The sequence below is a fragment of the Lacerta agilis genome, chromosome 17 (assembly GCF_009819535.1).
Source record: "Lacerta agilis isolate rLacAgi1 chromosome 17, rLacAgi1.pri, whole genome shotgun sequence".
In the NCBI taxonomy this organism is placed as follows: domain Eukaryota; kingdom Metazoa; phylum Chordata; class Lepidosauria; order Squamata; family Lacertidae; genus Lacerta; species Lacerta agilis.
This window is the reverse complement of record NC_046328.1, coordinates 16,614,920-16,747,625: the sequence shown is the minus strand read 5'-3', so window position 1 is coordinate 16,747,625 and position 132,706 is coordinate 16,614,920. Positions and strand designations below refer to the sequence as shown.

General features: G+C 48.6%; 2 protein-coding genes across 2 annotated transcripts; one reads left to right on the top strand and one right to left on the bottom strand.

Annotated features, from left to right (window-relative positions):
* Positions 1–30,505: 30,505 nt before the first annotated feature.
* Positions 30,506–107,514, top strand: SMTN (smoothelin). Its single transcript, XM_033136121.1, has 23 exons — positions 30,506–30,628; positions 32,329–32,526; positions 56,242–56,402; positions 57,021–57,123; positions 58,657–58,735; positions 59,627–59,730; positions 62,101–62,185; positions 62,285–62,634; positions 64,559–64,616; positions 67,518–67,622; positions 72,882–73,526; positions 77,023–77,123; positions 80,232–80,972; positions 86,713–86,871; positions 89,861–89,936; positions 91,154–91,306; positions 93,656–93,718; positions 95,002–95,065; positions 96,325–96,495; positions 96,718–96,841; positions 98,714–98,865; positions 103,090–103,158; positions 107,353–107,514. Exons 2-23 carry the CDS (start codon positions 32,476–32,478, stop codon positions 107,501–107,503), a joined length of 3,765 nt encoding a protein of 1,254 aa, XP_032992012.1. The 5' UTR covers positions 30,506–30,628; positions 32,329–32,475; the 3' UTR covers positions 107,504–107,514.
* Positions 107,515–111,393: 3,879 nt separating this feature from the next.
* On the bottom strand, positions 111,394–117,141 carry SELENOM (selenoprotein M). The gene is made up of 5 exons (XM_033135962.1): positions 116,819–117,141; positions 114,202–114,237; positions 113,715–113,749; positions 113,195–113,273; positions 111,394–111,815 (listed from the first exon to the last, which is right to left on the bottom strand). The coding sequence occupies exons 1-5, from the start codon at positions 116,936–116,938 to the stop codon at positions 111,618–111,620; spliced, it is 468 nt and encodes a 155-aa protein (XP_032991853.1). The 5' UTR covers positions 116,939–117,141; the 3' UTR covers positions 111,394–111,617.
* Positions 117,142–132,706: the final 15,565 nt, after the last annotated feature.

The window sequence follows — 132,706 nt, the reverse complement described above, 5'->3', positions numbered from 1 at the left end:
TGTTTATTTCCTTGACATCTGATGGGAGGGCATTCCACAGGGCGGGTGCCACTACCAAGAAGGCCCTCTGCCTGGTTCCCTGTAACCTCACTTCTTGCAGTGAGGGAACTGCCAGAAGGCCCTCGGAGCTGGACCTCAGTGTTGGGGCTGAACGATGGGGGTGGAGACTATAGCTGTCAACCTTCCCTTTTTTTTGCGGGAAACTCCCCTATCAGTACTATCTATATATATAAAATCCTTCAAGCTGCATGTTTGTTTGTTTTCGCCTTTCTCCGTAACCGCTTGACCAATTAGCGTCAGATTTGGACACAACGTGCCTTGGCCATATGGGAAGGATCTTAGGTACCTAGATTGTAAAAATATCACACCTTTCCCAGGTAAATCCATGAATTTGTGCAAAAAAACCAGCGCCCTCCAGTGGACGTTAGATAGCACAGCACACAACACCCGTTGCTGATCCCTCCTCTCCCCCCCAACGTCACTGCCACCATCCAATCAACAGGCACACCGCCCGCAAAAGGCAGCCCACATGCAAAGACGGAGTTTGGCCTTTGTGGCTTTTAGATGCCGCCTGCAGCAGCTATAGAGAGAAGCCACGCCATAGCCATGCCGCCTGGAAACGTCCCGTCCACCTTTTGGGAGGGCGGACGGATCGGTAGGAAAGCTAAGCCACCCACTAACACCGAGATAGCCTGCTGATAGAAGCGGCAGGTACACAGCGAAGCAACGGCACAGTCAGGCCGGCTGCAAACGTTCCGCCCAGCATTTCCGGGTTCGGACGGCCTAACCTGATACTGTTCAAACAAATATACTGCCCTCCAATGCACATCAACAACATCATTTTTTTCTCTCTAAACAAAAGTGGAATTAAAGAAGATTAGAAAATCTATGTACATAAAAGAAGGAGATTCAGGTGCTATGTATAAGTTATATTTTTGTATATTTCTGTGTAAGTTATAATTGTGGAAAACTCAATAAAAATTATGGTAACAAAACAACAACATCAAACCAAGACATACAAACAATTTAAAAAAAAAAGGAATCAGAAAATACAACAATACTAATAATGAGTTATATACACATAAACAATAACGAGCAAGAAAAGAAAACCAAAACAACCTCAACTTCAACGCAAAGACCTATGGTAAGACATCAATTTCTCTTTTATACTGCATCTTCCTTTCCCATTACACTAAAGCAGCCACAGCAACGCGCGGCCAGGTCAGCTAGTATATAGTATAGTACTGATAGGGGAATTTCCAGCAAAAAAAGGGAAGGTTGACAGCTATGGTGGAGGTGCTCCTTCAGGTATACTGGGCCAAGGCCATTTAGGGCTTTAAAGGTCAGCACCAACACTTTGAATTGTGCTCGGAAACACACTGGGAAATGTACTAACTACTGGTAGTTTCCTATCCTCACAACTGTCCTCCCAACTTACGCCAGTATTATTCTCATTCCCTATAGTGCAGATGGAGGCTGAGAGACAACAGCCTATCCAAAGCTACCTAATAAGCAAAACAAAACAAAATAAAAAAATTCCTTCCAGTAGCACCTTAGAGACCAACTAAGTTGGCGGCAGCAGCCCTCCAGAAGCTCCACCTCAAACATTCCCCTCGTTTGGCTCACAGCTTGCCCTAGGCCCTGTAGTCTGGCCACGGAGGACACTTTCCAATCACCAGCACTGATTTAATCACCAGTCCAGACATATTCTGTCCTTGGCATGGGAAGGGGACACATGAGGGTCCTTCGCCTCGGGCAGCAAAATGCTTTGGGCCAGCCCTGCTAGTGAGTTAATGGCAGAGGCGATCATTTGTCCCATACACTTTCCTGGCTCGTTGTTCCCACTCTGATCCACTAAACCGCTCCCACGTTTCAGAAATACAGTTCAGTGTGATACAATTCTCCTCTCCGCTTCCCAGTTGTGCAAGTCTTGGATTTGGATGCGGTTCCACGCCCACATTTCATTTCTGGGATTCCTTCTCTGTATTGGCCATTTCCTGTTATAGCCGCACAACAGCCCAGAAGGCAGTATCCCAAGACTCTCCTCTTAAACCATCAGTCTCCCCTTAGGCATGCTGGGACACTCACTGAATGTCCCGTGCTGTGAGGGAGGGCAAGGAATGATAATGGTGGGTGTGGCAAGGATCCAGGAAAAATAAAAATAAAAAGAGGAGGCATCCCTGATGTCTCAGCACCCTGAAGGATGTGTGTCCTTCCTGCACAACTCAGCATATCCTGTGTATTTTGACAGCTAAGATGTCGCTATCTTTTGTACAGATTGCCTGGTAATGATCGGCTGATGCTTCAATGGGCACTAAGGGATGGAACATATCTTTTCAATGGCTCATGGTGGCTGCTGGCTTCACAAGTGACCAGCCTGCTGTTTGCTTTCTGGGAATCCTGCTGCTGCATATCCTCCAACATTTTCCCCATGAAAATAGGGACGTCCTATTGAATAATAATACTAATACTACTACTAATAATAATCACTGCTCTTTTTCTAAAAAAATATATTTAGGGGTACTCTCATTTTGACTCAAGAAAATCACCATTTTATAGTTCAAATCGGGGGAAATAAATACAGTAAATGGACAGAAGTACAAAGATTCACAAAATGTTTAGGGGTATGTGTCCCCCTGTGTCCCCCCAGAAAAAGCACTAATGATAATGAATAATAATAATGAATGATAATAATAATCATAATAATAATAATAATGTGTTGATCCAATTCTACAGAGGCATCATTGAAACTGTTCTCTGTAATTCTATAACAGCTTGGTATGGTACAGCCTCCAAGAGAGACAAGAAAAGGCTCCAACGCGCTGTAAGAATTGCAGAAAGGGTAATTGGTGTTAGCTTGCCTTCAATAGAGACAATTTATGCTACCCGAGTTAGGAAGAGAGCAGAGAGAATTGTAGCAGATCCTTTACATCCCGGTCATCATCTGCTTGATTTACTTCCATCTGGACGTTGCTACAGGACTTCATATACAAAATCAGCCAGGCACAAGAATAGTTTTCCCCCTTGTGCCATTAAATTGTTAAATTCGTAGTTGTATAGCTGAAGGGGAGGTAAATTATGGGTGGGGTTTCTTTGCTTCTTTGTATTGTGAGAGTTACAGTGTCTATATGTTTACATTGCAATGTAGCTGAAACAAATTCCAAGTATGTTGGAAAATGTACTTGGCCAATAATAAATTATTCATATTATTCCTAATAATAATAATAATAATAATAATAATAATAATACACTGCTCATCTGACTGGGTTGCCCCAACCACTCTGGGCAGCTTCCAACATATATACAAACATAATAAAACATTAAACATTAAAAAAAAACCTTCCCTATACAGGGCTGCCTTCAGATATCTTCTAAAGGTTGTATAGTGACTTATCTCCTTGCTTAATTCCATACCCTCCCACCAATTCTCCAATGAAAACAGGACATCCTAAGGAAATGTCGGACATTTTGGGATCAAATCAGAAACCAAGAGAGCTTCTGTAAATCCAGGACTGTCCATGGAAAATAGGGACATTTGGAGGGTCTGCATTTCAGCTGGCCATCTCTCTCTAAACACCCTTCAGCAAGGCACAAAAGTCTGCAAGGAAAAATTATAAATGGACACAACATTGCCGTCCAAAAGGGCAAAATTCAGAAGCCAAAGGAAGGATGTTCCTGCATTGCAGGGGGTTGGAGTAGATGACCCTTGGGGTCCCTTCCAACTCCACAATTCTATGATTCTGTGATTTTTGGATTGGGGAGCACTGCCTTAACTCTAAGCACACACAGACATGCAATCTTATTATTTACATTTGTTTTCAAAATCTATTGATCTTCATATTTTGATCATTTTTACTATGTCTACTGTTTTCAAAGTCTGTTTTATTTGCTATTTTTAACAATTATTTTAATACTATGTTATGTGAACTGATTGGCGACACCTTTTTGATTAAGGGGCGTATAAATCTCACTAAATAAGAACATTACAATAAAAAAACCAGGAAAACAATGGTAAAAAGAATCACAATATGTCCGTATTTTATTTTATTTTTGCAACAAGTCGAGTGAGATACATTGCAACAGCCAGAGGAGGTGATTTGGGGTCAAGTGACTCATATCATCTTAACTCAGCCTTGCCCAACATGGGAACCTACAGATCCTGCATTACAGCTCTGCCAGCTGGGGTTGATGGGAGCTGCAGTTCAAAACATCTGGAGGGAGCCAAGTTGGTGTTTATTAAGGAAATTTAAAAACCAAAATGTGGGGGGGGGGGGGAGAAGAGAGAAATAATGATAAAAATAATAATACGAGGGGGGGTAGGAAGAAAAAGGGAGAAACTCCACCAAATAGTAGTAGTGGTGGTGGTGGTGGTGGTAGTAGTAGTAATAATAATAATAATAATAATAATAATAATAATAATAATAATAATTTATACCCTGCCCATCTGGCTGGGTTTCCCCAGCCACTCTGGGTTGCTTCCAACAGAATATTAAAATACAATAGTCTATTAAACATTAAAAGCTTCCCTAAACAGGGCTGCCTGTAATAGATTGTGAGTATTTAGGTTGCTTCCGCACCATAAATTAAAAAAACTATGATACCACTCATAACAGTCATGGCGTCCCCCCCCAAAAAGAATCCTGGAATCTATCGTTTGTTGTGGGTGTGAATGTTGCTAGGAAAGCCCCTAATCCCCTCCAGATCTACAGTTCCAGAGTGGTCTCACAATTAATGCTTCTTCCCAGAGAACTCTTGGAATGCTAGCTGTGTGAGGGGAATAGGGGGTCTCCTAACAACTCCTCTGCACGCTTAACAAACCATAACTCCCAGGATTCTCTGGGGGAAGCCATGGTTGTTAGAATGATATAACAGTGCTTTAAACAAATGTTACAGATGCGGCCCTGACCTTCCAGATTTGGCAGCACAGTTGTATCTTGGTTCTAAAACGCCTTGTGACTCGAACATTTTGGCTCCCAGACGCCGCAAACCCAGAAGTAAGTGTTCTGGTTTGCGAACTTTTTTTTGGAAGCCAAATGTCCAACGGGGCTTCTGATTGGCTGCAGGAAGCTCCAGCAGCCAATCGGAAGGTGCACCTTGGTTTTCAAACCTTTTCAGAAGTCGAGCAGGCTTATGGAACAGATTCTGTTCGATAAGATTCTGTTAAGTGTCTCTTAACGACCACAAGGGCTCATCAAAAGAGATGCTGGACAATTTGCGTTATTAAAATGCTCACATTCACTTTGTCCCCTGCCAATATCATTTTGGAAGGTGAGAAAAGGTCAGAGACCTCATAGGCCCCATTGCTGGACCCCTTTTTCCACTGCAGAGGAGATGAACTAGGCTTAAGGACGGCTGCCGTCAAGGCATGCGAGAACAGGCAGCAAGTGAGGCATGTGTGACTCAGCATGTGAGTCTGGGCAGGATGTGAGGCAGTCCCGGCAGTGTGGCTCCCATCGCGCATGGTGTTGTTGTCGAGTGACATCATAATCCCAGCAAAACAGGACTCTTTGCAGCAGTGCGCTCTTGCACACAGACAGGAAGTGTAGTCCTCAAGAGGCACAGGAAATGGGGAAGGCCTGGAGTCCTGGAAAGGCTGATAACTCCCACATTTTTTCGTTGACGGAAGTGGGGAGACGGGGTGGCTGCTTGTAAGTCGTGCTTGAAATAGCTTGGTGGTGTTCTCTCCTTCTACTACTTCTGACTTGGTATAAGACAGCCTCCTATGATTGGGGACAGGCCATATCTAAGTGGGAGAGCAACTGCCTTGCATGGAGAAGGGCCCAGGTTCAATCACCAATACATATCCAGGTAGGGCTGGAAATGCCCCCTTCCTGAAAACCCTGGAGAGCTGTTGCCAGTCACTGACCACTGAGCCAAGGGGACCAATGGCCTGACTTCCTGCTAATCCCACAATTTGTATGTAGACAAGCTGGAATGTATACAGAGGAGGGTAAATAAGATGATCAAGGGTCTAGAACAGGGGTTGTCAGCCTGGTCCCTACCAACCCACCAGTGGGCGCTTCAGGATTCTAGGTGGGTGGCAGGGGGTTCTACGGCACAAGCTGATTCCTTCTTCCATTGAGCACTGGTGGGCGGTAAGGAAATTTTACCATCAAGAAAGATGCATTAGTGGGTGGTAGGAATAAAAAGATTGACTACCCCGGTCTAGAAGACAAGCCTTATGAGGAACGGTTGAAGGAGCTGGTATTTTTAGCAGAGAAAAACAGATTGAGAGGAGATATTGTTATAAGAAAAACTGCTCCCTTTGCCTTATGGGGTATTCCAGAGCCCACATAGAGTCCTTAAGTAGGTTCCCTTTCAGTAGGAGAAAATAACAGAGACCAACCAGAGTATATTGAGAAGCAAAGCAGCTAGTAAGCCTGATCTTTATTCAAGGAACTGTTGCAACAGGGTCCCCACTCACCACATGCAGGAGAAGAGTTTGGATTTGATATCCCGCTTTTCACTACCCGAAGGAGTCTCAAAGCGGCTAACACGCAGGAGGGAGGAGAACCCTGGACAATGGTGCGCAAGCCCTTATACAGACTTTTGAAATTGCCCACCCTGTAACCCAAGACCACCCCCCAAAACATCATACATACATCACAGAAGGAGGTGGTCTACACAGAAGGAGGCGGTCTAAAGCAGAAATCCTGTCTGCCAGGATACCTGATAATGGTCACTGATTGCATTACCTGGGCAACCTGGCCATTATTTCATGATGGTTAATACTGAAGAAGTGTGCATGTACACGAAAGCTCATACCAAGAACAAACTTAGTTGGTCTCTAAGGTGCTACTGGAAGGAATTTTTTTATTTTTTTATTTTGTTAATACTTTAGTTCCTGAATCCAGGTCACAGGCTCACCCTATTCATACACAAATACGCTCTTAAGACAGTATTTGTAAGCAAAAAGACAATGGGAAGGCTTTCCCCATTGGCCTCCCTTACTGCAGAGGAATATCTGAGGTCATTGGCAGAGTGAAAATAAGCTTCACGGTTGCTCTCCCGTACTATTTCAGACACATGGTTCATATATTTAGATATGTGTGCATTTATCAAAATTTATTCTATACAGTATTTGAGATCTTAATATCCCTATAACATCTCGTAACCCTGGAACGTTCAGCTTTGTCCAGATTCATGGATTATAAAGCTATTGGTGGTTCCTAGCCATGATAATTCAGAAAAGGGCAACCAAAAATTATGCAGGGGGTTGGGCAAATCCACTAAGTGGAAAGGTTGCAGCGTTTGGGACTTTTTTTTAGTTTGGAGGACAGGTGAGTAAGAGGCAACATGGTATAAGTTTACAAAATTATGGGGGAAGTGGAGAGAGAGAGAGAGAGAGAGAGAGAGAGAGAGAAGTTTTTCTGCCTCTCTCGTAGCACTAGAACTGGTGGACATCCAAAGACGTTGAATGTTGGAAGATCCAAGACACATAAACACAAGTCCTTCTTCACACAGCACATAGCTGAACCACGGAACTCACTCCCAGAGGAGGCAGTGACTCACTCCCAGAGGAGGACTGTGAGGGTTCCTATTCCCTCCCCTTCAATACTTCCCCAACAGTGATTCTCCCTAGGTTTCACTGACAACTAGGATGAATCCTTCATATGGGAGTTGTCTCTGGGGTACCTCAGGGCTCTACGTTTGAATACCTCTTGCCACCTATGGGATCTCCCTACCAGGGTTCCCAACTACTGCAGTTTGCCTCCCCTTTAGGCAAATAAGTGGCACACTTGGCTTCACTGTCCAGCCCTCTGTATGACAGGAGAATAAGCAAACAGTTTCCTCTTCCACAGGAAAGCTTTGTTCTCTCCTCTTAGTCACACCTCTTAAGGTACTGATACACTGCCACAGTCAGCGAAGTGTTTAAGCACATTTAACTTTATTAGGTAACTTGAAAACATGGATGTCTCGGGTTATTACTGGTACAAATCTTCTTCTCATGTAATTCAGCTTTGTTATATTATTTCCTGCATCCCTTTAGCAATGGTAATGACCTTTTCTCCCATTCCCCAAAGCCTAACCTCGCATTTTCTCTCTCTAATCCTCCACCCCCAACTGCCAAACCCCCAACTGACTTTCAAGGTTATTCCCCCTCCTTTTAGAATGCCAACTAGCTCCGCCTCCCAGGGAACGCCTACCTAACATGGGAGTGATAGGTTAACCCATAATGAACCAGAACCATCAGCAGGCATTATTCCGCCACAAGGACGACTGTTGACAGCTGCTAGCCAGGCTGGCTATGCTCTGCCTCCACAGTTGGAGGCAGCCCGGCTTCAGAATGCTACTTGTTGGAAGTCACAGGGTTGTCTTGTACTCAGGTCCTGATCGAGGGGTTCCCACGAGGCATCTGCTTAGCCACTGTGAGAACAGGATGCTGGACTAGGTAGGCCCCCTTTGGCCTGATCCAGCAGGCTCTTCTGTCCTCATGTAAAGGCATGGCTGCATGTGCTCAGAACTAGCTCAGCACTGCACTGCAAATGGGACCCATAAATGGGGAGGTGCGCATAGGGCTATTTGGGAAACAGGAGCAGGAAACAAATGGAACCAACGTTTCAGATAACTAATCTAATAGATAAACAGGGCATGTTTTAATAATGGACAAACGCAGTAGTTTGTTAAGGGTGCTGAGAGTTGTTAGGAGACCCCTATACTCCCCCCCTCTCCTAGAGCTACAATCAGCGGTGTATTTAGGGGTTGGCAAAACTGACCCCTCGCTGGGGGTGCAGGTCTGGGGCATATGCAATAATCACCTATCAGGCTACAGAGTGCATGATGTTCCACCGCTGTTGCAGCAAGATCAAATGTGGGAGAATCTTCCCATCATGACACCGCAACACAAAGGCGAGCAGTAAAGTGATTTCTTTTTGGGGGGTGGGGGGGGTGGGAAAACAGATACAGCTCCTTGCCAAGGGCGCAAGGGACCCTGGGAATGCCTCTGGCTACTGTTCCCAGAGTTTCCTGAGAAGAAAGAGTGGTGGTTAAAGCACTTTGGGAAGTGTAGCTCTGGAAGGAGAACAGGGGGTCTCCTAACATCGCTCAGCACCCTTAACAGACTACAACTCCCAGGGTCCTTTGTGGGACGCTGCGGCTGTTTAAAGTGGTATCATAGCTTTTTAAATGTGTGGTGTGAATGCAGCCACACACAAAGAGGCCTTTTTAGGGAGCAAACAAGTGCGCTGGCTTGCCCCCGAAATTGTGGGGGCCATGTGACATGCGCATGTCTTGCAACATGCCAACATCACTTGCACATGCTGTGCAATGTGCTGGCAATGTGCTGGCACGCCGCACGGATTGTGATGCGAGCACACTGCACGGTGTGTGCAGGTGAATTGAGCATGTTGCGCCATGTGCACGCATGGCCGCCACAGAATTCTGAGGGGCCCAGTCCCCTTCTTGACAATTTTTTGGGGGGGTCCTCGCCCCCCCATTCCCCAGATGGTGCCCCTGTGAGCAGGAAAGCCGCAACTGAGAGACTTGGTACAGAGTGGTCCATGCCCCAGACAGAAAAGAAGTGGGGCAGCTGTCTGCTTGGAGGGAGAAGAGAGGGAAACAACCGCCCCGACTGAGTCGACTCTCTTCTCCATCTTCACCTTTGTCTTCTGTCTCGGGTGTGGCACCTCTGACTCCCTAGGGGTATCCCAGCCAGAATCTTCTCTCGCTGGTGTCGTCTCTGTGTCTCGCAAGGGAGGCCCGAGCAACATTTTTGATGGTGGTGGCAGTCTGGCATTCCTGCGCAGGTTTTGGTGGCATGCCAACTCTGGAAAAGAAACGAGTCTCTCTCCCATAGAGCTAGAGGCCTGAATAGGTTGGTACCGTATATACCCGAGTATAAGCCGACCTGAATATAAACCGAGGCACCTAATTTTCCTACAAAAGCCTGGGAAAGCTTATTGACTCAAGTATAAGCCGGTTCACCTTTGCCGCTGTGGAGGAGGAGGAGGAACGAGCAGCCTGAAAGCAGCCCTTTAGGCTGCTCCTTCCTCTTCCTCCTTTGCCAAGTTTGCATTTATGTGAGCAGTTCAGGAATGGAACAAGCTGCCTGGGGAGAGTAAAGAACCACCGTTCTTGTACGCTTCTTAAGGAGTGGTTGACTGGGGAGAGCGGGTGGCGGCACGAGCGGAGAGAAAGGGCTTCTTTATCGCCGCCCCCACCGCCCGCCTCACTCAAGTATAAGCCGAGGGCAGCTTTTTCAGCACAAAAAATGTGCTGAAAAACTAGGCTTATACTCAAGTATATACAGTAAGTCAGGCCCATGAAACCGGGTGAGAGAAAAGTCAGTCTTCCGAGGTTGCTAGCTGTTATTCCTGTAAAAACAACCCCTAAAACACAGCACAGTCACACAATCAATCAATCAATCAATCAATCAGTAGCTGAACTGGGATCCACATAGTCACAAAAACAAATTAACTGAAAAAGCCTCAAAAGAAAAAACGCAAAATAAATAGCAAAAACAAAAGCACCAAATATAAGCTCCAAATATCACCTTAGAACACTGCAATCAGAAACGGAAGGCTTTAATTACAATGGGGGGACGCAAATGAGCAGCGCAACAGGAACCACGGGGGTCTCAAAACGGAGCACATTCAGCTTCCGAAAGAAGTTTGAAAAGTGTTCGAAAACCGGAACACCTATTTCCGGTGTTGAAGCGTTCGGGTTCCAAGTTGTTCGTGAACTGAGCTGTTTGAAAACCAAGGTACCACTGTACTGAGGTTGATGGGCCAAGAGTTTATCTCTGTATAAGGCACCTTCCTATGCATCTGAACATGAGCTAAAGTAAAATCTATATACAGTATATAAAAATGTTCCCATTGCGTGCACGTGTGACACCACCTTGCTCCGTAACCACTGGACCAAATCTCATCAAATTAGGACAAAGCGTAACTTGACCATCAAGGAAGGATCTGGTGTAATAAAAATTAAAACAAACCACACCTGTGATGCCTAAAATAAAGGATAAAGGGGAAAAAAGTATACCTCACCTAGTATACCTCACCAGCAAAAGGAATGAAGACTCCAACAGCATCCAATAGAAAGGCGGATCGCCCGTCAACATCATCAGACCTGGCCAGAGCAACAATGCTTGTGCCCTCACCTAAAATGGCCGCCGCAGCTTCGCATACGCCAAGAAAGAAAAAAAACACGGAGTAGGAGGCATGCCTGAGAGGTCGCACTGAGTAAGACCAGCTCTGAGGGGATTGTGTCGCAGGGGTGCGTAATTTTGGGACTGGGTAATTTTGGGACTGGGGTGGGGGAGAATGCTCTTTAAGTTCGCCAGTGCCCTCACCTAAAATGGCCGCCGCAGCTTCGCATGTAAAATGCATCTCTGGGTTATTTGTGAGGCATAGGAATTAGTTCATTCCCTCCCCCCCCAAAAAAAATATAGTCCGGCCTACCTCATGGTCTGAGGGAAAGTGGACTGGCCCACGGCTGAAAAAGGTTGCTGACCCCTGCTCTAAAGGGACAGGGAAGAATGAAAACAGGAGCTTCCAGAATACTCTCGGGGTCAGGAGAATTTTTAAAAGCAAAAAACAAAACAAATCAAAAAAACCCCACAGCAACGCGTGGCCAGGCCAGCTAGTAACATATATATTAAAAATTCCTTCCAGTAGCACCTTAGAGACCAACTAAGTTTGTTCTTGGTATGAGCTTTCATGTGCATGCACATTTCTTCAGATACACTGAAATGGAAGTCACCAGACCCTTAAATATAGTGAGGGAGTGGGGAGGGGAATTATTCAGAAGGGTGGTGGGAATGGGTGGTTGGAAAACCTCTTGACAACTGCAATTGGTCTTACAGGAAAAAGCAAGGGGTGAGATGGCTAAAGATAGCTTTGTCATGTATAATGAGATAAGAATCCAATGTCTTTGTTCAGACCAGGTCTCTCCATGGTCTCTAAGGTGCTACTGGAAGGATATTTTTTTTTTTAATATTTAATATTTTATTTTGTTTTGACTATGGCAGACCAACACGGCTACCTACCTGTAACATGACCTAAAGTAGTGCATGGATAGCCACAGTGTCAGTGAAATGCACTCTGTGTATACTCTGAGGAGCTCTCTCCTTTTATATGTTTCATTGTGTCGTAAAGCCGAGCCCCGGGCAGAGGAAGAGAGACAAGGCTCAGGAACACAGCACTTCAATCCAGCCTCCCGTCTCCATTTCAGCACTGCCCCCAGGGCACAGTCAGCAAAGAATCTCTCCACAAACTCTTGCAGCTGCCAAGCAGCAAAGGGGAGTCAACCTTCTGTTCTCAGGAGGAGGAAACAGATCTTCTGAATGCCAGGGGGGGAAAAGAGAAGACAGCTGGATCCTTTCAAGAAACACAAACTAGGCCATTGAAACGTCTGGGCAAACTGTGGTGGGGCCTGACAGTCCGTTTCCAAAACCGAAACCCTCGAGTCGAACGGAACCATCATGTCACTGAAGCAAGAAACCCTGCCATCCATCTTTGATGATCTAACCCGTATGTGTTTTTCTAGATCCTTCTAGGAGGCAGCGATACCCATCAACCTGGATGGCTTTAAAGGAAGATTAGACAAATTCCTGGAGGAAAAGGCTGTCAATGGCTGCTAGGAGGGGAGAGGGCCCTTGGGCTTCAACCGTGCTTACAGGTTTCCCATTGAGGCGTCTGGTTACGCTGTGAGAACAGACTAGATAGGCCATTGGCTTGATCCAGCAGACTCCTCTTCTGTTGTAAACATAGCAGAAAGGGTCTCAAGATTGCGGTGGGCTGTGGCTTGGTCCTTTGAACAGCTGCCCACACAGGCCATAATCCAACAGGTGAAGCTTCTTCTTCTTTTTAATCATCACTGCATATCCATTCCAGGAAAGGACAGAAGATAAAATGATAGATTATAAGAGACCGAGGATGATATTCACAAGCAAATCTAAAATTGGCTACTATAATGAACGTTTCATGGCACTGCAATAAAACAAAACAAAACAAAAAAACACCTACCAAAAAAACAAAACAAAAACCTGACTGTCAAAGGAAAACAACATTGTGGAAATAGAGCATGTCTGGAAAATCAAGACAATTCATATAATCCTGATTTTGGTAACGGCTCAGGGCTTAGTTCCAAAAGAAAACTGTTTCTGCTTAATGCAACGCAAAAAAGCTGTCATTCTCCAGACTTCCTATATAATCAGGAAATTCCTAAAGATCTCCTAACTCCACTCTTGATGGAACGCTGTGTTGGATACCACAGCTCTGTCTGAGCAAGAAATAGAACTCTGAACAATATAAAAGAGGGATGATGATGATGATGATGATGATAATAATAATAATAATAATAATAATAATAATAATAAAAAATTAAATGATACTTTTAGTTTACACTGCACTTTTGAGGGTTCAAAACACTTCACATTTGCCTGAATCAACTTTACCAGCAACCATATAGAGTAGACCAGGATGATGAAGAAGACAAATGTAGAGATGTTTATGCTGCTAAAATGACAGACAGGGATGGCAAAATGTCAACTTCAGTTCTCCATGTTTCTCACTTCTTTTCAATCTTAAATTCAGGTCTCCACATCTCTGCAACCATTTGTGATGTGTGTGTGTTTTGTTTTGTTTTTTTTAAAAAAAATGATGAAAATTCACCAGCCTTTTAGTGGAATTTTCTCCTAATAAATATATTTTTGTAAGTAGTTTTAACTAAAATGCATTCTTGCAAGCAATTTCCACTAACAATGATTTTTTTTGCATGTCCATTTCACTAATATATGTATTTTTATACTAATTTCTACCCTTGTATAGGCTTTTTTACACTTGGCCAGAGAGCTGCATTGCAAAATTTTGAGAAGTGCGAATTCCCAAGGGTGGCTGTGTATATTTTGCTTTGTATATTGTTTCACAAAGTACCTACTGTGAAAAAGGTAAAGGGACCCCTGACCATTAGGTCCAGTCGTGGATGATTCTGGGGTTGCAGCGCTCATCTTGCTTTACTGGCCGAGGGAGCTGGCGTTTGTCCGCAGACAGCTTCCGGGTCATGTGGCCAGCATGACTAAGCTGCTTCTGGCAAACCAGAGCAGTGCACGGAAACGCTGTTTACCTTCCCGCTAGAGCGGTACCTATTCATCTACTTGCATTTTGACGTGCTTTTGAACTGCTAGGTTGGCAGGAGCAGGGACCGAGCAACGGGAGCTCACCCCATCGTGGGGATTTGAACCGCCAACCTTCTGATCGATAAGCCCTAGGCTCTGTGGTTTAGACCACAGTGCCACCCGCATCCCTACCAACTGGGTAGGTTTGCCTTTAAATGCAAACTGACTCAAATTTGACCCCTGTTGCTACCTACTAGCAAATTAAGGGTTAAGCCATCATTCTTGCTTCTTCCCCACCTATCTGTGAGAGGCAGATAGATGAGATATTCCAGGATGAGAGGATGGGGGAAGAAATGGATGCCCTCAGGTGAGAAATGAGCGGGCAAAGCCTTTTCTGTATAGGACAAAAGTTAAGGTACACCTGAGAGAGGACTTTGTATTATTATTTTTTAATCCTTTTTCTTTTCCTTCTTTTTATTATTTTTGGTTTAGATTAGTTTCTTTTTATTGAATTATGAAAAGTATTAATAAAACTTCTTCTTCTTCTTTTTTTTACAAAGGTCTTGCCTCTTCCCCTATGCCTTGGGGTGAGGCGGGGTCACTGCCTTTTAATTTTAGTTTTAAAGCACGGTGAGTGTACATCATTATGGGCTTCCTTAAATTCCTATCCACAAACGGTCTGACTCAGCAGAAGGCAGCTTCCGGTTATCAGCCTCTCAATATCAATTCCTGGGGCAAAATACACTCATGCCCTGCTTGTGCCTTTCCCAAAGGCATCGCTCCATGCACAGGGAGAACTGACGGCTGGACTAGACAGGCCTTTGGCCTGACATCAAGCAGGGCTCAGCGGATGACTGGGAGTGTCCACCAAGACCATACAACACTAGCCCTGAAAGACCTACATTATCTCCCAGTACGTTTCCGAGCACAATTCAAAGTGTTGGTGCTGACCTTTAAAGCCCTAAACAGTCTCGGCCCAGTATACCTGAAGGAGCGTCTCCACCCCAATCGCTAAGCCCGGACACGGAGGTCCAGCTCTGAGGGCCTTCTGGTGGTTCCCTCACTGCGAGAAGTGAGGTTACAGGGAACCAGGCCTTCTTGGTAGTGGCGCCCACCCTGTGGAATGCCCTCCCATCAGATGTCAAGGAAATAAGCAACTATCTGACTTTTAGAAGACATCTGAAGGCTACCCTGTTTAGAGAAGTTTTTAATGTTTGATGTTTTATTGTGTTCTTAATATTCTGTTGGGAGCTGCCCAGAGTGGCTGGGGAAACCCAGCCAGATAGGCGGGATATAAATAATAAATGATGATGATGATGATGATGATGATGATGTTTCTATCCACAAAGAGAAACCAACCACCCAGGAGATGTGATGCACCTCCATGAGAGTTAATGGACGGCATATAGGGGCCTTGTGCCAGCTAGGCATTATCATAGAATCATAGACTTGTGAAGTTGGAAGGGCCCACGAGGGTCATCTAGTCCATTGTGAAGGAAGCAACTGCAGGAATCTTTTGCCCAACATGGGACTCGAACCCACAACCCTGAGATTAACAGTCTCATGCTATGCCGATTGAGCTTTAAGAATACCAGTTTAAGAACCGGTGCCCGAGTTTGATTTTCCCTCCTCTTTCCTCCCTGTCCCTTCTTCCCCTTGTGTGTTGTGATTCTTTAGATTGCAAACTTGCAGGAAGAAGCAACTGTCTTGCTTTAATTGATCATATGTAAGCCTTTTTGACCAAAGAATGGGATATAAATGGAAATAACAATACTACTACTGCTGCTGCTGCTGCTACTACTACTACTACTACTACTACTACTACTAATTGTTGCACAGTGCAATGAGGACACCTCCATCTCTCCTTCTTTGACTCTGGAGGCAAATGGGTTGTGTCTGGGCAGGCAAACTTTGACAGTTTGATTTTATTTCCTGATGACAGATCTGCCGCTGCTGTTTTATGGAGTGATGTCATCTTATGTTGTCCCAAGCTGAGGAGGAGAGCATATCCCCATGTACCTGCAGCCTCAGCTAGCTGGCTCTCATGAGCCAAAGTATGCAAGGTTTCAACTTGCACCAAAAACCTCATAAATCTCCTGCTGCTTGCTTCCTCCACTCTGCCTCCTTAACAGAAATAGCAAGCTCTTCATGACCTTCTCATCCTGTGACAACACTTCTTTCTTATTTTTAAAAATTCTTCCTAATTTTAGGTGACATCTGCCCTCGGTCACAAGAACAGCAAGCACTCCTTTTCGGTGCAAGGATTTGCAAGAGGGTGTCATTGACCCTCTGAAGAAATATTAGCAAGGCTGGAGAGCCTGAAGGATACCAGAGCCGTGAGCCATCGGCCTACTCCTCCATGTGCAGAGGAAAAGATCACATTTGCTTGCCAAAGGAGTGCAGGGATTTCTTTTTTTGGTAGAATTTGCAAGCCAAGAGGGGAGAAGGTGGTGGAGTTGTGGATGGCAGCCCCATTGCTTGGAGGGGGAGGCAGGCCAACCTCAGAGATAAGGGCTGCAAATGTTAAAGAGAAAGATGGATGGATTGAAATGAGTTGCGTGTGGAAAATGTGGGGCTTTGACATCTCACTGTGTCCTTTATAGGAGCACAACAAACTGCCTTAGGATGATTCAGAACCTGGGTCCATCCCAGCTCAGGATTTACCCTCCAACATTTCCCCGATGAAAATAGGGACATCCTATTTAACAACAACAACAACTCATCTAACTGGGATGCCCCAGCTACTCTGGGTGGCTTCCAACACATATAAAAACATAATGAAATATTAAACATTAAAAAAAACTTCCCTATACAGTCGTACCTTGGAAGTCGAACGCAATCCGTTCCGGAAGTCCGTTCGACTTCCGAAACATTTGAAAACCAAGGCATGGCTTCAGATTGGCTGCAGGAAGCTCCTGCAGCCATTCGGAAGCCCCATTGGATATTCGGCTTCTAAAAATAGTTTGCAACCCAGAGCAGTCACTTCCGGGTTTGCGGCGTTCAGGAGCCAAAATGTTCGGGAACTAAGCTGTTCGACTTCCAAGGTACAACTGTACAGGGCCGCCTTCAGATGTCTTCTAAAAGTTGCATAGTAACGTATCTCCTCGGCTCAGGGGTCACATAACTCCATACCCTCCAACATTTCTCTGTTGAAAATAGGGACGTCCTAAGGAAAAGCGGGATCAAATCAGAAACTGGGCAGCTTCTGTAAATCCGGGACAGTCCCTGGAAAATAGGGACACTTGGAGGGTCTGGGATTGTCCACACTGGGTTTAGCTAACGAGGTGCCCTCCAGACCACCAGGGTTGGAGTCAGATGCAAGTTGGCACAAAGAGTCAGTAGCCAGTGAAGTTAACTCTTTATTCAAGGAAATAGTAGGTCTTGCCCCTGTGGAGCAGTTGCCAGGACTGAAGGCCCCTACCTTCCACCCTTTCTAAGGCTCCTCCTCTCCCAGATGATTCTCAAGCTGTGTCTGCACACCTCCTGGTTTGCCCTCCTCACTATTCTGTGCATTCTTGGAGACCGGGGAGGAGGGCAGCTTTTTGCAACAGGAGGGGGTGACTCTCTGGAGTCTTCAGAAGCTTCTTGACCCCCCCCCATCTTTGCTTCAGCCTTAGAGTGTGAACTGCTCCCTGCCACTGACTCTCCCTGCTCACTGAACCCTGTTGCCCCTTCAGCATCAGCCCCTTCTCCCAATCGTCTCCCTCTGACCTCTCCTTAGTGTCCCACCACCAACCCCCTGGCTCTGAGCCTTCCTCCTCTGGGGTTTCCCTTGGAGGTTCCTTGGCTGGTGTCTCCCACCAATCCTTTTCGTCCAGCCAGTCCCTGACACAGACGTTGTTAGACTTCAACTTCCATCATCCCTAGCAGCCAGCATGGCCGCTGGTCAGGGATGTTGGGAGTTGTAGTCCAGCAACATCTGCAGGGCATCAGGTTGACTACTCCTGGTCTTGAGTGGGCCAGTGGTACTTCCCAAGGCACATCTGTGGCTCTCCTAATGTTGCTGAACTACAACTCCCATCATCCCTTGCAGCCAGCACAGCCAATGATCAGGGATGATGGGTGCTGGAGTCGAACAAAAGTTCTACATCCCTGGTTCAGCCCCTTTCAAGGTTCACCTGGGTGCCTCTGTTGACTTGGAGAATTCCACATTATCCCTCTGCATGGCTTCTCTCCTGGATGCTTGTCAGGCAGTGACTGGGGTGGGGGGAGCAGGGAGGAAATACCACAAAAATTTCCAGCACCCAGACCAGTCCTGAAATAGTTAAGGGGCCAACTTGTATCGAGGAACCTGCCAGATCAAGATTACACCCAAATTTGGGGGTTTTTTTTCTGGTGCTGATCGAAGCCCAAGAGAGCGCAAGAGATTTCCATGATGTGTTTGGTTTTTGTTTTCCATTCCATTGGAAACAACTTTCCTCTTTAAAACAAACAAGCCTCCCTTCCATCTTCCCTGCTGCCAAACACCATTGTAGAGCAGAGCTTTTTGCAAGGGAAACAAGGAATCAGAAGGAAATATGGGAATCATCTGGGTCGAGGGTCGGAGGAGGTGCCTGAACTGTTTCCCAGCTTGAGGGAGCAAAGGAAACAGACCCTCCTGCCACAAGGCACAGGACTGGTTGCCTGCAGTGTTGACCTAGCAGAGTGCGAAGTGGGGAGCTGGAGGCAGTTTTTTTCATTATTAATCAATAAATCAATTGGAGGCAACTTTTCCCAATTATTAATCAATCAGCCAAAGATCGCAGGATGGATCACAACATAAAAATACAAAAAGGAGAACAGAGATTGCACGATATAAACATAAACAAACAAACAAAAACCAATATCCCACCTCCTCAAAACAACAACAACAACACATATCTAAAAGACTATAGAAAGTTATTCAGCCAAAGGACTGGTTAAAGAGAAGTGTTTTCACTTGGCGTCTAAAGATTTGCAATGAAGGCACCAGGTGAGCCTTCCTGGGGAGAGCATCCCACAAATGAGGAGCCACTACAGAAAAGGCCCATTCTCCTGTTGCCACCCTCACTTGCTTTAGCAGGCCAGTCGAAGCCGTTCCCGGGGTGTGGCCGCTGTTGTATGCTGACAGCTTCTAGGAGCCGCAGGTGAGAGCTGAGTGCAGGATGGGGACCAAAAGTGGACAAATTACCCCAGAAAGAGCATGATGTGTCCTGCACCAGAGGTACTACTCTTATCATTCTAAGTCTGTGGCCATCGCTACATCATCCAGTTTTTAACTCTGTCCTGTTACATATTTATTTTGTCCCTTCGCACCCCACCCACTGTGATCTGGAACACACAGATTGCAATGCTGGGGCTTGCTGGGTGCATGAACTTCTCTTTCAGGGGGGCGTGGCATGGCTGTCTCTTCCTTCGATGCCCTTGGCAGGCTGTGTGGAGTCTCTGTGGAGACCAAAGCTGGGCAGCAGATGGGAGTCACAGCCTGGCAACTCGTCATTCTCCCAGCTCAGACTGTGTTTACTTGTCCTAAAAGTGGAAACTTAGAGGCCTTATTTTGGGTATCAGACATGTCTTTGGCTGAAGGCTTTCAGGCCTGGGACTTACAATTGTGGGATTTTGGACACCTTCCCTGGCTGGTCCCAAAGATCCTGGGATGGGCTGGAGGCAGGGCCAGCCTAAGATGGTATGGTGCATAAAACCCTAAAGGTAACACTCATCCTTTCTGATGAATTATCTGCTGTGGCTGGTACCCATTGCAGCTGATGGGGCACAAGGCAGGGAGCCTGACAGTAGGTGGCGCCAGAGCTGAAGAAAGGCGGAGCCAGCTAACTAGTTTTGCCTCCATCCTCCTCCCTGCTGTGTTCCGCAAGGGTGCACTGAGACTAAGGAGGTATCCGGAGCCAGGTGTAGGTCACCCATTTTAAAAACACCAAATGAACAAATGGGCTCCTGAACATCGAAAACCTGGAAGTGTTCCAGTTTTCGAACGTTTTTCGGAAGCTGAACGTCCGACGCAATTTCCACTTGAGTGCAGGAAGCTCCTGCAGCCAATGGGAAGCCACGCCTTGGTTTCTGAACGGTTTCAGTTGTCGAACGGAGTTCCAGAACAGATTAAGTTTGAGAACAAAGGTTCTACTGTATCAGTGAAGTTAACTCTTTCTTTAAAGAAACAGCTCAGTCATGGAGGTCACAGCAACCCTTCCCAGTAGGTCTTGCCCCAAGGAAGCAGTGGCGAGGAGGTTGTGCGAAGGTCCCCGCTTTCCCACAAGGCCCCTCCTTTCCAGGACGTCCCCCCCCCTGCCAAGCAATCAGAGACTGTTTCTGTCTGCAACCAATCTCTCCTCTGCTCTTTTCATTTCTCTGTGTATTCTTGGAGACTGGGGTGGGGTGGAGAAGAGCTGGTTGCAGCAGGAGGGGAAGACTCCCTGGGTTCTTCAGCAGCCTGCCTCATCTCTGTCTCCTGGTCCCCTCCCCCCCCCCCCCGCCTCTGATTCTGGACTGCTCTTCAGCTTCCGACACCTCCTCCTCCCAATCTCCCCCCTCTGTTCACTCATCCTTTCCCCACCACCAATCTCCTGGCTCTGAGGTTTCTTCCCCTGGGGGTTCCTCAACTGGTGCCTCCCAGGACTCTTCTGCATCCAGCTAGTGGCCATGATGGCTATGCTCTGTATCCGTCGTCAGAGGCAATCCTACGTGCAAGAAGCCACAAGAGCAGGGCAGGAGAATGCTCTTGTGCTCAGGTCCTGCTTGTGCAGAACCATAGCTATGGAGGGAGGGGCTTTTTTTGCACCGGATGAAGCCTGCAGAGGGGCACCATTGAGACTCCTAGCCTGTGTGCATGTGTACGCACATGTGTGTATGTGTGGAGTGTGTGTGTGCCAAACTGGGCCTTTGACCCGGATGAAATAAAGCCTAGTTTTGCCCCTGAGTGGCGACTGTGAGAACAGGTAGGGGCCGGATCCAGCAGCAGGCTCTTATGTTCTTCCCTTCATTTGGCTTGCCATAAGTCTGGAAAATTCCTGACATGTCCTGGTTTTCAGGTGTAAAAATGGTGTGGGGTGTGTGTGGTGGTTTTACCGAATCAGCAAAATATCATGGAAAACCCAGGTGTATGGCAAGACGATGGAAAAAGCAGCGGAGACAGCTCAGAAAGCTTAAAATCACTATTTCATCGGCCACCGATATCCTTGCTCACGGGGAGAAGCGTCCAATCTTGGCATCCAGGGCCCAGGTCCAAACCCCAAGGCTATCAAGTAAGAAACATCTACCGCTTTTGCCATTGTCTGGATAAAACGAACAGCCGGCCAGTGAAGCAATCAATCAAACAAACAAACAAACATACAAAATGTTCCAACTGCGAGATGAGAATTGGGACAGCAACGGATGAATCAGGAGGCAGAAGTAATTCAGGGAACAACAGTCTCTGGATAGGGGGCTCTTACGACACAATAGCCTGGGCTGCAGGTGCAAGATCTGTATCAACGCAAGTCTTATCAGATCTGAAAAGCATCACCTCTGCAGTTTTCGGTTAAGGAGGGGCTAGCAATCCCCGCCTTCCCACTTGCTAGCAATCCCTGCCTTCTCACTTGCTGTGCAGCCACGAACAGACTAGAGGAGCTTGCAGTGAAAGGTCAAGCAGGATGGCCCCTTGAGATTTCGGTGAGACTGAGGAGGTCCCTCCTCTTAGAGGCAAGCCAAAAAAGAAGAAGAAGCCTTAAGGTGAGGGTCATTGGCCTCAATTCAGCCAAAGGCTTCCACAACCTTTGCTGTTCCTTTGACTCCCAGAAGCACAGAAAAACAAAGAAGGTTTCAACTTGGGGACAGGGCTGGTGCCTAGCAGAAAATCCCCCTACCCTCAAACACTAATTAACACAGGAAACAAGTCACTATCAAGTGGTTGTTTTTTTTAAAAAAAGTCTTTATTTATACTTTTCAAATTTATACATTTCATTAATGTTACAATCATTTTAACATTTCAAAGTCTGACTTCCTTCCCCCTCTTTCTGCGGTTCCTTAAATTTATTATTTTAATATCTTCTGCATATCCAAATTCGTTCACTTTGCTCATTTATTCATCTACTTTAAATATATACTCTTATGAAAAGGCAAGCTATTACAATAATCCTGCCAATCTTTTTATCTGTTTGCAATTTATCTGTAAATATTCAACCAACCATTTCCATTCTTTTATAAAAGGTTTGTTATCTTGATTTCTTATTCTTCCGGTAGGTTTTGCCATTTCTGCATATTCCATATGTTTTTGTATCCATTCTTCCTTTTCTGGGAATTCTGCTTCTTTCCATTTTTGGGCAGGTAGCCTTCTTGCTACTGTAGTTCCATACATCAGGCATGTCCAATAGGTAGATCATGATCTACCAGTAGATCACTGGATTCCCCCCAAAGAAGCTCAACATCTTTGGCTCCCCTAAGAAAAGATGAACAACTTTGACCTGAACCCCCAAAGAAGCTCAACATCACTGCCAGTTTTTAACTCTGAGTAGATCGCAGTCTCTTGGGAGTTAGCCACCCCTGGCATACATGAATAGACTTCTATACAATTTTTGTAGTTCTGTCCCTATAATTCCCATTGTCATTAACAAGAGCTACAGTATTTATTTCCATTCTAGCTGGCCATGATAGGAAGTTCTGTTTAACTTTAGGAAAATGGGCTCCCAAGTTTACTTTTTCCTCCTCCCTCCCCGCCCCTTTTTTGGGTGTGTGTTGCGTTTTTAGGCTGAAAGTCCCATAGGCCTATTATGGGGCTACAGGACAAGCCCTGTGGCCCAGTATGGCCAGAAGGCTGGTACCATTGTCTCCCCCCCCCCCCACGCCTCAGGGCATGTGCAGCTGAGGCAGTTGTCAAAACTCCTCAGGACACAATGTCCTGTTTTTTTCATTTTTTAAACAATATTTTTATACATTCACATCATTAAAAAAACTTTGCACTCCTAGAATTACTTGGATCCCTCGGACCACCCCACCCCCCCATTTCCAATTTTCCCCTTATTTCTTTGCATCTAATTACATTTTTCTAATCCATTTTCTCTCTCCCCCCCCTTAACTAATATTACATTATACGTGTTACAATAACCCTGCCAACGTTTTAAGGTATACACAGTGGTTTTTAAGATATTCTATAAACTTTCCCCGCTCTTGACTGAGTTTCTTGTCATTTTGGTGCCTGATCCTCACGGTCATCTTTGCCATTTCGGCACAGCCCATCATCTTGGTTATCCACTCTTCTTTAGTTGGGACTTTCTCTTCCTTCCACTTCTGGGCAAGTAGCATTCTGTTGTCACATACATAAATAGCCTTTTTAATTCTTTTTGGTATTTCATCTCCTGTTAACCCTAGTAAAAAGGCTTCTGGTTTTTTGATTAAAGTTATCTTAAACATTTTTTAAATTCATTGTATATCAGAAGTCTTTTACTATTTTACATGTCCGCCACATGTGGTAAAAAGTACCTTCCTTATCTTTACACCTCCAACATAGGTTGGAGGTGTTTTTAAACACTTTTGTTAGTTTTACTGGAGTCAAATACCAATGGGACATCATTTCCATGTAGTTTTCTTTCAATGTACAAGCCATAAATTTTAAATCCTCTTTCCACAACTTCTCCCATAAATTAAAATATATTTTTGGTAACCCACATCTTTTGCGCAGTGTATCATTACAGCTTTAACTTCTTCATCTTTAGTGCCCCATTCTAACAGTACCTTATGCATTTTCGATAAGAATTTCTTATTATTCTCCAATAATTCTTTTTCAAACCTTGAAAATTCTTTCAGGGCATAATGTCCTCTTTATCAGGTCATGTGCCTTGGCACTTGGCTGCTTCCGGCCTTGGTAACTGGCCCCAGCCTTCCTCCCTGACCCCAGCGCTATCTCATCACAACACAACCTTTGGGGAGGGGTGTGCATGTGTGCGCATGCTGATGATTTATTGTCCCTTATCTGATTGTTCCACAATGGCTGTTCCTCTCCATTTCATGTTGGTTTAGAGATCTGGTTGTCACAAGCCAAGGCACAACCGCTAAAAGAAGGTGACAGAGGTCAACACAAGCACCTCGGAAGAGTCTGATGAGCCAGGCCAATGGCCCTTCTAGCAGAATTCAAGCAGGATTTGAGCACATTTGCTGTGGTTTCTAGCAAACGGTATTCAGCACATGGGTGGCACTGTGGTCCAAACTACTCAGCATCTTGGGCTTGCCGATCGGAAGGTCGGCGGTTCGAATCCGCTCAACACTGATGAGCTCCTTTAATAGAAATACTTCAAAAAACAAAACAAAACACTGATGAGCTCCCATTGCTCTGTCCCAACTCCTGCCAACCTAGCAATTCGAAAACATGCCAGTGCAAGTAGATAAATAGGTACCGCTGTGGCGGGAAGGTAAACAGTGTTCCTGTGAGCTCTGGTTTCCATCACGGTGTTCCGTTGCACCAGAAGTGGTTTAATCTTGCTGGCTGCAGGACCCGGAAAGCTGTCTGTGGACAAACGCCGGCTCCCTTGGCCTGAAAGCGAGATGAGCGCCGCAACTCCATAGTCGCCTTTGACTGGACCTACTCGTCCAGGGGTCCTTTACCTTTTACCTATTCAGGAACCATTGTGGAGCCTTGCCATTGTGGCTAATGGCCATTGATAGCTTTTACCTCCATGAATTTAAGCTGGTCAGTAGCCATCCCTACTCAATGTCCAGACAGAGGAGCTCAAGAGTGGCTTAACAATCTGGGAATTGTAGCTCCGTTGAGGGGAATGGGCGCCTCCTAACCACTTATAAGAAACTACAGTTCACACAATTCTTTCCGGGGAAGCCATGACTGTTTAAAGTGGTAACCATAGTGCTATAAATATATGGTGTGGATGTGACCTATGAAACAAAAATGAAACTTTTGACCAATGCAGAACTTATAACTCCCATACTAAGCCGGTAGTTCCTCCCCTCACCCACACTTGCTTAAGATTTTGTAGTTCTGTGAGGCATAAACTGCTTTTCCCAGAATTCTTTGCAGTAAGCCATGTGCTTCAAATGGATGATGTGCAATAAGCAGATGCTGTCAGCTATTTGTGATAAGAAATATATGCCGTACATGAATAGTCGAAGATAAATCTTTTTAACCTGTCAGGTTGGCAACAGTTGAACAACAAGTATTATTTACAAAATCCTCCAAACAGTGTCTGCACAAAGTCCCCAAGCCTCTCACATTCACAGTCAAGGCTGAACTCTATCTATCTATCTATCTATCTATCTATCTACCTATCTAATTTATGATTTTCAGTTTTATACATTTCAATAATTTTACAATCATTTTAACATTTCAAAACTTGATTTCCTTCCCCCCTCTTTCTGCAGTTCCTTAAATTTATTTTTAATATTTTCTGCGTATCCAAATTAACTTAATTTGCTCATTTAATCATCTACTTTAAATATATACTCTTACAAAACTGCATCTTATTACAACAATCCTGCCAATGTTCTTAACTGTTTACAGTTTGTTTGTAAATATTTCATAAACCATTTCCGTTCTTTTATAAAAAGTTTGTTATCTTGATTTCTTATTTTGCCAGTAAGTTTTGCAATTTCTGCATATTCCATACCTATTTGTATCCATTCTTCTTCTGCTGGGATTTCCTTCTTCTTTCCATTTTTGGGCAAGTAACATTCTTGCAACACAGTCAAGGTAGAACTTAACAAAATAACCAACCAATGGCAACTTCCTTTCCCAAATACCATTTACTCTTTGTGAAATACATTTCCAAGGAAATTACATCACAAATACTAACAGACGCCTCTCCTGGTTTGTTTGTTTTGCAGTGAGAAGCAGCAACTGGGAAGCCCCCTCCCTCCCGCCATTCCTCTCTCACATTCCGAGTTGAATGTCCAAGTTCCTAGTCCTCATCAATCCTGTTGCTCATCATGGCTGACATCTTGTTGAGGAAAGAAACTCCAGCAGCCTCCATCCAGTGAGGACATTGGCTCTGGTGGAGACAGGGGCGTAGCTAGCTCCTCCGGCACCCACAGCGGCGGGGCAAGCCACCTACGGGGGTGCTGTAGCGACCCACGCATGGAGGCACCGTGGTGATCCACCCAGGAGTGTGATGTGGCAAGCTGCCCACAGAGTCTGCTTGGCGGATGCAAGCCCCACGCTGGCGTTTCGGGCAGCACAGGGGCCGAGCCACCATGTCGCTCCCAGGAGGCCAGGCCCCACGGTAATTGCCACCCCCCGCGGTGTGTCATTTTGTCACACCCCTCCAAGGATGACACCCGGGGCGGACCCCCCCTTCCAACGCCCCTGGGTGGAGAAAGCAGAAGTTTGAAGGAAGAGAACAGGAAACGGTCTGCATCTTGTGGACCAAGCCAGAGAGATGTAAGGAAAATGGCTCTGCTGGGTGATGGTGATGGTGATGACACTCGAACTCAGGACAAAAGAGAAAAACGTGCTAAGAGTGGGGCATGTTTGGCAAACCCTGACCGTGATCAACTCCTGCCCAGAAACCTATGTCCCCACTGTGGAAGGACGTGTGGATCCAGAATTGGTCTCCACAGTCACTTACGGACTCACTGTTAAGACTATTCTTTATGGAAAATAATCTTACTCAGCTACGAGTGATCAAAGAAGAAGAAGAAGAAGAAGAAGAAGAAGAAGAAGAAGAAGAAGAAGAAGAAGAAGCATGTTCTCTCTCTCACACACACACACAGGGGCCACACCACAAACCACACATTGTAAGCCCATGGCTTCCCCCAAAAGAATCATGGGAACTGTAGCTTGTTATGGGTGCCTGGAACTGTAGCTCTGTAGCTGTGATTCCGGCACTGCAGGGGGGTCAGACTAGAGGACCTTTGGAGCCCCCTGCAACTCTACAATTCTATTATTCTATGTGGGGAGACTACAGTTCCCAGGATGATTGGGCGAAAGGCATGTGCTTTAAACGTTTTGTACATACATAGCTTTTGGCAGGGTTGGCTCCCTGAACTGGCCTGACGGGTGGGGTGGGGGGAAACAGACGTGCAAAACACAGTATTTATGACCGGTGTACTTAAGCATGGCTACCAGGCAGTGCTGAAATGTGCCAGACACACAGCAAATAGCTGCTGGGACCCTTAAGCCCAAGGTAACCAAATCCCAGACAATTACATTTGCTTGTTTGTGGCAGAGCTGCCCTTAATCCTTGTTCATTGTCAGCAGCACAATGGCTAGGGGCAGGCAGGAACTAGTGGGTCTGTCTGAGATGCCTGCTGCTGTTCCAGGGTCCCCTGTCATCAATTGTTAAGTTGTTGTTATTTTAAAAAAAGAAAAGAACTGGAGGCACCTTAGAGCTCATATAGCCCAACCCCCTGCCAATTTCTTACTATTAATCAAAATTTAAATATTGCTGGATTGTCACAAAAAAAATCCCTCTAAGCTGCACACAAGAAATTAAAATGATCCGTAAAAACAGTGAAAACCGAGCAGCTGAAAACATAGAAAAGGCATACTAAAACTCTATCCATCTCAGGTCTGTTCATTCAGTAGATCTCTTGCAATTGGTGTGGGCCACAAATTGGGCTGAAAGTTCAAAGAACACACAGCGTGTGTGGAAAAGACTCCTGAGCACACTGCTTTTTTGGGGGAGGGGCTCATTAACTGTGAACCCCAACATTTGGGAACCCCGTGTTTGATGTATCAATTTCTCAGTTTGTGGGGAGCTAAAAAACGTGGGGGTGTTTTGCGGCAAAACAACTTCAAAACTTTAGCACAGGTTTGGAGGGGATCCCTAGAAGACGCCTGCTTCTTGGGAGAAAAGCAATGACAAACCTAGACAGCATCTTAAAAAGCAAAGACATCACCTTGCCGACAAAGGTCCGTATAGTTAAAGCTATGGTTTTCCCAGTAGTGATGTATGAAAGTGAGAGCTGGACCATAAAGAAGACTGATCGCCAAAGAATTGATGCTTTTGAATTATGGTGCTGGAGGAGACTCTTGAGAGTCCAATGGACTGCAAGAAGATCAAACCTATCCATTCTCAAAGAAATCAGCCCTGAGTGCTCACTGGAAGGACAGATCCTGAAGTTGAGGCTCCAGTACTTTGGCCACCTCATGAGAAGAGAAGACTTTCTAGAAAAGACCCTGATGTTGAGAAAGATGGAGGGCACAAGGAGAAGGGGACAACAGAGGATGAGATGGTTGGACAGTTTTCTCAAAGCTACTAACATGAGTTTGGCCAAACTGCGAGAGGCAGTGAAGGATAGGCGTGCCTGGTATGCTCTGGTCCATGGGGTCACGAAGAGTCGGACACGACTGAACGACTGAAGAACAACGAAGTTTGTTTTTGAAATAATTTTTATTTTATTTTATAAGCGTAAAGTTATAACAATACCAAATACATGCTCACGTTCAGAGATTTCTCTGAATCTCCAGACTTCTCACCATCCCCTCCCTGGGCCCTATTGTCAACATTTTCAACTGCATAATATTCCATCATCCATGTTTCATATCCCTCCATATTGTCCATAGTCTTCGTTACATTACAAGTGTTATTAAAGGTAAAGGTAAAGGGACCCCTGATCATTAGGTCCGGTCGTGTCCGACTCTGGGGTTGCGGCGCTCATCTTGCGTACTGGCTGAGGGAGCCGGCGTACAGCTTCCGGGTCATGTGGCCAGCATGACTAAGCCGCTTCTGGTGAACCAGAGCAGTGCACGGAAATGCCGTTTACCTTCCCGCTGGAGCTGTACCTATTTATCTACTTGCACTTTGACGTGCTTTCGAACTGATAGGTGGGCAGGAGCAGCGACCAAGCAACGGGAGCTCACCCCGTCGCGGGGATTCAAACCGCTGACCTTCTGATCAGCAAGCCCTAGGCTCTGTGGTTTAATCCACAGCACCACCCGCGTCCCACAAGTGTTATTAGAATCCTGCTAATGTTTTCATTTGTTTTACATTGGTCTCCTAAATAAATTATACATGTAAATCTTTCCCATTCTTTCTTGAAGTTTTTGTCTTCTTGGTTCCTGAGCCTTCCGGTCAGTTTTGCCATTTTGGCATATTCCAATTGGGGTTCGTAGTTAATTTTACTTGCTTTGGGAGTTTGCCCTGGTACCCCAGTGTGGCTTACATGAGAAAAAGCCGCACAATGGGATTGGGAGACATGAGTGCTGGCTGGGATGCCTCTGAAAACCTAAGAAGAGGCTGCTGCATCAGGCGAATGGCCCATCCAGTCCAGCATCCTGTTCCCACAGTAACCAGCCAGATGCCTATAGGAAACCCGCAAGCAGGACCTGAGCACAAGAGCCCTCTCCCCTCCTGTCGTTTCCAGTAACTGGTACTCAGAAGCATTTACTGCTCCGACAGTAGAGGCAGAGCATAGCCAGTAAAGCTGGTAACCATTGATAGACTTGTCCTCCATGAATTGGTCCAATCTTCTTCCCCTTCTCCGTCCCTTTTTTGGCAAACTTAGAAGAAAATCATCTCAGAACAAAGGCATGGAATATCAAAGCAGAGACATCAGCGATACGTTCCATACTTTTGATATAATGTAAATGATAAAAGCCCATAAAAACAAAAACGTCCATTCACACGGATAATATCCCTTATTTTCCAGTGCCTGGAAAGCTCAGTTGGTTAGAGCAGTGTTTTTCAACCTTTTTTGGGCAAGGGCACACTTTTTTAATGAAAAAAATCACGAGGCACACCACCATTAGAAAATGTTAAAAAAAATTAACTCTGTGCCTATATTGACTATATATAAAGTAATTCTCTTGAATAGGAATCAAATAAACACAATTTTTCCCACGGCACACCAGGCAACATCTCTAGTGTGCCGCGGAACAGTGGTTGAAAAACACTGGGTTAGAGCATGGTGCTGATAATGCCAAGGTTGCAGGTTCGATCCCTGTATGGGACAGCTACGTATTCCTGCATTGAAGCGGGTTGGACTACTAGATCATGCGTAGGCAAACTAAGGCCCGGGGGCTGGATCCGGCCCAATCACCTTCTAAATCCGGCCAGCGGACGGTCCGGGAATCAGCGTGTTTTTACATGAGTAGAATGTGTGTTAGAAAATACAGTAACATACACAGCAGAACTTCTACTTACTATAAATAACATTCCCATCAGTATAACATTATGATCATTTGGAGGGGAAATATATGCAAAAAGCAAATAAAACAATTAAGGCAATTCAGCAATATGATACAATAACTCTAAGCAGCTTGTCAGAAATGGCTGCTAAATACCTTTATTTTCAATTAGCTTTCTCTTTTAAAAAAGTCGTTCAAGCCTGTCTTTTTCCTCAATCCCGGGGTGCCACCTTGAACTACAACCCCCAGCATGCCAAGCAGGGAAGGCGGGCTTACAGGAATAGGGAGGCGTAGCCACCCAATTGAATTGAACCAATAGCGCAAGGCGGAGAGCTGTTACGCGAGCGTTCGGAGCCAGATCCGCCCTCCGATTGGTCCCTTCGAGAAAATCGGGGCGGGGCCTTGAAGAAGGAGGCTGGGATTTGGCGGCGCGGCGCGGGTTGTTGGCTCAGAAGTGCTTCGAGAGCCGGAGGGAGCGGATCTGTATCGGGATTTGAAAAGTGCATAGGGGCAGGGCTTGGCTCCTGCATGGCTCTGCCGGTTCTGCTGAGGTGCGTGCCCTGTTTTTGGTTGTGTGTGTGGGGGGGGGGGGAAGGGAAGCAAATAGTTAATCCGGATTAATGTGAGCGCAGGGGGGAGGTGAATGGCTAATCCGGATTGGGAAGGGTGTGTTGCCAACCTAAAGTGGGTCTTTATTGAGAGGAAGAGAAGTCAACGGGTTAACTGGATTCGGGAACCGCAGTGTACTAGATCCGGATTGAAGAGGATGTGTGGGGCTAGTAGATCCGGATTGAAGAGGATGTGTGTCCCAAATCTGGACAGCGCGTCTGGTTTGTCGTTGGTAATCCTGAAAATGGGTGCGCAACTTGGACATCAGTTTCAGGAAAGCCTTCACGTTTAAGCGCTACTAAAGAGATGTGGTGTATGTTCGTGTGCAATGAAATTCCTTAATCTGGATTAAATGGGATTTCTCACCCTACACCTCCCTCCTATACTTGCTATTAACTTCGTGTGTTGCTGCCCTTTCCTGACACCTGGTTTGGGGCCCCTGAAGTACCAGGTACTGTCGTTGCTGGAGTGTGTGTTTGGACATCAGTTGGCACTTACCTGGGAGCTGCAGAAAGATTTAAAAGTTAGCATTCACTTGCTTTTTCACTATTTTAATAGTCCTCGTGCCATAACCATGTGGACCTTCTGTCTCTGGATCTATTGAGCCTCGAAGGTTTCTTGTTCCACTCTGGATGAAAGACCTTGCATAACTGCACGTTAAACTGCATGTGGGCTATGCCCCCATCTTTCCCAAGGATACTTTTTAAAATAATGACTTAAATCAATATACACTGTATATTATTTATTGTTTTTTGCCCCCCCCCCCAAAAGCTCAGGCTAATATATGTCTGGATCAGCCTGCTGGATCCTCTCAACAACCTTGCGAGGTAGGATTGTGGAGAGGATGCAACATATCAAAGGGAGTCCGAGTAGGCACCTGAAGCCTCTCTTTCCTGGTCCAAATCAGTTTCCATTCATTTCTTATCAGCCCTGTGTTACCTGTGTGTGTCTGGATACCTATAATATATCTCTGTGTGAGTCGGTGATGACACCACCCCGGTAAGTATTCTGCCTGGCCGTTTGTCACTCCCAATTAAAATGAAGCAATTTCTTGTGGGTAGTCAGTTGTGCCGACTTCCGCGAGGCTTATTATTCCTGAGTCAGCCCTTCTCCACCCCCCCCTCCAAATATGTTGGGTGTCTGGGTGGGCAAGATGCTAGCTGGCCCGCTGCCTTTTTGGAATCGGTATGTGTCTGAGCTGGGTGGAAAGCTTTCCTCCCTGATGAGTTGAGAAACTCTGGCGCTCTGCTTGAGGCTCCTTGCCTGGCCAAACTCTTGGAAAACGGAGTTGAGAGGTGGGGAGAGGACTCTCTCTCTCTCTCTCTCTCTCTCTCTCTCTCTCTCTCGGTCTGGGGTTCTGTGTCTTGAGGGACTCATCAGAGTTTCCTGGAAGCCACTTGGCCGGTGTGTGTATATGAGAGAGAGAGATCTACGATGATCTCGGCCAGGGCTGGCGTTCAGACGGTCTCCTTTTCCAGTTTGGGGATTAGCAGCCAGCGAATCTGGCTGCCGTGACTCCATTTGCCTTTCAACACCCTGTTTAATGACTCCGGGGGAAAGACCTCCCAATTATTATCTCTTTCCCTTTCTCTCTCCCCCCCCCCCCCCCGGCCTAACGCAGCTGTGGTTTGTTCTCTTCCAGAATTCCTCCTCCGAGCCGGCCGTTCGGATGCTGAGCGGGCCACCCTCCCAGAGTTTGCATACGGAAGCGGTGCCTTGAGACCACTGTGAGGGTCTTTTTTTTGGTTTGGGGTGCAGAAGGTGGGAAGCTGGACGTTGACCGGGGGACATGTCGGAGGAGAGGCTGTTAAGCATGGACGAGGGGGCGCTCCGGAAATTGGTGAGTTTCTCCCGGGATGCCTGCCCTGTGGAAGGTGCCCGCAGATTGCTGCAGAGGATATAAGAAAGTTTTGGCTATCTATTGCTGGCTGCTGGTGGGTTCAGAGCACCAATTCCACACTAGGGATTGTTAGGAGTGAATGAAACTGCCGCTATATAACACAGTTGTACAAATCTATGGTGCAAATGCATTGGGAGCACCGTGTACGGTTCTGGCCGCCTCATCTCAGAATGGGTATTGAAAACTTGGAAAGGGGCAGCTGAAATTATCAAGGGAGTGAAGCGACTCCCCTAGGTTGCAGTGTTTGGGACTTTTTAGTTTAAAGATAAGGAAAAATGCGCTTGAGTCTGGCTTGCGGGTTTCCCACAGGAATCTGGTTGGCCGCTGTGAGAACAGGATGCTGGACTAGATGGGATATTGGCTTCATCCAGCACTGTTCTTCATGTGCTCTTAGAGTCCAGAGTGAAGCCACGGGGCTTTAAAGAGTGCCTTCTCCACCCAGCACCCTTCTTGCTTCTCAGAGCCTGGAAGGTTTGCAGATCTTCGGTGCAAGAACGACAGAGGGTTTTTTCCCCCTGTGTGTGTGTGTGCATTTGGGCCATTCCATTGTCACGGGTGGGACACTTTGACCATGTTTTTTGGTATTCACACATGTGTAACAATGTAAATATACATAAAAATTAACAACCAAAATTTAAACTATGTTCTTAATAAGATACTGAACATTTTACTAATGTTTTATTATTTTTATGGATATTTTTGACAATTTTATTAAATGTTAAAAGTGTTTCACGGGTGGGACAAAAAAAGGACATGGAGCTTGAGATAAGTTTGATTTATGGAAAAACTCTGTGAGTTGGGAGGTGACTCAATGATAAACTCAGCATATCTGTTTAAATCAATGTTTATTGGTTACAACTATGCAATCAGGAATTAAGTTTAAGAAATTTAATGATACAAAATTAAGGAAAAAATGCTGTCACAGGTGGGACAATCATCAGAAAACTTTTAATTTGAACACTTCTGTGAAGACTACGTGGGTGGACTTTTGAAAAGAAGGTCCATAAAATAAGCTTCTTTTGTCTTTAGCTTTTAAAAAAATGGTTAGACTGCACGTTTGGAATCTTCCTCACCAAAGTCCAGTGCTCATCTAGCATTCTTATCAGGCTCATTTTTCACGGAATGGCCCATTTGTCTTTCACCATGGAAGTCAAGGTGGTGTATTTTGGGGCCTCCAGGTAGTCTTCTGCCAATGCACAGGCTAGAGTGTTTGGAAGCACCTGCTTTGCAGGCACAAAGTCGCAGGTCCAGTCCTTGACATCTCCAGGTAGGGCTTGGAACGTCCTGTGGCTGAAACCCTGAACAGGTGCTGCCAGTCAGTGCAGACAACACTGAACTAGATGGACTCAGTGGTTTGATGCAGTACAGTGAAGGTCTCTGGCTCAGTGACAGAGCATCTGCTTTGCATGCAAAAGGTTCCAGGTTCAGTCTCTATAGTTCCCAGGCAGGGCTGGGACTGTTCTGTTCCGGAAGCCCCAGAGAGCTGCTGCCAGTTAGTGTAGACAATACTGAGCTAGATGGACCTATGTTCTTAGACTTGTCTAATGTTGGCAATAATGTCTAATGTTCTTCCACCATGAAATGGGAGAAAAATAGTACTACTACTAAGAACAATTTTTTTATATGTCGCCCATCTGACTGGATTGCCCCCAGTCTAAGTAATACTCAGAATAGTAGATCCAGTAAAACGAATGGGCAATAGTTCAGCGGGTCTTTTCTGAATACAATAAAACTTTGTTATTATTATTACAAGATTATTACTTTTAAAAATCCTTAATGAAGGCTTGCAGGATGGTTTACCTTGCTTTCAGGCTTAGAATCTTGAAAGTACATGGCACAAAAGGAAAATGGACTGGGAGGGCAGAGGAAATAGTAAGCAGGGTCTGGTACAAGTTCTCATGACCACCTGAAGTGAAAAAGCTCAAGGTGAGATGCCACCAAAAGGTGCTGTTTTCCCTGTTGCATCAATGGAGCGGCCCTGCATCATTCTGCACCTTCCAAGGGAGCTTATTGAGTGCAGCATGCTTCCAAATATGCACAAAGGAAGGGCCCAATCCTGACCTCTGTTTAGAAATTGTAAGACACCGGGCGAGGGCTAGGAAGGAAAGGCAAGGAGCAGGCTCCTTGCAGACAAACTCAACTTGCCAATAATAGACTCTTGCCTTCTATATACACTGTAATCCCACAACTAACGCACATTTAACTTGTGCACATTCAGCTTTACACGCTTGGCAACTTAATTAAAAAGGGGGTGTAAAGAGGACATGCATCTGGTGTGTGTGTGTGTGTGTGTGTGTGTGTGTGTGGAAACTTGGGCAGTCCTTCCCGCTAGTCATCTCAATGTGTTTCGACTATACCTGATTTTGGCTTTAGGTGTGCTCTGAAATGCAACCTTGGGCAAGTTGAGGGCTTGCTGTATCGCTGGACTGTGGTTCCCATCAGCCCCTGCTTCATATGGCTGTGCTTGGCTGGGGCTGATGGGAGTTGTAGTCTAACAACATTGCCAGGCTATGTTCTGCCTCCACGATGGCTGTGTTCTGCTTCCTAAGGCAGGATGACTCTGAATGCCAGTTGCTGGGAATCCCAAGTGAGGAGACTGCTGCTGCTGCAGAGGTCAGATCCTGCTTTTAGGCATCTCATAAGTATCTGGCTAGGTCCTCTGAGAGAAAAGGATGCTGCACTAAACAGGCCTCTGGCCTGATCCAGGAGGGCTCTTCCAGGCTGGGGAAGTGGAAACTTCTTAGGCAACAGGAATCGGTTGGTTTTATGGCCGGCACGTGATGTTCTTTCCTCTCGTAAAAGTTTGCCAGTTTCGCATCTTCTGTAGGTGTCCTTTGCCTGCCAAACCAAGCGGGTGCCCGGCTCCCTTTGAAAACGAGCCGTCCCTGAGCCCATTTTGGCTCACCTGGTCCCTGGAGCCGTTGGCCTTGAAATGAGCCGATGAGCTTTACAAGGGCTCTTTGTGTTCCTTCCAGATCGTCTTCTCTCTCTCTCTCTCTCTCTCTCTCTCTCTCTCTCTCTCTCTTTCACTGTGCCAAATTCCGTTTCCAGTGCCCTGCCCTGCCCAGGAGGGGATGTACATCATTCAGAGCTGGAGAAGGAGGTTGGAAACTCTCCCTCCCTCTCTCTTACTCTCTCCTGGAGAAACTTCTCCCCGTTGGACCTCTCCATCTCCCCACCCATCACCTTTGGATAAGAGATTCCTGGAGATTGTTCACGGCTGAGCATCACACCAGGAGAGGTGTTGGGTGGGCAGGGAGATGCAGGGGCTGTTCGCCACCGCACTAGTTCTAAAAGAATTGGCTTAGCTGTGTTTCTCTGCTGCTGTCGGATTACAACTCCCATCGTCCCTGAGCACTGCCGCTGCTAGTTGGGATGATGAGAGGTGCAGTCCCAACGACGACTTGGGGACCCAAGCTTGAGAAACATTGCTGGAGTAAGTCCCTTGTTTGAGTGACCTGGGAGGTGCTGCTGCTCAGTGGGAGAACATCTGCCATGCAGCATGCAGAAGCTCCAAGGTTCAATCTGTAGCATCTTGAGGTAGGGCTGGGAAAAGACCCCCCCCCCCCGCCTGAAACCCTGGAGAGCTGCTGCTAGTCAGTGTAAACAACACTGTGCTGGATGCTTGAGCTCAGTGGAGCACTTGGTTTGCATGCAGAAGGTCGCCTGGCTTCAATCCCCAGAGTAGTTTAACTCTCAGTCCCTCTTCCCAGGGAACTCTGGGAATTGTAGTTCTGTGAGGGGGAATAGGGGGGAGTCTCGTGACCGCGCTCAGCACCCTTAACAAACTACAGCTCCCAGGATTCTTTGGGGGAAGCCATTCCTGTTTCTAAAGTGCTTTGAATGAATCCTAGAATTGTAGAGTTGGAAGGGAGCCTGTGGGTCATCTAGTCCAACCCCTGCAATGCAGGAATATGCAGCTTTCCCATATGGGTGATCTTGGCATTATCAGCACCACGCTCTAACCAACGGAGCTGTTTCCTCAATGAATAGTGCAATGTGGCTGAAGAGCAGTTATTATGGGTTTAATGGCATGGTTGGAGGCTACCTCCCCAAGCAGTTGCATGTTGATGTTACCTGCAATAGACTCTTCCTTCGCAGCCCCCACAAACTTGTCGCTAGCTGGGTTCTATGGCTCCGTCTTGTACCACCTCGAAACTTAGTGTAAGTAGTGTCAGGGCTGAGCATCAGCTGTGAACCCCAGCTCACGTCATCTGTGGACAGAGCTGTGAGCAAAGAGGGCTACCTCCAGCACAGACGACGTGAGATTTGAATAAGAATATTAATTATTATTCTTTTATTATTCTTTATTGAATTTACGTATAGTGGTACCTTGGTTCTTGAACGGCTTGGCTCCTGAACAAATTGGCTGCTGAACGTTGCAAACCCGGAGTAAGTGTTCTGGTTTGCGAATATTTTTCAGAAGCCGGATGTCCGATTCAACTTCCGCTTGAGTGCAGAATTGGAAGCCGCACCTTGGTTTTTGTATGGTTTCGGGAGTTGAACAGACTCCCAGAATGGATTATGTTCTGCCCTATACCCATAGGTCTCAGGGAAGAATATGGGAAGAATAACAGCAGCCTACCTCATAGGATCATTGTATTACTACTACTACTACTACTACTACTACTACTACTACGTTTACATCCCACCTTTCCTACAAGGAGCTCAAGTTGGTGAACATGATTCTCCACCTCTCCATTTTATCGTCACAACAACCCTGCTATGTAGGTTATTCTGAGAGATGGTGTCTGGCCCAAGGTCACCCAATGAGCTTCCTGACTGAGTGGGGATTCAAACCCTGTTCTCCCAGGGCCCAGTCCAATGCTCTAAATGTAAACTATTTACAAGGCACTTGGGGACACCTGAGCTTGGCATTTACAAATGCCAAATCGTGCTGTCTTACAGTTCACGCGATCCTTTTCCTACCTTGAGTTACGCTTCGTCCCATTGCCTGCTCTGAGCACCTGGGGCTGTTTTTGCTCTGGTCGCCGGTTTGCCAGAGGCAGGTGACCGGCACACCGTGTCCTTGCATTCTCTGCTATCTCCCGTTCTTCTGTTTGTTTGCACAAGAGTTGTTCTGTTTGTCCGTTTTGCTGCTACGGAGAGTCGTGGCAAATACCGACTTCACGGGCAAAAAAAAAGCCTGTTCTGTGAGATGCTTAAAAATACAACCTGCTAGTTTGATTTATCCTTCAGCCAGAGTGCCAAAGAAGCTTTTGCCTAGAGGCCCCTTAAAAACTTGGTGACGTGCATATAATGCCAGGTTTCGGTTAACCAACAACCCCTCTTGCCCCCCCCCCCCCCATTCCTGCCACAACAAGATTAGTTTGCCTCAAGCTGGGAACACACTGTGATCGGGACCTGTGCTAATTCTCAGCTGTCTTCACCCATCGTGCAAACGTGCTACCTTCTGGGATGGCGCAAAGAAAATGCTCAGGTGCTGTTTCAAAGAAAATTGCTCTGTGGTTGCCAGTCCATTGACCAGAGGATATGTGATTCTCAGGCCATGTCCCTAGCTTTGGAAGCCTTTCTTCTGCACAAGTTTTCTCAAGAGTCGGCCGTATATAAGACGAACCTGCTGGATCAAGCCAAATGGCCCTCCCACCAAAGAGAAAACCAACTACCAGACTTTTAGGAGACATCTGAAAGCAGCCCTGTTTAGGGAAGCTTTTAATGTTTAATAGATTATTGTATTTTAACATTATTTTGGAAGCCGCCCAGAGTTGCTGGGGAAACCCAGCCAGATGGGCGGGGTATAAATATAATAAATTATTATTATTATTATTATTATTATTATTATTATTATCCAGGATTTTCTGCTCACAGTGACCCACCAAGATACCTGTGGGAAACCAGCAAGCAAGGACTGAGCACAAGCTCCTGCTGTTTGCAGCAATTTGTTGTTGTTGTTCAGTCGTGTCCGACTCTTCGTGACCCCATGGACCAGAGCACGCCAGGCACGCATATCCTTCACTGCCTCTCGCAGTTTGGCCAAACTCATGTTAGTAGCTTCGAGAACACTGTCCAACCATCTCATCCTCTGTCGTCCCCTTCTCCTTGCAGCAAACTGGTCTTTAAAAGCATTACTGCTTCCAGCTATGGAGACAGCATAGCCATTGTGGCTTGATAGCCTTCATGGATTTGTCAAAACCTCTTTTATTTTTTTTTGGAAATCATTTTGATTGGTTTTACAAATTCAAAGTACAAATAAGCAAATAAGTCCCTACCCAGAGAAGAATGGCAAACCAAGCTGATGGCAAAACTGACTGTCAAAACCCCTTTTAAATCCGTTCAAGTTGTTGGTCATCGCTGTCTGCTGTGGGAGGGAGTTCCACTGTCTCTGTGCTGTGTGAAGGAGGACTTTCTTTTATCCATCCAGAATATCCAGCTTCATTGGATGTCTCTACCAGTTCTAGCGTTAACGAGGGCAGGAGAAAAACTTTTCTATATCCACTCTGCACGCCGTGCATAATTGTGTATAAACTTCTCCTCTTATTCGCCTTTCCCCCCCCAACTAAAAAATTCCAAAAACGCTGCAACCTTTCTTCCTGCGGGAGTCGCTCCGTCTCTTTGATCCTTTTGGTTGCCCTTTTTCTGAACGTTTTCCAGCTCTATAATATCTTCTTTGAGGTAAGGCGATGAGGACTGACAATCAGAGGCAAGATCAAGACCTGTTTTTTCCCCCCTAAGAGGCTGGAGGCAGAGTTCGAAATTAGCCAGGTGCCAGGCGCATTTTGCGACCGGCATGGGTCCAACTGCGACCGCATGGAGATCTCTGGATGCCAGGTTGGCAACTAGGGAAAGCAGGATGTCACTTAGAGAAGGATCTGAAACATTTTCCTTTGTTTTATTCTGGATTGTTTTATTGGATGTTTCGATGTGTCGTCAGCCGCTTTGATATTTAAACTATAAAGTGGTATAGAAATGAAAACTCTGCGCAGCATGCCATTCAGTTCAGCTCTTTCTTTTTAGAATCATAAGGACTAGAACCCTAATTTATTTTGAGGGTAAAGGATGTAGATCCGTGAAACAGCACCAGCCTTTCAAACAAGGTCCCTGCATTCAGTCCTCGGCATCACAGGATCCTATTCCTGGCAACCTGTTACTCTGTGGCTGAGAGAGTGTCCCTGGTTGCTGATTTGCTGCTGGGCCACGTTCAAGGTACCTGTGCTAATTCACAAACCCCTAAATAACTTGAGCCCAAAGTCCCTTAGACCTCTGTTGCCGAGATCCTCTGATGGGACACTTTCACTGCTCCCCCACGTGGCCCCTGAGGTTTGGCTGCCCTTCGCTAGGGACTGAGCCTGTGGCAGGCCTTGCCCTGTGGAACTCCCTGCCAGTAGAGGTTCACCAGGAACCATCACATGACTTTTGAAAACTTGGTTGTTGTTGTTTAGACCGGACTTTGCAACGTGATCTTTTCTTTTAATTGAATCAATCTTTGGTTGGTCGATGATGGTTGCTTATGGCTTTACCGATTGCTCTGTGTTTTGTCGATTTTATCTGCACGTCGGAGTCCACCTTGCTATATTATGAATCTGTAAATAAATGGATTAACTTAAGGAGATAGATTTAAACTGGGCCTAAGTCGTGCAGCATCTGGCTTGCACATAGAAGATCCCTGGTTCAGTCCTTCGTGTCTCCAGGTAGGTGTGGGAACGTCCTGGAAGAGATGTATCCTTGACATGACACAGCAGGGATGTTTCCCTAAGCTGACAGCTCTGAGGCTGTGTGTGCTTGGCTGGAGAATGAGAACAGGTTTGCTGGGGCGGCTGCTTTTTCAGGAAGTCGGGCAGAGAGGTGTGTCTGGGACCTGGTGCTGGCCACCTGCTCCTCTGTGCCCTTCCCGGCAGGTACACAATATCATTTGCAGAATGAGATGACGGGGCTGTGGTGCCAGCAGGCTGCCATGTGGAGGAGACTCCCTGTAGGGATATGAATAGATGCTAGCGTATATTTTTTAGATATGATCCTTCTTCACATTTGTGAGGAACGGTATCCCTTTGCAGCTTAAAAATAAGCTTAGTTTTTAATTTTAATTTATTGCTCTTTGTTCTCTTCATCTCATCAGCGATCCACAATATATATACAGATACAGTCATACCTTGGATCCCGAACGCCTTGCAAGTCAAACGTTTTGGAACCTGAATGTCCGACGCGGCTTCTGATTGGCTGCAGGAGCCTTCTGCGGCCAATCGGAAGCTGCTCCTTGGTTTCCGAACATTTTGGAAGTCGAACGGATTTCTGGAACGGATTCCATTTGACTTCCGAGGTACCACTGTATAGCTATGTACTGTGTTTTAATGGTGTATCTATGTGCATTCTGTATCGTATGAGGAGAAGGCATATTTCTTTGTCGTGGTGGTTGAAATGACCACGATGGTCGCAACAACAAATAAACTGAACAATACAATATAGCTATGCCCTCTCCCTGTCAGGACACAGTGAGAGTGTTTTTCAGTGTTCTCTCTAGCAAACTTACAGGAAAACTTTGTGAGCAATCGGCTCTTACCCTGCACCTATCTGGCAATTGTGAATTGTTGGTTTTGGCTGCACTTTAAATATCCCACTCCCTGACAGGGCCTGTTTTTGGGTTCAGTTGAAAATGTAAAACCTAGAGATTGGAAGGCCTGGAAAATCCCCCAGAAAATAGGGCGGAAAAACCAGGTTTCCCCCCGTCCCTCCCCCAATTTTTCCAGTTTTTCCCCCCAGAAGGCTGTTCCAGAGGGCTCTTGTTCTGTTTGGATGAGCACACAGGAAGCAGGATTGCGGAATCGCATGCCTGCGTGTGCTAACCTACCTGGTTGCTCTTATGCCTTGATTAGCAGCCTTGCAGCTGGTCGTCTTTTGGGTTTTTCAAGAGACGAAACAAAAAACTCAGTGTGGCTTTGAAACCAGTGGTTGATTCAAAATTGCATCTCCTTGTTGTAAAGCGTAGACTTAAGACCTGCTCCTTCAGACTCTGGAACTACTGTGCAAATTTCCCCCCCTTTATGATATCATAGAATCATAGGGTTGGAAGGGATACCCTGAGGATCATCTAGTCCAACCCCCCGCAAGGCGGGAATATGCAGCTGTCCCATACGGGGATCGAACCTGCAACCTTGGCGTTATCAGCACCACACTCTAGCCAAATGAGCTATCCAGGCACCTTAAGAGGTGCCCAGATGCATAGCAAACAGACCAGCTTCCCCAGATATTCCCTTCTGTTCCAGACCAGCCTTGAACCCAGACTTTCTTGCCGAAATAGTATAATGCAATGTGATATTTGATTCAGTTTAAAGATGGAAAACTGTGGTTCTAGTCCTCATTAAGAAGTGTACATTCCAAGGAACTCTGTTGTTCAGCTTCTGTTTCTACAGTGCTTGAATGTCATATTGGCTAGCTGTCGTTTCCAGCAAAGGAAGTGTTATAAAAATTAGGTTCAACCCCAGAAGGGAGTCCACGAACCCGGGGGAGAGCCTTAGTAGGGCTCCCCTCCTCTCAAGAGCACTTATGAATAAATAGAGATGATACAGAATCTCCCAATGCAAGGCCATAGCCCTTTATTAGAAACTGCTGCAGCAGGGTGTCTTGCAAGCAAAAGACCACAAACAAAGGCGCGCAAGCTCCTATATAGACTTTTGAAATTGCCCCCCTCCAGCTCAAGACCACCCCTCCATACATCAGAATTACATCACAAATTGGGAGGGTCTGGTAGCAGTGATCTGAGCATCTTGGACCCTGCCCCCATGTCTCCTCTTGCCCTCCACCAAAAACCCATCAAGTGAAACAAAAGATATTTACATTTCCCTATATCCCAGCCAAGTTAATCACACCTTTTTGTCTGACACTCAGGTATCAGGATGCCAGAGATTATCACTCAGGCAGAGGGCTGCTGAGTAGCTGGAGGGGCAACCCCTCTTTTGTTTCCTGAGACAAAGAAATACTTGGTCAGTTGGGAGTCAAAATGGAGTGAGGCCTGTCTGTGCTGTTTTTCAGACATGTGGCCTTATTTGTTTTGGTACATTAATAACAATTATTATATATAAATAAAATGCCTTAAAATTCTTACAACAGAAGGTTCAAGAACCAATTGTTGCCTGGAATGGCATGGAAGTTTTGCCAAGAATCACCTTGTAGTTCCTTGGATTTGTTTCCCCCTAAATCTCCAGCACCCTTTAATTCTGGTTTAGTGTTGGGTTTACTATGGGGAAATCTCCGTTCCAATCCTTGCTTGGTTCTGTGGCCTGTAAGGTATGTGCTGGGTAGCAACTCAGTTTTTCTTTCCCCCAGCCTAGCCTACCTCTCAGGGTTGTTGTGAGGACAAAATGGTGCTCTTAAGTCTCTCTGTGCTCTGAAAACAGGCTTTCTGTAACCTTCTCGTAGGTCTTCCGTGTTCAGCAGGTCAAAGATTTGGTCGGGCAGTTTTAAAGCATTACCTCAGCTCAACAAAAAACTTTAATCATCAACCAACCTGATACTTATGTCAGCTCCAAAAGTAAATAGTTAGAACTCTTTAGTGTGGAAACAATGAAATTGGCTTTTAAAAATGTAGCTGTTATAATAAGGATTATTATGACTCAATTTATAATGTGCCGACAATTTTGTGCAAAGTTTAAAAAGCAAGACAGTACTGTGTATTAATTTAATCTACCTTTTTAAACAATGTTAGAGAAGATATAAATGAGAACGCTTTCCCCTCTTGGCTCAAAAGCCCAGATCTGCCTGCAGTTGCAAAATTAATAAGAAAGAAGAAGAGGAAAATTAAACTGAAATAACACGTAGCTGTGTCTATTTAAAAAGCAAAAAGCCATTTTTAAAAGCCAGTTTTAAAGCTGTAAGCCAGTTCCTTCAAAGCAGCATCGAAGCTTCATGGAATATTTTTTTGCAATATTTGACAATTAGCCCTACCTGTTCTCAGTCGCAGTTCCCTTGGAGTGACCTGGGAGGCGAGTTCAAAAGCTGCCCTCCTTAAGGCACAGGTATAATGTTATTTACTACATTTAAATCTCGCCTTTCCGCCAATGAGCTCAAGGTGGTGTCTACCTGGTTCTAAAAAAAAAAAGACTTGGTTAAAAGTGCAGTCAGAAATTACTTTTCAGCAAATATTTTTATTCACAGGTTTTCAAAATATGCAGGCGACAAACGTTTAAGCAGATTCACAGTGCAACTGTTGCAGTGGTGATGTTACACGTTTGCAGTGGAAATGATTTATTTGTTGTAAAGTAACAGCCATACGGGTTTATTTTATTTTATTTTTTTGCTATCCAGCCGGATGATGAAAGTGCGGAGAGTTAGAATTCCCCTGCCCCACTGGGAGCCCTGGCTTTTTAGTGGTGCGGGGCTTGGAGGGCTCTCCCTTGTTATTTTGATCCTGCTCTCTGTGAACTTTCGGAGACTGGAGGTTGGTCTTATTTCTTCACTCAGGCTAAGAGGGGATTAGCCCATATAAGGAGAAAACTATGCTCTTCCTTCCCTATTTTTCCCTTTCTCCCTTTCTCTTCCTTCTCCCTCCTCTCCTGCCCTTCAGCCAGGTTTCCTCCCCTCCCCACCTCTCTGCCCCGTCTTTACCCATCCTGTGCTTGCATTCCTCTGCCCCATTGCCGCCTCCATGCATGCCCCCCTCCAAATACCAGCAAGATTCCCCCTATAACTTTTTTTCTGCCAATGCATTCCTGAGGGCTGGGCATGGAGGGGATTGTGTGTGCTCCAGCAAAGGGTGGGTGGAAAAAGGAAAAGGGTTGGTGCGCAGCTGCAGTCCATGGCAGATTCGGGATGATTGGTACATCTGGCACAGCATCGCTGACTCTGACCGGCAGCAGCAGCTCTCCAGGGTGTCAGGCAGGGGACGTTCCTAGCCCTACCTAGAAATGCCGTTGGGAATGGAACCAGGGATCCTTCTATATGCAAAGCAGATACTCAAGCTATTTGTTGGCCCATCTAGCTCAGTGTTGTCTGCACTGACTGGCAGCAGCTCTCCATGGTTGCAATTGCAGGTGAAGGATATTTGCAGCCCTCCTCGGAGTTGCCAGGGATTTAAACTGGGACTTTATGCATGTAAGGCAGATAGATGCTCTGTACTACAAAGCTGTGCCCCTTTACTGATTCAGACTCCTGGTCCATCTAGCTCAGCACTGTCTACACCAGGGGTCGGCAAGGTGTACCTCGCCTGGGCCAGTTCACTCCAGCGGAGATCCCTCCGTGGGCCAGATTGTGCATGCACCTGAGCACACGCACCTGTGATTTCCGGTGTCTGCGCAGATGCAATTTCTGGCGCCGCAGAAGTGAGTCCCTGTGCCACACTGGTTTAGTGCAGCGTGTGGGGGCTCGCCGAGGAAGCGACTTGGTTCGGGGGTGGCTTGTGAGCCGGTTAAACGACCCCCGTGGGCCACTTGTGGCCCTTGGGCCTTAGGTTGCCTATCCCTGGTCTACACTGACTGGCAGCACTTCAAGCAAGTGTCCTACCTGGACATGCTGGGAATCAAAACTGGGACTGTCTATATTATTATTATTATTATTATTATTTTATTTTATTTTAATTATGCAAAGCAGATGCTCCGGCACTGAGCCACAGCCCTTCTCTCTGCTTCCTACCTAGCCAGGTAACAAGGCCAACCCCCAAGGGGTGGGGAGAGAACAGCCAGGTGGGGTGGAAGATAAGGAATTCTGAGTCTTTACCTGTTTGGTTCTCCTCCCCCCTCCCTCCCCCTATCTTGGGGCTCACCTGTTCACCCAGCTAGTTGGCGAAGGGAAGGCCGACTGGCACACCTGCAGAAGCTGCCTCCCGGAACTCGCCTGCCGCTGCCTCGGCTGGCACAGGGCAAGGTCCTGGCTGGGTGCCACCTGTCCTCGGGTTGGCTGGTTTGAATGCTTCTTTTGTCTCCCGTTCACCTTGAATCAAGGGCTCCAGGTTGCGCCCCCCCCCACACCTTTGGATGGGGAGGAGGAAATGTGGGGTGTGGCAGGCCACCTTTGCTTCAGGGGGGGGTCTCCGTGCAGAAGGGAATGAGGGTGGGTTAAGTTCCTGAAACACTTCCCCACCCCCTCCCCATACTGCTAGTGGGGCGGATTATAGCATTTTTGCAGGCAACTGGATTTGGGCTTTTTCTTCTAATCCAGGAGGGAGTGAATGGTTTTTATCACCAATATGTTAAATGATTTTTTTAAAATAAAAAAATATTGTTTTAATATAAGACCGAGAGACAAGGACTGGCCCAAGGTCATTCAGAGGGGTTCGTGGCTGAGTGGGGGTTCGAACCCTGGTCTTCCAAATACTAGCCCTGTGCTCTTAAGTGGGGGGGGGGGCTCCACACTGACCCAGTCAGTTTCATTAATTTCAGCAGGGTGTTTGCTCTAATCAGAGGTTTTCAACCTTTTTGGGTCCACAGCTCCCTGGACCAACTGCATTCTTTCTGCAGCACCCCTGTGGGGCTCAGGGGCCCAGTTGTGTCACCCCTCGCCTGCAGAGCCGACAGCCCCTCACCCTTTTTCAAACACCCACCCTTGTGCAGTGTTCCCTCTTCTTCCTCTCCCCTTCTCCTTGGGAGTCCTCTGGGCAGCTACAGTTGCCGCCCCTGGTCTCTGAGCTGCTGCCTCTGCCCCCAAAGAGGGGTGCCTCCTCACACTGCCCCATGGGGGCCTGAGAAGCACCCTATGGCCAGGCCCAGAGGCACCATTCACCTGGGGAGCTTGTAGCCGGGGCTGCAGCTGTGCAAGCCTTTGGGAGGTAGAGACACGAGAGGGCATCAAAGGAAGGAGGGAAGGAAAGAGGGACTGAGGCCAGTGTGGCCTGCGGCACCCCTGACCAACATTCAAGGCACCCCAGAGTGCCACAGGACACTGGTTGGAAACTGATATAGTAAAATAGGGGTGGTTGGCTTTTGCTGCCCAACTCCCAAAGGGACTGAGTCCCCTAAGTCCATTATCTGTCAGAGATGAATGGATGGAGGCAGGATGCTGTGAAAGCAGGGCAGATCTTTATTTTTCTGTTGCAACAGAGTTCCCTCCCCTCCCAGCAAGGAGGCAAGAGAGACCCAGAGCCCAGAAGAAACATCCCTTTTAAGCGTTTGCATTTTGGCGTGGAGAAGGACATCCTCTCTGCAAACAGTCAGAAATTACATCTCACATAAAGTGGGGTTGCTGTGGCTGGGGCAGGCCAAGGTGTGCTATTCCTGAGGATTTAGCAAGTTTTACATAGTTCCAGGCACAGTTTACACAAAACATTAGCATTTGATAAGACAATCAGGATGCCAGCAGACATCCCTGGATGCAAAGCATCTGGGCAAACAATGACAATACAGAGGAGGTTCATCGATATAGGAGAGGAATCCCTTCAGGAACTTCCCCTGTTTGCTACCTGCCTACCTGTTCTCAGGCAAGGAGAACTAAGGAGGCAGAGGAAATACTTAGTTTTTGGATTGCTCTCCTGTACTATTTTAGACGTGTGGCTTTTATACTTACGTATGTGTGTTTACCTTGAGCAATTATCAACTTTTATTCTATACAGTTGTTCCTCGGCTCCCGAATGCCTTGGGGGTCAATCAAAAACCCGGAAGTGAGTGTTCCGGTTTTCGAATGTTCTTTCGGAAGCCGAATGTCCACGGCTTCCGATTGGCTGCAGGAGCTTCCTGCAGCCAATCAGAAGCCGCACTTTGGAAGCCAAATGTTTCGGAAGCCGAACAGACCTCCGGAATGGATTCTGTTCGACTTCCGAGGTACGGCTTTATTTGAGACCTAAAATTCCTATAACAAAACCGAGTAAAACTTAGTTGAAAATCGCTCACAGGTCACTAATCTCTCTCTCCTGCTGTTGTCCAGGAGAGCTAAGTGGAGCATCCCGGGTGAGGGCAGTGTACCAGAGTCTGGGAACGTAACATTCTCAAAAGGATGGGTGGCTGGCTCCCCCCCCCCTTTCTGGAGCTCCTGCCTGTGTGGGATGCAAATCTTGTTTCCAGGATGCTGAGCTACCTCCAGCCTCTGTGAGTCGAGTCCAGGAATGCCTGCTTGCAGTGGGAGAAGGACGCGGGTATGAATCCCTTTGGAATTCCAGCCTGGCTAATTCGAGTTGGTGAATTAAGCACCAATCACCATTCACTGGGGCCTGGCTTTGCTTAGCAAAAGGGCAGTGGTGGCAAATGGTCACAGTCTTGTACCTGGATCACCCCAATACACACTCGCCATCTGTAACTGCCCATCTTTGGACACCCCTTCTCCTTCATTTTGGGGGTGCATGTTTTACTGCTCTCTCCACCCCCCCTCAAAAACTGCAAGCTGCAAAATTTGAAAAAAAATATAAGGGAATTCTTTGCAAAGTCCCATGAGAACGGAGTCTGTTTGAAAATGGGCGGTGTGGGGAGAGAAACTCAGTTGTGCTTTCTTTTTCTTTGACAAGGTTCTCCCAGAACTGGTACAAAGGGCAAAAAATGCTTTGTGAATGCTTAAAAACAAAAGGAAACTTAAAGGCAGTTGTGAAATTAAACTCAGAGCTTGAATGCAGTAAAAGTATGGGGGGAAAGTTTTCCCCGCTCACTTTTTACGTACTTCTTATTCCAGTATGAGATTGTGTTTGCCTTTCAGGGTTGATGGGAAATTTAAAAAAATTGTTGACTCTTTGCACACCACATGTTTATAGCACATTGCTTTTTCCCTATGAAAAACAATACTGGGAACTGTAGTTTACCCTGTCACAGCACCCTAGTTCCCGGCACCCTTCACAAACTAAGTTCTCAGGATTCTTTTTCCCCCCCTAGGGAAGTCATGTTTCTTTGAAGTTATGATGTGTACGTAGCCTGGATCAGCCCCCAAGTCCAACTGCAGGGCAAATGGAGGGTAGGCGGTGGTTTTCGCTGGGGTATAGGAAGAGGGTTATATCTGGCGGGAGTTGTCTAATAGATGCACAGCTAGAGAGGTCTGGTTTGAAGCTTGCTCCTGCTTGGCCTACCTTCCAGGGCTGTTAGGGGGATAAAAGGGGACCGCCCCATGCTCCTTGGAGGAAGAGAATCATACAGATGTGGAATGCTATTTCATTTTTGAAAAACTCCTACATTATAAGGTTTAGCAAGGTTACGTGTCTGCAAAAACCTGAGGTGTAGGCCGCTGGTGTTTATACTGTCAGAAAATAGGCAGTGCCTTTTTCCAATGGCCTAACTCCCCATCTAAAAGGACTCAAGAGTCCCCCAAGTTTATCGGTCAGAGACGAATGAGCGCAGGCCGTGAAAGCAAGGCTGATCTTTATTAAGAGTTCTGGTAACAATACAGACAGACAACAGAAAAATTTGGAAATGCGCATCTGGGTAAAAGGAAGGTCCCTTGTCTGAAAACATCGAAGGCTCCTTGTGTCGCCTGCTCCAACATCTGGATTTTGCTTCTCAAGGCACTGCTCCCTGTTGCTCTCCGCGCTTGGTTTGGGAAAACAGCGGTGTCTTGGCCCTGCAGAGTCCTGCTTGCCTCCAGCTGCCTCTCCGCCTAGCTAACTCCCTGCTTTAAATTGAGGCCCTGTTTTTCTAGGCCGGCCGCTCGTAACCGTTAATTTCCTGCCCGGCGGGGGAGCGTGAGCCGGGGCCGCAGCATGTCCTGTTCTTCCCAGGGCAGCCCGGGACGCCGAATTCTCCCTGCGCGCTCCTCTTGGAATCCGCTCTGCGGCTCCCAGCAACCTCTGGCCGCAGAGCGGGGTTGGCCTGTTTGTGTTAGCAGGGGCCGGAGGGCTGCCTCTGGCCTCCGCCCTCCCTGGGCTGCTTACGTGGCCTTGGGGTCTCTCTCTCTCTCTCTCTCTCTCTCTCTCTCTCTCTCTCTTTGTGTGTGCGCACATTTGACGACTGCCCTTCCTACCCCCCCCCCCAAGTTGCAATCGTTTTCCCCCATCCCCTCAAAACCAAAACCTTTCCAAGCATTTCACATCCGCCTGCCTCGGACCCCTGGAAGCCAGGCAAGTCCGAAGTTTCTGCCTGTTTCGTTTGTCTGTTGGGTAGGGGTGACGGTTGTGCAGCCTTGAAGCGTTTGCGAAAGGTCCCAGGTAGGACCGGGAGAGACTACCTGCCGGAAATCCAGCAGAGCTGCTGCCAGTCAGTACAGGCTATTCTGAGCTAGATGGGCCAGTGGTCTGACTTGCTATAAGGCACCTTCCAATGTTCTCACTTGGGAGAGGGATCTCCAGGTCGGCTTTGCTTCATAAAGCACTGGAGAGCTGCTGCCAGCCAGTGCGGTCTGGCTTTTGTAGAAAGCAGCTTTCTACCTTTTTAGAAAGGCTTCTGTCCCAGGGGTGTAGGAGAGGGTTGCCGAGACAAAGAACCACATAGTTGCGCTGGCTGGGAGAGTAAACTGGTAGCACCAACCAGCCCCTTCTCTCAATCCTCATGTAGGTCTGCTCTCCCCGGTATTGAGAGGTAGACTTCCCCTGGACCTGTAGGTTCTACTGCCTAATAGTGGCTAAACGATCCCTTCATGCATTTGGTTTAATACCCTCTTAAAGCCGGTGACCTTTGCTCAGCACATCTTGTGACTTCAAATCCTGTAAATTAATGATGCATTTGGCAAAGATTGCCCCCCCCCTTGCTCGTGTATATAGAGGACTGATTGGGTGGCATATCATGACGGGTATGCCCCCCCCTCTTTTCAGTGTGGGCTGGAGAAACTCGGAGCAGGGAGCTCATCTCTTGGGTGTTTTAAGGAGGTGCCAAGGCTGTGTGGAGAGTTCTGAAGTGATTCTGTGCCACCTCTCGGGGCTCTGGTGTGCCCTGGCTCTTTCCAGATGCTGCAGCAGCTGTTCGTGACCTCTTGCCTTCAGCATCCAAGGGGAAATGCCGCGGTGGAGTCCCTCCCTTGTTGCTTGGCTTGGCACTGTCCATCCCCGTCTAACTGTAGCTGTGCCAGTGGCCAGCCATACCAGGGAGAATAGGGTGGAGAGAGAGAGAGAGAGAGAGAGAGTGCCCTAGTGGGTGATGGACAGATGTTTCCGCCATTGATTGCCCCACATACCACATTGAGCAGGAACTGTTTTCCAGGCTAGGTGGGCAAGATGGGTCCCCAGTTCTTTCTGCGCCAACAGGAAGACCTCAGTGCACATCGTCCAACACTCTGTTGCCTTGGGTTTCTGCCTCCCCACACACTGTCCCCCACAAAAGAGCGCTTCTGTGTGCAGTGGTTTTAAGTTTTTAAAAAACTTATATATATATTATTTATTTATGTATGCTTTTCGGGTTTGTACATTTCACTAATTTTGCAATCACTTTAACATTTTGAAACTTGACTTCCTTCCCCCTCTTTCTGTGGTTCCTTAAATTTATTTTTTAATATCTTCTGCGTATCCACATTTACTTAATTTGCTCATTTATTCCATCTACTTTAAATATATACTCTTAGGGAACTGCAGGTTATTACAATAATCCTGCCAGTGTTCTTATCTGTTCACAATTTATCTGTTAAATATTCAATAAACCATTTCCATTGTTTTATTTTAAAAAAGTTTGTTATCTTGATTTCTTACTCTTCTGGTATGTTTTGCCATTTCTGCGTATTCTGTAAGTTTTTGTATCCATTCTTCCTTTGCTGGGACTTCTGTTTCTTTCCATTTTGGGGGCGAGTGACATTCTTGCCGCTGTAGTAGCATAAATGAATAAGTTTTTATACAGTTTGGGTAGTTCTGTCCTTATAATCCCCATTTTAAAAAACTGCTTTTAATACTACTTTTTTAATGGTTGGAATCTGCTTGAATGTTGGAAGTTAAGGGCAGATGAAAGAGAGAACGTCTTAGTTAAACTCTGGAACTCCCTGCCACAGGGACCCAGATGGCTTTAAAAGAGGATTAAATAAATTCATGGAGAAGAGGCCTATCGAGATGGTTATGCTCTGTCTCCACAGTCAGAGGCAGCAATGCTTCTGAATCCCTGTTCCAGGAGGAGAGAATTGCTCTTGTGCTCAGGTCCTGCTTGCGGGTTTTCCGCTGATGCACATAGAACAGGATGCTGGCCTTAGATGGGCCATTGGCCCAACTGAGCAAGCTCTCCTTCCATTCTTGTGTCTGCAATATGGGAATCGCAATGCTGACCTACCTTATATGCTGCCTGGGGCCGATGGGAGTTGTAGTCCAAAACATCTGGAGGGCAACAGGTTGGGGAAGATTATTCTGACTGCAGTACCAACTCTCCTCTTATCTGTAAAGGTAGGGGCAAAGGACCCCTGGACAGCTAAGCCCCATCAAAGGTGACTATGAGGTTGTGACGCTCATCTCGCTTTCAGGCCAAGGGAGCCGGCTTTTGTCCGCAGACAGCTTTCTGGGTCATGTGGCCAGCAGGACTAAACCGCTTCTGGTGCAACAGGACACTGTGACGGAAGCCAGAGCACACGGAAACACCGTTTACCTTCCCGCCATAGCGGTACCTATTTATCTACTTGCACTGGTGTGCTTTCGAACTGCTAGATTGGCAGGAGCTGGGACAGAGCAACGGAAGCTCACTCTGTCGCGGGGATTCGAACCACCGACCTTCTGATCGGCAAGCCCAAGAAGCTCAGTGGTTTAGACCACAGTGCAACCCGTGTCCCCTCTTATCTATGTGTTTGTGTGTGTGTGTGTGTGTGCGTGTGTGTGTGTGTGTAAGAGAGCGAGAGCGCTGTTGTCAGCTGTGAAGGTGAGTTGTGTATGTGTGTTGGCAATCTCTGCAGATGCTGCAGGAAATGTCTTCAGTGTTCCCGTTTGCTGCCTTTCCTCCATATTCCGTCTCTGAATCCAGTCGCTCTGGAGAGCAGCCTCTGCAGCACCCTTCCTGACTCAGACAAAAGGGGTCAGGAAATGCAGCTGTGGCGAGGCTGAATGCTGGGAAGCATGACCCCTTACTCCACCCCACATCCAGGAAATGAGACGGGGCCTGACTGCTGTACAGGGCTGAGCTGGGGGTAGAGAGATGGGAGGGTCGTGGACAGGACCAGCAGGAAGTGGGACACCCACAGTGGTGGCTTGGCTTTGATCAGGGGATGTCTCTCCCTCCAGATGTTCTCGGACTGCACTTTTCCATCATCCCCGGCTACAGACCATGCTGGCTGGGGATGATGGGAACTGCAGCCCAGAGATTTCCCTACAAGGAAAAGGTGTGCAGCGTTTGGGGCCTTATACTTCAGAGGAAAGGTGAGTTAATTGGGGACACGGCAGAAGGTTATGAAATGATGCAGGGCACGGGGAAAGGAAATAGAGGAAAGCTTTGCTTCCTCCCGCAGCTCATAGTTAAACTGCAGAACTTGGGATAGCTCAGTCGGTAGAGCATGAGGCTCTTAATCTCAGGGTCACGGGTTCGAGCCCCACGTTGGGCAAAAGATTCCCAGTTTGCAGGGGGTTGGACTAAATGACCCATGGGGTCCCTCGTAATTCTACAGTTCTATGAACACGCTCCAGTAGGAGTTAGTGACGGCCACTGCATGGGATGGCTTTTAAAAAGCACTAGACAGATTCATGGAGGAGAAGTCTTGTCGATGGCTACTAGCAAGTGCTTTTTTTTCTTTAAAAAATGTTTAGGGGTACTCTCATTTTGACTCAAGAAAATCACCACTTTATTGTTCAAATGGTGGGGGGGGGGAAATAAATACAGTAAATGGACAAAAGTACAAAGATTCACAAAATGTTTAAGGATATGCATACCCCTGCATCCCCCCAGGAAAAAAGTACTGGCTACTAGCCACACACACACACACACACAGCCAACAACTGAAGGGCCAGAAGCTTGCCACCCCTGTGCAAAGAGGCGAAAACATTTCAGGTGCCACCTGCAAAAGGGTGGGTTCCTGAAGGCAGAGGGGATAAAGGCAAAGGTGAGAAGGAATGTGGCCCAAAAAAAGGATGCAGCCTTCTGGCCTTTTTGTAGCTGCTTCTTCAAGGCTGCCGGCCACAAAAGTGCTGCTGTTTGGCATAAGATGCACACTGACCACTCTTTTGTAATCGGTGCATTATCTGTGACTGTAGGGGGCTGGGCTAGATGGCCCTTGGGGTCCCTTCCATCTCTACAGTTCTAGGACTCTATCCTATAAAACCCAACAGGGTCATGTCCAATAAAGTTCCTAAACCGGCCTTCCCCAACCTGGAACCCTCCAGATGTTTGGGCCTGTGAATCAACTGGGGCTGATGGGAGTTGTAGGTCAAAAACATTTAGAAGGTTGAGGGGAAGCAGATTTTTTGAGAAGCAGATTTAAAAAAAAAAAAACCGTTCCATTCCAGGGTTTGAAATTAGCAGGGCACCAGGCACATTTTGCACCTAAAGATTCTCCAATTTGCGAGCCCCTCAAGAAGTCTGGGTGCCTTTTTTTTTGGTTTTTTGCGCCTGGCTGACACTCAAGGATTACCGAGATATTTGTGCTTTGAAGGCTCAAAGTATATATGTTAAGGATAGACAATATGTGGAGGAGTTTAGCAATAAGGAGTAGAGTGTTTTGAAAACTGAAGTATGGTACTAATATGTCTGTTGTAAACACCAAATTAAACTTGTATTAACAATTTCTGCTAATTTCTGTTGCCGACTTCCCCCACCCAGTGGTCGACGAGACATTCTTCTTTGGCACCCACAACCCAAGTCCCAGAAGCCATTTGGCTCCTAGCTTTTCTATCCCAGTTTCTAACATTGATCCATTCCATGTTAAGGTGAAAGGCTTCTGTGCTGCAGATACTATATCTCCAGGGGAATCTTCCTAGCCTAGGACCTAGCCTAGTCTCATTTGAAAATGAGACTGCAGTTTGAATTTTGAATTTTTAAATTTGTATTTTAATCTGTATTTTAAATTGATTGTGTTTATGTTTTTGCTGTGTTTTTAATTAGTGTTAGCCGCCCTGAGCCCAGTTTTTGGCTGGGAAGGGCGGGGTATAAATAAATTTTATTATTATTATTATTATTATTATTATTATTATTATTATTATTATTATTATTACCTCCCCCCTCCTGGTAACAAAAGCCCAGATTTGGGGGAACTGGCTGCCCAGACTCAAGATTCCTCGAGCCTGAGGATAAATCACTGCAAGCCAGTTTCTGCCTCAGCTTCATAAATGCTGAGGGACTCTTGACAGTGGAAAGCAGGCGAGGGGGCGTTGCTGTTTTTTTGCAAATCTTTTCAGGAATAGCATGATTCTGTTTGTCCCCCCACCACACACAAACTTCCCATCTGTCTCTGCAAACTTTCTTCCTGCCGACTGACTTCCATAAGATCCCCTACCAGCTTACATGGCATCGGCAGCCTGTCAGATGCCCCCAGATGCTTGTCATAGCCATGACTGACAAGGCTTAAGAATATAAGAAGAGCCAGATGGATCAGGCCAATGATTTATCTTATCCTGAAGCATCCCCTGGAACAAGGGATGGACTGTTAAACCACCCTGGGGATTGTAGCTCTGTGAGGGGACTAGGGGTTTCTTGACTCCCAGCAGCTTTTGAAAACTAAAGATCCCAGAATTCTCTTGGGGGGAGGGCAGCCATGGCAGTTTAAATGAGAGCCAGGGTGGTGTAGCGGTTAGAGTGTCGTACTAGGACCCGGGAGAGGCCTGGGTTCAAATCCTCCCTTGGCCTTGTGACGTTGGTCGCTGGTTGACCTTGGGCCCATCGCTTGGGCCTTCTCAGCCTAAATCTACCTCACAGGGTTGTTGTGTGGGCTAAATGAGGAGGGAGAGAACAATGTACAGTGGTACCTCGGGTTACATACGCTTCAGGTTACAGACTCCGCTAACCCAGAAATAACGCTTCAGGTTAAGAACTTTGCTTCAGGATAAGAACAGAAATCGTGCTCTGGTGGCGCAGCGGCAGCGGGAGGCCCCATTAGCTAAAGTGGTACCTCAGGTTAAGAACAGTTTCAGGTTAAGAACGGACCTCCGGAACAAATTAAGTATGTAACCCGAGGTACCACTGTATGTTACCTTGCTTCCTGGGTGAAAAAAGGGTTCCTGCGCTTTAAATGTATGGTGCAAATGTAGCCCTTGCTCTTTTTTTAACGTCTGGTTTTTTTATTGGTAATTTTAATGCTGCAATTCCTGGAGTGGCTTGACAATCCATCCCCAGGGAACCATGGAAACTGTAGTTGTGCGAGGGAGGGAATAGGGACCTCCTAAGAGAACCCCTCGCAAACTGCATTTCCCAGGAGCCTTTGCAGGAAGCCGTGGCTGTTCAGACTGGCACGATACCGCTTTAAGGGTGCACTGCAGATGAGCTTCTGGTGCAACAAATCTGCTTTTATTTTTTTATATGTTAAATTAACCGTGACAATCCTTGCCCGCTGCGTGCTCGGAACCGGAGGGTAGGAGAGGGCACCCCTGACTCTTGACCTCTGCAAGCGTTGTGTGTGGTTTGTGGTTCCCAATTGGAGACCACCACCTCTAGGGATTTTCCCTGCTGCTCAGGCCCGTGTGTGTGTGTTTGTCCAGCGATGCCATTCTTTGGGTGGAGGTCTCCTGGGCACCGTCCGAGGCTTAGTGGCAGTTGTGTGCGTGAGTCATTGGGCTCCGTGCCGGGAGAGTGGGTGGCTGCGGAGACAGTGGTCCCCTGTGTCAGCCGGGACACTGCCTCCATTGTGTGCGCCGCCGCCCGGAATCTCGAGGGTTTCGATCCAAGGTGGGCCAGAGTGGGGTGGGTGGAGCCAGTCTCTACGCTGCCCTTTATCCATCCCAGAGTGACCCATTGCCTTTTACGCTGCCACCCCTCCCTCCCCACACAGCTGGAGGCCACGCTGGACCTGACCGAACGGCGGCAGATCCGCTCCGCCATACGGGAGTTGCGGCGGCAGGAACTGGAACGAGACGAGGAGGCGCTGGCGTCCAAGCGCTTCCGGACGGAGCGCTGTGCAGAACGGCAGGAGAACAAGGAGAACGTGCTGAGGTGGGTCCTGGGAACCCCTTTCCTTTCCCCTCCAATCCGCTTGCTTAGCCTCTCCCGCCACTACTTCTAAATAATTGCAGAATCGGTTGCGGAATTTCTAGGATTGCGGAATTTTTAGGGTTGCGGAATCTCTAGGGTTGCAGGTGGCTTTGCTGACGTGCGTTGCCCTCTACACACGTATCATGCTAATCGGGGAAGACTCCCTTCATGAAGTCCTGGAGAGCTGCTGCCAGCCAGTGTAAGGTCGTATTGCGCTAGATGGACCAGTGGTCTGACTCCGGATAGTGAAGGGCTGTAGCTCAGGGGCAGAGCATCTGCTTTGCATGCAGAAAGAAGGTTGCTGGTTCGATTCCTGGCATCTCCAGGTAGGTGTGGGAAAGAAGATCTCCATCTGAAATCCCAGACAGCTTCTGCTGGTCAGTGTAGGCAGTATTGAACTAGATCGACCCCAATCATTTGATTCAGTATAAAGCAACTTTCTAGGAAGGTTTCTGTCCCTGATATGCTGGAGGGGGTCAGTCAAGACGCCTCCCTGCCAGCATACTGGCCAATGGTCTCACAGATCTTGACCATCACCCCCCACCTGATGATGTGTCCCTTGTGCCTTGTTTCCTACAGATCACGGCGGCTGGAGGAGGAGCAGCAGCAGCAGCAGAAAACTCTGGACATCCTATCTGGGAAGTTGGAAACCATCCAGGATGTGGAGGAACTGACTGCTTTGGTGAGTGGCTTGGGCACCTCGTCCTCTTTTGAACGTGCCTGCCTTTGCCTTTAGAACCAGAGGGGATTAAAGAGACGGAACAAAGAACCAGAGTCCTGTGTTCGAATCCTGTCTCTTGCTGTTGGGCAAGCCCCATCCCCTCTCAGTATAAGCTGTCTGTTTGCAATATACTTGAGACTCGTTTACTTCCGAGACTACCCCCACTCGACCGCTTCGATCGGCACTTGTAAGAAATGGGTTATTTTAGTGCGGGAACTCTCCGGGAAACGCTCTGAATTTTCAGAAGCGTGATGTCAATATGAACTTCACGATTGCAAAGTGGCAGGCTGCTGGCTTCCTTTCTGCAGCTTTTTACGTGGGTCTGAGCTGGCCGGGAGTTCTGGATCCGACATTCTCCAGGCTCTGGGGAGATATCTGCCTCGTTTTGTCTCTTTCCCTGGCCGCTGCTAAGTGCCTTGGCAAGGGAAGAGTGCCATTTAGTGGCCAGCTCATGTAACTGTCCCCATATTTCAGGGATTATTGGGGGGGCACTTTTCATCCGGAGGGCCGCATGCTCTCCTGGCCAACCTTCTGAGGGCCACATGCTGGTAGTGGGTAGGGCCAGAGTCAAAGTCAGATGGAGCAATGAATGTGCAGTTTGCCTTAGGACACTAGGCTAGTTTCTGCAGACACTCCATTACCTCTTTCCACCCTCCAGCCACGCAAGTAAGAGGCACGGTTAGAGTCCCAGGGCGCATCTTGTTTTCTCCATTTGTAAGAAATTGATCTTTCAATGTGGCATCACCTATGGAACTCCCTGCCTATTGATATCAGGCAGGCGACTTCACTGTACTCTTCTCAGAGCCCACTAAAAACATTTTTTTAAAAAAGGTAAATCCACCCAGATGCTTAGATTAGAACACCGATGAGAGTTTTAATCTGCTTTTAGTCTATTGTTATTTTACCTGTGAATTTTTCCGAATGATAATTTTATTGTTTTACCTTTGTGGTAAGCCAACCACTTTTTTTGCACTCAAGCAGTACCTAAATTTTGTGAAACAATAATAATAAAACCCCAGCTGTTCAAAAGCATCCAGGGAAGGTGTGAACAAGGCTGGAGAGGGGCGTGGCCCAATGAGAGGGGGCGTGGCTTTCGAAGATGTGTGTCCTTGGGAAAGCACCCAGGGCTAAATAGAGATGCCTATGGGGGTGGCATGTTTGGTCTCTGCATCCTACCCCTTCAATGCTCGCATTTTAGGGTGTATGGCTGTGCTTTGCAGCCAACAGGTCCTTTCTTGAAAAGCAAGCAGGGTCTTCTCAGTGTTGGCCCCTCCGTTTCACCATGTGAAGATCACCCATGTTTCTCCTCATTTTTAAAAAAATGAATAAAAATGACACACTTATCTAACAGCGGGTATTCGAGTGCAGGTTGGGGCTCACAGCATCGATCCTACCTGCGCCCAGTTGGCCCAGAGTTGGCCACGACTTGGGGAGAACGAAGCAGGTCTTAAACCGATCTGTAAAAGGGGCTGACCTTTCCTTTTCTCCCATCAGATGCGGGCGGCCAGTGAATACGAGGAACGGAAACTGATCCGTGCCGCCATTCGCAAACTGCGTGCTGAAGAAATTGAAGGTATGACGGGCTGTGACTTAAGGGGAGGATGAGAGACCTGAAGTCCCCCAGGGTTGTCTTCCAGGAATTGTGAGGGCCGGAAAGGAGAGGGCTGGCGAAAGTGCGGAAGGAACACCCGAGAGACCATTTTGCTTCTTTGTATTTTTTGCTTATTATATATATATATATTTTTAGGACCAAGCGTATTTTTGTGGCTCCTTAACAAACTGTTTTAAATACGGCTTTTTAAAATTGGTGCATCCCGACCTCGGGAACATCTGGTGAAGCCGAATGTTGGAAGATTCAGGGCAGATTGTTAAACTATGGAACTCACTTCCTCAGGAGGCAGTGATGGTCCCCAACCTAGACAGCTTTAAAAGAGAGGATCAGATAAATTTGAGGTGGGGGAGGTTTCCAGCGCCTACTAGCCTATGATGCCTATATGCTCTGTCTCCACGATTGGAAGCGGCAAGGCTTCTGAATGCCGGTTTCTGGAAACTGCAGAGGGGGAGAATGGCTCTTGGGTGAGAATCCCAGGTGAGGCATCTAGCTGGCCAATGGGAGAAGAGGATGCTGGACTAGATAGGCCATTGGCCGGATCCATGCTGATGCTGGTGGGCGGGCCTGGGCCCCACCCGCCTCTCAACTATGCAGAAAAGCATGCCGCCCAACCAATCGGCAGTGAGGACAGCTGCGGGGGCATGCTGATTGGTGCGTTCCTCAGCTGCCGCCATTCAATTGGGTGGCAGCAGGTGGAAGGATGGTGGGAACAGCTGAAGAGTGTTCGGGTCTGTGGCGGGGAAGGGGATCCGCTCGTGACCCAAGGGCCGCATGCGATGAATTGCAAATGCGTGGTGGGAAGCAAACTTCCAGAGGTGAAACCTACTTTGTTTATTCTCTTCCTCTCTCAAGCTGCAGCTTTGGCGGGGAAAGCTTACTACAACCGGCGGGCGACGGATGAGACCCTGGAGGTCAAAGGAAGGGAAGGAAACACAGCGGACGGGGGCATCTCTGAGGTAGGCGGAAGTCATGTGCAAAAAGGTGGCCGCAAACGTCCCTTCGTAAGCTGCCCCCTCTCCTTGGCACCCGAGTCTTCCTGTATGGGGCAGAAGAGCACCGGGAAGCAGAGCCGTAGCTAGGTGATCTTGCGCCCCTGGCAGAACCATCCAGATTCTAGCCAGGGACAAATTGTTCTAGCCCCCACATTCTAGCCCCCTAGCCAGGGACAAATTAGCTCTTCTTTCCGCCTCTCCTCCAACCCACCCCCTCCACCCATTCAATTCCTCACGCGCTTCACCTTGCAACGAATTATTTCACAGATTGGCTGAAACATCGTGAGTCTTAAGTGCGCAACATGAAATAGTGCTCATTTGGAGTTTGTGAAATTTAAAGAAAAAGGAATGTGGCACGGAAAACAATAGGGGAAAACAGGGCCCCCGCATATCGGATAAAGACCTTCTATTTAAAAGTTTTTCTTATGAGGCAATAATCAATATTTTTATTTATAGACATATTTATGGACATATTTTAAAGCTGATTTTGCGGGACCCCCCCTCACCTGCATCCCTGGTGGGGGCCTTCCTTGCCACCCCCTAGCTATAGTCCTGCTGGGAAGCTGCCTTAGATACAGCCAAACCCCCTGATCCATCCTTCTCAATATTGCCTACACTGACTAGCAGCAGCAGCGGCTCTCCTGGATTTCAGGCAGGGATTTTCTGCCTGCCCTACCTAGAGATGCCATTGGAGACCGACCCTGGGTCGTACTGCCTGCAAAGCAGGCCCCCCCTGCCACCTGAGCTGTGGCTATCCAGGTGTTGTTGTGGGAATGGAGGTCCCCCCCCCCAGCCCCAGCCGGTGCAGCTAATGGGGTCAGGGACTGGGGGAGGTTTAGCTTGGAGGGCCACAGATTCCCCGCCTTTCTCCTAGGCAGTTGACTCAGGGTTTGCGGGAAATGCAGCGTTGTGAATTTGGGTTTTCCGAGCAGTGGTGCGGGTTGTCCACTAGATGGCAGTTTTCTCCCAGGGAAAAAAGAGAGGAAGATTTTGGTCTAGCCCCAGATCCTTGCCTAGAACCTTGTTTCTGATGAAGGATGTCTTGGAGTCTCCATGCTCACCCCCCCCCCCCCAACTCGCCCCACCCACCTAGATGGACTTTGCAGAAACAATTGTCTTCCCTCTGTGGGGTTTTGCTCACTTTGAACTCCAATCCACGAAGACAGGCAGATATATATATATATATACACACACATCCTTATTCAGTCATGGCGAATTTTTAAAAAGAGAGCTGTGTTCTAACTGGCACATGCTGCGGCCCCGATCCAAATCACTGCCTCCTTCCACCAGGTTGCTTTTTGGAAAAGACACGGGGCGTGGGTGGGTGGGGCCCTACGGTAGTTTTGGACGCCAACTCCCTCCAGCCCACCCCCCACCCCCCAGCCGAGTTGGAAGATGCAGTCCAAAAAATGGCTGTGCTGACCGTGTCCGATGGGAGTTGCAGTCCGGGAACACCTGGAGGGCACTGGATGCTTGGAGAAGGCTGCCTTCAAACCGTTGTGCGGGTGGTCTCTCCCCTGCTGCCCCCCCCCGTGCAAAGCCCCCTTTCAAATTCCTCCTCCCTCCGCCCCCACCCACCCCAATGCCCACATTCTGTTCAGCATCTTTGAAAAAGAGTCAGGGGACCGGGGACTGTGGTTGCCTAGCAACTCAGAGTTAACCTGGATGGATGGATTATTTTGAGGAGGGGGCTGCATCTTGTTGCTTAGCAACTGCTCCCACATAGATGCATGCTCTGCCTAATTGTTCGTTGTGGCAGGGGGATCGGCTCCCTAATTTTAACGGCGCTCTAGTTTGGGGCACTCGTCTTGTTTTGGAGATCAGGACCTGAGGAGAGCATTTGGATGGGTGTGACAAGGTAGTGTGTGTGTGTGTGTGTGTGTGTGTGTGTGTATACACACGTCTGCTGGATGCTGCCCTAGATTGGCTGTCACCAAACCTTTGTCTGCCTCTCGGATTCTTTCTCTGAGGTGCTACACCTGACCTGTTGTGTGGTGATTTGGGGGCAGCTCCCCGCAGGTGAATAAAGACCTCGCTTACAAACTGAAATAAAAACCCGGATCCTTGATTCCGTGCCGATTCAGCACCCTCTCGCCTCTGGGCTCGCCGTCGCAAACGCACGTCGGCGCTGCCACTCTGCATATGCACAGGCGCCTGTAAGGGTGAAAAGCCCATCCTTTGGAAGCTACTTTTCTAATCGGGCATCGAATCGAAAGGGTGTGGCAGTATGCGGGTGGATGTTTGTGTCTGCAGGTGTGCCCAGGTGAGGTCTCTGTGTCGTATGCAGAGTGATGCCGGTTGACGCTGGGCTTTCCCTCTCCCATCTCTCCTCAGGTGCAGGAGCGGGAATTGATCAGGGCCCAGATCCGGGAGCTGCGAAGCCAGCAGCGGCAGGAAGCGAAGCCAGCAGACATGCCGGGTGAGTCTAACCCTTACAATCAAGGGTGGGAGAACTAAGGGGTGGGGTTTCGCTCTTCCGCCAGTCGTGACTTCCCTTCCGATCCATCCTTTCCAGCGGATTCCTCCACCCCCGTGGGAACTCTCCTGCTCCTGGACCCTGTCGCCAGCCAAGCCCCCGCCGAGCCACCCTCGCAGTCGGAGAGCGGGCCGGATCCAGAGTCGAGCGCCGAGGCCAGCTCCCGAGACAGCGACTCCAGGACTGAATCCCCTCCCGCTTCCGAGGAGGAGACGGGCACCGGCCGCATTTCCGCTCCGGAAGACAGCGAGGGGTTGCGAGCTCCTGAAGGAGGGTCCGCTGCCAGTGAGACTCCGCAAGGGCAGCCGGATGCCCCGAGCGTGGCGGGTGATTCCTCCCACGAAGAGGAGGCTTCCCCAAATTTACCGAGCGAAGAGACTCGGAGAGAATGGGTACGTGGGCGCCATTCCCCCTAACCGCACAGGAAGGGGATGAATAGGGCAGGTGTTGGGAAAGGTTTGCCACTCAAGGGCCACATTCCCTTCTGGGCAACTTTCCAGGGGCCGCATGCAGGAAGTCAGGGGTTAAAGTGGGCGGGGCAACGAATGCACATTTTTACCTCTGCAGTAGGGGAGTTTCTATACAGCTCCTCCATCCTTTGTTTTGAGGGTTCGAGGACACTTTCTAGGCAGGCGGAAACTTTCAGGGTGCATGTGAGGGGCTGTCTGGCCTTGGAGCGAGGGGGTGTGGCTGGTAGTGAGGGAAGAAGGCATCATTTGCCCTTCCGCCTAGTATTTGCCACGTGCAAAAAGCAAGAGAAGAAAACAATGTCGTTTTCGGCGGAACAGGAACTGTAGCAGAATGGAAACTCTCCGTAACTCTCAACTTTGGGGGGGGGGGGGTTAGAGAGGAAGCAGCTAGAAGCGGGCGGCCCTCGCTCCAGGATCCTGAGAGGGGTTGCACTGAGAACCTCCTTCGTAAAACGAAGGGGAAAGGCCTCTGTTTTACCAGAGGTGTTCGGTGCAAACCCAGCCCACCCCAACCCCACCCATCCTGGTCCTTGAGCCCGTCACCATCAGAGAGGCTTATCACCCGATGTCATTGCAACAGAGAGACAGTGAGGTGTAGTGGTTAGAGCAGCGGTTCCCAAAGTGGATGGTAGGGCCCACTGGCGGGGTGGTGGGATTACGTGGGGAGGCACTGAGGCACGAAGGGACAGCAGCGGGGGGCGGGGGGGAGGGCAGGCGCTGGAAGTGTAAATGACTATCGGTGTTTGAAAGGCTGCTATCTCTAGATCAAGTTCACCGAATTGGTTGAACTAATTCAGCTAAATAGTTGGAGTTTGAATAAATGTGAAATTCATTGTTACTGTTTTGAATTTCAATCTCTTCCTTAACGAGCCATGCAAACTGCTATTCTGAATACAGTTGTACCTTGGTTCTCAAACTTAATACATTCCAGGAGTCCATTTGACTCCTGAAACTGTTCGAAAACCAAGGCACGGCTTCCGATTGGCTGCACGAACTTCCTGCAAATAATAATAATAATAATAATAATAATAATAATAATAATAATAATAATAATTTATTATTTATTATTTATACTCTGCCCATCTGGCTGGGTTTCCCCAGTGACTCTGGGCGCCTTCCAACAAAATATTAAAATATAATAATCAAATAATGTTAAAAGCTTCCCTGAAAAGGGCTGCCTTCAGATGTCTTCTAAAATTCCAAAAAACGTTCGCAAACCAGAACACTTGCTTCTGGGTTTGCGGCGTTCGGGAGCCAAGCCGTTCGAGTACCAAGGTACCACTGTACCAAGGTACCACTGTAATGCTTTTTTATAGGGTAGGGGGAACCGGAGATGAGTTAATGGGGCTAAGGGTATGGTGACCCGAAAAGGTTTGGGAACCACTGAGCTCCTTGGGAGAAGAAGATGGCTTATGCAGCGGTACCTCGGCTTAAGAACAGCCCTGTTTACGGACAATTCGGTTTACGAACTCCGCAAAACCGGAATTAGTGTCCCAGTTTGCCAACTTTACCTTGGTCTAAGAGCGGAATCCGAACGGTGGAAGGGCACTGGCGGCGGGAGGCCTCATTAGGGAAAGTGCGCCTTGGTTTAAGAGCGGACTTCCGGAACGGATTGAGTTCGTAAACCGAGGTATTATTGTAAAGACAATAAGTCAGGTGATCAGCAGGTAGGTGGGACTGGCCTTGGGCAAAATTTTGCCCGTGAGGAAGAGAGGGGGCTGACACAGATCTGGTGGAGTGAATCCGCCCTCTATATCCTGGCTGCAATTTTGAGATCGGCCAACCTTCGTGGCTGGGCAATGGGTTCGATTTTCACCCTATTTTCTCTCTCCCCCCCCCCCCCAAGCAGGATGCACCTCAAGCCCCAGAGCAGGAAACGGGTGTCGTGGACAGGAGAGAAAGCGGTAAGGTCTTGAGCCAAGCCTAATAGACTGGTGGACATTGGTTGACAGGTGCTGGGTTGCACTGGGGGTGCTGAGCCTGTTGAGAGTGGGGGCTGCCTTTGGGGTGCTGTGGGTCAGACTGCACTAGATATGCTGTTAGAACCCAGCCAGTGCGGCGGCTGGGGAATTGTAGCCCCCAAACATGAGGATGTCGAAACGTGCCTTCGACGGAGCCCAGGCCCTTTCTCCATCTAGCTCAGTGTTGTCTACACTGACCGGCAGCAGCCCTCCAGTGGTTTTGGGGCAGGGATATTTCCTGTCCAGTCCTAACTGGAGATGTTGCCTGGCAGTGAACCTGGCACCTTCTGCATGCAGAACACATGTTCTATGGCTGAGCTTGTGGCCCTTCGCCATACTTGAGTCGGAAACTTGGTCAATCTGGCTCAGTATTTCCTATCTACACCGACCGCCTGCGTTTCCCAGCCCTGCCTGGAGATCTTGGGAATTCAAGTTGCGGCATTCTGCGTACTGCTGACCTATGTCCTTCCCCCATACCTTAGGAAGCTGCTTTATGTTAAGTCCATCTAGCTCAGTACTGTCAACACTGACTGGCAGCAGCTTCCTGGAGTTTTTAGACCAGGGCCTCTTCCTGCCCTACTTGTAGATGCCTTTGGGGATTGAGCCAGGCACCTTCTGCATGCAAAGCAGATGCCGGGCCAGTGACCTATTGGTCCACCTAGGCCAGTGCTGCCTCCACTGACCTGCAGCAGCTCTCCAAGGAGTCACAACCCTACCCAGAGATGTCATCGGGGATTGAACGTGGAACCTTTTGCATGCAAAACAAACGCATTACCACTGAACTGTGTTCCATTTCTGAGCGGTGTCTGCCGAAGGAGAGAGCTGTGTGTTTGCCATGCATATACTTCCACCAACCCCAACCGGCAGCCCACATCTTCCTTTCTAGAAACGCTACCCGTGTCTGGAATCACGGTGTGTGTGTGTGTGTGTGTGTGTGAGAGAGAGAGAGAGAGAGTGAAGCAGGCCCTCTCAGGCATCCCAGAGCTCTCTGGCCACAGGCTGGCCTTGACAACGTGGCTTCACTCGCTTACGAGAGCTGAGCGCAAGCCCCGGGAGATGCCTCCTCCAGCCTTTAATCCCTGCGACATCCTTGCCGCCTTAAGACCTCGCCCTCTCTTCACCCCAGCTGCAATTTTGGAAAAACTCCGGCCACCCCTGTCCCGTCCTCTCTGCAAAGACGGGGTCGGGACCCTCAACCCGGATCTGCTGCAAAGGGAGTCTGGGGTCTGCCCTGGCCCTGGGAGATGTGCCCCTCGTTTTGGGCTCTGGGCCTCTCGCTGCCGTTGTCCTTGAATCCCCTCCCTGCCAGGCAGTGTCTAAGGCTTTCTGCAAGGGCCATGAAAGGGAATCTGTTGCTCCGCAAAGCTGGACCTTTTGCATTCCTTCTCCCAATAAGGTCAGGAACGGCTCCTCGCTCCATCCTCAGCTGCCTTCTCCCCCCCCCCCCAAGCCCGTCTTCCTTTCTCCTCTGGGCTTTGCTGTGCCCCAGTCGCTCTCTCCTCCCCACCCCCTCGTTCCCTGGCAGATCGAGGAGCCTCCAGGGCCCCCTTTTGCAAACACATGCTCCTTCCATTCGACTGAATCTCCAATCTTCGGTCACGTTCCTTGGTGCCCCTCTCGCTTTCTTAACTTTCCCGAAGGGTGCAGAGACTCCAGGAGTTTGGCAAGGCCAGCTGTGGAAACCGACGGGAGGTGGTTTTTTTTTAATAAAAAAAAAAACCACATTGACGTCTTTTGTTGCTCTTCTGCAGTTCATCACCCTGGGATCTTTAGGGAGGGAGGGCGAATCGTAAATCCAGTTCTTAATAACAGACGGAAAGGAATAATTATGAAGAGTCGTCCTTTCCTCTGGACCCAAAGTTCAGCCATAGGGCAGAAGTTGTGGCTCTTCTTGCACAACAAAAACACACACACACACCATGGAATGGGAACTCCTGGCAACGAGAATTCTTACAAGTGGGGAACTGGGACAGGCTGTCTTGCTATCCCATGTTTTCGAAGGCATTTTGCATCATCGTCTATTAAGGCCATGCACCATCCTCCTCCTCCTCCTCCACATCTATTATTATGGCTGTAACTGAGTGACACAACATCAGCCTTGCCTGCGCAAGGTCCTGAGTTCAATCCTCGGGCTGAGAAAAGACCCCTGCCTGAATCCTTGGAGAGCTGCTGCCAGTCTGAGTGGGCAGTACTGAGCTAGATGGACCCAATGACCTGACTTCGTATATGACAGCTTCCTACATTCCGCTTCAATCTGGCCTTTTATCTGGAACAGTGAGGACTAGAATCTTAGCTCTCTTTTTTAAGCGGAAGGTGCCACAAGCTCAGTGACAGATGCGTCTGCTTTGTGCATAAGTAGGTCTCGGGTTCAGTCCTCAGCATCTCTGGGCAGGGCAGGGAAAATTCAGCTTGGTGTTCTTGACACTGACTGGCAGCAGCTCTCCAAGGGAGATGCCTGGAATGGCCATTGGGGTTTCACCTGGGGCCTTCTGCATTCCAAGCAGGTGCTCTCCCACCAAGCCACGCTCCTTCCCCACTGGAGAACCCCTTTGTCTAAACCCGTGGTTCCCAACGTGGAGCGCACGGAGTTTGATTTTTAAGGGGGGGGGCAATTTGAGAATGAGCTATTAACAGTGAATGGCCTTTTAGGCTTCCTCCACGTGAATAGGGGTTCACTTTTTGAATAATAAGCATTATATGTCACAGGTGGGGGGGTACCAGGATTTTAGAGATGCTTAGGTGGGGCATGGCCCCCCCCAAAAGTTGGGAACCACTTTTCTAACCCCTTGAGAAGCTTCAGAACCTTTCGTTTAACATAGTTTCATTTCCTCCCCCCTCTGACAGTTTGCTCAGCAGCTCCATCCAGTGCCGCCCCCCAGACCCCTGCCCCTCCAGATGCCCGCTGCGGTGAAACCACACAACCAACGCCACGCCAGGCAAGCAGCACAGGTAACAACCGTACGGCCTAGTAATGGGTTGCTTCTTGGCTGTGTTAGGGGGACATTCATTCATTCTCTTTCTCTGTGGCATAGTTGCTACTTCTATAACAGGACAGGGGAACCTTGGTGCCAGAGATGGCATTGTGTGGGGTTTGTTTCAGGACAGCCCCCTGTCAGGTGTTTTGCATTATTCTTATTTTTAATTTTTATTATTCCTTCCGAAGGAAGCTGCCTTAGAATCATAGAAATGTAGAGTGGGAAAGGAACCTGAGAATCATCTAGTCCTGTGGTTCCCAATGTGGGGCACATGTCCCACAGGGGGGGGGACAATTTGATTTTTAAGGGGGGGCAATTTGGAAGCTTGTTTAGACCAAGTTAATGGCCGTTTAGGCTTCCTCCACGTGAATAAGAGTTCATTTTGAATGAAAAGAATTATATGTCACTAGGGAGGGGGGGCATCAGGATTTTAGAGATGCTTAGGTGGGGCATGGCCAAAAAAAGGTTGGCAGCCACTGGTCTAGTTCAACCCCCTGCAATGCAGGAATACGCAACAGTCCCATACAGTGATCGAACCTGCAACCTTGGCGTTATCAGCACCATGCTCTAACCAACTGAGCTATCCAGGCCCAACAGCAGACATAGGAATATACGAAGCTGCTTTATACCGAGTCAGACCGTTGGTCCATCTATCTCAGTAGTGTCAACACTGGCTGGCAGCAGCTCTCCAGGGTTTCAAGCAGGGGACGTTTTCTGTCCTACCTGGAGGTGCTGTTGGGGGATCGAACCTGCAGCCTTCTGCATGCCAAGCAGGTGCTCTTACCATTAAGCCGTGGCCCTTTTTAAACAGGAACATAGGAAGCTGTCTTTATACCGAGTCCCCTCGTCGCTCCATCTAGCTCCATGTCGTTTACGCTGGGTGGCAGCAGGAGCTCGCCAGTGTTCCAGGTCTCTCTCAGCCCTGCTTAGAGATTGCGGGGATTTGAATCCGGGACGCTCTGCATGTAAAGCAGAAGCGCCTCCACTGAGCCACAGCTATTCTGCACGGAAGAAATCGGTCATTTAGTATAATAGCATCTGCATTTTGGGACTCCCTACCTGGACATCAGGCAAGTGCCTTTGCTCTGCTCAGTTAGATGCCTCCTTGAAACATTTTTGTTTAAGCAAGGATATTGCTTAAACAATATCTCAGGATATTGAGATGTGTTTGGTCCCTCTTTAGGATGGCGCTGTGGTCTAAACCACTGAGCCTCCTGGGCTTGCCAATCAGAAGGTCGGCGGTTCAAATCCCCGCGATGGGGTGAGCTCCCGTTGCTCGGTCCCAGCTCCTGCCAACCTAGCAGTTCGAAAGCATGGCAAAAAGTGCAAGTAGATAAATAGGTACCGCTCCAGCGGGAAGGTAAACAGGAAGGTTACCTCTGGTTTTGGTGTTCCATTGCACCAGAAGCAGCTTAGTCATGCTGGCCACATGACCCGGAAAAAGCTGTCTGCGGGAAAACGCCAGTTCCCTTGGTCTGAAAGCGAGATGAGCGCCACAACCCCAGAGTCGTCTGCGACTGGACTTAACTGTCAGGGGTCCTTTACCTTTTTATACCTGTTTTTAAATTGAGTTTTGTTTTTGTTTGTTTTAAAAAAAACTTTTCTTTTATATATTTGCAAACCGCCAAGAGGTTTTCCAGCAATCAAGCAGCATATACATTTTTTTTGCTTAAGTAAATGTTGGAAAATGGAATAAAAATAGCTTTATGAACCATTAGCAACAATACAGAAAATGACAGCAGGGCATTAATAGTACAGTACATAGTGCTTATTTTAGTTAATAAATTGTGTATACTGCTGCTGGATTGTAGAAAAGGGAAAACAACAACCTCCAAGCAGTTTATTAAAAAAATTAAACAATGGAATCAGTAAAAAAGAGCTGGAGACAACTATTTAAAACCTTCAGAAAAATAATTAACATCACTGATAAACTCCCCCCTCCAATCAAAACACCTGTCAGCATTTTATATGTCTGAATAGGGTTTGCCTAAACCATTTTTTTTTTGCAGCAGACACCACAAAGAGTGCAGTGAAGACACTGTCTAATATCAATCGGCAGGGAGTTCCAAAGAGTGGGAATACAGTGGTACCTTGGGTTAAGTGCTTAATTCATTCCGGAGGCCCGTTCTTAACCTGAAGCAAAGTTCTTAACCTGAAGCACCACTTTAGCTAATGGGACCTCCTGCTATTGCTGTGCCGCCAGAGCACGATTTCTGTTCTTAAGCGGAGTTCTTAACTTGAAGCGTACTTAACCTGAAGCGTACCACTGTAGATTACAAAACCTCTCAGCTTTAGCCAGCACAGCCAAGTTGTAGTTTGAAACATCTGGAGGGCATCAGGTTGGGGAAGGCTGTATGAGTGAGTCTTTTGGATTTTTTCAGCTCGGTCATGTGGCTAAATAGGGAGGTGTTTCTTTGCTGGGGATGGTGTGAGGAGGGGGGGCTGCATTTAGTGGTGTGAGAGAGATGGTGCTTGGCTCCCAGAGGAGTTTTATTTTGGCAACTGACACCCACCAGCATTTGAACCAATTGCAGTCCTGAGCTGTTTAAGGCTTTATAGGTCAAAACCCGCACTCTGAGTTGGGGCTGGAAACTACCAGCCCCGGTTTTGACCTATAAACCCTTAAACGGCTCAGGACTGCAATACCTCAAGGACCGCCTTTTTCCATATGAACCTACCCGGACCCTGAGATCACCTTCTGAGGCCCTTCTCCGTGTGCCTCCTCCTCGAGAGGTCCGGAGGGTGGCAACACGAGAACAGGGCCTTCTCTGCCGTGGCCCCTTTTTTGGGGAATGCTCTCCCCAGGGAAGTTCGCCTGGCGCCTTCATTATAACCCTTAGGCAAAAATGTTCCTCTTTCACTAGGCCTTTGGCTGATCAATAGGGCGGTTCATTAATTTTTTTTTTAAAAAAATGCCTGTTCCAAAGGTCTTACCTTACTACACTAGGGATTATACAGTGGTGCCCCGCTAGACGAAAATAATTCGTTCTGCGAGTATTTTCGTCTAGCGGGTTTTTCGTCTAGCGAAGCGGCAATGCAAACCGCGGTTTTCGCTAGACGGAAATTTTTTTTCCCGTCTTGCGAGGCAGCTCCATAGACAAATTCGTCTTGCGGGGCAGCCTTCCGCTAGACGAATGCCTTCGTCTAGCAAGGCATTCGTCTAGCGGGGCACCACTGTATAGCTATATCTGAAATTTCATGCATATCAGTTAATATCTTGACCGTGCTCCACTGAAATTTCAGCCTTCACAACATAGGAAAACAGCCAAGTAAACAGCTATTTTTGTGGAGGAGGGTCAAGATATTAACTGATATGCGTGAAATTTCAAATATAGCTATATAATCCCTAGTGTAGTGAGGTAAGAACTTTGGAGCAGGCATTTTTTTAAAAAAGTTTTTAATGAACCGCCCTACTACTGATCAACACCCAATGCTCTTTCAAAATGTGTGGTGGAAACGTTGTTTTAGTTATGTATTTTGTGTTTTTTATATTGTGATTTTATGTTGTCACCACCCTGAGGCCTCCGGATGTAGGGCGGCATACAAATTTAATAAATAACAACAATAATAAATAAAACAACACACTCCTTATTCTGTTTTCTCACAGGCATCTGGCTGGCTGTTGTGAGAACAGAATGCTGGACTAGGTGGGCCTTTGGCCTCATCCAGCCAGCCTCTTATGATCTCATGCTGCTTTGCCCAGTTTACTTAGGGGGCGTCTGGTGGGTGTCCCTGGAGGCACAATAATTTAAGCCAGAGCGGCTTGGCAACCCAAATAAAATTATGGAGTAAATAAAAATATTATTAAACAAACAAACAAACAAACAAACAAACAAACAAACAACAACAATAATGCTGCTGCACAGGCAGTCCCAGTTTTGATCCTTAGCACGTCCAGGTTTAAAGTCCTGGATAGATGCTGCCAGTCTGTGTATACAGTGCTGAGCTAGATGGACTAACGGTCTGAATCAGTAAAGGGGCACCCATCTGCCTTGCATGCATAAAGTCCTGGTTAAATCCCTGGCATCTCCAAGGAGGGCTGCAAATGTCCTTCACCTGCAACCGTGGAGAGCAGCTGCCAGTCAGTGCAGACACTGCTCTATCTATCTACCCCTGCAGGATCAGGCCCGTAGCTGTCAACCCCCCCCCCCGCTGTTTCCCAATGCTATAATAAGGGAATTTTCCGCAAAAAAGGGAAAGGTTGACAGCTATGCTAATGACCTGTCCTGTCCTGCTCTAGATTCTCAGAGGCCAACCAAACATCCCAGTGGGAATCATGCAAGCAGGACTCGAGTGCAAGAGCAGCTCTCTCTGCTTGTGGGTCTCAGCAATGGGCATCCAGAGGCAATCTTGAGCTGGGCGGACTGGCGGTCTGATTCAGCAGTAGGCAGCTTCCTCCGTCCGAAACCAGCCTTCCTCTGTGGGAGCTGTTTTAGATTTTAAGAACCTCTCTTCCGGACCAGGCCAGTGGCCCATCGAGTCCACGGCCTCCTGCAGCACCGAGTTCCGTGATTTAAAGGTGTGTCGCCTGCCGACATCTTTGCTTTCGTCCCGAATCTTCAGCTGAGTTCTGCTGAGAAATGACGTGCTTGTGGACCAAGTGGATAGGGTGGGGGGGATCAATCTGGCAGGGAGTTTTCCCTCCCAGCCACATAACCCACCCATGCTTGATTATGCAAGAGAAACGAGAAGGGTTGTTTAGTTGATTGGTGCACGGAGCTGATAACGCCAAGGTTGCCGGTTCGATCCCCAGCTGCATATTCCTGCATTGCTGGGCGTAGGGCTAGAATCCAGTGTTTCCCAACCTTGGGTCTCCAGCTGTTTGCGGACTACAACTCCCATCATCCCTTGCTCTAGCAGGACCAGTGGTCAGGGCTGATGGGGAATTGTAGCCTGAAAACGGCTGGAGAACAAAGTTTGGGGAACACTGGATTAAACAATCCTCAGGGTCCCTTCCAACTCTACAATTCTGTTTCTTTGACAAGCTGGGGATTTGGGGCTGAGGACTGACCCTTCCTAACTTTGATCTTCCTTCCTGGGACAGGGAAAGGACTCTGGGAGTTGCTCACACTGCCTGTGCCGACGATGCTCCTTCTGTTATTGTTTTAAGTGCGTATAAACTCTGGGAGGAGCTCAGAAGCGTTCTTGGCCAGATTCCCAGCTGTGTGATGCATAAACTCTCCTCTGTTCCCAAGCCGACAAGCACGCCCCTTTCCCCCTCTCTGTCTTGCAGATTCCCGCCGGGATCAGCCCTTCCAGCGATCCGGCTCTGTGCTGGACCGCGCACGGAAGTTCAGCTCGGAGCCCCCCAAGTCGGCGGGCTCTGCGGCCACCCCCCGGAAGGCGGAGAGTGCGGCCAAAGGGGCCCGGATCCTGCAGCAGCAGCAACAGCTCCTGAACCCCCCTCGTGCAGGAGACTTACCTGTCGGGGCATGGGGTGGCAGCAGTGGCACTGCTGGCCATGCCCTCCAGGATGCCAGCAGGCAGCGGGGTGCAGGGGAGCAGCAGGCGGCCAAGCCCTCCGCCATCCAGGCAAAGACCGGGACAGTGAGGCCTCCTGCCGAGAGTCCGGCCAGCCCTAAAGAGGCGGGCGGCCCCCGGGGGCGGAGCCAGGCCGGCCAATGGCAGGGGAGCAAGTGGGCACCTGCCCGCCCCTCTGCTGAAAACACTCCCGGGAGCTCCTCCGGCTCAAAGGAGCCCCATGCCCCCCCGCTGAGCACTTCCTCCTCCCGCAGCCCTCTGCCAGCCCGGGCGCGCAACCTCGGCGGCGCCGAGCCCAGCGACGAGATGAAGACCCTCTTCACCATCGAGATCAAGGATGGCCGCAGCCAGCCCATCAGGAGCCACGTTGTGGGGGCGCCAGGGAACCAGCGGGCAGGTGAGTGGCGCCTCGGGTTGTGCATTTGCTTTATCGGCCGGGGCCTTCGGAAGTTGGCGCGGGGGCAAAAGTGTCTTATAGGCACTTCTTGCCCGCTCTGCGGAAGTTCCATAGGGAGAGCACCCAGCAATTTGTTCGCTGTGATTCCTGCATTGCAGCGGGTCAGACTAGACGACCCATGAGGGTCCCTGCCCACTCTGTGATTCTGCTTCTTCTCGGTTTGGCTCCTTTTGGACAGAATCGTTTGTTTATTGCATTTCTAGCCTGCCTTTCCTGCAAAGAGCTCAAGGCAGCACACGTGGTTCTTTCTCTTTTCTCACAACAACCCTGTGAGGTAGGTCAGGCTGAGAGATAATGGCTGACCCAGAGTTGCCCGGTGAGTTTCACTTGGCTGAGTATGGATTCAAACCTCAATCCCTCCCAGGTTCTAGTCGGACACTCTATAACTATTCCATGATGGCACAATTGCCACCAGACACCCCATAAAGTGACTTTTGAAGTGGATCTGGTCTTGTAGGAACCTTCAAGGGAAGTGAGGAGAATTTTGCTGAAAGGAGTGGAATTTCTGGGACAGCCGGGTGGGCAGAGAATGCTTGTTTTGCACCTTGTGGATTTCTCCCCCGATTAAAGTTCTGCCCAGAGAAACATCTTTCCCTGTCTGTGGCACTACCTGCTTGTTAAATTTCTGCCTCTTCTGCATGCATTAAAGCTCAGAGCCTTTGCCCACAAAATGCCAGCTGATTTGCCCCCCAAATCATGAAATTGCAGGACAGACTTGGATGAGTGGGTGTAGTTTGGTCTGGCAAACCTTCTGCGGGGAGAGTCGAAAATCTTCAGAGAAGCCGGGACAAAATGCCACGAGCCTGCATGGAAATGGCAGCCTCTGCTTTGCCGGCAGAGGTTTGTCTCCTGCTGCGGAGTTGCAAGTGCCGCTTTGCGCCAGCAACCCCTTTCATGCAGCGCAAGTCAGAATGTTGGTCCATCTAGGTCAGTGTTGCCTTCACTGACTGGCAGCAATGGCTCTGCAGGGAATCCTTCCCAGCCCAACCTGGAGAGGCTGAACCGAGTACCTTCCGCCAATGCTTTTTGCATGAAGCTACGACCCTCTATTCTGCAAAACTGCACTTTGTTGCGGGGGCTTAAGGCACTCTCCTCTCCCAATGTTGCTCCTAGGTTGCCGTTGCCCCTTTATAAGGGAATATATCTGTTATCCATAAGGTTTAAAAGGCTAGAGATTTGGGTGATGGGGGCTTCTCCTCTGGCCAGTGGGAATTTGCAGCTTCAGGTTGCATAGGGTAATGTAGCAAACTGCCTTACACTATTGGCCCGTCCAACTCAGCATTGTCTGCACGGACTGGCAGCAGCTCTCTGGGGGTTTTCAGGCAGGGGACATTCCCAGTCCCACCTGGAGGGGCTGCCGGAGATTGAACCTGGGACCTTTCTGCATGCAAAGCTAGCAGATAATCTGCCGCTGATTTTACAGCCCTTCTCTCTTACAGATTTTAGTTCTCAGGGTTTTTTTTTTAAGAGCTGAATTAAATAGGGAGCTGCCTAATATTGAATCAGGACGCTGGTCTGTCCAGCAGCAGCTATTCAGGGTTTCAAGTAGGAATCATTTCCAGCCGTCTCGGGAGAGATGCTGGCGGGGATTGAACTTGGGAACTGCTGCATGCAAGGCGCTGGCTCTACCACTGAGCCAGAACACTTTGCCGTAATTGCACGATGTTTCTAGTGAGATAGAGACAGAGAGGCCGGTGACAGGTTGCCATGGGTGCAGCAGCTCCTGTGTGTGTGTGTGTGTGTGTGTGTGTGTGTGTGTGGTCTTGGCGCTTGGAAACTTTCCTGTTCCTGGTGTGATAAACATCTGTCGCTGTGGCCGGAGTGTGTCGGATTGATCTTCTCAGGGATTGGGTGCAAATTCAGATTATTCCCCCCCCCCCCCACACACACATGAAGCCTTTGAAGTCTTGACTTTTTATTTTGAGCCAGTGGTGGTGGTGTGGTCAGAGTGTCGGACTTAGGACATGGGAGAACAGGGTTTGAATCCCCCTCTCGGCCATGAAGCTCACTGCGTTGCCCCTTTTGGCCCATCGCAACTTCTCAGCCTAGCCTACCGCACAGGGTTGCTGAGGGGATTAGATGGGGGGGGGGGAGAAAAAGGCAGGATATAAACATAAACGTACCCTTTTATGCTGCAATTTCATTTTAAAATGTCAAAGCAAGGAACGCAACGGTGATACAGTGGTACCTCAGGTTACAGATGCTTCAGGTTATAGACTCCGCTAACCCAGAAATAGTACCTTGGGTTAAGAACTTTGGTTCAGGATAACAGAAATTGCACGGCGGCAGAAGGCCCCATTGGCTAAAGTGGTGCTTCTGGTTAAGAACAATTTCAGGTTAAGAACGGACCTCCGGAACGAATTAAGTACATAACCAGAGGTACCACTGTACATGAAAACCACGTCAAGGTTCAAAACACTGCATCACAGTGATGTTTCCTTTAATCATCCTAATTTTTGATTTGACCCAGTTCTCTACGACAACTTCTGCCAAGCTGGCACCCTCCAGAGGTTTTGGAAGGCACCTTCTGTCAGCCTTACGGCTGTGCTGATCGAAACTGTAGTTCAAAACACCTGGAAAGGCGGAAGGTTAGAGCAGGGGGCCAGCAACCTTTTTTCAGCTGTGGGCTGGTCCACCGTGCCTCGGACCATGTGGTGGGCCGGACTATATTTTGGAAAAATAATAATAAATTCCTATGCCCCACAAATAACCCAGAGATGCATTTTAAATAAAAGGACACATTCTACTCATGTAAAAACACGCTGATTCCCGGACCGTCTGCGGGCCGGATTGAGAAGGTGATTGGGCTGCATCTGGCCCACGGGCCTTAGGTTGCCTACCCCTTGGTTAGAGAAAGCAACTCTGGGCACTTGGTGGGTTTGGAGCTTGGAAGTCGATTTGCCATGAGGATGCTATCAGGCTCATTCCTGGAGCATTATGAAGGCTGGCGCACGGTGTCAGAAACTTGGATATATTCCATCATCTCAGCTACGTTACCTGACTGCAGCTTGCCACTTTCTGTTTTCTATTAGGAGAGCGCCAGCTGCTTTTAAAAAAGCGTCTGGTTTGTACCCCACCAAATCTCCAGGGCTTGGGGAGAAGGGAGGGTGGCAATGCGCCAAGTCCACGCTGGCTTGTGTCCTTTGTGGTTCCTTACCTACTCCTTCCAAGCAGGTGGGTGCAAGCTTTGGGGAGAAGGGACTTGGTTGCTCTTTTAGCTCAGGTATGCCTTGGAACACACGGGCCAGCTTGTTTCTACAAAGGGAACGAATAACTTCAGAACTTAATGTGGACTAGTAACTTGTGCATTTCATGCGGACTGGCAACTCGCGGGCTTAAAAGCTGGCAAAATCCCAAAGCCCCCGTTTGGAGCCCTCCTCTTGCCCCGACCCCTGGCTGCTGGTTCTGACACCTGTGCCTTCTCCCCATGCCACAGAACTCACCCTGGGGTTGAGAAGCACTCCCATTCGAATCACCACCAGCAGCAGCAGCGTCGACAGCTCCAGCCATGGTGGCAGCAGCTCCAGCCTTAATAAGGTGAGTCTTCCCGCTCCCTGTCCTTCTTCTGCTTTTCTTTCTTTCTTTCTTTCTTTCTTTCTTTCTTTCTTTCTTTCTTTCTTTCTTTCCTTCCTTCCTTCCTTCCTTCCTTCCTTCCTTCCTTCCCTCCTTCCTTCCTCTGATCATGCCTATTTCTGCAGGTGGGGGAAACTTAAAAAGTCACCTTGGCACCCCACGAAGCCGTGGAGCCTCAGGGAGGGCGGAGGGCTGCGTCAGTTCTGCAGCTGCAAGAGGCAGAGCGAAGGGCACAGCTTGGGCTCTGCGCAGGAGAGGCGGTGGCCATCTAATGTCCGGCATCCTGTTCTCACAAGGGCCCTCCAGATGCCTCAATGGGTAGCCAGCAAGCAGGACCCCAGAACAAGATTCGGGATTCGGAAGCCTTGCTGCCTCCAATGGTGGAACCAGAGCATAGTCCCTATGGCTAGTACTCTCCTCCGTGCATTTGCCCAGTCTTCTTTCAAAGCCATCACCAACTCCTGTGGGAGGGAGTTCCACAGTCTAACTATGCGCTGCATTAAGAGGGTCTTTTTCCCCCTCCGTCCCGAATCTTTCAAAATTCATTGGATGTCCCTGAGTTCTAGTGTTCTGAGAGAGACCCAAACTTTTCTCTATCCACATTCTCTTTGCCAGGCATAATTTTTTTTTACACCTCAATCTTGCTCGCCTTCCCTCTAAACCAGGGTTTCCCAAACTTGGGTCTCCAGCTGTTTTGGGGACTACAATCCCCATCATTCCTGACCACTGGTCCTGCTAGATGGGATGATGGGAGTTGTAGTCCTAAACCAGAGTTTCCCAGACTTGGGACTCCAGCTGTTTTGGGACAACAACTCCCATCACCCCTGACCACTGGTCCTGCTAGGTAGGGATGATGGGAGTTGTAGTCCGAAGACAGCCTAAAGACCCTGCTCTAAACTAAAAGAAAACTCCAGGTGCTTCAACTTTCCCTCATGGGGGACGTGAAGCATTTGGGGTGCCTTTTTCTGAACCAGCTCTGCAACATTCCCCCCCCCCCCCACTCTGCCAGCACTCCCAGCCATGCCCTGGCTGCCTCTCACAGCCTGGTTGTGGAGCAAGCCTCCAGCTCTCCTGCCCAGGCTAATTAGCCTAATGCCTCGTCCCGCTTGTCCCTGCCGGCCTGTCGCCTCTTGTTAAGGCATTATGCGACCTGCGGCTCCGGAATCCGGGTGGGCTGCCGCGAAGAGCTGCGCTGACGGGCGACAGGGTTGTGCCAGCTCTCGCCGGGTGGGCCTCTGGGTGGCCGTCCCCTGCAGGTGAGGGCGTGGGAAGGCTCCTGGTCCCGGGACGGGGTGTGTGTGTGTGTGTGTGTGTGTGTGTGGCAGCCGGCCAGGAGGGTGGAAGTGAAGGGCGAGATTGCGGCACGAGGAGGAGCTGAGGCAGTTTGTAGGGGCAGGGGATGTTCTGAGCGGGACAGAACAACAACAGAGGGCTGTTCAGCCGGGCCGGGAATCCGATCACTCGCTCTTTTCATCAGCCATGTGCATTATTCAGGAAGTTGTGCAGGAGGCTGGAGCTCGGCCTGGAAATAGTCGCTCAGGTGAGCGGAGCTGGCCTCCTTCTTTCTTCCCTCTCCCCACATTCCTCTGCTTCAGCCCCCAACTTCAGGTTGGAGCAATATCCCTGCACCTCGGCCAGGCCATCTGAGCAGCGGCAGCTGCGTTGGGACTCTGTGTGGTGTGGTGTGTGTGTGTGTGTTCCCCCACTCCTCGCCTCTGCTGTCTTGCAGCGTGTCTGACGACTGAGACAAGCAGCGGGGTGGTCTAGCAGCGTTGGCAAGCCAAGAGTAGGTGGTGGGTTGGGATTTTGTCCCTGCTTCGCAGCCACAGCAGAGGGAGGCCGTGCCTGTCTGTGCTGCTTCAGACAGCAGGTAGGGGATTGAGTGCTTAAATGCTCCCCCATAGCATTTTTTTTTAAAAAAATCCATGCATAGGGAAAGCTAGCTCCTCAGGAAGAAAGGTTCCTCGTTTCCATGTACTAGCTTTCTCACTGCAGGGGTCCCCCCATGTAAAACCATTTGGCGATATGATTCCTCGCCTGCGATTTGTAGTGATGCATTTCAGTTCAGATACAAGTTGATCGCCTCATCTGCTGCTGGCATGACTTGTTTCCTGCCTCCGTGATAGGAGGGATGGTCTCCTTTATCCCTGAATGGTTTTTTTTCAGTAGTTGTCATACCCACACACCTGTGAACCCAGGGCTGCCCTGCAGCTCCATACATGACCATTATGTACTCCCCAGGGAAGTTTGCCTGGTGCCTTCATTATACACCTTTAGGTGCCAGGCAAAAACATTCCTTTTAAAGCAGGCCTTTTGTTGATCTGATTTGCATTCTATGCCCTTTTAAAATGTGTTTTTTTGGGGGGAGGGCTATTGGGTTGTTGTTTTTATTTTTATTAGGTCTTTTGTGGTTTTATATCTTGATTTTATTCTGTGAACCACCCTGAGACTCCCGGGTATAGGGCGGTATATAAATTCAATTAACAACAACAACAACCCCATTTTGACTCTTTGGGCCAGGATTTTGGCTCCTGGGTGCTAAATCGGATGTCCCAAGATTCTTCCTCTTTTTCTTTCATTGTTTTTTAAAAAATTATTTTCAGTTTTTCATCATTAACATCTTTCAAACTTAAATTCAGCAATATTTATACAATTGTGGCATTCCCTGAACCCCCGGATTTCCCTCCTCCCCTTTCTGGTTTTCCACAGATATATATTTTTATTTTAACTGCATCTAATGACATTTATCCAACTTTAATTAAATCCTTTACCTGTTAAAAATTTACAAGTGCTATATCAGTGCTGCTAACGTCTTCAGATCTTTACATTGTTCCTTAACGTACTCTATGAATTTATACCATTCTTTTTTAAAATTTACTATCACCTTGGTGGCTGAGCTTCCCATTCGTTTTCACCATTTCGATATAGTCCGTCATTTTCACTACCCACTCTTCCTCGGTTGGCGTTTCCTCTTCCTTCCACCTTTTTCTTTCATAGCAAGCTGCTGGTCCCTGTTTGCAGCAGCCACACACTTCCCTCCTTCGCGCCCCCCCCCCGCCCTGAATTGCCCAGAGGACGGCCCTTCTAACGGCACCAGCCTCTGCAGCCCCCAGGGGGCACCCTTCCCCTGCCGTCACAGGGGAGCCCCTGCCTCTCCTTGCACTGGGTCCAGCCTGCCCCCCCCACCCACCCACACAGCCCGGCCACCTGGCTCAGCTCCATCATCCTGTCTTTGTCTGTCACCGTGAAGCGTCCCTCTGCGGGACGAGAATAGCTGCCCCGGCCACACAAAAGACCCCGCTCAGCCCCGCCGGTCACCAGAGAGCCGTGGTCCTGCCATTCGGGACTTCTCGGGGCTCCTCTGCACCCTCTCTCCCAGCGTTGCCCCTCTGCGCCATGCCTGGGGTGCCCACCCCCAGCCCGGAGCCACCCCTGTTCGAGGAGGCGCCCCTGCGGCAGGCCCTGCAGGAGGTCCGCCAGGAGTTGCAGGCGTGGCGCCAGGCCGTCGAGCACCGCGTGGAGGTGGCCCTAGGCTCGGTTCGCCCGCTTGCTGCCGCCCTCGCCCAGCTGCGGGAGGAGAATGCTGCCCTGCGGGCCGAGCAGCGGCGGCTCAGCCGGGACGTGGCGCTGCTCACCCTCTACCTGGGCGAGGAGGAGGAGGAGAAGGACCCCAGCACCCTGCTGCTGGAGGCGGAAGATCCCTGCGCCCACTTTGTGGGCACCGAGGAGGCTGGGCAGCCGACCGCCCACCCGCCCACCTTCGCCAGCACCCGGAGGCACTCGGAGGTCCACCTCTCTCGCAGCGGGAGTTTTGTGAGTGGTGGCTCTTAGGCCAAACATGGGTAGGGACAGGTTGGGGGCGTGCGGGGAGGTGTGAACCCCCCCCTTCCTTGTGCCCTGGCTGCCCATCTCGCTCCCACCCAGCAGGCGTTATAGTTAGGCTTGGGTGACGTAGCAATACATTGCCTGAAATCGGTTGAAAGTTACAGTCGCGAGAGTGATTTCAGGATTTCGGAGTGGGGTGATGTATCGTGAATCCCTCTGCCGCTGCCACAGCGGAGTGGCACGCTTGAATATGGAGAGCCTGGCCAGGTCACCTGATACTCTCCCGTTCCTGACCCCCCCCCCACGCAGCCCAGCACAAGAGCGAGGAAGGAGGACAAGGTCCCAAGCAGAGAAGGTTTCATACTCAGGATGATGGACTATGCCGAAACGGCAAAATTGACAGGGAGAATCAGAAACCAGGATGATACAGAAATTTAATAGAGAATGGAAAGAAAAAATATAGATTATCTTAAAGAACACTGTACACGGGTAAAAACATTAGCAGGAACAATGTAACACTTTGTAAGGTTATAATTCTCTGGTTACAAATGGAAATTTGAATATAAGTTTGGATGATATTATAAGATGCAGTATAAAAGGAAGTCTGTTGGAAATCACGGGGGAGTGGAGGGAAGTCCAAGGATTCGGAGAGTCCTGTTGATGTAGGAAATGGATTATATTTGAATGCAAGAGTTATTTGTAAAAACTGAAAATAAAAATGATAGATAGAGATAGATAGATAGATAGATAGACAGATAGAGCGGGGCTTGCCTGCCTGCCAGCCCCGCTTTCATTTTTCTCTCTGGCTGTGTGAGTTCTTTGGGGCAGCCTCCTCCCTCCCTCCCTTTCTCCTTTGCACTGATCACAGAGCCACCTCTGTGCCTTGCATGGTGCTCCGGAGGGTCACTCCTGATAGCTGCCGCTTGCGTGGCGCCGGTGAGGCCAGCGGTGCCCTGCCATGCGGTGCCCTGGCTCATGCACCTGGGGCAGTGCCGCCTGCACAGCCTTGCCAGGAAGTGGCACAAGCTGGCACACGGTGGTGCAAATTTTCTGTGTGGCCAGCCACTGCCTTCTTCCTCCCTGCCTTGCTGTCAGGGATCAAACCTAGGACTTTCTGTTTGCAAAGCAGATGCCTTGCCCATTAGCTAGAGCCCTTCTGCCCCCCCCCACTGACTTTCGTGGTGCATGTAGGAAAAAGCAACGCCTGCATGGTTTTTCCGAGCCCTAGCATGTTCCCCGCTCCTGCCTCCCCAACACCAGCCACTCCGCTTCATTAAAGAAACAACAATTTGAAGTAATGTTACGTAATAAAGAAGGGTGCCTCTGGGCATGTGCAGAGTGCCAAGCTGAGCAGGTGCTGCCGCCGCCTATGGGGTTAAGGGTGAACGTCAGGCTTCTCCCAGAAGCGTGGGCTACACACACACACACACACACACATATTTAGAAATAAACATATATGAACTGTGTATCGTTTATGCAACTTTCTCCCCTGACATCAATCGGTGGTTTGTGGGAGGAAGTTTTGAAGTTCATAGCCACCCTTTATCGCCGGCAAATGTCACGCCAGCCCTCTCCTACTTGTCGCGGCACCAGGCTGGCAAGCTCACCCCTCTCGGCCTTGGATTGGAGCTGGCACGGAGCAGGCTGTTTGTGCCCCCCGCTCAACCCACCCAGGGTGGATTAGCTGCCTCTCTGTTTGGGATTACAGCCGCCTGCTCGGGCGACAGGTGTGCAGAGCCCAGTGGTTGTGGCTTGGCACCTTACCTGCGCCAGCCAGGCCCTTACTCCTCCTCCTCTTCATGCCAGCTGGGGTGGGTGATGCGAAACAGCTGCCCGGGGTCACCTTTCACTGGCCGAGAGCCGGGGAGGCGCGTGAGTGGCAGCCTCCCCAGCCGCAGCTTGTTAGAAAGGCTCCTTCTCTTTACAAACAGCTGAGCTCTGGGGGCCCCAGCCAGGAATCTGCAAGCCCCGCTAGCAGCTGGGCCCCTCTCCTGTTGTTGATCTCATGGCGCTGGCTGCTTTGTGCTGGGATTTGCCAGAAGCCTGCAGGACAGCATCCCGTCGCCAACAAGGACCTGTCAAGCTGTAAATTGGAGCTTTTGCAGACAGAGCAGGGGACTGCAGTGTGGAGGTTGCTTAGCTGTGATTCTTGCATTGCAGAGGGGTCAGACTGGAGGACCCTCAGGGGTCCCTTCCAACTTCACAATGCTGTGATTCTGTGGTTAACTAGGGAAGTGATCTTTGTTCCTTGTTTGGAGCACCCGTAACCCCCCTACATGCAACAGCGGATGTGCTTTTCTTGGGATGGCAAGCCGGCGGCTGTTCAAATGAACTACAGCTCCCATCGTCCCACACAGAGACGCATTGGCAGATTCCTCGTGGCCTTGGTACCTTGGTTTTCATACAGCTTATTTCCTGATTTCGGCTCCCGAACACCACAAACCCGGAAGTGACTGTTCTGGTTTTCGAACTATTTTTGGAAGCCAAATGTCCGGCGGGGCCTCCGATTGGCTGCAGGAGCTTCCTGCAGCCCTTCGGAAGTCGTGTTTTGGATGGATTCCGTTCGACTTCTGAGGTACGACTGTAATGCCAACATATTTCACACCTGGTATCTGATGCACCCCTTTGGTTTCAGATGGTACATGGGTAGATGAATCTAAAAAGACCGGGGCACAAATTTTCATGGCCCTCTAGCAGCTCATTTACCAGAAGACATTTATTTAGCGTTAACATTGGAAGTGTCTACTCAGTCCAGACCAAGCTAAGCCCCTTGATGTATCCTTTACTCTAGGGCAGGCAGGGCCAAACTTGGCCCTCCAGCTGTTTTGGGACTACAACTCCCATCATCCCTAGCTAACAGGACCAGTGGTCGGGGATGATGGGAATTGTAGTCCCAAAACAGCTGGAGGGCCAAGTTTGGCCATGTCTGCTCTAGGGGGATTAGTTTGGCATTGGCATGAAAGGTATGGAAGGTGGCACTGCGAAAACAGGCCTTTTCCGTGGTGGCACCCTGCTTGTGGAATGCTCTCCCCAGCGGGGCTTGCCTGGTGCTTTCATTGTGTATCTTTAGGCACCAAGGTTTAAACAATCTATGGCCTTCTAAACGGGGGGAAGCGGAATCGTTTTTGTTTGTTATTACAGAATGTATTTTTGTGCTTCTGTGTTGTAAACTGGCCTGTGATCCTCTGCTGAAAGGCACGGTAGAGATTTAACAAATAATAGCAATGACAATCGCTGCCCCGCACCCTCTTGCCTGCCATATGCAAGGGCTGGTGCCCTTGTGGTGTCTTTTAGACCTGGCGGGCATCCCAAGTGGCGTTGTGTGTGGGTCGTGTTGACAGGGAGCTGGCATTGTGCTCCCGAGTCCCTGCGATGAGGTGCCGGCTCCACCCTGATCCCTGATCTGCAAACCGCTTCTGAGTAAGCCTTTCTAATCTCCTCCTAGAAATCCCCTGACACAGTTTATCAGGGAGCTTCGTGTTGGAGCCGGCCCGTTAACCGAAGAGCCGCTGTCTCCCCTCGGTATATGCCGCCCTGTGTGTATTTGAAAACGAGTGGTTTTTTTTTTTTTTTTAAAGTATGGAACTCACCTCTCAGAGAATCTCGGCTCTCTTTTTAAAGAATAAAATCAAGTTTCTAGTCCCTCTCGTTTGCAAAGGCGTGCTTGGGATTTCAGGAGCCCTAGACGTCACTGAATGAGATTTACAGTGCTCAGAGGAAAATAATAATAATAATAATAATAATAAAATTTATATCTTGCCCTCCCCGGCCAAAGCCGGGCTCAGAGCATCTAGCAACAAGTAAAAATAGCACAGTGTACATAAAATCACACAGTCAATTAATTAAAATACATTCTAAAATAAATTCAGAATCAAATTTATGGCAACCATTGGGCTAGAGTTCTGTGAGGATTACAGAAGGAAGGGGGTGGGGTTAGACTGTGCCTTGGCCAAAGGCCTGGTGGAACAGCTCCATCTTGCAGGCCCTGCGGAAAGATGTCAAGTCCCGCAGGGCCCTAGTCTCTTGTGGCAGAGTGTTCCACCAGATCGGGGCCACAGCCGAAAAAGCCCTGGCTCTGGTCGAGGCCAGCCTAACCTCCCTGTGGCCTGGGATCTCCAAGATGTTTTTATTTGAAGACCGTAAGGTCCTCCGTGGGACATACCAGGAGAGGCGGTCCTGTAGGTATGAGGGCCCTAGGCTCAAGGGTCCTGCTTGGGTCAGTCATCTTTCAGTGATTGGAAGACATGCACAAATTATGCAAAGGAAGGAGCAGAAAAAGAAAGAAGTTAAGACAAAATAAGGATTGGCGTGCAAATATCCTCAATTTGCACGTGTTAGAATTGATCATTTCTTGGGGGCAAGGTGCAGCTCTGGCTGCTTGCCACTCGGTAATTTGTACCCCAGGATCTGACAAGTGTTACAGAACATTAGTGTTTTAAATTTCCTTTTAAAAAAGAAAGAAAGAAAGAAAGAAAGAAAGAAAGAAAGAAAGAAAGTTTGTAGCTTTCATGTGCGCAGAACGTGTTTGTGAAACACCATGTTTAGAGAGTGCAGCTTCTGTGCCTTTTAATCACAGGACCACAAAGATCGTCTCGTCCAGTTCCCTGCAATGCAGGAACCTTTTGCCCATTGTGGGGCTCGAACTCGCAACCCTGAGCTTCAGAGTCTCATGCTCTGCCGACGGAGCTATGATTATCTCCTGTCTGCCACCCCCTCCCTTCCTAATGAACACAGCTTTGGCTTAGCAGTTGAAAAAGCGTGTGTTGTAGTGGTTAGAGTGTTGGACTAGGATCGGGGAGACCAGGGTTTGAATCCCCACTCGGCCATGAAGCTCACTGGGTGTGTCCTTGGGACAGTCACTCACTCACCCCCTAACCCACCTTGCAAGGCTGTTGTGAGGATAAAATGGGGGGGGGAGAGAGAATGGAGTCCCATAAAAATACAACCAGTAAGCTACAACACACCCATGCTTTTTTATTTGATGGTACTTTATTCTTACCATATCTCTTAGTATGGTGTACATGGGATAAGAAAGTAAGGGAATTAAGATTAACTCTTTTGCTTGACCCACTATTCGTTCAACGATACTGGTAACGGCCATGGCATTTCCTTTTCCAAGTATGTAGAAGTATTTGTTAAACCACACCAATACAGTCATACCTTGGATCCTGAACGCCTTGCGAGTCGAATGTTTTGGCTCCCGAATGCCGCAAACCCGGAAGTGAGCGTTCCGGTTTGCGAACGTTCTTTGGAACCCAAACGTCCGACACGACTTCCGTGGCTTCTGATTGGCTGCAGGAGCTTCCTGCGGCCAATCGGAAGCCGCGCTTCGGTTTCCGAATGTTTTGGAAGCCGAACGGACTTCCGGAACGGATTCCGTTCGGCTTCCGAGGTACCGCTGTATTTCGGCTGCATTCGTGTTCCATGTTTGCACTGATGCTACTTCTGGCATTCTCTCTCACCTCTTATTTTCCTTTTGCAAACTTTTTCTTAATTTTTTTTTTTAAATCGATAAAAATTGCATGGAAGAAAAATGAGGTTGGGGGGGGAACTAACTAAGCTACCTTGAACTCCTTGCAGGAAAGAAGGTAAGACTATAAATGGAATGAGTAAAAAAATAAAATAAAAAATAATCAGCGAGGAAGATCCCATGGATGCCCATTGTGATCTTCCAAGTTGCTCTTGACCTACATTGGTGCCATCTTTTTTTTTGTTGTTGTTGCTTCAGATGGAAGCCGAGGTGCCGGGGCACCGCGAGGCAGCGGACTCGGCGTTGTCAAACGGCACCGAGAAAGAGAAGCCGCAGTCCCAGGAGCTGCACCAGCGAAGCCGCCTGAGCGCCGAAGAGCTGAGCAAGATCGAGGAAGAGCAGGTGTTGGATAAGATGGTACGCGACGGTGACAGCGGCATGAATTTGGGACTCCGCGGCACACAGCGGGGTGGGGACAGTCCTAGCTAATTTTCTGGGTTGGGTATCTTGTGGGAATGTTGAGGAAAGTAGGAGAGGATATATGGATTAAATATTATCCCTCCTCACTCAGGCTAGTGAGCAAGCAGCAGAGCACGTTCCCTTGCAGATTGCTGGAAGCAAGTTGATGGATTCGTTAGAATAATTTAAGTTGAGCAGTCCAGTCTGGATTGTTCCTGGTCAGTTTCCCCTTTTATTTCCCCCCTTAAAATAATAATAACACAACAGTCTCGATTGAAAGTAAGAGTAAAGTTTGCTTACATTCAGTCCACAGTAGTATTCTGGAGGCAGGCTTTATCTTGTGGTTACAGTTATGTTGGTAGAGAAAACAAAAAGCTCATACCAAGAACAAACTTAGTTGGTCTCTAAGGTGCTACTGGAAAGAATTTTTTATTTTGTTTTGACCATGGCAGACCAACACGGCTACCCACCTGTAGTTGGTAGAGAAAAGAAGTCTGAGCTAGGCCTCGGACTTTCTAACTTGTGGTTTCCATCCTCTGTAAGGATGAGCCTTGTGCAAAAGAGTAAAAGAAGAAGATGGCTGCGTGACTAGCCCCTTTTTAGGGTCTGCCAGGGTCACGTCCATCTACCTGGTCACACGCAGGGGGAGGATGCTCCAGAGCAGGTATGACAGGAAGTCCTTCCTGTCTGGAGCAACATTCCCCTATGTGTACACTCTGGGCAACAGGAAATGTTGTATTTGACTGCTTCAGTGATGATACATTTCACATATATGGGGTCGGGTAAGGGTGTGCGGTGCTGTGGTTTAAACCACAGCGCCGCTTGGGCTTGCCGATCAGAAGGTCGGCAATTTGAGGCCCCACGACGGGGTGAGCTCCCGTTGCTCCGTCCCAGCTCCTGCCAACCTAGCAGTTCGAAAGCATACCAGTGCAAGTAGATAAATAGGTACCGCTCCAGCAGGAAGGTAAACAGCGTTTCCGTGTGCTGCTCTGGCTTCGCCAGAAGCGGCTTAGTCATGCTGGCCACATGACCCAGAAAAACTGTCTGTGAAAGCAGACAAACGCCAGCCTTCTTGGCCTGTAAAGAGAGATGAGCGCCGCAACCCCATAGTTGTTCGCGACTGGACTTAACTGTCAGGGGTCCCTTTCCCTTTAAGGGTGTGTGCATGTTTGTCTGTGTGTCTGCAGCAAATGTTTCTGTTCTGTGAAGTGCCCTGAGACCTCCGGGTATAGGGCAGTATATAAAATTCAATAAATACTAATAATAAATGTTTGGGAGAGGGTTTGGATCTGGTGTGGTTCGCCTCCTGCCACAAGCGGGTGTCATTTTGCTCGCTAGAAAGCCTCCGAAAGGGTGTTGCTTATTTGTTTGTTTATTAAATTTTGTATACCACCCTTCATTTGAAGATTTCAGGGTGGCAAAAATCAAAGTTGGAAGGGACCCCCAAGGGTCCTCTAGTCCAACCCCCCGCAGTGCATGAACCTCAGCTAAAGCATCCGTGACAGATGGCCATCTAAACCTCTGCTTAAAAGCCTCCAAGGAAGGAGAGTCCACAACCTCCTGAGGGAGAACATTCCCCTGTTGAGCAGCTCTGAATATCAGAAAGTTAGTTGGAATCTCCTTTCTTGTAACATGAAGCCGTTGGTTTTGAGTGCTACCCTCCGGAGCAGGAGAAAGCAAGCTTGCTCCATTCTTCCAAGTGACAGCTCTTAAGATGGCTATCATACCTCCTCTCAGCCTCCTCTTTTCCAGGCTAAACATATCCAGCTCCTTCAAACGCTCCTCATAAGACGCTCGATCATCTTGGTTGCCCTCCTCTGCACACGTTCCAAATACAAAATAAAAACCACAAAATGCAGAATCAAAAACAAGAACAAAACCAAAACCCATAACCAGCACCACCCCAAAACATTTTAAAGGACATAATGATGTTAATCGGACAAAGGCCTGATTAAAGAGGAATGTTTTTGCCTGGCGCCAAAAGGTGTATAATGAAGGCGCCAGGAGGGCCTCCCTGGGGAGAGCATTCCCCAAATGGGGAGCCACTGCAGAGAAGGCCCGTTCTCGTGTTGCCACCCTCTGGACCTCTCAAGGAGGAGGCACACAAAGAAGGGCCTCAGAAGGTGATCTCAGGGTCCGGGTAGGTTCAAATGGAGAGAGGCGGTCCTTGAGGTATTGAGCTCCTGAGGCCAGCCAACCAGCCAAGTCTCAGGGGGCTACTTTCCTGGAGGCAGAGTCCGTATGCAAGGTTCAGTCCAGTCCTAAGGTCAGGAGTATCTCAGTTCACGTAGTCAGACTATAGGGGGGTCAAGAAAGCTGAGAGTCCAAGGTCACGAGAAGCAAGAAGCGGCAAGGTCTGTCCAGGAACGACCAATGTTATTTCCAACTACTGACTGAAGCTGGAAACAGTGCTTTAAGAAAGCTGGAGCCAGCTGGTTCACATCAGGAGCAAGAAGGCTGCTGCTCAGCCGGTGAAGCCGATTCCTGGTCCATGAGGGTGCAGAAAGCTGATTTTTTTACCACTTTACTTCAAAATAAAAGAAGTTCCTAGTCCTCGTGGTTCCAAAATAAAGGGATGATCAGAATTAGAAGCTGCCTTATACTGAGTTAGGCTGCTGGTCCTTCTAAACATAAATAATAAAACCAAGCATCTAGAATCCAACTCCATATTGTCAACACTGACTGGCAGCATTTCTCCAGGTTTTTTTTAAAAAAAATTAAACTTGAATGTCCTTCGCCTGCATGCTTGCAGAATTACATCTGTATGAATTAAATTCCTCTGAGCGGCTTCTCCTCGTTGGGAGAAGGACTTTTCATGCCTTTTTTAAAATGACGGGAGAAAAGCTGCGTGTGTATGTTTTTGTGTGTGTGTGTGTGTGTGTGTGTGTGTAAGAGAGAGAGAGAAGTAGTAGTGGTAGTAATAGTCCCTCTTTCCCTCTCCCTGCAGCTGGATCAGACCACAGACTTTGAGGAACGGCGGCTGATACGGGCCGCCATGCGGGAATTGCGCCAGCGGAAGCGAGGTACCTGCCTGGGGATTTTTTTGGCTGGGGGGGGGGCACTTTATAATTGCACACTTCAAGAAATCTAGTCCTCAAATGAGAAGACTTAAACCATAGAGGAGCGGGAGGCAAGTGGGCACCAAGAGTTGCTGTGCAAAAGCCACTGGATTCACACAAGTATTCGCCAACCTACTGCCTTTTGGACTACAATGGGATTACGAGTCCTGCCAGCCCCCAGCCAGCATGGCTGCATTGTCCATTTTATGGCCATGCCGGTGCCACAGCCTGGAGAGCTGCTTGCTAGTCAGTGTGGAAAATATTGAGCTGGATGGACTCTTGAGTAAGGCAGCTTCCTGTGTTCCTGTGATATGCAGCGATCTGTACGTATCACTGGGTAACCTTGAGCCAGTTACCGTCCCTTGACCTAACTCACTCCCCCCCAAAGAGCTGCTGTGAGGATCAAACCAGTGGTGTTTTAGGAGACTCACAGCTGCTATTGTTGAGCTCCTTGGAGGAAGGGTGAGATTTAAAATTTAACGAATCTGTGAAATAAAGAAAGGGTTCCCGGCCACAGTATATTTTATTCCCTAAGGTTTATGTACTGCTTTGTTCTCATAAAATAAAATCCTTAAAGCGGTTTCCAGAAAGTATAGAACTATGAAACTACAGTTGTACCTCGGCTCCGGAACGCCTTGGGAGTTGAATGTTCTGGCTCCCGGAAGATCGAAAACCGGAAGTGAGTGTTCCGGTTTTTTTAACATTCTTTTGGAAGCCGTACGTCTGACGGGGCTTCCATGGCTTCCGATTGGCTGCAGGAGCTTCCTGCAGCCAATCGGAAGCTGTGCTTTAGTTTCTGAACGTTTTGGAAGTCGAACGGACTTCCGGAATGGATTCCGTTCGACTTCCATGGTGGTATGACTCTTATCAGTAAAAGCTGTTGAAAGCAACAGTTGTAGGACATCTTCAGCGAAATGAAAAGGAACGGTGAAGTGAAAACAACACAAAACACAGACCAGCTTCCTGCATGTCTGGATAAGCTTTGCCTAAACAAAAATGTCTTCAGCCGTCACTGTGCAAGGAAGGGGCCTGCCTGGTTGTCAATAGGCAGGGAGTTCCAGCGGTAAAAGATTGGTTTGTTATAAAGGCACAGCGGGTCCCCCATGGCTCCTGTAGCCTTGCCCTCCTCCCGCCATTCTTGCCGCCGTTCCTGACACCCTCTGGGACGTGGCGTTTTGCAGAGCAACGAGAGAAGGAGCGCAGCTTGCGGATCCAGGAAGCCAAATCGAGAGGGGCCACCCACACCACAGAGACCACTGCCCGGCAGAGCGCCATGTCCGCCGATGGCTCAGCCATCAGCACCGTCACCAAGACCCAGCGCCTTGTCCAGTCCAGTAAGGAGCAGCTGGGCCGGAGGGGGATTTGGGGACGCTCCGTCTTTCCTTCCGATCGCATGGCTTCCGGGGGCAGATGCGTGGCACGCATCCCAGACGTCAGCTCAGGCCTCTTTGGGGTCCTTGCTCTCCCCGTGGAGAGACACCCTCTTCTTTCTGCTCTGGAAACTGTCCTGCTTTCTCCTCTGCATCGGGGGTCACCGCTGCCAGTTTTTCTTCTCTTTTTGCACCGGGATGGTTGGTGCTTTCTCCGGCCCTCTCAGCGGCCTCATCCTGGCAACTGGAGCTTGGAATGGCTCATCTCTCTCTGTCCTCTGCTCTCTGTTCTTTGGCCATGCTTTAGAGCATCTGCGTTAACAATCTTTTCTTTTGGGACGTGAGTGCTCCTCGCACGGCCACGACTCCCGGGACTTCCTCCATTGTAGGGAGAATGATGGGCCGAAGTACCTTTTGCACCCTCGAATCCAAGGCATCTACGGTCAAAAGGGGCTCTGCAAGACCCAGAAAAGCTTCTCTCTGTCTGACACCCTGGAGAGCTGTTGCTGCAAGTCAGAGTAGGCAGCACTGGGATGGATAGAGGGATGGATGCGTGAGGAAGGGCCATCAGAGCATCTGCTCTGTGTGCAAAAGGTCCCAGGTTCAATCCCCAAAAGCATCTCCAAGTACACCTGGAAAGAACTTCCTGTCTGAAATCCTGCAGAACTGCTGCCAGTCAGTGTGGACAGTACCAAGCTAGGTGGACCAATCACCAGACTCGGCATAAGGGAAGAGGTGGTAAAGCACCTGCTTTTGGTGCAGAAGGTCCCAGGTTCAATTCCTGGCAGTGTCCCCTATTTGAATCTCCAGAGAGCTGCTGCCGGTCAGTGTAGACAGTACTGAGCTAGATAGACACAGTGTTCTTTCTCTGTGTCAGGCAGCTCCTATGTCCCTGATGGCCTGTTTCAAGGCAGCTTCTTGGGTTCAAGGCTGAAGGCTTCCACTTGACCCATCATAGTCTCACCTCTGAAAGAGCTGAGAGAGGTTTGGAAAAGCAAAACCTCAATGTTTAAGACAGGCTTCCTCAACCTCGGCCCTCCAGATGTTTTTGGCCTACAACTCCCATGATCCCTAGCTAGCAGGACCAGTGGTCAGGGATGCTGGGAATTGTAGTATCAAAACTTCTGGAGAGCTGAGGTTGAGGAAGCCTGGTTTTAAGAGATTTTGGGCAACTTCCTTACAAGGATAGTGTTTTTTGCAATGCTTGGTTCTTTTTAGTTTAGGGAAAACAGTGAGCATGAGGGAACATGATAAAGGGGTATAAAATTCTGCCCGGTAAAGATAGGGAGATGCAATTTTGCCAAATACTGGAGCTCTGCGTCATCCAATGAATCTGAATGTTGGAAGATTGAGGACAGGCAAAAAGAAGGGATTCTTCATGCAGCACCTAGCTGGACTCTGCAATTTGCAAATGGTGACAGCCCCCCAACTTGGCATGGCGCTAAAGGGGATTAGACAAATGTGTGGAGAAAAAAAGGCTAGCAACGGCTACTGGTAACAAGCCAGCCCTGTGATGCGGCTGCTAAAAAGGCCAATGCAATTTTAGTCGGCGTTGCTCGCCTCGCACCAAGTCGTGAGAAAGAATGCTTCTGCTCTTTTCTCTGCTTGGAGTCCGGAGGCCAGTTCTTGGTGCTGTGCTTTAAGAAGGATTGAGATGGATTGGAGCAGGTCCAGGGAAGGCAAAGATGGTCAGGTGTATATATAAAATAAGGAAACTTGTTTTGTTTTTGTTTTTAACCTGGGAGAAAAGCAGACAGAGGAGAGGAGAGTGATCACCCTTCAAATATCTGACAGAAGGGGGCAAAGTCTTCTTCTCTGCTTTCCCTGAGAACAAGATGGGGTCTAACTGGGGATTTAAGTTACAGGAGGGTAGATCTGGGGAGGATATTATAGGGAAATGTTCCTTCTTGACCCTAATAGCTGCTAGAAGTGTGGAGAGCTCTTTCTGGAGTTCCTGGCAACCATCTGCTGCGGCTGGATTTCCTGCATTGTGCAGGAGAGGTCAGGCTAGATCCCAGAACTGTAGAGTTGGAAGGGGCCCCCAAGGGTCATCTAGTCCAACCCCCTTGTGATGCAGGAATCTCTCCTGGAGGATCACCCATTAGCCTTTAGTGCACCTTCCAACTCTGATTCTGTGAGGCTGATCCTGACGGCACCAGGATCAGAGGTGGAATAACAAAGGGGGAAGAAGCCTAAAGCTTACAGGTCTGGCATGTGGGCTTCCCACTGTGGGGAACAGGGTGCCAGACAAGGTAGGCCTCTGGCCTGATCCATAAGGACTTTGCTTACCCTCTTATCCTTTTCCCCTCCCAGATGACGGCAGCAAGACTTCCCGCACGATGATGATGGAGTCCAGCTACGTGAAGAGATCGGAAAGTAAGGCTTCCTCCACCTTTCCCCCCTTCCTTGCAGTGAGGGGCTCCCAGGAAGAGGGAGGGGTATTCTTGCCAAGCTAAATGGGAATGAGACCAGATTTACAGGTGAAACTCGAAAAATTAGAATATCGTGGAAAAGTCCATTTGTGTAAGCAATTGTTTTCATTAGCTACTGGAGTTTAATATATGAGATAGACTCATGACATGCAAAGCGAGATATGTCAAGCCTTTGCTTGTTATAATTGTGATGGTTATGGCGTACAGCTGATGAAAACCCCAAAGTTGAGATTGTTAATTTGGGGTTCTCATCAGCTGTACGCCATAATCATCACAATTATAACAAATGAAGGCTTGACATATCTCGCTTTGCATGTCATGAGTCTATCTCATCTATTAGTTTCACCTTTTAAGTTATATACAAAATCGGCCAGGCACAAGAATAGTTTTTTCCCTTGTGCCATTAAATTGTTAAATTCGTAGTTGTATAGCTTAAGGGGAGGTAAAATATGGGTGGGGTTTCTTTACTTCTTTGTATTGTGAGAGGAACAGTGTCTGTATGTTTACATTGCAATGTAGCCGAAACAAATTCCAAGTATGTTGGAAAATGTACTTGGCCAATAATAAATTATTCCTATTCCTATTCCTATTCCTAAGTTGAATTACTGAAAGAAATGAACCTTTCCACGATATTCTAATTTTTCGAGTTTCACCTGTATTTGTGGTGTTGAGCGTTTCTCTGCTTCCTGAGATGTCTAGGCTTGAAGGGTACATTGGAAGAGCAAAGCATAATAAGTTACTGTAGTGTTGCGTAGTGGTTAGAGAAGTGGTTCCCACACTTTTGGGGCCACTGCCCCCTTCTCACATGATTCTTTCCACCCCCACCCCCCATCTCATTTAATCCCCACAAAAACCCTGTGAAGTAGGTTTAAGCTGAGAGGCAGCCACTTGGCCCAGTCAGCCTTAGATCGCTGAGTGGGGATTTGAACCCGGCTCTCATAGGTCCTAGTCCAACACACCCACTGAGTGGTTTTCAAACCTTTTTCGACCGCTGTCCCTTTGGTTCCATAAAGTCACCCCCAGTGCCTCCTATGCTATTTAAAAAAACATTTTTTGGAAGAGTGGTTTGCACAACCCGTTGAGGAAACTAAAAACGCAATAAAATTCAAAACCTGCTAAAGGGTAATGTTTGGGCGCAGTACATGGCATGTTGTGCTGTTGCCTCTCTGGTACTCGTGGTCCTTATGTTTGTCTCCCACCCCTCTCCACGCTTCAACCTTTCAGCAGACGGAAACACCTTTGTCCAGACCAAATCGTCCTACAGCACATCGTCTTCCAAGAAAGTGGGCAGGTGAGTCCTTGCTGGAGCTCCTCTCCCTGTTGCACAGAATTGCGGAGTTGGCAAGGGGGACCCCAGGGTCATCTAGTCCAACCCCCTACCACACAGGGATCACAGGATGTGAGGCATGTGCAGGAGGACGGCCATGACTCTTGCCTGTTGCTTGCCACATATCCCCGCCTTAATGACAGCCATCTTTCCAGGTGGTTCTATGTTTTCATTCCGCAGCTGAGGTTTAGCTGTTAAGCCCAGGGATGGGGAAAGCTTTTTCAGGCAGAGGGCTGGATTTGCTTCTGGGGCCCACATGCCAGCGCCTGGCAGAGCACAGCGGCAAAAGTGGGAGGAGCAATGGATCTTTAGATGCGGTTTGTTAGGTTCTACATGGGCTTGGGCGTCCCTTGCTGTCTTCATCCAGGCAAGCAAAAGGCGTTCCTGGGAGTTCTAGTCCAAAACAGCCCCACTGGCTGAGACTGATGGGAATCGTAGTCCAATATGGCCATGCTGGCTGAGGGCTGATGGGAATTGTTGTTCAAAACAGCCCTGATGGGAGTTCACATCCAAAATGGGGACAGGGTGTTCCTCAACACACTGTGTTGGGCATCTGCTGGTGGGGGTCACCCTAGCAAAAGACCCACTGACGAAAGCCCCCTGCCTCTGCTGCAATAACAACAACAACAACAACAACAACAACAACAACAACTTATTTATTTATTTAACATCAAACATTAAAAACTTCAACAACAACAATTTATTTATAGAACATCAAACATTAAAAATTTCCCTAAACAGGGTTACCTTCAGATGTCTTCTAAAAGTCAGATAGTTGTTTATTTCCTTGACATCTGATGGGAGGGTGTTCCACAGGGCAGGCGCCACCACCGAGAAGGCCCTCTGCCTGGTTCCCTGTAACCTCACATCTCACAGTGAGGGAACCACCAGAAGGCCCGCAATGCAGGATCTCAGTGTCCAGGCTGAATGATGGGGGTGGAGACGCTCCTTCAGGTATACTGGCCCGAAGCCATTTAGGGCCTTAAAGGTCAACACCAACACTTTGAATTGTGGTCAGAAACGTACTGGGAGACAATGTAGGTCTTTCAGGACCGGTGTTAATATGGTCTTGGCGGCCACTCCCAGTCACCAGTCTAGCTGCCTCAGTAAGGTCGTAAGACTTGTAGAGGGGAAGCGAGGAACCAGCGAGAAGCCAACGTTGACCTCTTTAGTCTTCTTGCAAGCCCCTGCTGCCCTTTCTCACCTTTGTCCCCTTCCGGCAGCATCTTCGAGCGAGAGGACGAGACCTCTGGGCGTGCCAGCAGCCTGGCTGCCCTGGAGCGTCGCCAGGCTGAGAAGAAGAAGGAGCTCATGAAGGCCCAGAGCCTGCCCAAGACATCGGCTTCGCAAGCCCGGAAGGCCATGATTGAGAAGCTGGAGAAGGAGAGCGGCAGGTGAGGAGCCCTGCCGTGTTTGGATGAGGTGCGGGTGGCTGGCGCAGAAGTCCTGGGGTGGGTGCTCAGTTTTAGGGAAGGTGGCAGGGAGTCGCCTGCGTTCCTTCGTGGATGTATTCCAAGCAAGCCCCCCAGGACCGGAGGCCATTTCCTTCTTCCTATGGGAGCAACACTGTGATTTGGGATACGGCAACTTCTTAGACTCTCCTCTTCTCTCCGCAGCCCAGCCAACCCAGCCGTGTCCCGGGTGGCCGTCCAGCGCTCGGGCAGCTTTGGGGTCCCCAACGCCAGCAGTATCAAGCAGATGCTGTTGGATTGGTGCCGCGCTAAGACACGGGGCTACGAGGTGAGTGTGCCCCTGGCGGGCCTGTGCCCACTTTCCTTTAAAAATAAAAATAAATGGTTTTTACAAATTTAAAGTTATAACCATACCACGACGGATCCATGATTAAAAGATTCCTCCGAATCTCTGGACTTCCCACCTTCCCTCCATGGGTTCTGTTGTTACCCCTTTTCTACTGCATGTTTATTCAACGGTCCCATTTTTTTTTGGTAACCCCATTATGTCCATAGTTCTCGTTACGTTACAATTGTTATTGTAATCCCGCTAGTGTTTTCAACTGCTAACAGTGGTCTTCTAGGTAAATTATAATTCCCCCCCATTCCTTATTAACGTTTTGGTCTTCCTGGTTTCTGAGCTTTCCGGTCAGTTTTGCCATTTTGACATAGTCCAACAACTTAGTTTGCCATTTGCCTGTGCCCACTTTCCTGCCCCTTTCTGCCCGGGCTTCCCCAGATTGAGAGACCGCCTTACCCGACATGCCCCAATCGACAGCTTCGATCGGTGGAACTGGCCCTTTTTCAGAGGCTGCATAATACCTGCTCCACAATTGCAAGAACTTGGATCTTTCCGTTTTGCACCGCCTACACTTCGGAACTCCCTGCCTCTTGATATCAGGCTTCACTGTACTTTTTTCAGAGCCTGCTAAAAATATTCTCATTTAGACAAGCCTAAAGCAGAAGTATATGTGTGTTTTAATCTATTTTTAGTTTATGGTTGTCTTTAACTTTTTGAATACACACACACACACATGTATGTATATATAATTTTTTTAAATTAATTTTTCTAAAATACATTTCAAAATATTCATTTAAATAACCTCAAATCACTTCCCTTCTTCTCTTTCCGTGGCTCATTTTACATACCATACAACCCTGCATATTTTACATGAACTAAACAGTAATCCATTGTTACATCCATCAAAACCTATTTACACTGTTGAATTTATCTTATTTTTAAAAATATATATATTTATTAACTTTTTCAAAACATCAACAAAATACATACAACAAACAAATACACAACAATACAACTATTACAAACAAACTACAATAAAAAACAAAAAATTATTCATTTCAACTGCTTCTTTCCTTAACATTGTGGATCGACTTCATCACGTCTGCCCTTCCTGCATTCATTGTCTCTCATCTTTAGTAATTTCTTTACATTGTATAAACCTTATTTTACAAAAAAAAACCTATCCATTTTTTTAAACTATTGTCTTAATTCATTATCTCCCAGTTCCTTAACACTTAACATAATTCTAAATCTGCAGTCTAACTTATCTTCCAAGTTACATCTAAATTTCAATCTTACTATAATTTTATAAAAATACAATTTAAATTTCTTCCATTCTTCTCCCACCGCGTCGTCCCTCTGGTCACGAAGCTTCCCGGTCATCTCAGCAAGTTCCATATAGTCCATCATTTTCACCTGCCATTCTTCAATCGTACACTGTGGAATTTATCTTAATGACTACCAGCGTTTTTATATTCAGTAAACATTTCCCAGTCTTCTTTAAACGTGCATTCTTCTTGTTCTCTCTTTGAAATCTTTAAGTTAGTGTCGCTCGTTCTTCTTACTGCTAACATTATCTCTCTCTCTTTTTTGGCAAACCCCCGCTTTGAGGTTTTTTGTTTTTAAATTAATTTTTTAAAAAATAGGACTTCCGGTGGAGCGCCATTCCGATTCAGTCGGGTCCTCTCTCAGCTCCGAGGGGGGCCCGGTGTTTTTGGGCCAGGAGTGACCACAACCCACTGTGGGCTCCGTTTAAACCTCAGGAAGAGCGTCCTGAGGACTTGGGGTCTAGCGGGAGCCAGAAGTGCTTTCCTTGCTCTTGAGGAGACCTAGTAACAAAATTTTTATTTTACTCGGCAGCACGTCGACATCCAGAACTTTTCCTCCAGCTGGAGCGACGGCATGGCCTTCTGCGCCCTCGTCCACAACTTCTTCCCAGAGGCCTTCGATTATGCCCAGCTTTCGCCTCAAGACCGGCGGCGCAACTTCGAGATGGCGTTCTCAGCTGCTGAGTATGTACCCCTTGGCTGCTCCTGACCCCGGCAGGCAGGGGAGAGAAGTGCGGGCGCAGGGCCTGTTTTTCCTTCAAGAGGTCTAGCGCCTTTTCTGGGTTATTGGCATACCTGTGCTCTCTCTCTCTCTCTCTCTCTCTCTCTCTGCCTAACGCAGCCTTGGCCAATCTGGTGCTCTCTATGGGCTTTGTGCTACAGCTGTGAGGGGAGCTAGAAGTCCAAAAGGGCCGTTGTAGCAAGGGATGATGGGAGCTGTAGTCCAAACCGTCTGTGCTGGCTGAGGCCGATGGGAGTTGTAGTCCAAAATGGCTGTACTGGCAGGGGATGGTGGGAGTTGGAGCATCTAAAGCAATCTAGAGGGCACCATAGTGAGGAAGGCTGGCGTAACTATCCTGTGGCAATGAGTTAACCAGACACCTCTCTGCAGGGCTGTGGCTGTTTCCTGCTCAGTTGCGCACAAGCCTGTGCTGCTTCCAGCTGGGAGGTTCTCAACTAGAAAATGTCTCACTGGGCAGGTGGCTGAGGGGTGGGGTGAGAGACTTCCCAGTAAAGCCCCAAGGTGGGGAATAAGGGCTGCCTCTTGTCCCCTGTTGTTCTTCCTAAGCTGTGTTGTCTAGACAGAACGCAGGGCTCCCTGTGTGCAGAGACCAGCCTTTCCCAACCTCCAGGCGTTGCTAGACCACAAACCATTAGCCCACGCTGTCTGTCCAACACTATCCAGAGGGCACCAGGTTGGAGAAGGCTGGTGTCATGTAGCAGGCCCTCGCCACATCAAAAGGAAGAAATACCTGGGCCTGGAAAAAACAAAATCTGATTATTATTCTTTGCAGGGTTCTGGAATGCTTATGGTTTATTTCATTTTTGCTAGTCCTGGGGAAGGGAGAGGACACAAATTCTGCCCAGCCACCCCTCTCTGACTTCTAGGGTGTCTCGGCTGTCCACTGTGAAAATCAAAGAGTACTTTTGCAACCATGAGGTCTAGAAACATGCTTGTTCGGTTTCTTTCTCTTTTTAATGCAAGTTTGGGGTTCTTAGGAAGCCCCAATTGTACCTTTGGTGGTTACCTGGCTCTCCTGCAGAATCACAACAAACATGCAGCTCTGGCAAAAGGCACCTCTTGAGGCGTGTAAGGGCACAGGTGGCTGTTTGTTTAATAATTGCATTCGTCACCCACCTTTCTTCCTCCGAGGAGCTCAGAGGCGGCACATGTGGTCTTCTCTCTCTCCTCCTTTTAATCCCCACAACAACCCTCTAAGGTAGGTTTAGTTCTGAGAGAGGTGACTGGCAGCCAAGGTCATATCCAGTGAGCTTCACGTGGCCAAGCCGAGATTTGAACCCTGGTCTCCCAGGTCTTAGTCCGACACTCTTAACTCAATGGTTCCCAAACTTTTTCAGACTTGGTTCCATGAATTCACCCCCCATGCCCCCTACCCTAGGAAAAACATTATTCAGAGCAACAGCTTGCATCACCCGCTAAGGAACAGAGTAACAGTAATTTACTCAAAATCCAATTAAAATTATTTAGTTTAATTAATCCAGCAAAACTGGTGGGCTTGGACCAGAGATTCCAACTTTTCAAAGTCTGATTTACACCTCCAGTATGCCCCTGCTACCCCCTTGCTTCTTATCCTCTCCCCCCCGTTAATCCTTCTGCCTCCCACCAGTACTGCCCACTTTGGGAGGGCTGCTGTAACCACTACACCTCACTGTGCTCTTGCACCACCCAAGCCAGCTAACCATTCATGCCAGGGCCCCACAAGCGTGCTGGGATTTTGCCGCGTAACCTGCAGACTCTGGCTCAATCTGTGCTGCTTTCTCGCACACAAGGTAGGAAGGGAAGGGGGCTCAGCTGTTTACGCAGAGCGCAGGAGCTCTTCCATGCCAGAAGACGTTCTGGTTCCTCTGGAAAATGTGGATTTGGCAGTGGCGCACTTGGAGCAATGTGAGCTGGTGCGGAGGAGAGTGCCTGTACCTCTTTGCGGTGTCTTTCTTGTAGGGTTGGCGGGGCGCGCTGTTGCAGCTTGGGGTTGCGGGGTGGGAGCGACTTCGGGGCAGCAGACGCCCTCGGGGCCCGGCCGGGCACGCCGCTTTCTTATTTCTCCCCCTGATGCTTCTTCCTTACGGTTGGGGGGCTGCTTGTCCCCTTCCCCACCAGAGGTGGACAGCAGGCCTCTCCAGAGCAGCACTGAGCAACTCCTTCTCCCGCCTCTCCACATGCAAATTTAGGGAGCCAGGCCACTTGCAAGATTTGGCACTCTGGAGAGATTTGGGCTGATCCTGCAGATCACATCACCTAGGAAAGTCAGGACTGCTTGCCCACATTTGCAGGTCTCAGGATAAGTGTTTTTGAACATGCCTTGCCCTAAGAATACGGAACCACCACAACAAAATAATGCTGCGTTTTAGTACTTTTTTTGAACCCAAGAACCTTTTTTTCACCCAAGGGCTGCAGTCTCTGGTGGGCCAGGCCAATCTAAAGTGTGCGGAGCGAGCGGTGCAAATATTAGCTTTTTTACAGTATAGTGGTACTTTGGTTCTCAAACTTAATCCCTTCCGGAAGTCCCTTCCAAAACCAAACCCTTCCAAACCAAGGTGCGCTTTCCCCTAGAAAGTAATGCAAAACAGATTAATCCGTTCCACACTTTTAAAAACAAACCCCAAAAACAGCAATTTAACATGAATTTTACTATCGAACTGCAATAATCAATGTACTGCAGTCTCACTATCAATCATTCAATCAATCAATCAGTAACTGAACTGGGTTCCACACAATCACAAAAACAAAACGAAAAGAGATGCAAAAACAAAAACGCCAAATAAATAGCAAAACCAGACAGACCTCAGCGTAACACTCAAAACAGAAGTGTGGTACTCAAAACGGAGCACGTGCGGCTTCCAATTTTATTTTATTTTTGCAAACCGGAACACTCACTTTGCAGTGTTTGGGTTCCAAGTTGTTTGAGTCCCAAGGGGTTTGAGAACCAACGTACCAATGTAGACTGGTTTCTACACTAGTTGCCCTGTGTGAAAGCAAGAGGCATGATTTGCATCCAAGGCCAAGCCCCGGCCAGGCAAAACCACTCAAGAGTGCGGCCTGCAGAGATTTCCGAGGGTCAAACAGAGGGCCTCCCATTTCCCCCGCTCCTGATTTGCTTCGTTGCTGTCTCCCTTACTAGCGGAAATGAGGGTGATCCCTTTTTAAAGGACGTTCCCATGAGGGCCAAAGCCCTGCCGCAGGAACCTGGTGGTCTGCACAGTGACTCCTAGTTGCTCGCCTCTGTCCCAGGCTGGCGGGATGACGAGTTTCCTCTTCTCTGAGCCAGGTCTCCACCCCCCCCCCCCGCGGGCCAAATGCAGTGTCCTGGCCTAAGAGGAGGGGAAGGGGCATTTGCCTGCGAAGGGTTTTGCCTGCCAGAGACCCCCACTTGCCTCTTCCTCGCTCCTCTCCGTGGACCACGAGAGCAACCGACCCCCTCCTTCCACGATCTGGACTAGAGGTGCTCTCCTGGGCTGCTTTGGCTTTCCCTCCTGTGTCACTGTCGTCCTGTGCGCGCCCCCCTCCCCTTACCGGCTTCAGGCACCCCGGCTGTGCCGCAGCGCTGTTGCAAGGCTGGGGTAGGATGGGATGAGGCAGCGGGGTGCGTTCCGGCCCCCCCTCATCCGCTCTCTCTATATGCGTCCATATAGAAGGAAGGCCCCACCTTGGAATAGGCCCCGGAGCACAGCGCCTTTCCTCCCAACCCGCCCCGTCCGTCTCCTTTTCTCCCCAACCCCTCAACCCCTTTCGGTCTGTCGGACTGTCCTTGCTGTCGAGATCCGGGTTCGAGTTGTTCCCCTCACCTGCTCGTGGCACCCGCCCCCAACAACAGCACTTCTGGCCACGCTCACCATACCTACCCTTCCTATCTCCCCCCCCCACCCCGTATGAGGAATGACTCCCAGGCGCACGTGTGCAACGGACACCCCCCCTCCTTCCACCCCCGTTTGCATTGCACGCCAGAGAGACACCCCCCTCAAGAGCATGTATGTAAGTGTGACACACACACACACACACAGAGGAATGTGAAATGGATTTATGTTATTTCTCCTGTTTTTTTCCTTCTGTCTCTCTTCTTTTTCTCTCCGTCCCTCCCTGCCCCCTTTCCAAATCTGTCCGGGCTGTGATCACTGGCTTCTCCCTCCCCTTTCCTGGCACCCCACCACCCTGCCCCCCACCCCACCCAGGACGCACGCGGAGTGCCCCCAGTTACTGGATGTGGAGGACATGGTCCGGATGAGGGAGCCCGATTGGAAGTGCGTTTACACGTACATCCAGGAGTTCTACCGGTGCCTGGTTCAGAAGGGGCTGGTTAAAACCAAAAAGTCCTAACCTCCCTACCTGCGGAGCAATGGTGAGAAATCTCCTCCTCCTTCTTTATTCCTTTTTTGGGGGGGCAGAGGGGTGAGGGGGGGGAGATATGTGTCTCTGCATGTGTGCATTGTAGTTGCAAAACGTTTCCATGTTGGGAGGCAAGGAAATTCGGAGGGTGGGAGACGCAGACGGAGCCCTCTTGGTAGTTCCTTCAGAAACTACCTTGCTTGGGAACCTTTGGTGTTGTTGTTGTTGTTATTATTATTATTATTATTATTATTATTGAATTTATATACTGCCCTATACCCAGGGGTCTCAGTGCGGTTCACAGAATAAAATCAAGATACAAAACCACAAAATACATAATAAAAATAAAAACAAGAACCCAATAGCCCCTTTGAAGGTGACTTAGAAACTACAACTAATCTATAATGTGGCAGCTGGACTGGTGACTGGGAGTGGCTGCCGAGGCCACATAACATCAATCCTAAAGGATCTACATTGGCTCCCAGTGTGTTTTTCCAGGCACAATTCAAAGTGTTGGTGCTGACCTTTAAAGCCCTAAATGTCCGGTATACCTGAAGGAGCGTCTCCACCCCTATCGTTCAGCCCAGACACTGAGGTCCAGCTCTGAGGGCCTTCTGGCAGTTCCCTCCCTGTGAGAAGTGAGGTTACAGTGTACCAGACACAGGGCCTTCTCAGTGGTGGCGCCTGCCCTGTGGAACGCCCTCCCACCAGATGTCAAGGAGATAAACAGCTATGCGACCTTTAAAGGGCATTTGAAGGCAGCCCTGAAGGGAAGTTTTTAATGTACTTTTGTGTTTTATATATGTCAGAAGCCGCCCAGAGTGGCTGGGGAAGTTAGATGGGCGGAGTTCACATCATAAAAGGGAGAGGATGAGGATTGGTTCTGTTGAGATCTCACATTAAAAACCCCATTTTAAGACAATTTCACGGCGGCTGTTATGTTTTCGGGGCAGAATTCAAGGTGCTCACATTTGTGTTCGGGGCCTTGAATGACACAGGCCTCGGATACCCAAAACGCTACCTCCTCGGGTGCTGGGATGGGCAGGCGGGCCACCTCTTGATAGTTCCTCATCCCTGGGTGTTGGTGGCAACAGCCCAGCAGAGGGCTTTCTCTGTGGTGGCCCCAAAGTTGTGGAATTCCCTCCCCACCGCGATGCGTCTGGCACCTTCTCTGTGAATGCGGAAGACTTCCCTCTTTACCTTTAAGGTGTCTGTTTTCGAGACCCACCCTTGGGCCTGTTTAACCCATCTCTTTTTAATTCTGAGAGACCTGCTGGTGAAGGACGGGTTATTATCAATACATTTATCAATAAGAAAAAAATATCCAGCCCGCTCTTTGTAGTGCTGAGAGGATCTGCCATTGTACGATGGTGCTAAACTAGAGATATTTCATCCCGTCACTCTGGCACAGTTTATTGTTGATGGACTCGTTGCATTTAAACACCACCTTCCCTGCCCCCCCCCAAGCAATTGAAGGTGCCATATTTATCATTCTTTCTTTCCTTACCACATCTCATAGAATCATAGAATTGTGGAGTTGGAAGGGACCCCCAAGGGCCATCTAGTCCAACCCCCCTTGCAATGGAATCTCAGCTAAAGCATCCATGACAGAGGTTCACCCGACCTCAAAACCTCCAAGGAAGGAGAGTCCACAACGGTATTCCACCTTTTTCTCTAAGGAGCTCAAGGGGGCAGACACCCTCCTTGTTTAATCCCCACAACAACCCTGCGAGGGAGGTCACGCCAAGAGGCAACGACTGGCCTAGCGTCACACCCGGCGAACTTTGTGGCTGTGGGGCGGTTTGAACCTTGGTCTCCTGGGTTCCAGCCTAATGCTCTAACCACTACACCACACTGGCTCCCGAATATTACTTGGTCCCAGTGTTAATAGCTCTCCACGTTGTGTTTTTAGATTGTTTTAACCCACAATGGGAGCTCTAATCTAATACCAATCGCGGAAATAAATTTTAAAATGCTCACTTTTGCGGGAGGGGCAGATAATTTTTGACAACTAACAGGTAACGGTGGCGACAGTGCCTGCCTTTCCCAGAATCCTTTGCTTCCGCAGGCCGAGGTGCAGAGAGAGAGAGAGAGACGGACAGGTGATGGAGATGGTTTCTTAATATTTTCTCCTTCTTTTGGTGGGGTGGGTTTTTATTTATATTTATTTTGCCCCGGCCATATATGTCTCGGAGGAGCTTGAGAGCCTTGGAAAAAGTGACTCAGGCCCTCCTTGTTAATATCTTTGCCTCCCTAGAGCCTCGTTCTCCCGGGACACTGGGTACAACAGCCCATCGCAGAGGCTAAACAAAGGCTTTATAAGGGCACACTGGCTCGCTCGGGAGATTTTTCCATCGCCGAGGCTGCCTGAGAGGAGGGAGCCCGTTAAACCTCGCGGTTACCTCCCTGTGCACCCTCACCCCCCCCACCCCCCCTGCACACGCAGGAACCAGTGCAAAGCTGATGCAAAGGCCACTAGCCGAAAGGGGTCCTGGGTCTTGGCATTGAAGGTGGACATTAAGAGCATAAGTTGGAAACGTGTCGGATCAGGCCCAGGGCCCAACTAGTCCAGCATCCTGTCCTCACACTTGCCAAACCAGCTTCTCCGCAGGCGCAAACTGTTCTCGGAGCATCAGTATAGGGGTGGGCAGGCTTATGCTCCCATGCACGAAAAGAAAGAACAAACTTAGTTGGTCTCTAAGGTGCTACTGGAAGGATTTATTTTTTATTTTGTTTTGACTATGGCAGACCAACACGGCTACCTACCTATAACTAAAAGAAAGATGTTTTGCAAAGTTATAAACACCAGGCGGCTGTGCACACTTTCAAAATGAGACACTAGCAACCCTCTCAAGTGTCGTTCTGGCTAGACTCCTGAAGGGGTAACTCTTCTCTTTTCAGGATCAAAGGTTTCCTTGCCGTTTGCAATAACCGATGGTTCCTTTGACTTCCCCAGGTTATCTCTGGGGTGGCGGCGGGGGCCTCTGCATTCTCCCCAACTGTGCAAAGGCTGTTCTTGCAGAAATGAATAACGGTGGAAAACCTGGGTAGTTACTTCCTAGGATTTGCACCCAAGACCCGAGGGGCAGGGATAAGTGCTGGTAGTTGTTGTTGCCAACCTGCATTACAACGTGGGGTTAGTTTATGGGTCTGTGGGCCAGACTGGGGGCGGGGGGAGGAATCCAGGCAGATCCAACAGGTAGATCATGATCACTGGAAGTCTGTGGTAGATCACTGGCTCCCCCCATAGAAGCTCAGCAACTTTGGCTCACCTGAAAAAAGCTCAACATTTCCTTCCTGCACTCCCCAAAAAAACAGGGCTTTCGTTCCTAAAAAAGCTCAAAAGGGGGTAGATCACTGCCAGATTTTAACTGTGAGTAGATCGCAGTCACTTGGGAGTTGGCCACCCCTGGTCTAAACCACTTGAGCCTCTTGGGCTTGCCGATCAGAAGGTCGGTGGTTCGAATCCCCACTACGGAGTAAGCTCCCATTGCTCTGTCCCAGCTCCTGCCAACCTAGCAGTTCGAAAGCACACCAGTGCAAGTAGATAAACAGGTCCCGCTGTGGCAGGAAGGTGAAACGCCGTTTCCGTGCGCTCTGGTTTCCGTCACGGTGTTCCGTTGCGCCAGAAGCGGTTTGCTCATGCTCAGCGGTGGAGGAAGCCGCTCGGGTGCCTGGATCGGCGCGGGGCCTCTGGAATCTGCCTGCCTCCTCCCACTCAGCCGCCCTACAGCTGGGGGGAGGGGGGGGAGGCAGCGGGCGGACCACTTGGGCAGCACAGAGCCTATGGGCGCCCAAGCCACCACATCTCTCCCAAGAGAGATGCGTGGCTCTGGCGCACTGCAGGCCCCAAGGTGAGTGCTGCCCAGCATTTTGCCACGCACACCCCCAAGTGGTGACACACGGAGCAGACAGCAACCACCACACCCCCTTACTGGCCACATGACCTGGAAAGCTGTCTGTGGACAAACGCTGGCTCCCTCGGCCTGAAAGCGAGATGAGCGCCACAGTCACCTTTGACTGGACTTAACTGTCCAGGGGTCCTTGACCTTTTTACATTTCCCTTGACTACCTACTTTCCCCCTTTCTCTCCCCCCCCCCCCTTGCAGGGTGCTTGTGGACTGCGTGCCCTTGGTGGATGTGGAAGACATGATGATCATGGGGAAACGTCCCGACGCCAAGTGTGTCTTCACCTACGTGCAGTCCCTCTACAACCACCTGCGGCGCCACGAACTCCGTATGAGGCAGCAGCGCTTCTAGTCTTCCTCTCTCCTGCCCCCCCCTCGCCCCTACCCTTCCCTCCGAAACATCCAGCCTAGCCTGGCCCCCACCAACCCACCCGCCCACCCCGGGTGCGGCAGCAGGGGAAAGGAGGATGTCTTTGCTTGCTCCTCTGGACCTGATCCGTGTTCCTGCAGCCCTACCTCCTCTCCCCCCCTGCTTTCAGAGAACTCTTACTATGGGCAGGAGCCACACCCGCAGCAGCAAAAAGGCAAGAGGAACCAACACCCCCCCACACACACACACCCCACTACAGCAGGCTGGGCAGTTGGCAATCCAGGCCGGTTTGGAGGGGGCCGGCCGAGCTTAGATCGCTCTACGGAGAGAACCGGGACTGCCCTTCTCATCCGCACGTGCTTTTTATATTATTGTTGTTGTCGTCGTTATTTACTGTAAGTTATTCCCGTTTCCTCCTTTTTCAAAACTCCCTTTTTTTTTTTGCATCGTGCACGGCCGAGCAGCATTACGGGCAGGTGCGATTGACTGACGCGTGTCTTGTCTGTACCTTTGAACGGCTAAATGCTGGAGCATGCTAAAAAAGGCGACCGGGGGGTGGGGCGGGTGTTGTCATCTGTGTGTGCAGATCTTAACTCGCCCCCGCTTCCCACCTCCCCCAAATCCTTGAACTGCAGTGACCGTTGCAAGTGCAGAGCCTGCTCAGCAGGTTATAGGCAGGTGTGGTGTCTCTCCCCCCCCCCCCCAACCAGACGTTAGGGACGTAGATAGCTAGCTACCTTCTGTCGATCCAAACCCGCTGGTCCTTTCTATCTTAGTACTGGCAACCGTGACTTGCGAGTGGCTTTCTAGGCTTTTCAGGGGACATTCCCAGCCCTAGCCGGAGATGCTGCCGGGACTTGAACCTGGGGCCTTCTGCATGCCAAGCAGATGTTCTGCCATAAAGCTGAATGCAGCCTTTTACTATACTGCTTCTGACTGTTGGTCCATCTAGCTCAGTATTGTCTACACTGACTGGCAGTGGCTCTCTAGGATTTTTGATAGGGAGACTCTCCCCCAGCCCTGCCTGGGGGTTGAACCTGGGACTTTCTGCATGCAAAGCAGATTCTCTACTGCTGAGCTATGGCAGAGGCCTCTTCCTTTACCCCACCGTAGAGGCAGAGGTCTTGCACTTTCCTCGTGCTCCCCTCCCCACACTTCCAGAAGAGGAACCCAATTATAAATGCAGTGTACAGGCCCCACTGGGCTGGGACTGTGCCTCTTCTGGATTGAACCCTGCTGGCGCCAGTGGGTAGGAGAAGCCAGGCTTTCAGGTGGCAAATAGCTTCCTTCCTGGCCAAGAAAGGGTGAAAGCTGGACGAGGGATGGGAGGAGACCTCAGGGCCACCCCTGAATCCTGACCGAAACGCCTCCTGAAATCAGTTCGTTTAGAAAAGTGCAGCCTTTGAAGTTGTGGGGTAACTGGACAGAGAAGTGGGTTTTCTTTGCTGCTTGGGGTAGAGAGGACAGATTTTTTTTTTTAAAGAAACAAACCGTGTTCCCTGTCTGAATGGTGGTGGTGAAGGGCACACTCTGCACCAGCTCAGAGGCTCCCTTGCAAAGCACAGGGCATGCCAGTTCCCATCTCTTGGCCACCAGTTTGCTGAAATTAAGTATTGCCCATCCATGTGCGCATTCACCCTTGGCTCTGCCAGCCCAGGAGCGATTGTGGTCCACTCTGGGTGCTTAAAACATGGCAGCAGAGAGGGGGACCCATGTGGGTTTCATTCTGGCGTGACCTCTCCGTATGGAACAGCTCTCCTGCCTGTGCACCATTGAGCAATGCCCACTCTGTTCCTGGGAGTTCCCAGCATATCAGCCTTCAGCCCTTTGCACAAGTCTCCTTCCCTTTTGAGGACCCGATAAATACAGGAAGGTTGGGCAGATGAGCCAGCTGAGAACGACTGGAGCCTGGGGCGAGGGGACAGACAGTGGGATGTGCTCCTCTGACACCGCTCTCAGCACTCAGCCACGCGCCCGATTGTAACGGTTCTTGCACTCGCACAAGGATGTTTATGTAGGCACCAGCAAGACAATAAAAGTTTGGATAGACTGTTTTGGCGGCCCTTTATGCTTCGTACAGTTCTCCAACCTCCAGGGCTCGGTCCTTTTAAGGTTAGCATACACCTACCCCAACTTGGCCCCTTCCAGCTGTTTGGTAATGCCAGCGGCAGGCTGGTGTGCAGCAGGATCCGGGTACCTCTTGAGCCACTGAGATATTGCTGGATTCCCAGCTTCCGTCAGCCTTGGCCAGTGGTCAGGGATTAGGGGAGTTTGTATTCCTGTAATTGCATTTACACCCCACCTTTTCCTCCAACCATTTTATCCTCACAACAACACTGTGAGGTGGTTTAAATAGCAGTGGCGTAGCATGGGTTGCCAACACCCTGGGCATGGAAAGCATTGTGCACCCTAAGGCAAGGACTGCGCTTCCTAACCGGCACCTCCATGCGGTGCTGCGGTGGCGCAGAACAGGAGCCGGGCATGTGTGGGTGCACGGCTTGACCCTGGGCGCTGCCACGACCTTGAGTCTTGCCGTCCACCTGCCTCCCCCACTGGCAGGGGACACCGCACGGCTGAGGGATGGATTGACACACCCTCTCCCTCAACTCGGCACGCTGCTCAGGCGAGGCAGGACAGAGTCTCTAGCCAGCATGGCAGCTGCTGAGGCGTGCCCCTAAAAATATTTGCTCTCAGGGCAACCGCAGTGCCTGGAGGGTCACAACATCGCTCTTCCAACTTCCTCCTTTGACTGCAGACAGAGCGGATAGGAGTTGAAGGAAGAACAAGGAAAGAGCGTCCAACTTCTTCCTTCAGCTCCCCGTGCTCTTCAAGGAAGGAAAAAGGTCACCTCGCCACCTCATCACAGTGAGTTTCTGAGGGTGGGATGGGGTTGAGGACCCAGGGGAACACCTTGATCAGTTCAGCCTGGGACTTTTAATTATCCAGCAACAGACACACAGATACAAGCACAGTGGATGTAAAAGACTTTACTGTTTCTAGGCACGACTGCAAGAGGGTTTGGGTTTTTTTTGCAGGGTCGGTGACTGAGCTCGTGTTCCTTAGTGCACTGTGCTCCGAAGCCTGATGGGACACTTGACTATCCACCCTGGGCACCAAGAGCTTTCAGCCGAGGGTATCATCCTGTCTCATGCAGACGGGGCACAGCTGCAGAAAAACACGAAGGCTTGCTTATGGCCTGGAGCAAGGAACAGCAGCTAGGGAGTGTGGTCTGAACCGAAAGCAGGAGGGAAGGACCTGTTGCCCCCTCCAGATGTTGGTGGTCTCCAGCTCCCCTCAGCCAGCATGACTAAAACTTGGGGGGAAGGAATCCAGCAACATCTGGAAGGCTACGGGTTCCCAGTCTGAACTATACAAAGAGGCACAGAGCCAACCTTTCCAACTGGGCTATGCATGATCGAATGAATCTAGACAGAAATGGTGCGCAGACCAAGGAGGGACTCGAGGTGATCTGGTCCAGGTCTGGCTTTTTCCCCAGGCAGTGGGGAGAGCACACTTCCCCCCTGAATCCACACCCCAGATCACAGCTTCTTCCACACCACTTTTTACTCACGTTCCACAGACAGGACAGTGTGTGCTCTTTACTCTAGAACAAATTAATGAAATCCAAATTTCTGCAATGAGGGGACGTTGCATTTGGTTGCATATCCTGCAAATGTGGCATATTCGTATCTTGCTATTTTTGCTGGTGGGAATTGAAGAGCAGACCTGTGCATGCAAGACTGCTCAGATTTGAAAGGGACCAAAAGAGTCATCTACTGCAACCCCCTTCAAGCCTCAGGAGATCAGCAGGCACTGCCCAGGCGCTTTCATGTATACCTTTCCAACCACGAGGTCTAGAAACTTGTGTTTTCTTTTCTTTTTTTTTAAGGACCGATTCTACAGCCCAGGCCACATTCCTTGGCTCTCCTCTGGCAGGCGTGCACACACAACCCTGCATATACTAACAACATATCCTGCCGTGCACACCCACCGGTACAGCTATGCTTGTGCATGTATTAAAACATGAGCCACACACTCAACCCTTGCACACACTCGCACACAAGACACCCCTGAGGTTCTTAAGAGCACAACAGATCTAGAGTTCTCCACCTGCAGCACCTTTGCTCTCTGATACATGCTCTCCCTTGGCACCTTCTGAACCAGGGAGCGGCCGGGCAGGAGCAAGCTGGAACTCTTTGGGGACAGGCGAATCGGGTTTCTCCTTCCGGTAGAAGCCCAACTTCTGCACCAGCTCGTTGATTTCTTTGCGGGACATATCACTCAGTGGAATTCTCTGCAAAATAAATGCATAGGGCGCTGACTTAGGCCAAGTCAAGAGGATTGGTCCACCTAGCTCAGTGTTGCTTACACAGGCTGGCAGTTGGGGCTGGAAGATGCTCTTACCCCTGAGCTACACTGATGGGCAGCAGCACTCCGGGGCTTCAGACCAAAGGCCTTCCCTGCCCTACCTGGAGATGCTAGTGAGAATTGAAACGGGGACCTTCTGCAAGCAAAGCACATGCCCTGGCACAGAGCCACAGTCCTCCTTCCCCTGGTCAACCGGAGACTTGCAGGTGGCAACAACATGCTGAGACCCACTTGGATTGGCGCCAGCATATCCAAACACAGATGGCATTGGACCCATGGGCATAGCCAGGGGACAGCTGCCCCCCCCATCAAGTAAATAAAAATACTTAAAAGTAGAAATTGCCTATGTTTACTGAGTGCACGCAGAAAAACTGCATTGGAAAAAATTAGAGAAGGAATAGCTGAAAAGGTTTTCGGCAAATCCAGGATAACCTGTTTTAGTTTAGATTTTTAAAAATAAGATTAAAAAGGCATGCTCTTTGTAATTTTGCAAAATAGACTCGTTAACCGCATGAAAGGTACTCCCTGATGTTAATTTTTTTTAATTTAACTTCCTAAATGGCTGGAGATTTTGGCAGATTTTTCTGACCGCTTGGGGTCAAAGGAAAGTAATTTAAAACAACTGTTGTTGAGACGTTTCATTCCGAATCTGCTAAGACAGAGCCAGGCAGAGGATGATGACAGGTGGGTGTCCTGCCTCCCCCCTCAACATAAATTCTGGCTACACCCATATTTGACCTTCCTTTGCTCCTCTGCTGTGTGAGCAGCACATTAATTAGCCTGTTAAGCATCACAGAGCAAGATTTGCAGCTTACCTGCCTATGGCTGAAATCTGGCAGACGGATTCCAGAAGAGAAGCCCCCCAAAAGCCTGCTGCACCCATTCCCTCTTCTTTTGAATATTTCTGGAGCTTTTAAAGTGCTATGCAACTTAATCTTGCTAGTCCAGCAGAGGAGGAATTAAAGAGTCCCACTCACTGGTTTGCTGGACAACAATAACCAATCTGGCTGTGATTTACCAACCTGCTGCCCATATACTTTCAAGCATCCCTTCAACGCCATTGAAACCTCCTTGAAAAATAAGATTTAAAAAGAAACCCCCATGATTCTTAGGGAGATGAATTCTTGCTGCGCTGCAACATTTTGTTGCGGGCCCTACTTGCTCGATTCAGAATCAAAAGCAAAACTATTCCTGCAATTGCATATTCCGTGAAGAGCATCACCTCTACCAGTTCTGCCCAAAGCTAAAATTCCTCTGGTGGGTCACACCAATTGCGGGGGGAGGGGGGTCAAAGTTCCCTCTCACCTCCAGCTCTTTGTACTGTGAGTTCAACAGGATGAGTTCGGGGTCTGCTCCGGCGAGGTGCTTCATGTCAAGGTTGTGGCTGGAAAAGGCAGTTAAGGAAGTAGGGTATAGGCGAAGGAAGCTGCCTAACAGAGCCAGACCAGTGGCTCATCTAGCTCAATATTGTCTACACTGACTGGCAGCATCTCTCCAGGGGTTTCGGGCAAGGGTGAGTGAGGACACCCAAGTTCTGTTGCTGCGTTGGCCAGCAGGTTTAGCAAATCAGCTCCCTGGTTAGACTCTGCCAACCTGGTGCCCTCCAGAGGTTTCAGATTATGACACTCATCAGCCCCCAGCCAGCATCCTAAAGGGCGTCAGGCTCGGCAATTCAGAATTTCTCAAGTTTGGGCTCCTGGGCCAGAGAGGATAAATAATTTGGGAGAGATGGGCTTGCAGCCGAAGGTAGCTGCCTGGGGACCCTGGAAAAGTCTCCCCTTCACCTCCAATGCTTAGGCCCTGCACAAACATACGAAAAGGATACTACAGAGGCAAGTCCTCATTGATGAAGGCCTTCACCTAGGGGAAAGAAAATGCAAATATTACACATGGAATAAGACTGCTCCCCCTGCCCCACCAGCCCAGTTTATTTTCGGAACCTACAATCAACAGGTGAGGCTTTGTTGGTGACAGGGCCTTTCCGGTTGTGGCTCCCCGGTTGTGGAATGCCCTCCCTATTATGCCCCACCAACCCCAGACTGCTTTCAGCCAGTCCCCACCTGCCCGCCTCCCTACATTCAGTCAGTCTAGGAGGTGGCCCTGCCTGTCAGCTTCTTTCTCCTCCATCTCAGTTCTGGCAAGGAGGAGGATCGGGGAAACCCTAGAATGTGTTGGGTTCCGCCTGTCATTGGCTCTCTGGCGCCACCTACTGTTGGGCTCCCTGCCTTCTGTCTTATGAGCCGTTGCAGCACTTCTTCACCCAGGGGAAGTGAATGATAGGTGTCGGCGAACAGGAACGAAGCAACACTTACCTCTGGGAGGCGGTTCAGCCGTCATCCTCCACAGCTCTTTGAAAGGGAGAAAACGGAGCATGAATACGCCATCAAACACAAACACACTTCTCCAGAAATCCAGACTCAATTCATGCAGTGGAGGGACGGGGAGCCTGCGGACCTCCAGACATTGTCCGACACCCAACTCCCAACAGCTCACCAGCCAGCCAGCATCTCCTTTATAGAATTGTAGAGTTGGAACGGACCACAAGAGTCATCTAGTCCAACCCCCTGGAGTGCAGGAATCTTTTACCCAATGTGGGGCTCAAACCCACGACCCTGAGATTTAAGAGTCTCATGCTCTACTGCAGGCACCCCCAAACTGGCCCTCCAGATGTTTTGGCCTACAACTCTCATGATCCCTAGCTAACAGGACCAGTGGTCAGGGATGATGGGAATTGTAGTCCAAAACATCTGGAGGACCGAAGTTTGGGGATGCCTGCTCTACTGACTGAGCTATCCCAGGTCAGGGCAACCAAAACGATAAAGGGGATGGAGCGATTGCCCTTTGAGGAAAGCCTGCAACTTTGGGGGCTCTTTAGCTCAGAGAAATGGAAATACACAATAAAAGTGGTGGGGAACAGGCATAGGCAAACTTGGCCCTCCAGGTGTTTTGGGACTACAACTCCCATGATCCCTGACCACTGGTCCTGTTAGCTAGAGGTGATGGAAGTTGTAGTCCCAAAACATCTGGAGGGCTGAGTTTGCCTATGCCTGGTGTGGAGGAAATGGCTAGGGAAACTGGTGGGCATCAAATGAAGCTGAAAGTTGGAAGAGTCAGGACAGAGAAAAGAGAGCACTTATTGATGGGACACATAATTCAATCTCTGGAACAACGGCTACTAGGCATAATGGCTGTGCTCTGCCTCCAAAGCTGGAGGCAGCAATGGCTGGAAACTGAAGGATGGACGAGTGCTCTCGTGTTGTTAACTCCCATTGTCCTTGGCCACTGACTGTGATGGTTTCTGGGTCTGATGGGGAGTTGGGGGTCCAGCTCAGTTGGTTAGAGCATGGTGCTGGTAATGCCAGGTTCACAGGTTCGATCCCCGTATGGGACACCAAGGGGACTAGATGCTCCTCAGGGTCCCTTCCAACTCTACAATTCCATGTTTCTATGATGCTCTTGGAGAAACCTCTGCCAATCCAGGACACTTGTTGACAACCCCACAAATACATTCGCCCTCTGCAGCCTTTCCCTCCCACCATAAAAAACAGCTGTTCCCCCGCCCCCTGTTCCCTTGACAATCATTTCCAAGGGCTTGTCAGAACCTGCTGTGGCAGGTGTGCCCAAGGCCACCTGTTAGCAGATTGAAAAACAACCCCCCACCAATGCTACCACGTCATCTTCAGGGATAAATGGGCTTTGTTAGTTCCCCTCTCGGCTCTAAAATAAAATGGCTACAAGGACAGACTTGGGAATATGTGGGAATAGCACCAGATTTCTCCTTAGTCCTCTAAGCCTGTGGTTCTCAAGCTGCCCCCCACTCCGTGCCCCAAGACTACCTGAAAATTGCAGAGGGTTTTAGAAGATGGCTTTCCCCTCCTGCTTCAGCGATTCTATTGCACTGTGCTAGATGCAAACTGGTATTCAGAAGCATTAAGAATGCTAAGAAGAGCCTGCTGCAACAGGCCAGGGGCCAATCTAGTTCAGCTTCTCAAAGAGGCCAACCAGATGCCTCAATGGAAAACCTGCAAGCTGGACCTGAGCACAAAAGCAATTCTCCCTCCTTGTGATTTCCAGCAACTGGGATTCAGTAGTATCACTGCCTCTGACCGTGGAAGCAGAGCAGAGCCATTGTGGCTAGTAGCCATCAATAGCCCCCCCCCCCATGAATTTGTCTAGTCTTCCTTGAAGGCCATCCAAGTTGGTGGTCATCACCGCCTCTTGTGGCAGGGAGTCCCAGAGTTCAATCATCTGAATTCTAGCTGTAAGTGTTATTCGCAGACATGGTAAATTATGGTCCACAGGCTTGCCTGAAACGTCAGTGGCCCACCAATGGCCTGCAGACTACACTGTGGGAAGCCCTGGCCTAAGCTTCAACTAGGATAACCTTGTATATCCCTCTGAATGATGGTAAAATAGAAAATCCATATGCCAGGGCAGTATACCTCTGAATAGCTAAGAAAAGACAGGCATCCTTCTTGGAAGCTCTGCGCAAACTCTGTCTGATGCTAGGCTTGGTAGTTGTTTGGCATGATCTGTTGTGAAGCAAATCTCACTTTTCTCTCTCTTTTTTTTAACGACCCCCCCAGACTGCTTTTCAACAACAGCAATATTAAAAAACAACACACCCTACATTCTTAATTATTTCTGATGTCCCGCCCGCATTTCAAAGGCTTGCGGCTGTGACTGACACCTGTTCACAGAACCTCACAACAGCCCTGAGAGGGAGGCTAGGCTCCGGCTGAGAGCCAACGCTTCGCTCAAGGCTGCCCAGCGCATTTCATGCTTCATCTGTCAAGTGGTAGGGAGACCACATTTGCTTGGGGTGGGGACGGGACTTCAATGCAGGGAGCTGTCGGGCCCCGGCGCATCAGGCCCTCTGCACATGCTCTAAGGCACCCAGTTCCCTCCGCCCTCCAGGCTCGGCCTCACCTCCACTTTCCCTCTCGCCAGGCCCTCCAGGCGGCGCCAGTCCGGCTCGTAGCCGCGGAGCAGCCCCGATCCCGAGAGCACCACCAGCGCCACCAGCAGCACGAAGCGCGGACGTGCCATCGGGCACCTTCACTTCAACGACGCGCGCTGCGCTCTGCGCTCTTGGCTCTGCGCTCCGGACGCGGCGGCCTCCCGCTTGCTGGAGCCGCTGCCACGTCAGATCGGGCGGAGCCCCCGCGAAGGGAAGGCGGAGGAGCCTCGGCCGGCAAGCCTCGCCCCGCCGTCCGGCTCTCCAGGGAGGAGCATCATCTGGGCAGGGCAAGGCGGAGCTCGGGATTAGCGGCTCTCCAAAGGGGCTGGGAGTGGTCCCTACCCGGGTGCTTGCACAGTGCTACTAGCGCTGCTTACTGTCTGCACATGCTCAGAGGCCCGATGCTTTCTTTATACAGTACAGTACCTTTGGTCTCATAATGGACCATCCTGCACATTGGAGGCGCCTTCCGCGCACAACGAAACCACACGATTTACCCCGAGGTCTCCTGGGAGCTGTAGTTGCCCCTTCGCAGATGACAATTCCTAGGACCCTTAACAAACTACAGCTCCCAAGATTCGTTGCGAGAGAGCCGTGCGCTTTAAATGTATGCTGGACGCGCTTTGAAAGGCGTAGTGTGGATTTGGCCTCAATTCGAGACTTTAAAGTTTAACTACTACGCCACTTTGCATCTCTCAGTTAGGAATGCAGGCAGTTGGAGACTCTCCAAGTGTCCCTATTTTCCAGGAACGTCTCTGATTTAGAGAAGCCATCCGGATTTCTGATTTGATCCCACTTTTCCTTAGGCTGTCCCTATTTTCATTGGAGAAATGTTGGAGGGTGTGAAAAGGTCCCCATTTTCATTGGAGGGTATGGAGTTATCTGACCCCTGAGCAGTCTGAAGGCAATCCTGTATGGGGATTTTTTTTTTAACTGTTTACTGTTTTATTATGTTTTTCTATATGTTGGAAGCTGTCTGGAGTGGCTGAGGACAACCCAGTAAGATGTGTGGGGTATAAATAGTAAAATTATTATTATGGAATGGGACGTCCCTATTTTCATTGGAGAAAAGTTGGAGGGTATGCAGCTGCCTTTTACTGAATCAGGCCTTCAGCCATCTAGCTCAATATTGTCCGCACTGACTGGCAGCGGCTGTCTGGGATTGCAAATTGAACCTGGGGTCTTCTACATGCAAAGCAGATGCTCTTAACACTGAGCTTTGTTCCTTTATTACTCCAACTTAAAAATAAATACATCCAGAGCTGAAGTTCTTTATAACCCTTGGGATTCGGTGGGTGGGAGGGAAATATACTTTGTATATGCACAGGTGTCTTCTTCCTTCTTTATGACAGTTTTGCACATCTCTGGCATTCATCACAGAGCTGCACAATACCTGCTCTTCCCAGCTAGAGCACCGGCGGGGCAGACCCCATTGCTCAGTAAGGTATTGGGCTTAGCACTTTTGCTAAAACGTTATTTAATGTCCTTTCACCTCCACGCTGCAAACTCTGCATCACACACCAAAAGGGGCTGCAACTTGGTGGTAGAGAAATGGTGTTTCCCTGCCTCCCCCCCCCAAGAGAGAAAGTGTGGTGCAGTGGTTAGAGCATGGGTAGGCAAACTAAGGCCGGATCTGGCCCAACCACCTTCTAAATCCGGACCATGGATTGTCTGGGGATCAGCATGTTGTTTTTTGTTGTTGTTGTTGTTGTTCAGTCGTTCAGTCGTGTCCGACTCTTCGTGACCCCATGGACCAGAGCACGCCAGGCACGCCTATCCTTCACAGCATGTTTTTACATGAGTAGAATGTGTGCTTTTATTTAAAATGCATCTCTGGATTATTTGTGGGGGTGTAGGAATTTTTTTATTTTATTCATTTTTTTATTTTATTTTACAAAATATAGTCCAGCCCCCCCCCCCACAAGGTCTGAGGGGCAGTGGACCAGTCCGCTGCTGAAAGAGTTTGCTGACCCCTGGGTTAGAGTATTGCTCCCACACCTGAGAGACCTGGGTTCAAATCCCCACTCGGCCATCATGATGTTTGCTGAGTGTGACCTTGGATCAGTCACTGCTTCTCAGCCTAACCTACCTCACCGGGTTGTTGTGGGGATTAAATGAGGAAGGGGCCGCCTTGAGCTCCCTGGAGAAACAAAGCTGGGATACCAACACAATAAACAAATAAATAGTGTGTGCCGCAGTTGGGCACAAAACGCAGAATTAGGGGAGGGAAGCTGTTCAGTAGGAAAGCTGATAATGTGCAGCTTGAACAAGGGTTGGTGGTGGGTGTGGTATGCAAATGTGTTTATTAAGTGCTTAATGACTGGCAGTGTCAAGAACAGCATGTACACAAATTGCGTAAGGACAGAACGTGCTCCATTTCCATGCTTAAAAGCAACCACATCGAAATGCCTTCTTCTTTGGGGCTGCAATCTCCACCTTCTGCTGCACGTCTTTGTTGCATCCTTGCAAACACCCCTTACTAAGGTCCTCCTTGTTTTTGCTCTGGTTAGTTACGGAACGAAGGCAGATGCAGAAACGAATCACCACTATACAGTAGAGTAGATAAGAATTACTGACTCCTATGGAGAAGCTGCCACGAATAAAGGGTGTAAGCAAGAAGCAAAGTAACACTTTGTGCTCATTTAATTAAAATCGTAATAATAAAACCAAGTGTGGGTGTCAGACGGGGAATTTGTGCTACTGGGAAATCTGCTTTAAACTAAACAGCAGTGTCGAGCACCTGCTCTGCGTGCAGAAGGTCCCAGGTCCAATCCCCAGCATCTCTAGGTAAGTCTGGGAGAGACCCTGCCTGAAATCATGAGAGCTGCTGCCAGTCAGAGTAGACAATACTGAGCTAGATGGACCAGCTGGTCTGACTCCGTGTAAGGTATCTTTCCAAGTTCCTAATCAGGAAAGGGTTAGCTCAGTGGTAGAGCATCTGTTTTGCATGCAGAAGGTCCTAAGTGCACATCCAAGTAGGCCTGGAAGGGATTCCCTGTCTGAAATCCTGGCGAGCTGCTGCCAGTCTGTGTAGACAGTACTGAGCTAGATAGACCAATGGCCAGAATCAGCACAGTGAAGGGCTGTGGCTTTATGGCAGAGCATCTGCTTTGTATGCTGAAGGTCCCAGGTTCGGTCCTCAGCATCTTTGGCTAGGGCTGGGAATGTCCCCTGAAAGCTCAGAAGGCCACTGCCAGTCAGTGTGGACAGTACTGAGCTAGATGGACCACTGGTCTGAATTGGCATCAGGCAGCTTCCTCTGATCATCTTATTTGCAGCTGCAAGTCAAGAATTTCCACGTGTTGTTCAAAGTACTTTCGCCTGCTGGTGTTGTGCGTGTGTTCCTGTGGAACTCCCTCCCACAGGACGCAGCAATGGCCAACTTTAATGGCTTTAAAAGAGGACTGGACAAAGTGATGGAGGAGAAAACCTAACAATGCCTGCTAGCCATCATGGCTTTGCTCTGCCTCCATGGTCAGAGGTAGTAATTTTTCTGAATACCAGTTGCTGAAAACCATAGGAGGGGAAAGTGCCGCTACAGTCAGGGGCTGCTGGCAAGTTCCTCATAGGCATCTGGTTGGCCATTGTGAGAACAGGATGCTGGACCAGGTGGGTCAATGACCTGAACCATGAGACTCTTCCTCTGTTCTTATGTTAGGAGCTGTGCTCAAGTTAAAAAAAAATTGGGAAGTGCCATACTTCACCTTTGCCACACCAGGAGTCTTCTGAAATTTGCATCATTTTATTTTTGATAATAGTTTTCAATTATAATAATCCAAATATATCATTATATCATATATCAAGTACAGTGGTACCCCGGGTTACACAACCCCCGTGTTGCGGACGTTCGAGTTGCGAACACCCGCAGCCCAGAAGTGTTTCCGGAGCGAGCGCGACCCGCATGCGCAGAAGCATTCTGCACACTTCGCGCATGCGCAGAAGTGCTCAAATTGCGCTTCTTCTGGGTTTTTTTTGTGCGTTCGTGATACGCACGCCTGCATTACATACCGCGACCCGGAACGGATCGCGTACGTAACCCGGGTACCACTGTATACCATTATATCATTATATCAATGCCAAATTACAATGCAATTCCCAATATCAACCATTCAGATATCCAGTTACATAGTTTAGGTGCCCCCCCACCCGCGTGCTAGAATTGATGGTTTGATAATTTACTTTATTTCTTCTTTATTTCTTCAGATACTTTATTTGTATCTGAAGAAGTGTGTGCATGCACACGAAAGCTCATACCAAGAACAAACTTAGTTGGTCTCTAAGGTGCTACTGGAAGGAATTTTTTATTTTATTTTATTTTTTACTTTATTTCTGCGTTCCAAAATCTTATTGATTTCAGTTCCATTCCATTCATAATAGCAATCCCTTATCCAACAGCTGCAATATTTTTATCTTCTGTTCGTATTAGCACATATAATGATTTATAAGTCTACGCGTGTAGATCTATATATCCTTTTCCTTTCTGTGTGTGCAAACTTGAATCATTTTAAAACGGACAGAATGAAACAGACAAAAACAGTACGCACTACCAACTCCCCGCTAACAAATGCTGACAACAGCCAAGCACACATAGCTTTTGATCAGGGAGCGGTGGAGACAAGGCATGCCCTAAATTATTCACCGTTTCTCAGAATAAGAACCCTGCTAGGAATCTTTCCGTGGATGATCAAAGCACTTGAAGAGGAACAAAGCGCGGGTTTTTTTTTTTTTTTAGACCAAAGAGGAAGGTTCACAGATCAAGGGAAATCAGAGCAGACTTCACCAACCTGGTGCCCTCCAGATGTTCTGGACTACAACTCCCATGAACCCAATCTGGCTCTGGAGAATAGCGGCTTTGCGAAGGTTGCAGCTGTCTTGTGACACTTGGGGGGGGGGAGCATTGTGGTGTAAGTTTCTCAAGGATGTGAGAAAAAAAAAATTCTGACAAGTCTCTGAGATGCTGCAAGAGCATCTGCTGATTTGGTTGCAACAGACAAAATTGGCTGCCCCTACAGAAATTTCTACTGGGAAAGCACAGCTGGTAGATTTCAAAATTCAGTTTCAAGCGCTTTGGCGCAGGGAAAAAAATCCAGATCCTTGATTTTTTCCTTCTTCCAACCTCCATTTCTATGTGATTTAATAATAGCACAATTCGGGATGTGGACTCACATTGGGTTCTGCTGTGTGTCACAGCCCCAAGATCTCTTTCCCAGTCAGTCACCACTTTTTCAGACGCGTTAACTTATAAGTTCACATTTGTACTGTTCATTTAAAGCACTATGACACCACTTTGACAGTCATGGCTTCTCCCCAAAGGATCCTGGGAAGTGTAGTTTGTGAAAGGTACTGAGAGTAGTTAGGAGAACCACCCCTCTTCCCCTCACAGATCTACAATTCCCAGAGTTCCCTGAGAAGCCACTCTGGGAAGGGAATAGGGGTCCCTCCTGACCAGGGCTTTTTTTTTCTTAAAAAATGTTTGGGGTTACTCTCATTCTCCTACTCATATTGAAATACTGCCCCTCAATGAGGCCAAACTTAGATCTGCAAAATGTTTAGGGGTATGTGTACCCCTGCATCCCCCCAGAAGAAAGCACTGCTCTTGACAATTCTCAGCACCCTTAACAAACTACAGTTCCCAAGATACTTTAAGGGATGCTATGACTGTTTTAAAGAGGTACAACAGTGGTACCCTGGTTCTCAAACTCAATCCGTTCTGGAAGTCCGTTCGACTTCCAAAACATTCACAAACCAAAGCTGATTGGCTGATTGGCCCGGAAACAATGCTGACAGCCGAAGCGGACATTCGGCTTCCGAAAAACATTCACAAACTGGAACACTTATTTTCGGGTTTGCAATGTTCAGGAGCCAATTTGTTTGTCAGCTAAGCCATTCAGGAACCAAGGTACCACTGTTTTGTGCTTTAAGCACAGGGCAGTTGGGGCCTAAGTGCAGGGAGGGTTACAGAATAGGGACCTTCTATTCTAAAGCAATAGAATGTCCCTATTTTCATGCAGAATGTTGGAGGGTATGTATTCAAAAGCAGTTATGCTTCTGAATACCAGTTGCTAGAAACCACTCTTGTGCTCGGATCCTGCTTACATTGGGGCATTGGCTGGCCGCTTTGAAAACTGGATTCTGGACGAGATGAGCTATTGGCCTGATCCATTAGAAGACTCGCTTTACGTTCTTTTCCTTTTTCCTTTTTGCACCAATGTCCATCATTTCACACTTGTTCACATGGAATTGCATGTGCCGATTCACCCAGTTTTGGGAGAGACCCTTTTCCTTGTGTTCCTTGTGGTCCCATTTTGGTTTTAACCACCCTGAATAATTGGGTGCTCACCCCTAGCTCCTGATCATTTGCTCGGTCTCTCCTCCTGGTGCTGTTCTCCTCCAGGATTGCTCAGGGGAGCCTGGCAACCGCAGCTGGTTGCGCTAACAAGACCCACCTGTGCCTCTGTTGATTCCAGCTTGGATCATTACCAGGCAGGCACTGCTGAAGAGTAAATAGCCACAGGCACCTGTTGCTCTGGCTGGCCTGAGGTTGGCCAGCGGGTCCCCTCCCAGGGGGTTGATTTTCCAACAATATTGACTTCAGAAACGGAGCTGCTACAGACTTGAGTTTCACGTGCAAAATGTAGGTGCCCTCTTCCCAACTGAGGAGGAACGGTTACAACATTTGCAGTTCAGAGAAAAGGTGAATAAGAGGGGACATGGTAGAGGCGCAAAGAATTATGCATGGAGGACGTTGTTGTTGTTGTTGTTGTTGTTGTTGTTGTTGTTGTTGTTCAGTTGTTCAGTCGTGTCCGACTCTTCATGACCCCATGGACCAGAGCATGCCAGGCACGTCTATCCTTCACTGCCTCTCGCAGTTTGGCCAAACTCATGTTAGTAGCTTTGAGAACACTGTCCAACCATCTCATCCTCTGTCGTCCCCTTCTCCTTGTGCCCTCCATCTTTCCCAACATCAGGGTCTTTTCTAGGGAGTCTTCTCTTCTCATGAGGTGGCCAAAGTACTGGAGCCTCAACTTCAGGATCTGTCCTTCTAGTGAGCACTCAGGGCCGATTTCCTTGAGAATGGATAGGTTTGATCTTCTTGCAGTCCATGGGACTCTCAAGAGTCTCCTCCAGCACCATAATTCAAAAGCATCAATTCTTCGGCGATCAGCCTTCTTGATGGTCCAGCTCTCACTTCCGTACATTACTACTGGGAAAACCATAGCTTTAACTATACGGACCTTTGTCGGCAAGGTGATGGAGGACGTAGAGAAAGAAAATGAACAAGATCTACATCCCTTACTCACCACTCACACCGACCTATCACTGCACCTTTGTGTTAAAGCTGCACCTGTTGGATTTCCATCTGGCAGATAGCTAGTAAAGAGGCCTGGGGGGGGGAACCCCATCCCACACCCCCCACCCACCCCCACACAAAGAAATCACTGACTGGTAGCAACTTCTCCAGGGTTTCAAACAGGGGACATGGCTAACTCTACCTGGCGATGGCAGGAATTGAACCCAGGGCATTCTACATCCCAAGTAGATGCTCCAGCCACTGAGCTATGGTCTGCCAGGGCTCTATCCATCCATCCATCCCAATAAGGAATCTTGTGACCCAGGAAGACTCTTAAGAGTCACCAGGCAAGAGTCACAAGCAGAGCCACCAGAAGGCGGGATTTTGACCCCATGCGGAATAGTTCCTTGCCCAAGTGGGGGATAGTTCCTCTGACACCCAGAAGTTGGCAACTTCTTTCCTCTGCCCAGAAAAGCATATTGCTCAGCCTTCATTGAGGAAGAATGCTAAGCTTCTAATAATAACGGGGGATAATAATAAACCCTGACGGTCTCCTGCCTTTGCAAGCGGAGAGTGGATGAGTCACAGCAAATGTGGGCAAATTAAAAAGCCGCCAGGGAGCCTGTGAGTCAGGCGGAATTGCAGGGTTCTGCTGAGCAGGGTCACGCGAGGGTCTCTCAACAGGGGGCGCTGTCCTCTGTGAGTCAGACTTTCCCTCTGTGAAGCAAGGAAGGGTGCGGGGGGGGGGAGCTGCAGAAGCGGGTGGGTGGCTGCGTGGCCTGCGTGATATGTGGGAAGTGTTCCGCAAGCGGAAAGCTAGAGTGTCAGGGAAGAGGCGGCGGCTTCCAAACAGCTTTTCTCCGGTGCTGTTTTTTCCCCCCTGCATGTGGGTGGGGAGCAGAGAGGTGTTTTCAGGGCGGGGTAGCATTCCTTCATGGATGCGACACCCCGCTCTCACCCCATTTCCGCAGCTTGGAGTGAAAGAGCCATGGAGGGGGGAGCCTTAGCCCTTGATGATTCTGCTGACAGTGGCTGTGCAACCGATGTGCTTGCAGTGTGACATCCTCTGGTCGGCCACAAATCCCTGTGGCTCTTTGTGGTGGGGTGGGGTTGCATATGGCACTCAGGATGAGTCCGGCTGCAATTGTCATCAGCCCCAACCAGCACCGGCTACTGCTGAGGGATAAGAACATAAACCGAGCCTGCTGGATCAGGCCAATGGCCCATCTAGTCCAGACTCCTGCTCTCAAAGTGGCCAACCCGTTGCCTGTGGGAAACCTGAAAGCAGGATTCGAACACAAGATGGGAGATGATAGATTATGAAATGATGGCATGGCATGGAGAAAGTGGATAGAGAAAAATTTTACTCCCTAAAAGTACTTTCCTCCCCTCAAAAAACAGAGTACGTTTTGTTGGGGATAATCCAGATGGAAATCCCTGGGTGTCAAAAAAAGGTTGTTTATGTATGCCACTACGGCAGCCCATGTTTTGTTAGTCCAAAAATGGACAACGAGCGAGGTCCCAACTAAATAAGAACGGCAACTTAAACTGATGGAATATGCGCAGCTTGCGGACCTAACATACAGAATAAGAGAACAAGAGGAACATAGGTTTAATAATGGAATACTGAATGGTTTAGTTTATGTAAAATATGCAGGGATTTTTGTTATGCAAAATGAGCCATGGAAAGAGAAGAAGGGAAGTCATTGATATTTTAAGGTTGCTTAAACGAATATTCTAAAATGTAAAACAGAAAATTTAATAAAAATTATAGAGAATTTTTTTTACTCCCTCTCTCATAACTCATGGACATTCAGTGCCACTGAATGTTGGCAGAGTCACGACAGACGAAAGAAATAACTTCTTCCCGCAGAGCAGAGTTAAATCTGTGGAACTCCCTGCCACAGGAGGCATCAGTGGCCACCGACCCAGATGGCTCAAAAAGAGGTTTAGGCAAATGTTTTGAGGACAAGGCTATCAGCGGCTGCTAACCATGATGGTTATGCTCATGGTCAAAGGCAGTAATGCTTCTGAACATTGCTAGGAACCGCAGGTAGACAGAGCGCTGTTGTACTCATATTGTGCTTGAGGCAGAGGCGCAGGAAGGTCAGGTGGTACCCGGTGCGGAAAATTTATTGTCAAACCCCCCCCCCCCCCGCAAAAATGGTTTTACGTTATTTCATATTTTCTTACAAAGGAATAATAACAGGTAATAATAATAAAAAACTTTTATTTATATCCCACCCTCCCCGGCCGAAGTCGGGCTCAGGGTGGCTAACATCAGATACATAACATTGGTATAAAATCAAACAATAATTAAATTACCTCCTAAAAACATCTCAAAATCAAATTAAAGTCTAATTAGATGGCTTTCCACAGGGTTAGGGTTGGGAACAGTAAAGTGTTCTCTGAACTGAAATTTCAGCCTTCACGACATAGGAAAACAGCCAAGTGAACAGCTATTTTGGTGGAGGAGGGTCAAGATATTAACCGATATGCATGAAATTTCATATATAGCTATATAATCCCTAGTATAGTAAGATAAGACCTTCGGAGCAGGCATTTTTTAAAAAAGTTTTTTTATGAACCGCCCTAGTAGGGCAGTAATTGTTCCTTGATAATTTGTCACCCCCCTCCATTATGGAACGTGGGGCGATCCACCCCCTATGCCCCCCTTGCTACGCCCCTGGCTTGAGGGTTTCCTACAGGCCTCTGGTCGGCCACTGTGAGAACAGAATGCTGGATGAGATGGGTCGCTGGCCTGATCCAGCAGGTTCTGCTTATGTTCTTGTGGCTGTGCTGGGGAGCAGTGTCTGTTGGGTTCAGTTCCTGCTTACGGGCTTCTCATCTTGTTGGCCACTGTGAGATCGGAACCCCAGACTCTCCAAGTGCCCCTATTTTCCAGGGACGTCCCTGATTTTTAGAGAAGCCATCTTGGTTTTTGATTGGATCCCAGAATGTCCCACTATTCCTTAGGACGTCCTCAGTGTTGTCGTCCCCTTACAAAAATGTTTAGGGGGTACTCTCATTTTGACTCAAGAAAATCACCATTTTATAGTTCAAATCGGTGAAAATAAATACAGTAAATGGACAAAAGTACAAAGTTTCACAAAATGTTTAAGGGTATGCATACCCCTGTGTCCCCCCCAGAAAAAAGCAAGCCAAGGAGATAAGTAGCTAGACAACCTTTAGAAGACATCTGAAGGCAGCTCTATATGGGGAAGTTTTTATTTAAAAAATGTTTAATGTTTCATGTTTTTATCTATGTTGGAAGGTGCCCATAGTGGCTGGGGCAACCCACTCAGATGGGTGGGGTATAAATAGTAACATCATTATTATTATTATTATTATTATTATTATTATTATTATTATTATTATTATTATTAGATAGGACACCCCTATTTTCATTGGAGAAATGTTGGAGGCTATGGAACCCTCCATCTCTCAGGATCAGTTACAGAGCCTAATAATAACCAATGCAAGCTGTTCTGGAACAGCGATCAAAGCGTGGAAGGGGGTGGAAAACTATTCTGGAATGAATGGCAGAGCAGCAGAGAACCCTCTAATTAGAGAAATATTGCAAGTCTCAGCGGTGGCCCATTGGGGGGTGGGGGTGGGGTAGGATTCCAAAACCAGCAATAGGGCATCATCTTTATATTAGAGATAGGGGACCTTTCTTTCAGCCTGTGGGGCCGCATTCCCTTGTGGGCAGCCAGTTGGGGGCCGCACACCAGGGATGGTTGGGGCCAGAGGCAAACATGGGTGGAGTCACGAATGCGACTCCTGCCTTAATACAGTTCGGCTGCATTCCAGCTACGCAAGTCGGAGGTTTGGACAGAAAGGTCTTTCCACCCTTCATCCAGGCAGTGTCGGGGAGGGTCTGGAGCAGGGCTTGTGAGGAGTGTAGGCACAGGCTGGGGAGAGTCTGGGGGGCCAGGTGATGAGCACTGCGAGGGGCCCACAATCACATTGAGTTCTTAGTCTTTCCAAGGTAGCCTGAACATTCATGCAGACCCACAGTGCAACATAAGCTGAGCCCGTGGCCCATCTCGTCCTGCATCCTGGTGCCTTTGGGAGCCCCCCTCCATCCCACACCCCAACAAAGGAGTCCTGGTCTGCAGAAGCAGCTGGATAAGAGGGTACGATAGGGTGTGCCCCTTTTTTGAAAGCTCCCGTACACACGCTCTCCCTGCAAGTGGAAAAGTAGCACATCAGGAAGCAGGCTAAACGAGACTTTCCTCCCTTCGCATAATGCTAGTTTAATTTGCAGGGGATATTGCTTCTGTGTGGGGACTGAGAGCGTCCCAAAATGTGATCTTTACCTATACTATTTTACAGTTCTACTACACAGGCGTGCCAGGCCTAAATGTTATCACAGTGACCTGCTTTTTCCTCATTGTTGTCTCTGACAATCTCCTTATTGGGCACCCCATTCTGATTTGTTGTGGGGAGGGAGGTGAGATGCCATTGTCTCAAGTTTGTATTAATCCCACGTTTTCTGGTGCACTACTACAGATGCTCGGGGGGGAGGGTTGAGGGGAGATGGGGAAGAAATGGGCTTGTTGCACCAAATGAACTTGGATTGCGCAGCCTGAATGGGACTGAATGCCACTGGAAAGGAGCCTCGGTCTAGAAGGGTTTTCTGAGATCAGCCATTTGGCTGCAGTCCTGCCATGAACCACCAGGGGGCAGAGATTCCTCCCTGTGCTGAGCGCTTAGTCCCAGGGAGTTTGGCGCATGCTTGAAAGAGGGTGTGTGTGTGTGTGTGTGTGTGTGTGTGTGTGTTATGCTCAGGAAAAAGCCTTGATCCCATCCAAAGTTCATTGCGGTCTGTGCACCTGTTGTGAAGGAAAAAGACATTGCATGGGAAATAAATACTTCCGGATATGTGAGCTGGTGTGGTGCAATGGCTGAAACATTCATTTAATTTCATTTCATTTCAGTTAATTTCAATACCGCTTTATATTTTTAATAAAAATCTCAAAGCTGTTCACAGTATATTAAAACATCAATATTACAATCCAAAACCAAACATTTTTGAAGAAAGTCTAATACAGAGTATACAGTCAAAGCAACATAATTAACAGAAAACTAAAATATTATCTTAAAGATTTCAAAATAAAACATTAGAAAGGAGGTCAACTAGAGAATAAATATTTAATACAAAGTTAACAAAAAGAAATCTTAAACATTTCAAAAAAAATATGTTTAAATGCACATTTAAAACAGCACAATTAACAAGAAAATAGAATATTATCATATCCAGTATATTCAAAGATAGGAACAAAAACACACAGGAAGGCTGCCTTATGCTGAGTCAGACCAGTGGTCCATCTAGCTCAGTAATGTCAACACTGACTGGCAGCAGCTGCCCAGGGTCCAGGCAGGGAGTCTTCCCCCAGCCCAAACTGGATATACTGTACCAAGGACTTAACCTGGGACTGTCTGCATGCAAAGCAGATGCTCTACCACTGAGCTGCAGCCCCTCACTACACTACATTAGACCATTGGGTCCACCTAGCTCAGTAATGTCTACACTGACAGGCAACAGCTTTCCAGATTTCCAGGCAGGGTACGCTTTCCCATCCCTAACCTGGAGATGGTGCTGAGGTCTGAACCTGGGACGTTCTGCATGCAAAGCAGATGCTCTACCACTGAGCTATTGCCCTTCCAAAGCAGGGACAGGCCTTGCACTGAGTCAGACCACTCGTCCATCTAGTTCAGTGTTGTCTGCACTGACTGGCAGCAGCTCACTGAGGTTCCAGGCAAAGGAAGAGATGCTATCAAGGCAGGTCTATGCATACATTTAAAGCACAACCAACACACATTCCTCTCCAACGAGGATCCTGGGAAATGTAGTTTCTGCCCCACTGAGCTACAATTCAAAGAACCCTAAACAAATGACAGCTCCCGTGAACGTTGAATGTGCTTGGAATGTATGGATTCAATCTGCTCGTTCTTGCAGCTGAAGGACTCATCCCAGCCAGACCAAAAGTACAGAGCAAGGAGGATCCCAGGGGATCCATAGAGAGAGAAGCCTGGTTGGGGGGGGGGGTCACAGGCAGCCCTCAACCTCCCCCCCCCACTCTTCCTTCCATTTTCTGTGAACCGCCCTGAGACCTCTGGGTATATTATAAATTTAATAAAGAAAGAAAAATAAAATAAATAATTTTTAAAAATTGTGAATCTAATGGAAAAGTAAAAAGAAAGAAAACAAACAAATGATAAAACAGTAATGTTAACTTAAAACAAAAACACAACAATAGACAACAAAAATCCATTGCAAGATGACTTTGACAATAAGAATACCCCATCAATGCTGATGTAGTCTTGTAAATTGATGCAGGCAGCCCAAATATCCAAACCAGTGTCTGAATGAAATCGACACTGATAAGCCATGCATTCAAACGCAAGAAGGGCAGGGAGACCTGGAGGAAGATTGTTGTCCTCCCATCCTTGCAATGGAAGCCTCTCAGCCATCGTGAGGGCTTTAGCTGTCCATCAACGTGAGATTTCCCTGCTCTGTCCAGGTCTGAGGGGATCTCGAGTCTCACAGGAGCAACCCAGTCCAGAAGAGCACAGCTAGGACCAGGACCTTGGACAGCTCCAAAGGACACTGCACTGTTCATGTGGCTTCATCTCAAAAAAGGCTATTGCAGAGTTGGGAAAGGAATCCTTTGCCCCAATGTGGGGCTCAAACCCACAACCCTGATATTAAGAGCCTCACGCTCTACCAACTGAACTATCCCAATTGGCAGTACTTGAGTGCACAGTACTCTCCGATTGTTGATTTTCTGGTATACAGAGGTAGACTGTGCCTGAGCATGGAGGTTCTATAGGAATCGCCCTCCATAAGAAGGCTCTTGCCAGATCGGGCCATCTAGTGTAGCATCCTGTTCTCACAGTGGCCAAATGTTGGAGCCGCCTGGAATTCAAACAGGACATCTGTTGGTCGATTTTGGGGAAGAAGGAATCGAACCGGATTCCACACATGCTGATCCGCCGCAGCCGAACTGAATTAAGCAAGGAAGGGCACGTGCACCTGTGACCTTGGGAAGGTCAGCAAACGAGATGGGCTATTTATTTTCCTGTCTGAAACGTTTTGCACCCTGCCCTGCAGCGGAGAGCCAGTGTGCCTTACATATAATCAATAGATATACAAGACGATGGGGTGGTTGAGTGGATATGTGCGCTTTAGTGCTGAAGGGCTGTAAAAGGACAACAAACAGCAGCAGCACCCCTCTCTTTGGGACAGTGACCTAGTTTGAAGTGCAACCGAGGAAAGGGAGAGGAAAACAGGAGGAAGCAGCAACCTTGCAGGGGTCAAAGCAGCCTCCCCTGACCTGGTGCCCTTCAGATGTTTTGGACCCACCCCCGTTGGCCCCCAGCAAGCATGGCCATTTGGGACAATCGCTTCCATCGCCCCCACGTGCGCACGAAACTGCAGCAAAATATCACCAGCTGTTGCTACAGAAAAAATAAAGCTCTTCCTCGCATTCCATGTATCCTGGCTCCAGTCAGTTACCTCTGACCGATAACGAACTTAGGGGACAATGCCTTGATGGAGAGTTGGACTGTAAAAGCCAACCCCATTTTTTCTATGAGTTATATCATCATCATCATCATCATCATCATCATTCATCATCAGTAGTAGTAGTGCCCCTCCTCTTCCTCCCAAGAAGGGGTACTTCTTGTGAGATTCAGGTGCCACAATAAGTTGATCTGCCTTGGGTACACCCTGACCTAGAAAAATAGGAGCCAACTCCTAGGGGCCAAGGTCCCTTCTGCCACCACCACCACCCCCCCAAACTGAGGGGGCCAAGCCCCTTCAAAATTGACGGACATTGCCATTCAAATGCTGTCCCTATGCCACGTCTTGTGATGAATTCTGTGGGGCAGGGCTCATGGATTTAGCTAGGACTTTTGTTAGGGGGCAGGCTTTTGTTGGGAAGGGGGGAAACATCAGATTTGTATTGATTTGTATTGATTTTGATTGATTTAGGTGGGCAGCTGCTCACCTGCCTCCCCCTTGGCTACGCCCATAGTGGGGCTTACATGGGCCTCCCCAATATTTTACAGTGGTACCTTGGTTCTCAAACGCCTTGGCACTCGAACAACTTGGAACCCAAACACTGCAAACCCGGAAGTAAGTGTTCCGGTTTGCGAACTTTTTTCAGAAGCCGATTTTGAGTGTTCCATTTTGAGTGTTACGCTTCCCTTTTGAGTGTCACACTTTTGTTTTGAGTGGTACACTGAGGTCTGTCTGTTTTTGCTATTTATTTTCGGGTTTTTGTTTTTGTGGCTCTTTTTTGTTTTGTTTTTGTGAATGTGTGGAACCCAGTTCAGCTACTGATCGTGTGACTGCAGTACATTAATTATTGCTTTCATTTTATGGCTCAATGGTCTCGTAAAATTCATGTTAAACTGCTGTTTTAGGGGTTGTATTTAAAAGTCTGGAACAATTAATCCATTTTGCATCACATTCTATGGGAAAGCACGCCTTGGTTTTGGAACGCTTTGCTTTTGGAATGGACTTCCGGAAGGGATTAAGTTTGAGAACCAAGCG

What these genes read in the sequence shown, in the direction of transcription:
- SMTN (XM_033136121.1), top strand. Translation starts at nt 32,476, where the DNA reads ATGTCGGAGGAGAGGCTGTTAAGCATGGACGAGGGGGCGCTCCGGAAA. An exon ending in CGGACGGGGGCATCTCTGAG is followed by an intron (nt 59,731 to 62,100) that starts GTAGGCGGAAGT and finishes ATCTCTCCTCAG; the next exon opens with GTGCAGGAGCGGGAATTGAT. An exon ending in ATGAGGGAGCCCGATTGGAA is followed by an intron (nt 103,159 to 107,352) that starts GTGCGTTTACAC and finishes CCCCCCTTGCAG; the next exon opens with GGTGCTTGTGGACTGCGTGC.